Genomic DNA, 144,179 nt, shown 5'->3' on the forward strand with positions numbered 1-144,179 from the left:
TAGAATTCATGATCACTGTAGAGAATTTGGAAAATCCAGAAAATTACAGAGAAGAAATAAAATACCTAAATAGTTTCATACTTTAAAGTTAACTTCAGTTATTATTGGTGGGTTTTCTGGAAATATTTTGTATCTTTGTTTTTACTATAATATCATGGCCATCTTTTCAATCCTTAAAAATTTCTAGAAAAAAATTTGGAGACAAATGTATAATGTTTCAATGTATGCACACAATAATTTATTCAACTTTACCACTAACTTAGGCATATGTTTTTTGTTTTTATTTTTCTACCATTTTTAGTATTATATTGTAACACATCCCTTTGAACATAATCCTCTAACTCACAGTAGACATACGATTTTTCATGCATTTGTTTTTAAACTTCAGGCATTCTTGTCTTGGCTTACCAATATTTCATCCAACTTTCTCCTGGAAACTCCCCTTGATAGTCAAAAGGAGTTCTCAAGATTTAAGTAGGTCAACCCAATACCTTTTGTGGTCTCAGAGATGCTAATAGGGAAAAAAAGACTATTTTACCTCTGGAGTTGCTGCTAAAGCAGAGAGGATGGGAATCTGTAGCTGTTGGGGACCATATTTTCTCCCTCAAGAGGAAACCCACTTGAAGAAAGAAGTCAAGTAAAACCAGCAGAGAGGAAAGATAGATGGTAGGTAGTCCTAGACAGTTCTGGAAGATACTGCTGCTTACTGCCTGATATTGGGTCCTTAGTGCTGCAACTCTTCCCTCAACGTTGTGACCTTCTCCAGTACTCTTTCAAACCCTAGCAACAGCCCGTTTCCACTTTTTAACATTGTTTTGGCTTAGTATCTATCACTTACAACTGGAAAAAATTCTTCTAAACATCTTTGATTCCCTTTTGGTAACTGATCTCTAGAAGTAAATTTTCTGGCTCGAAGAATAAGAATGTTTTAAGATTCCTGATGCATATTTTCAAACTGCATTCCATAACACTATTAATTTGTTCTCCATTGGTAATGAATTAGGGTTTGCTACAAATAGGTTTCTGAAAAATCTCCAAATGATGATCCATATTTGGGTTTGAGATTTTTATAATTCTGTGTCTTTATTTCTCATATTTATGGAGCAGCTACGAATTGTTGGAAATTGTCTGCAACCTAGAGTACAAAGATGAAGGAGATACTGGGCCTATCTTAATGGAGGTCATATCCAGTAGAGGAAGCAAATGGAAGCCCATATAAATATATTAGGATGAGATTAGTGATGTGATGATATTATGAATAAAAGACCCTGGAAATATGGAAGAATTATCAATAGTCTCAGATTAGGAGGAAAGGCTATGAAAAGGTTAAAATTGACCTTAAGTAAAATTTCAACCACTATAGGGGCACCTGGGTGGCTCAGTCAGTTAAGCGTCTTCCTTTGGCTCAGGCCATGATCTCAGGGTCCTGAGATGGAGCCCCACATTGGGCTCCCTGCTCAGCGGGGAATCTGATTCTCTCTCTCCCTCTGCCCCTCCCCCTGCACTCACTCACGAGTGTGCTCTCTCTCTTTCTCAAATAAATAAAATCTTAAAAATAAATTTCAACCACCATAGAAGTGAGAAATGTAGAAGAACTGCAGGTAATATATTATAGAGGCATGAAAAGGACTAGTCTATTATGGATGAATAATTTAGTGGATAAGGAATGATGTCAGGAGATCACACTCAGGTTGGAGTCCAGCATCAAGGGTCAAGAGAAAGTGAGGCTCTAAGATTGGTTCCTTATGCTATAGATATGGGATCTATGAATGATGGCTGGAAGTTAAAGGTTTTAAGTACAAATGCAACAATATCATATTTGTATTTTAGCAAACATAATCTAGCAACCATATGGAGAAGATATTGAAGATGACAAGATCACACACATGAAGATCATTGCAATTGCTTAGGGGACTAAGGATAAAGGTCTAAAATATTTTTTTAACTGTTAGGGGAAAATGGAGTAATATGTTCAGTATTACATCTGCATTGATTTGTTATTTATTTATGATTAATTTATTTGAACATTCATCTAAACACCTTTTTTTCTAGACTATGTCCTGTTTGGATAGGCTGGAATATCATAACATCAAGCTAGGGCAAAGGGGGAAGAAATCAAAGCAGTCTTAACGGTAGACCATGATGGGCTGGCTGGATGTCCAGCTGGAAGTATGGCTTATAGTAGTTTTCTGGTACTTCAGAACAGTCAGGGGTGGGTATAAAAAACAGACTTGGAAGGAGGGATGGAAAGAGCACAATAATACCCTGGGTTCTCCTAGCCTTCCGTTGGTATTAAGTTAAGGGATATGAGGCATGGTTATCAGGAAAAATTACATAAAAGATACTTAAGCCCGTGTCCAGTCGTAAGCAAAGAGAAATGTGGGCATCAAGGGGAAAGAGTATAAGACCTCATACTGGGGATCAACGTGGATACTCAGGCTCACCCTGCCTTACAAAGTCCTGGGCATGTGCAGCTGTCCTGCTCTGAGGGAACCTAGCCATCATAGCTTTTATGCATGTTTGAGCCCATCAAGTGATGGAGATACACAGGGGATGGGACTCCTGAATGCATCCAATCTAGAGGCCTCAAGAAGTGGAAACCAGGCGAATACTGAGCATATGCTTAATTTATTGCCCCGTCTTGGGTATGAGATAAAGTGCCCAGATTAAAGGCAGATTTCTCTAAGAGATTATAATTAGAACCTATGGGCAAGAGCCTTCAAAGCCAGCGCACCTCAGGAACACTAAACATAAACATGAAACATAAACATTCCTAAATTATTTTGCATTTCCTCAGTGTACTTGACCACGACTCTCCACTCGAGATAAAAATCAAAAATCACACTTCCCATGTTCCCACACACAGAGGTACATGCTATTCTTTGCTAAAATCACTGCTACAAGGTTATAGTTTCCCAAACTATTAGGGTTAAATATGCAGCTGAATCCCTGAAGGCCAATGATGAGTTGAAAATAAACTGTTTCTTAACCTTCCTGTCTTCTGTGCAGTAACTCGGTGTTCAAGGATCTGACTTTCCACTTATATTCCTTTTCCTTGAGAGTGTCACAAAAGAATTAGTCATGGTCACTTTGTGCAATTACTTATGAAGGCAGTGTTTCACTCAAATAATAGAAAATAAGTATAAAAATGATGTGTGTGGAACTGCAAGAAAGGGAGATGGAAAATGTACTCCTTAGTTAGATGTGCTTGGGAAGTAGGCTTGCTGCTTTGTCCCTGACCCATATGGCCAGGAAAGAAGAGAACTGAAGATAGAGAGCTGCAGTGTGAAGAGAGTGTGCAGTTGTAAGTTCACCTGCACTCTCAACATCAGTTGTAGTGAGCATATATGAGGCTCTACTGGGCTCAGTGAACACTATGGGTGGTAGGTGATCTTTCATCATCTTGTTCACATATCTTACCTCAGAGAAAACCCATAGCAAGAGAAGACCCCAATCGCAAAAAACTGCTGGTATGGGAGCTTATGGGTGGTGAATTGATGTGGAGATGAGTTTGTGTCAGATCTTTCATATCTCAGAGATTTGTGCATTGGGGAACCCCCGCAGATCCCTTCCAATAATTCCCCCGCCCCGAACAAACAAATAACTCAAAAAAGGACCACAAAGAGGTCACTGAGGTCCAGTTGGACTCAGCAAAACAAAACAAAAACAAAAACAAGACAGCAAATAAAGTAAACTACAAATGTAGACAAGTTGGAGATGGAACCCCTTGCCCTACTCTACCACTGTCCACCTTGACCCCGACAACTACAAGAGCTAGAATCTGGAAGACCAGGCTGTCAGGGGAAAATTTAATGGAGTACAAGATTGGTGGTTTTGTGCTGCATTAGTCTTCTTTAATAAATAATAGTGACCACAAATGATGGGAACGTCCCAAGATATCATTAAAGAAGAGAAAAGGGAATGCAAGAGATTATGTTTAGGAGCAGAGATTAAAAAGGTAATTTAAAAAGAACAAAAGCCTTTTTTCTATGTACAATTCCAATATGTTGAGCCTCCTCAATAAACCAGCTACATATTCCAGTCACAGGATACAATTGTATAATCAACATGTTTTCATATCCACTAACTGGTTTATCCCCTCATCACATCTATGACTTATTTAGGAATGATGTTGTGACATCCAGTTTTCAGACGAAATGACAAGCTTATAGGTGCTAAGTGAGTTGACTAAAGACACAGAGCTGTAAAGGATGGCACTCGGACCCAAATTAACTCCAAGTCTATGGCTAATTTGACAGTATCAATATGACCAGATACCCAAAAGTTCCTATAGTTTTAAATCAAAAGGAACCTTCATTAGCCCTCCCCTGAGCAATCTCAACAGAACAGATGAAGGCAGGGTCTCTCCTTGGCCCATCTATCCCACTACAGCTGATGCTCATAGTATAAAGCTGATGCTTGGTATCTAGGACAGATAATTCTCTTCTCAGAGTAGAACCAAACCACAGAGATTTACTTTGCACTCAACCTAGAAACCTGGCCATGCACTTCATAAAATTGGCTGGTGACTTCGAATAGAAAGGAAAAAGGGTAAGAAAACATTCTTAAATTGTCATCTAAATAGAGACACTCCATAGGGCCTTTTCCAGAGTTGTTTTCAGGTAGTCAGAGAGTGCACTAGTGATTCTGTGGAGGACACTGCAGAGTTTCTGAGACAGACAGAAATCACAGATCTATCTGACCTCTATTTTTCAAAGTTATTTTACATGACTTTAAGAGTTGCTTCTCCCTCCAAAAGAGATGCTTTTTCCCCATGAATCCTGGTTTCTGGATTTGTGAAACAAATGCAATAATATATCCCTTGCCTGTCACACAACATAGTTGTTGTAGAAAGAAAAAAAAATTTCTTTTTTATTCTATTAATTGACATAGAATATATCTGTATATTTTGTGAATTGCAAAAATTCATATAATTTCCATAGATCTTTCTGCTGTATCCAGCCTTTTTCAGTAGTCTCTTTTAAACAGTGCTATTTGGGAGAATGGGCATATGCTTATTGTCCCATTTCCTTTTCCTTGGCACACTGGGAAACTACATTTCCCAGCCTCCTTTGCACTTAGGTTATGGTCAGAAAAATATGTTCTGGATAATAACATGTGGGTAGAAGTGCTGTGCTCCACATCCAGACTCAGACATGAGAAAAATCTCATTCTTTATCTAGTTGGAGGCACTAGATGCATCAGAATATGCTGAGGAACTCTAGGAGACACTGGCATTATAAGATGGAAATCGTCATGGTCCTGGTCCTTAAATATTATAATCAGCCTACAAATTGAGCTTAAAATAAATCTTCAATTTGGCTAAGCTACTGATATTTTTGCAACACCTAGTGCTAATTTGATAAGCTCACTACTCATTTTTCATCACCCATTATTTGGTAGTATTAATGCATCAAATCAACTACTAAAATATCATAGTAGTCTAGCACCCAAGAATAAAGTTCCTGCCTTCTCCACAGGATTCCATTGTTGGGTATATCTGCTAGTGTGTGGTACAAGCTTAGATTAAAATTCAGAAGTTTAGAAATATTGCATCATCAAAACTAAAATGTGCTGCTCTCACTACTAATTTCCTAGGATTTGCTAAAATGATTGTAATTGATTATATATTCTTTTTTATCTTTTAAAGTAACACAATATGCACAAAGCTCCATGTCCTGTTAATTTCTATTTAACTTCCCTTAACCACACTCTCTGGCTAAGTATGTTAATCTAAGTGTATGATAATATGAGGTATCATGAGCACAGTGGAATATCAATATCAATTGTTTTCATTTGCTTAAGGGAAGGAATAACTTAAATATGTTTACTGAAATGCTAGAAAGTTAAGCTACAGGACCCCTGACATTTTTGCTTGATATGTTTTCTTGGGAAAAGCATGTTCTAGTAAAGCTGTTGGCAAGCCCCTCTTGAAATATATCATTTGATGTCAGAAATATCTACCTCATATGTTGTTCTCAGTTTAAATAACACTTAATTAGAAAATGAAAAAAAATACACGCTTATTTAAAAAAAAGAAGTTTTGGGGGTACCTGTGTAGTTCAGTCAGTTAAGTGTCTGCCTTCAGCTCAGGCCATGAGTCCTAGTATCAAGCCCTGTGTCAGGCTCCTTGCTCAGCAGGAGAGTCTGCTTCTCCCTGCCCCGCCCCCTGCTGGTGCTCTCTCCTGCTCACACAGTCTCTCAAATAAATAAATAAAATCTTTAAAAAATAAATAAAAATAAAAAAGAGTTTTTTGGGGGAAAAATTTAATTTTGCTGACCTAGTTATTACTTTTATTCTCCACTTCATTTACTCCTACACTGAATACCTCATCATCTCATTGCATACTTCATCATAAACTATAATTTTCAGTCATTCTCTGGGTAATAGGTCTCACTCTTCATTTCATTTCATTTTTTTAAAAGATTTTATTTATTTATTCATGAGAGACATGGAGAGAGAGAGAGGCAGAGGCACAGGCAGAGGGAGAAGCAGGCTCCATGTAGGGAGCCTGATGTGGGACTCAATCCTAGGACCCCAGGATCACACCCTAGGCTGAAGGCAGGCGCTAAACCACTGAGCCAGCCAGGCGTCCCTTTTGATTTCATTTCAAATCTCTTAATTTATATTTAATTTTACTGAAGTTTTTTGAATTTCCAAAAGAATTCCATTTCATAATTACCTATGTCTATACATTGTTTTTCAAGGTGATGGAATAAAGGATAATTTACATATACTTTTATTTTTCAACAATTTTGTGCTGCTTGACCTCAATAAAGAATGGGACAGGGCAGCCCCGGGTGGCTCAGTGGTTTAGCGCCGCCTTCAGCCCAGGGTGTGATCCTGGAGACCCGGGATTGAGTCCCATGTTGGGCTCCCTGCATGGAGCCTGCTTCTCCCTCTGCCTGTGTCTCTGCCTCTCTCTCTCTCTCTCTCTCTCTCTTTCTCTCTCTCTCTCTCTCTCTCTTTCTCTTTCTCTCTCTTTGTCTCAGGAATAAATAAATAAAATCTTAAAAAAAAAAGAATGGGACATTCTTTGAAAGATAAAAGAGGAGGTCACCAATAAAGTAGAGTGACCTACATCAACCACATTCCTGGGCAAGGATCCAAAAATTCTAGGGGCATTCCATCTAATGAAACAATACTAGCCTGATCAAACAGATCCATCTATGAAAAGGAAATACTATTTAGTACCTAGTTAACAGATATTCACTTAATCCCATCAATTTTCAGTGTGAGAACAAATAACTTGGCAGGAGAAGAGCTGAGTTAGGGGGACAGACTAGATATGTACAGAGGTCACCTTGCAACAAGGCCATCTTTACTCTGATCTGTCTGCATTCAAGAGCAATGAGGAGAAGGCAGAGACAGGTACAGAATATTCTGATACATATAGTGAACATTCACTATAAACCAGCTCAGGAGCAGGCTATAAATTGTCAACAGGAAAAACAACTGAAAAAAAAATGAATTGTTTCATCCATCTTCTCTAAGCAGAGATTTTCAGTATAGAAAATACTTAAGTCAAATTGATTGTGTGATTTCTTACCAAATGACAAAAATATCAGTTATAAATTTTGGTTTATATAGTTTTCAAATACGGGGGCATAGTTCTCCAAAATAAAAGCATTCCATTTATAAAACATTTTTAGTCTTGAGAGTAAAAGTTGGAGAAGTATGATAGTTTCCATGGTCAGGGACCACCATGAATAACTTCTAAAACCAAATGCCATTTCTTATCCTGGTGATTTACCTAGGGACAGCTGTGGGAAAAACCTGTCTACAGCACTAAGAGGATATATCACCTGTGAAGATTTTACAAACAATAGAAAAATTAACTAAAAGTCAGTTGGCTTTGTATTATATATGATGGGCAACTGTAAATTTTATCTGGGATAAAATACTCCTATCTTAAGAAATCTTCTGTTGGTTGATGTGAGTCCTAAACTCTGTGGTCATTGCTGGGTTTTAATACTCTGGATGGAATCTTCAAATAAGCATATTTTTTATTATTTGCCCTATATAAACCTTGTAAGTTAATTTGGAAGCCCCATTATATAAGAAATACTAACACGCACAGTACCCAGCTACATGTGTTTTTAAAGAAAGTTCCTAATGTCTTCAGTAATGTTAAAATTTAAAGAGTAGATTCAAATTAAACAATGCTATAAGTGATTAATCAAGCAAAAAAAAAGTTACATTAATCCTGAGATTTTTTTGACTAATTAAATTTTTCATTTGTGTTTAAAATTTAATATAGTGAAAGAGTGTTCATAGTAGCATTATTCATAATAGCCAAAAGGGAGAAACAACCCAAATGTCTATTGATGGATGAATGGATAAACAAAATGTGGTTTATATATACAATGGAATATTATCCATCTTTAAAAAGGAAGAAGGAAACTGTTACATGTGCTACAACATGGACGAGCCTAGAACACGTTATACTAAGTGAACCGAGTCACTCACAAAAAGACAAATATTGTATGATTCCACTTAGATGAAGCATGTAAAGTAGTCAAATTCATGGAAATAGAAATTAAAGTGGTAGTTGCCAGAGGCTGGCAGGAGGGAGAAATGGGGAGTTCTTGTTTAATGGGTACAGAGTTTCCATTTGGGAAGATGGAAAAGCTATAGAAAGACATGAAGGCTATGGTTACATTACAATGTAAATGTACTTAATGGGGCTTGTTCACAACCTGGCCCCAATACACAGAGCATAAGGAGAGCTAGATGACAGGTACACCACTCTGGCTTGGTAAGTGGAAGATTTAATCAGCGAGGTAACTTACACATAATGCTTGTTTTGCAGCACATGAGTAGATCTCTGCACCCACCAGAATCTTCTACAGAGGCCTTAAACAGCTGAGTTATGTACACAATCCAGGTGGTCTCAACAACATCTTACTCCCTCCAGGCTATGTCCTTGAAACAGCTCCAAGAGCAGAAATGGTGGGCAGGATGGACTTTCCAAAGACAGGGGAGGGAGTAAGGAACCTCTGATTGCGCCTGGGTCCGGTTCACGGGCCAACCAGTGGTCACGTGCTCCTCTAACAATGTTAATGAACTATGCACTAAAAAATGTTTAAAAGGGTACATTTTATGTGGTGTATACATTATCACAATAAAATAAAGACTTCAGATCTTTTACATGCTGACAAAATACACATTATGTTTAAAATTTATCATAGCATGATTCTGGGGGGTCAACATGATTAGTATTCCCTGCCAATCTTAAGTATCAAATAATAAATGGATCACCTGAAATAATACAGGAATAAAACTTGTCCATTTTCTTGTAATATAAACTCCCTCCACAACTTGTCCTAATAGTCACTTATGACTGACCACTTGCTCATTCTTAAAGGCAGATTCGGTTACTCCAGGAGACATGACCACAGCTGCCCCCACAATCTGCCTTCTGCTCCTTTGCCTTTCCTCATAACAAGCTGAGTCAGCACAGCATCATTTCAATGTCCTTCCAGGTTACATATAGCCATTTTGCTCATTTCCCCACTCCTTGGTAATTTTTTTCTCCTTTAGTGAAGTGAAAAGTAAGTTTTCTTTTGGAAAAAAAAAAATCTTGGTGACACTGGTTTTATAGAAGTTTGATGGTTCTTACAAATAACTTTTATTTAGAAAAAATGGCTCCCTAAACATGTTGTGCACAATACATATATTTAGGAGTATTAATCTCTTTAATTTCTACTTTTTCCAGCCCTTCTCTAACAAAACCATGTTTTCCTTTGGGAAGCCATACCCGCCATCTATGTGCATGAGGCACACAAGGGTTCTAAGACTATCTTTTGCGGGGAGGATGGGGGGATAGATGAAATAGGCAAAGGTGATTAAGAGGTACAAACTTCCAGTTATAAAATAAATAGATCACAGGGATAAAAAGTACAGCATAGGGAATATTGTCAATAATACTTTAATAACTTGGCATGGTGACAGATGGTAATTACACTTAGTGTTGGTAAGCATTGAGCAATGCATAGAATTTTTTAATCAGGGGCACCTCAGTGGCTCAGTCAGTGAAGCATCCAGACTCTTGATTTCAGCTCAGGTCATGATTTCCAGGTCTTGATATCTGGGCTCCGTGCTCAGTGGGGAGTCTGATTCTTTCCCTCTCCCTCTGCCCCTCCTCTGGCCCACATACACTCTCTTTCTTTCACTCTAAAATCAATCAGCCAATCAAACAATCAATCTTCAAAAAAATTGTTGAGTCACTATGTTGTACACCTGAAACTAACATAATATTATATGTCAGCTATACTTCAATAAAAAAATAAGAGATGAAAAATAAATAAATAAATAAATAAATAAATAAATAAATAAATAAATAAATAAATAAATAAGGGATGCCTGGGTGACTCACTGGTTGAATGTCTGCCTTCAGCTCAGGGTGTGATCCCAGGATCCGGGATCAAGTTCCATACTGGGCTCCCTGCGAGGAGCCTGCTTCTGCCTCTACCTATGTCTCTGCCTCTCTCTCTCCGTGTCTCTCATGAATAAATAAATTGAAACTTTAAAAATAAATAAAAAATAAATAAATAAATTTCCAATAAAAAATAGGTGGATGGATGGATAGATGGAAAGATATGTGATAAAGCAAATACAGCAAAATGTCAATGGTAGAATCTAGGTGGTGAATATATAGGAGTTCATCATCCACTCCTTTCAGCTTCTCTGTGTGTCTGATATTTTCATAATAAAATTCTGGGAAAAAAATTTTAAACCCCCCCCAAAAAAATTTAAAAAACCCAATACCTCCTGCGGCTCCATTTATGCTTCCTGGCATTGGGCACCACAAATCAGGATCCTAATTAGTGAACAAATCTCTTATCTGACTGCCAAGCTGGTTATGCGATCTCAGAGCAATCCAAGTAATAGGAACACTCCTGAGGACCTGGTCCCTGACTGATGGCTTCTTCCTTCTAAGCCTGAGTCCCCAGTCAATTGCTTCTTGGCTTTTCCTCGAAGGTAACCACTACACTGAGAAATGCTTCCTCTCTCCCTTCATTGTCACTCTCTTCTTGTAGGAATTTCTGGGAATCTACACACTAAATCATCCTACAAGGATGTAAGACCCTTTCTTTTTATGGTATTTTGTATATTGTGACATTTAAAAATAAAGACTGGAACTAGTCCTAGTAGTTGGGACCACCATAAAAGAGCAGATAGCCTGTGTTTACTAAAATGATGGACTTACTGAAGAGGTTTTACACCAATTTGCAAAGGACAAAAAGATGCTTTTATTTTGATTTGCGTTTTTGTTCTTGCTAAGTAAAATGAGAAATGACTCACAAAATATTCATGGTCATTGCACTTAAGAAAAGGGTAGTGTGTGAGCAATATTTCCATGGATATATGAATAAGCAAAGAGAATTTATAAAGAAAAGTATGTAGTATTGTAATAATAATTACTGTTATTCCCATTGCCCTGTCACATAACTCTCAATTGTAGTGTTTATGTACATTTTCAGATAAATTTTTAAACTCCTCAATGGGATGAGCACTGGTGTTATACTGTATGTTAACAAATTGAATTTAAATTAAAAAATGAAAAAAAATAAAAAAAATTAAACTCCTCTAACAAAGATAATCTTCATTCTGTGTTTTATTTTTATCCAAGACACCTAGCAGAGGTGTGTGTATATTTACATACAAGTAGATCTATATATGATATATATGTCATAAATATACATATATCTTATATACGTTCCATGTATATATACTTTGTATAGTTTATAAGATATGTATGCATACATCTCATATATATAATTAATATTTTCTTTTTTTTAATTAAAAAAATAATTTATGATAGTCACACAGAGAGAATGAGAGAGAGAGAGGCAGAGACATAGGCAGAGGGAGAAGCAGGCTCCATGCACCGGGAGCCCGATGTGGGATTCGATCCCTGGTCTCCAGGATCACACCCTGGGCCAAAGGCAGGGGCCAAGACCACTGTGCCACCCAGGGATCCCTATAATTAATATTTTCATACTTGATGTGATTCTCATTTTAACAGATTAAATTATTATTTTAATTAATTTAGCATGGGTTTTCTTTTTAAGTAGTCTCCACACCCAGCATCAAGCCCAATAAGTGGCTTGAACTCATGACCCTGAGATCAATACCTAAGCTGAGATCAAGGGTTGAACACTTAACTGACTGAGCCACCCAGGCACCCCAATTTAGTATGATAACCACTAAACTAATATACTAATATACAAATATATTATAATACAATAATATATATAGTTCAACTGATATACTAGATTAATATTTTCATAATTGTGATACCTCTGCGTGCTTTCATAAATGCATATATACTAAATATATCACCTATATCAACTATATATCTACTGTATATCATGTATACATACAATATATCACATTTATATATCACTAATCTTATAGTAGATACCTTACATGTATGCATATGTTGTATAGCTTAGATTATATGATACATATGCATGTTGTATCTCACATATTTTATAATTTATATTTTCATACTTGTGATTCTTACTTTAATAGTTTTGTTTCACTAGGGAGAGGAAGCCAAAGAAAAAGATTTAGAATCTTAAAGAGAGAGAAAAAAAAAGAATCTTAAAGAGAGCCACGTTAGACCTTGAAAGGTTAACGCTCTGGGGGCTCCTGAGCTGTGCGCTAACCGGGACCGCTGAATGGGTGAGGGCGAAACAGGGTGGCGTCGGCGGGAGCGCCCCCCCCGCCCCCCTCCCCCCTCCCTCTCCCCCTCCCCCCCCCACCCCTCCCCCCCGCCCCGAGTCCCTGCGCCGCGGCCCGCGGAGACCTGCCTGGGCGCCCGCCTGTCCGTGCGCGCTCGCACCTCTCGGCTGGGCCTGTCCGCGCGTCACCCCCGGCGGTCGGTCGGTCCTCACCGCTCTTCCAGCTCTTTCTCTGGTCCGCAGCTCAGGCCGTGGCAATCGGCTTCCTCGGGCGCGCCCTCCACTGACCTCTCGCTGACCCCGGGACCCGGGACCCGGGGCGCTAGGCACCCTTAGAGCGCGCCACTTCGTTCTCGAGGCTTCCGAAGCGGGTTCTCCTCGTTGCCTCTCCCTTCCCGCCTCCCTTCTCACTTCGGGGGCTTCATCCATGCAAGTAGGGTCCGCCTGAGACCCGAAACTGCATTGCACCGGACACATTCTGGCCCCTTCAGCATCAAAAGTGAATTATTTTTGCCTTAATTTCCCTCCCCTCACCCTCTGGTAATGAGAGGTAGGATGATTAGCAGGATCAAATCTTGCCATTCGCAATGACACGGATGGAGCCAGAGAGTGTAATGCTAACTGAAATAAGTCAGAGAAAGACAAATGCCATATGATCTCACTCATATGTGGAATTTAAGAAACAACAACAAAAAAAATGAGCAAAGGAAACAAAAGAGAGAGAGAGAGAGAGAGAGAGAAAGAAACCAAGAAAAATAGACTCAACTATAGAGAACAAACAGATGGTTACCAGAGAGGAAGTGGGTGCTGGAATGGGTGAAATAGGACCTGTCCTGATGAGCTCTGGGTGATATACGGAATTGTTGGATCACTATATCATACACCTGAAATTGATATAATACTGGATGTTAACTATATTGGAATTAAAATAAAAACTTAGCAGAAAAAGAATATTAGGGAAAAAAACAGATAGGATTATTACAGGGAAGCCAGACTGAACAATAAACCAAACTCCTCCACATTCCACATTTTCCTAAACAGATTACTAAGTGCATATTGCTAATCACATCATTTTGTGTACCTAAAACAAACACTGAAAGTAAGAGAGAGAATCGAGATGTTGTTATCCACTGCTAATTACAGATTAGAGGATTAAGTTGGAAAGAATCTCGCTGCAGAGAAATGGCAAAGGAAAAAAATCAAGAAGCCTAATATTCTTATTATTCAACAGAGACAACAAATATAGAAAACAGAGTTTAAAACTTTCTTCAAAGGATTGTAGAAGCAATTTGTTGGATTTTTACAATCCAATTAGCTGGTCTTTTTTTTTTTAAAAACTGTCAAAAGTTTAAACTCTACCATCAGTACATTTCTAAAACAAAAGAACTCAGGGAATGGAGAATCCCCCCGGCACAGACAGAAAAGGGGCTCACTAATTTCATAGCAATGGGTTCCCTACCATGGAATTCCCCATTTCGGTCCCAGTTGTGCCACCTTCTGCAGACTATCCTCTCTTCCCTCCTAATATTATCAGCTTTATATCCACACCATCTAGGCAGGTGCACTTTCCCAATATGACTTTGAAACCTTATTGGTCATGCTAAATTAATCTTAGCCTACAAAATAGAATACATGTTCTTGTGCCTCAGAAATGTATTTGTTCACTTTTAGGTGTTTTGAGGAATAAATTACAACCCTGCGTAATGCAACATAACAATTCCATGCCTCATTGTGCTCGTTATACTGATTGAACTTGTCTGCTAAGAGAGAGGTTTTGAAAAGTTAATCGCTTCAAATCTCTAAACCCAGTGAATTGGTATTATCAAACAAACATGTTGTGGCCTGGAGAAGTGACAGGAAAAAACAGGTTTTTTGTTTTTTTGTTTTTTTGTTTTTAAACAGGGGCTTTTTGCTGAAAATAAGTAGCATTTAAATTTCTGTAAGTCTCCATCATTAAGGAATAAAATGATTCTTCTTTTAATTTAAACTAACAGATTTAAGTAGGATAGTAGAAAATAAAATTTTCTGACCATTTTTGAAATTACATTGGCATACCTCATGATTTCCTTGATTCGTGTCCTATAACATCTAATGTAGCTAGACTGTCTAAAATTTCCACTCTCTCAATAAATATAGAAATATAGCTAAGTATGATTATTTACAAAAATGAGAATAACACTTCTTTAGAAAACTGATGATGCGGGCGCCTGGGTGACTCAGTTGGTAAAGCATCTGCCTTTGGCTTGGGTCACAATCCTGGGGTCTTGGGATCAAGCCCCACATCAGGTTCCCTGCTGAGCAGGGAGTCTGCTTCTCCCTCTCCCTCTGCCTGCCACTCCCCAGTTTGTGCTCTCTGTCAAATAAATAAATAAAATCTATATTAAAAAAAGAAAACTTATGATTAACTGAGTTTTGTGGGAAAACAAGCAGAGTAAACTAAAAGCTTAATGTGATGTTTTTTTGTCTGCATTAACAGACAAAATGCCCCTAAAAAGAGCTAGAGTTTTATCGCTAAATGCAGTTAAAGAAAAAAAAAAGTTGATTATAATATAAACGATATAATTTTAGCTCAGAATGGAAGCACAGGTAATTGAAATCTTTAGATCACCTCCATACTTTATTTTACATACTCATCTCTCCCCTTTTCCAAAATAAATGTTGTATCACATCAATGGTGGGTTTCATTTTTAGAATTGGCAAGTCATTCAATCATCTGTTTGAAAACTAATCATGGAGAATCTTCTATATGCCGCCTGGGGTTGGAAGTGTAAGACTAGAGCCCTAACAAAGGTTACAGCTTAGCAGTTTTGAGTTTGCACTATTCCTCTATTTTTCCAAGTCCGACAGCCTCCCCACTCTCCTTTGACTAACATACTAAAGGTGTGACCTGTGGCTGTGGCACAGGATTTTTTCCCTTTGACAGGAGACCTCATGGAGTGGCAGGGAGAACCTGCCAGTGCTGCCAGCATCTCTACCCCCAGAGGGTGTGCCAACGGTACCCATGTCACCACCTGAAGGGAGTCGAACTTTTTATCAACAGCTGACATCACAGGATAGAGATTCGCAAAATTTGGTGGGCAAAGAAAACACAATCCGACAGAATGCAAAGTGGAGGGGGATACGTAACACCCAAGAGGAAGCTATGTTTACCTGAGTTGACTTCTGGAAAGACAGTTTACACATTTTGCTTTTCTGGTAAAGCATCTCTTCTGATTGTAAAGAAAAGGCACATGAGCATGTCCCGTGGCAGTCACGCTCATTCACAGCTGTATGCCTGCCCTTGCATTACTTTTTGCAGTTCTTGAAAGGATATCTGCTCATGTTTGGTTTTTCTAGACTTTTTAAAGGTACTGTTGTTGACCTCGATTTCTATTTCCATTGAGTGACATGTCCTATTTATGGCGTTATCAGGAAGCTAGAGTTGTCCAGGAAGCTTGTTAAATGCAGATTGCTGGGCCCTGTCCCAGACGTACTAGGACTGGGAACAAGGACTTGCTACTTTTAACAAACTCACTGAGTAAATACTATACACGTAAATGTTGAGACTATGTTATATTCCTTTTAAATGTTTTCCTAAATTAAAGTTTATAGCTATTCAATGTGGTACATTTAAAAGTAATCTTAAGAGGAGAAACTAAAATTCAGCAAGATTGAGGAATTCAGCAAAATCAGACAGCTACAAAGTGCAGACTGGTTCCCAAATAATTTATCCACCATGTTTCAGTGTGTCTGGATTTTGTGAAAGGTTGAGCTCTTTGCATGCCTATTAGTTTTCACCCTCATGTGAGCTATCCTACATTAGTCAAATCGAAGGGCAGTAGCTCTGGTTTATATATTCTTTTTTTTCTTTTCTTTTTTTCTTTTTTAGAGAGAGAGAGAGAGAGAGGAGGCACACAGGAGCAAGGTGAAAGGGAGAGGGACAAAGAGAATTTTTTGAAAGATTTTATTTATTTATTTGAGAGAGACAGCGCATGCATGAGTGGGGGGAGGGGCAGAGGGAGAAGCAGATTCCCCGCTGAGCAGGGAGCCTAATGTGGGGCTCCATCCCAAGACCCTGAGATCATGACCTGAGCCGAAGGCAGATGCTTAACCAACTGAGCCACCCAGGCGCCCCTCTGCTTTATGTATTAAAGCTGAGAAAAACATTGGCTGCCTGATAAGAACAGCTGTGACCTGGGTAAGCAGATGTGGTTGGTCATTCTAAGGATGAGGCAAAAGGACTATAGTCAGAAGTCATCCAAAAGAACATAAAGAGAGCCATTTGGACGATCTTCTTCACTTTGGTACTTTGTTAGGCATCCACTGATGTTAGGACAACTGTAAGTCCTCTGTTACTGAAGGCTGAACACCTGAAGGCTGAAACCTGAATACAGGTTTACTGATACATGATTTAGTGGACTCGAATTTTATAAGGAAGCATTTGCTTCTGTAAGTCGGAGAGCCATGAGAGTCCGTTGCCCTTCCTCGGAGGCCATGGCACTGCTACCCACATCACTGATTCACATGAGAAACATCATGCCATGGTTCCCCCAGTGACACCAGCTGCTGCTCTGGGAACAGCAAGGCTTCTGCTGCAGCTACTGAACTGGAAAATCCTTGTTGTCCTTGTTGAATTGCACCTAAGTGAAGGCTCATTTTCCCCTCAGGATCTTGAATACCATCGTGGGAGAGAGCTCTTGTTTAAGATGTATGTCCTCATTGATGACACTCAGCTGCTGCGGGGGAAAACCTCCAAGATCCAGCATGCCGAGAAATAAGCAGCACATCAGACAAAACTGACTTGGCAATGATGAAAACCCTCAGGGAGAATGTATGTCTGCTGTGAAGTAGTCCCACCAGATATCATTAAATTGCACAACACAAAACCTCATTTTATGAGTTTGGCAATCGGAAATCTACTCTAACATTGCATTAGATTACAATATTTTTTGAATGTTGAATATAGCTTGGAACAACCAGGATACAGGCATTTAACGTAGAGAGGGGACAGGGGCAGGGCTTCAAGAGAAAAAATAGATATCAGAGAGAATGTTTTAAATTTTGAAGGTTTAAACTGTGGTTACTGTATTGATGCCCACACCTCTGCTTTGTGGCTGTGATACAACTTCATCTTATTTCACTGCAGACTTTGAACAATGATTTATAGATCACAAATGTTGTCTTGCAAACACCCAGTGTCGGTTTTACCAATCACTGCCCAACTTCAGTAAGTCATTCGATCTCTTTGAACCTTATCTTCTGTGGTATATTGCATTTGCAACAGCGTCCCATATCCACGTGCCCTTCTAGAACACTGCCACACCCTTTTCAATATGTGGACTCTAATCATCCTCCTATTTAATCTGGGTGGGCTTGTGACTCACTTGTAATGAACAGAATGGGTCAGGAGTGATGCTGCTTGACTTTTAAGGCTCAATCATGAAAGGCAATGCTCCTTCTGCCTTTTCACTAGGACACTAGCTCTTGAATCCTTGGGCCAGCATGTAAATGTCCAATTACCCTGAGGCTCTCATGCTGTAAGGATGCCAAGTCGTGCGGGAGGCCATGTATAGATGCATTTTTTTTTCCTGTTGGCAGCCTTAGTTTTCAAGTCCTGCCAGCCCAGATGAATGAGCCTCACATAATAATAGCCCCTGCCATCACTTCACCCTCAGCCTCCAAGTCTCCCAGTTGAGTGTCTAAATGTTATGGAAAATAAACAAGTATTCCCCATTGTGCTTTTTCCAAGTTTCTGACCCACATAATCTGTGGGCATAATAAAATGACTCTTTTACAACACTAAACTTGTAGTATTTGTTGTGTTATGTTTATAACTGGATACAATTATAAATGGGACAGTCTTCATGTAATATTAAGGGAGTCAAATGAGTTTATGCATGGAAAAACTTCCTAGGGTTGTAAAGTGCATCTGTCATATATGAAGGTCATTTTCTCTTTCCTGCCTTGCAACTCAAAGCCTACAGGTATCACAGGTACCTACTCCAAAATAATTCCCACATTCAAAGACAACTTTTTTGGGCACCTGAGTAGCTCAGTGGTTGAGTGTCTGTCTTCGGCTCAGATGGTGACCTGGGGTCCTGGGACTCCCCACAAGGAGCCTGCCTCTCTCTCTCTGCCTATGTCTGCCTCTCTCTGTGTCTCTCATGAATAAATAAATAAAACCTTTAAAAGAAAAAAAAAAGACCATATTTTCCTTCATCCTATAGAAACCTTAGCTCCTTGGAAGAGCTTGTCATCAATCTAAAATAGCAATTTCTGCATAAATATCAAGTCATATATAAATACATTCTAATGTACATACATAATGTATATATAATATACATATAGACACATACATATACACAGACACCTGTACACACATGAAATATTGTCATTTTTTACTGACTAATTAGGAAATATAATGACTAGAGAAACATTTTTGCACATAGAGGTAGTAATAATCTAATATATATATTTAGATAGATTGATTGAACATAAAAAAATTAGGCATTTTCGTTTGGATAGCTTCCAAAGAAAAAGAACTTAGATTGATTTCATTTTTTTAAAAGATTTTATTTATTTATTTATTTGAGAGAGAGTGAGAAAGAGAGAGATCTTGAGCAGGGTGGAAGGGCAGAGGGAGAAGCAGACTCCCCACTGAGCAAGGAGCCCAATGTGGGACTCAATCCCAGGACCCTGGGATTATGACCTGAAGCAAAGGCAGACACTTATCAACTGAGTCGCCCAGATGCCCCAATTTCAGTTCTGCTAAGATTTTTTTTTCACTAAAACCACCAAACATGTTTATAATTTTATTAAAAATTATATTCCCCCTAAGATATATCCTAAATGAATAACCCTCCTTTTTTTCATTGCTTCTCTGGCCTTGTTTAAGCCCCTAAAGCATGTAAGACCTCAGAAATAACTAGAATACAAGTTCTTTTTTTTTTCTTTAAAGATTTTATTTATTTATTCATGAGAGAGACACAGGCAGAGGGAGAAGCAGGCTCCATGTAGGGATCCGATATGGGACTCAATCCTGGGTCTCCAGGATCCCACACTGGGCTGAAGGCGGCACTAAACTGCTGAGCCACCCAGGCTGCCCTGGAGTATAAGTTCTTGAACAGCTTCAGGATCCTTCTTCTGTTTTTGTCTGTGATTTAATTTTCTTTCTGAGTTAGTCTCATTCTTTCCTCTCCCTAAAGATGAAATTTTTCCACATACAGAAACCTGAGTCATAAGTATACCCAAGAAGTATGTCTTATAGCTCTAGTCATTACATGTCCAAAAGTCCTGGGGAAGTTTGTGATAGTGATGGTGGATGGCTGAGCAAGCATAATATGGGGCCAACAAACAAGATATTAAAATGGTATAGAGGAAGAGGAAACAATTTATAACAACTAAAACCAGAACTTGATATTTTACATAATGAAAACTAGTCTTCCTCTGTGCATTATTTTTAAAATATGAATATTTTTCTTATTTTAATGCATTTTTACTTATTACATAAGAAAATTAAGAGCCTTAAAAAATATCCAAGGAAGGGGTGCCTGCGTGGCTCAGTTGGTTAAATGCCCAACTGTTGATTTTGGCTCAGGTCATGATCTCAGGGTCATGAGATTGAACCCCATGTCAGGCTTCAGCGTGGAGCCTGCTTAAGATTCTCTCTCTCTCTCTCCCCTTCTCTCTCTCTCTCTCTCTTTCGGCCCCTTCCCCCTCCATGCACGTGCAGTCTCTCAAAAAAAATTTAAATTTAAAAAATTAAAAAAATATATCTAAGGCATTCAGAATTTGGTGTTTTATAAGGCTATCCCTGGAAAGACTTGCTGTAATCATTTAAGCGACCCAAGGGGAGGTATTTTTCTCACTGTACATCAAGTTGATGAGAAAATATTTAAACATCTAAACAGTCATTTTCTACCACTTCAAGGGTATGAAATTTAGCCCAAGCTCTGAGTAGGTTAAAAATAATAGTTACAGGAAAAGAAAGAATAGTTTTTTCCCATATGTAGAATTACCGTTTTCTTAAAGGCACCCATACTTTTCCTTGCATTTTAAGTTACTTGGGTTCAGAATGGTACAAGCATGTCACCTGTCATATACCTACATGAAGGTTATTTGCAAATAACACGTATTTGATTGCTAAACCTCTACAGGCATACTGTTAGAAACAGTCTTCCATATATTCTTTTTTTTTAATTTTTATTTATTTATGATAGTCACAGAGAGAGAGAGAGAGAGAGAGGCAGAGACATAGGCAGAGAGAGAAGCAGGCTCCATGCACCGGAAGCCTGACGTGGGATTCGATCCCGGGTCTCCAGGATCGCGCCCTGGGCGAAAGGCAGGCGCCAAACCACTGCGCCACCCAGGGATCCCCCATATATTCTTTGAGTTTATTTTTCTGTGTTATTCAGCTCTTCCAATTCTGCCAGTGGGCTCCGCTCCATGTGCATTTTTAACTGCATCCCGTCTTAGTGCTCATCTATACGATATCATGTCTCCTCTATAAAGCCTACGCACAAACCTTGGCCTCATTATTAACTAATAGATCAAGATTCTCTGTACTTTTAGTTTAAGTTGAAATGCGAGGCATTTAGCATAATAATATCAAAGACAGCTCAATCAGTTGTAGGTTATTTTTGCCATAGGTTGCAAAGTACAGCATTTTTAACAACATTTGCATGTTAGATATGCCTTGACAATAGGTAAGCAGTTGTTCTCCCAGGCCCACAGCAAACTTGTCACAATTTTTACTTCATGGTTTTATGATATGCAGTAAAAGGGTTGGTCTGATTAGTGAAATACAAAGGAGAGATGGGGAATAGGATCCAAAAAAGGAAAAGGAGGCAGAGTTAAATATTATCTTAAGCTCTTTGGGTAGACATCACATTTTCACCTAAAGTCTTTCCACCCAAATTTGCAAGAACACCTGATTGCCCAAAGCAATAGTTTTAGATAGATTTAACTTGAAGATTTATTTTTATTTTTATTTTTTTTAATTTTTATTTATTTATGATAGTCACAGAGAGAGAGAGAGAGAGGCAGAGACACAGGCAGAGGGAGAAGCAGGCTCCATGCACCGGGAGCCTGATGTGGGATTCGATCCCGGGTCTCCAGGATCGCGCCCTGGGCCAAAGGCAGGCGCCAAACCGCTGCGCCACCCAGGGATCCCCTAACTTGAAGATTTAAAATAGAAACATCCTGTAGGCCCCCTTTCTTCTGCTTATTTTATTGCTTGCAGTCATTATTCTGCATCTCTTATAACCATTTCACAGATGCTATAGAAACCTAATTATTAGTGTATTTCCATTTCTCCCTTTATGGCCATTGTGCTATTGTTTGTATGCATTTTATTCTTACACACATAATAAAACCTACAATACATTATTATTCTTGTTTAGAAAGTGAGATTCTATAGACAAACTTGGTGGAAACACAGAATAGCCCTTAATCTCAAGACTTCATCTTTATTCCATTAATGTACCACTTTTGGGTATTCCAAGTTTTCATAAGAAATATTCTCAGAAAAAAGAAAGAAATGTTCTCATATTCCAAATGTCATTGAAGGGGAGGAAGAGGAGGAGAAGGACTGCTAGATTTAGGGATTTGTGCTCTTGCATTCAGGAATTAGGCAGGGAGAACACATGGGTGTGTTCAGATTGTGAAATTCTTGGCACTATGCATTTATAATTTGTGGACATTTCTGTATGTGTTTGATAGTTCTACAAAGAGTTTCAAATTTTTAAAAGCTATATTTGGAAAAAGTTCAAAGAGAAAAGAAAGAAGAGAATTTTGTTTTTATCAACTGAGGTGTCAGACTTAGCAATTTATGATGTATGTTAACAACTTGTAAATTAACTTGTTGCATGGATTTGTGTAATGGAAAATTCATTTCACAAAAAGAAAAAAGAGTTTCATATCAGATCTCAACACGAAATTGGTTATAGGTGTTCACATTCTGACTGAATGATCACATGATGAAGCAAATGGGAATTTGGGAATCAGATACTAAGATAACCTAAATTAACTGGGACAGAGAGAAAATATGAAGACACAATATAGTGAGAACCAAAGTCAATGAGACTTAGTAGAAGGAAAGTTTAAAAAAAAGAAAGCAGATAGCTTCTTTCAATATAAAATTCAAGGCCCTTGGCATCCTTCATAGTTGTTGTGTGTGGGAAAGTGAAAGACTTCAGTGGTGGGAAACGTGTCTATATCCACTGACTTAGAAGGCAGAATGTAATCTAGATGAGTTGCAGAGAGAAGATACTTGCATTTTAATCACTTCGGACCTGGTAGTCATTTGAGTAGATAATCTGTCATAATACCTCTAACTTATTGAGCTTATTATATACAAAGTGTTGGGCTGCACATCATCTCATTTAATCTTGCCAATGCTTCTTCAAGAAAAGAAATAGTATTCCATACTGCAGAAGCAGAACGAGCAGAAGTGGACTAGAGGCAGCCCAGTGAAGAAAGCAATGGGTCCTAGTGCTGAAATGAGAAAAAGGACAGAGGAAGGAATAGAAGCCAGAGATCAGAAACTGAGAGTCAAGAACTGAGAGCAAAAAGACAATATCCACTGCAGACCACAGTTGGTGTTGGCCCAATAACTCTCTGGACCATGTTAATGCATGCACACTCCCCATGGTCTGCCTTGTGGGATAAGATGAAGGAGATAAAAGTCTGAGGTACAGCGAGAAGAGTTGTCACAACCATAGGACAAAATCATGGTGTGAAACACACTTCTTCCTTCTACCTTCTTATTTCACTTCTAAAAAGTCCCAGGCTCAGGGGAGCCACATATGTAAATGGCCCCCAATTTGATAGTATTTTTATTATCACCAGTCACCACAAGTGCTGAGTGTACATGTTTAAATTATTGTTAAAAATATCATATCAAAATAGTCACAAAATCAGTTGATTATAAGTGCTTTCTACTATTTAATTTTAAAAAACACAGCAAATTGGTTTAAAGGAGATCATTTGAAAAATGATCTTCCTTAAAGCTTTTAAATGGCTTTTTCATTTCTGTAAGAGAATGGTTATGACAAGGTTTTCTATTATTTCTATTATGGGACACTGGGAAATATAATGAAGGCATATATTCAAAACAATAAATTATATGCCATTTTTTATAGTTCTCACTTTTGGATATTTAAAACTAGATAAGCATTTCCAAGTTAAATTCTGCATTGGTCAATTAAAAGTGAAATCTTTCTCTACTTTTCTTTAAGGCATAGTCAAGGCCTGTGGCATCCTTTTGGTTGTCATGTGTGAGAAAGTGAAAGACATTAGTTGTGAGAAACTCATGTCTATGTTTGCTGACTAGAAAAGCAGAATGCAATCTGGATAAGTTGCAGAGAGAAGATAAGACGAGGCCATAGACATGTTAGCTCTCTGCACCGCATTCTTGGCAGTTTTGTTTTGATTTGATGGTTTTGAAATTCAGAAGCTAAACATTATAGAACCACAGCCAGACTAAGTAATGTTACAGATAAAACTAATGTTAATGGATTTTCAAAGAAGTTATTGATCTTTCATTTAACAAAAGCTAAACCCTAAAATCCCAATAATGCTTTATATGTAGTTCTACGTATTTTTTTAAATGGCACTACATATATTATCCTGTTTCATTGTTCCAGCGTCTGCATAATGTTGGCATTGTTCAGCCTGGTGTAACAGAGGAGGGAATTCAAGTTCTAAAGTATATTGTGATTTACCAGCATCTCCATGGTTAATCTCCAAAGAACTAGAACAAGAACTGAGGGCTGCCTCCTGCAGAATTCTGTGCTAGTTTTTCTACCCTTTTGCCTCCCTTGAAACAGTGTTGGAGGCATCAAAACAATCTGAAATGAAAAACGTTTGGTAATTGTTTTAAGTATAGAATTACTATGATGTAAATGGCCATGGTGAGATATTATTGCAGACCAGCCTCTGGCTAGGCACTCTGCGTGCTTTGCTTCATATCTTCTTCACTATCTCTCAAGAAAGGACTCTGCTTATCATCTCTAATTTATGGTTAGGAGGATGTTTTAGGCAGTTGATGAGTGGACCCACTGTGAATGTCTCTGGCTTCAGTCATATCTGAGGAAACGGTGAGCATGAAATATTGATCACATGTAAATAAATTCATCATTTTCCAGGCTGACTTGTCTACAGACTAACCTTGGAGGTTCTTGTGGGAGAACACATGACCTAAATCTACTGTCATCCTTCACTTTGGGAAGAAAGTGTCAAGGTGCTATCTTCAAATGTGGACAATCGTGGCCTACCACAATGAAGGTAGGTACCTATGTGTGACCGGTTAGGAACCTTCTTCAGCTTTGAGGGAAATAGAGCCTGACATTTGCATACTCACAAATCCCTGCACATCCCTGGGTTAACACTCCCAAGGAAATAGGTAGATAGAAAGTTAATAGAGGTTAACTGGCAAGGAAAAACTATAAAAGTCTGAACAAATCTCTTAGTCTCAGGACAGCATCCCCCAAGAGTTGAAAACAAGACTAATTTATTATAGTCTTATCACACAGACATGGTAGGTGGCCCTTGAGCATCAATTAGAAGAAAGTGTTATTAGTTTTATTTACCCAGAGTGATTTTATCCTATTAACAATGGAGTTTATGGAATGAACATTCCATTTATGTGGGGTTCACCGTTATCAGAAAAGCTCCTGGTTCATCAATTCTTGCATGAGGATGGAAGCTGGGCTAGAATCTTTAATGTATGGTGGCTTTTAGAACCCCAAATGGCAACAGAATTAGTCTAGCCTGCAGTGCTACATGCCACCATTGTTATGCAGGGGAGACATTTCCAAGATGGATACCTGACTAGTAACAAGTTAGTATCTTAAGTTAATACCTCAAGCAGGATTAATAATCCCACTGGCAACAACTCCCCTTGGTTGTACACTTGACATAAATTTTACTTTTAGAAAATACCATTCGAATGTTTTGGATTTCCTGTTTGCTTTGGAATGGCATGACCCATTTTGACTTTAGAAATTATCATTTCATTGGCTTCCTCTGACTGTCAATGATCACAGTTATCACTTATGTCCACTAAAAACACGGCATTAGGGGCTGTCAAATTCAGCGTGGAATAGAGTAATGCCTATTAATAAGGCTTAAAAATGATTTTTAAAAGTTACCTCCTGGGATCCCTAGGTGGCTCAGTGGTTTAGCGCCTGCCTTTGGCCCAGGGCGTGATCGTGGGGTCCTGGGATCGAGTCCCGCGTCAGGCTCCCTGCGTGGAGCCTGCTTCTCCCTCCTCCTGTGTCTCTGCCTCTCTCTCTCTCTCTCTCTCTATCATGAAAAAATAAATCTTTTTTAAAAAATAAAAAATAAAAGTTACCTCCTGAAGATTTATTTTCCCAGCCTGCCTTAATTTTTCAACTGATATCCTTTGGGTTAAAGTACTACTTTCTAGAAGACTTTGTGAGAATGAATATATGGTAGAGAAGATAGCATAGAGCCTGGCATACAGCAGGACCCCAATGGACATTTGCTGAATAAAATGTTCATTAAATGGCATCACTCTAAAGCATATCAGTTTGGATTAAGTCCAGAGTTCAAAATCATATACATACACTCCTATGTTTATGGCAGCATTATTTACCATAGCCAAGATATATGGAAGCAGCCCAAGTGTCCATTGATCTACGAATGGATAAAGAAGATGTGGGGGGGGGGGTGTGCGCGCACACACACGCATGTGTACTAGACTATTATTTAGCCATAAAAAAGAATGAAATCTTGCCATTTCCAATGACATGGGTGAAGCTACAGAGTATAATGCTAAGTGAAATAAGTCAGTCGGAGAAAGACAATACCATATGATCTCACTTAAATATATGGAATTTAAGAAACAAAACAAATGAGCAAAGGGGCAGGGAAAGAGAGGGAAGCAAACCAAGAAACAGACTCTTCACTATAGAGAACAAACTGATGATTACCAGAGGGGAAGGGATGGAAGGATAGGTTAAATAGGTGAGTGGGATTAAGGAGGGGACTTTTTGTGATGAGCATCGGGCATTGTATGGAAGTGTTGAATTGCTATATTGCACACCTGAAACCGATATTACACTGTACGTTAACTACACTGGAATTTAAAAAAAGATCATAAAGAAAAATCCAATGAGAATGGGACACAAGGCAGAGAGACGTCAGTACACTGGGGCAAGATAGAAAGCAGGAAGTAGGTGAGCACTCAGGGCTGCAAGCATCTACTAGAATTAATCTTGAAAAAATGGAGGAATCTTGACTGATTTTCTCCTCAAAGATATGTGGTGCCAGGAACAGTGTGTGGCAATCTATAAGGTGTTTAGTAAATATTTTTGGAGTAACAGAAGGCAAAATTCATGCACTTCAAAGTTTTGCACGTGTGCGCGCAGTGGTACTGATGTTGCAATAGGGGGGATTATTGCAGAGAATGAGAATTAAAAAACAAGCCAAAACTCAACAGGATAGAAGGTTCTTTCTGTAAAGAAAAACTAGGAAGGACAGAAATGGGTCAAATCATTTCTAAGTGAAAACGAAAATACGAGGTGAGTAGTGGGAAAAGGCTACTAAGATCTTCTTTCTCCTGAGGCTTCAGGTGTTCCTCCTGTGGGAAGTATTTGCCAGCCATGATGTGGAGCACCTTCAAGCATTATCTCATTTAGTCCTAGCAACAATTATGAATTTATGTCTATTCTCCTCTGCATTTCAGAGATGAAAAAAACAAGCACTGAAGTCACACAGCTAATAAGGAACAGAACTGGGATGCTAGCTTTTAGAGGCTGAACACAGAGCAGGGGGCAATCAATACTTCAATACTTGTGTGTCTAAATAAGTTTTGGGCATGGTGATTCTGAGTCCAGTGCAAGTATGCCATATAGACCCTTGAGCTTCAGGTGATGTTTTGGCTCTGAGGCATGGAGACACTCTATGTAATTAGCACTGACAATGCAGGGAGGCAAAGGGCTTTGAAAAGATGGTCATTTGGAGAAGCCAAGATCACGGGGAGAGTTTTAGCTTTCATATATTAATACTGTCTTCCCACTGGTTATATAATTTCTGATAATTAAACATTTCAAGTGTACCTCTAAAATGCACATTGGGGGTGGTGGTATCTAGTGGATGGCAAAGCCAGAATTTGCCTACTGAGAAGTAAACACCAGAATAGACAACAAGGAGTTTGTGTTGGGTTGGGTGATTATGAATTTTCTTTTTGTTTTCCTTTGTAAGTTTTCTATAATGTGGTTAACTTTCAAAATGAGAAGGAGAAAAGTGTCAGATATAGGTCTAAATAGAACCATCAGCACTGGCGACAGCCGCATCATAACAAGTTACCAGATTTGTTCCCAGCTAAAACTAGGGAGAAGGGATTATCACTCCACAGGAAATGAGTTTGTGAGCAGCTGCTCTCTGTTACTATGGCAACCCATAGAGCCTGACTTCCCTGAAATGCAGCACCAAATCAAATCTACCAAATCCATGCTAGAGAAAACATCTTCTATCTCTCAAATGTCCTTGTAACAGAATCACAGTCCACAGCCTGTTCTCCCTGGAAGACAAGGCTTCACTCCTCTGATAAAGCCGAGGACAATGAGAAGCTTGAGGTGAGACATGCTTTTGATTGAATGAGCTGGATCATTGCGGCGCTGGGGACCCTTGAACATTATCTTGGCCCAGCACTGACCAGCTGTGTGACCTTGAGCAAGTTACCTGACTTCTCTGAACCTTAGTGTCCTTCCTTGTTACCCCTGGCTCAGTTGTCATGAGGACTCAGGGCCTCTGTAGTATATGCAAAGTGCTTAGCTCTGTGCCAAGCTCCTAAGGAGTGCTTACTAAATGGAGCTGGTTAATAATTATGGACTTTTAGCAAAAAAAAAAAAAAAATTATGGACTTTTATCATTTCTTCCATTCCTTTGATAAACATGCATGGATCGCCAACTCTGTGCCGGGCACTGTTCTAAACACTGGGAACACAGCAGGAAACAAAACAGATAAAAATTATGTTGCTTACATGCTGGTGGGGATGTACACAGATAGGATTTTAGAATACTACCTGTGGTATATTAAGGACCGCCTGGGTGGCTCGGTTGGTTGAGCATCTGACTTGATCTCAGCTCAGGTCTTGACCTCAGGGTTGAGAGTTCAACCCCTGCATTGGAGTCAGGGAGCCTACTTAAGAAAAAAGAAAAAAAAATATATGTAGTATGTTAAGTAGTGATAAATACTAAAGAGAAAAAATTAAAGGGAGGATATTAAGTGTCAGTATGGAGAGCTGAGTGGCCAGGGGAGGCTTCACGGAGATGGGCCTTTTGGTCGCGACATGGAGGAAGCGATGCCGGAGCCAGGCGGGTTTCCGGCGGACACTTGAGGTGAAGTCAACAGCAGAAGCGAAGGCCCCGAGTTGGGAGTCTGCTCGGCCTGCGCGCGGAATGGCCAGGAAGCTGCCTTGTTGAAATCCGACTGAAGGGCACGAGGAGGAAGCGGAGAGCTCTGCTCGGGACAGGAATCCAGACCAGAGATGAGCTCGAGCAGCTGCCGAGGGTGCACGTGCTGAGCAGCGCTCAGATGCTGGCTATCTCCCCAAGGGGACACTGCGGGGGGGGGGGGGGCACTGGCGGGATGGCTAAGGGCCAAGGCCCTATGCAGGTTTGACTCCACTACAAGGCTGGAAACAATGACCCACTCTTGGAAGGCACTTCAGAAATACTTAACATTCTCAGAGTAAGAAGATATGTTAAAGCTCGGTAATTAAGACATATTATTAGTTCTTGATTTTTCTTCTGACCGCTCTGTGGCTTTAACTAAATTACACTCCGACAAATGCCAGAGGAAAACACTATTTCTCAGGACAATCGATTCTATACTTCAATAGTTTTTATCATGCCTGTAAGCCATCTCTCTGTAGCATTAAAAATAAATAAATACAAATATGATGTGGTCCATTTCACCTTTTCAACTTCCAAGGTTTTTGAATTTCTAGTCTGATACTGAACATAGTCTATGTCACACCAATTACTGTGATCTACCTACTGAAGGAACCTTTAAAGCTTCATTCAAAGCACTGATATAAATAGAAGGGAGCACAGAGGACAGAGGCATATGGAAATGCCTCCATGGTGGATTTTTATCACAATGCCAACTCATTTGTCAGCACTGATTTAGTCAAGATTAATCAACCTGGTAGAAAATCCCCTACATTTAACCAATAGTTTTCCTATTTTCCCCCACTAGGAGGATAAGGACTTTTAATAGTTTTCAGAAATCCAGACATATTGTGTAGTCTTCATTTCATTAGTTATTCTTAAAAAAAAAACAAATAAATTTGACTTTTCATATTTTTTGTGAAGTATTCTGGCATTGGAGTAATAAGAAAGCAATTTTTTCCAACTTCCACAAAGTTATAATTTATACACACTGAAATGAAGTGTAGAGTTCTGCAGGTTTTGATAAACATACAGTTGTGTAACCAAAACCAGAGGAAGGTATAGATCAGTTTCTATCAACCCCCAAATTCTCTCAAATTATTTTATATTCAAACTTACTCACACACCCTACATTTCTTTGGAATTAATCAATTTTTTTAATGATCCCATTTTATCTCCATTACTGGTTCATTGCTTATATTCTTATTTTTTAGTGATTATCTTAGAGTTTATAATATACACCTGTTATTAGAATCTACCTTCAAATAACAGTGTATGGCTTCAAGTACACTATAAATGTCTTATTAACAATATATTTTCAACTATATTCTTCTTTTTAAAAAGATTTTATTTATTTATTTGACAGAGAGAGAGAGGGAGCAGAGGGAGGGGTCGACAGAGGCAGAGGGAGAAGCAGGTTCCTCCCTGAGCAGAGAGCCCGATGCAGGGCTCAATCCTAGGGTCCTGGGATCATGACCTGATCAAAGGCAGATGCCTGTTTGAGTCACCCAGGCACCTCTCAACTATATTCTTTATGCTATAGTTGTCATTCAACACTCACATATGCTTTAAACAGAATTCATTGCAGCTATTTTTGCTTTAGAAATTCATTTATCTGTTAGAGAAATAGAAATAATAAATTAATTTATATTTAACTTTCACTTATTCTATTGGCAGCACTCATTTCTTTGTTTCTCTTCATATCCAAGTTTCTGTCTGCATCATATTCCTTCTTCCTGAAGAGCTTCTGTTAACATACTGTTTGTAGTTCATGTCTGAAGGCAACAATTTCTTTCAGTTTTCCTTTTTCTGAACAAGTCTTGTCTCTCATTCTTTTTGAAAGATATTTTGCTTGATTATGGAAACCGAGGTTGATTTTTCTTTTTAGCGATTTAAAGATAACTCTATTATCTTCTGGCTTGGTAAGTCTCAGATGAGAAGTCTAACATTTTCTTATCTTTACTCTTCTATAAGTAATATATCTTTATTTTTTCTCCTCCGCTGGCCTTTTTGATTGTCTTTTTGGGTTTTGCTCTTCAATAGTTTGAATATGAAATAACAAGGTATGTATGTGTGTGTGCACATAGCTACCTTTGCTTGATATTAAAGTTTTTTATTGAAATGTATTTGATATATAACATTGTACAAATTTAAGATGTACAACATGTTAATTTAATACATTGATATATTATAATATGATTGCCATTGTAGCAACAATTAGGAACTCAATCAATTACATAAGGACCCTTCCTTTTTAGTGTTTGAAATCATTAAGTTCTAGTTTTGTAGCAAATTTGATGATTATAATACAACATTGTTGTTTATAGTCACTATACTGTACATTAGATTCCTAGGGCTTATTTACTACTTGTTGCAAGTTCGTACCCTTAGAACATCTCTGCCATCCCACCATCCCCATCCCCAAGTAGATATCACTTTAATATCTGTTTTATAAGTTTGGTTTTTTTTAGATTCTACATATAATTGATATCCCACATATTTGTCATTTGCTGTCTGACTTATCTTAGTATAATATGCTCAAGGTCCTGTTTTTATTACAATAGCTTTGTAGTATAGTTTGAAATTAGGGAGTTGTGATCCCTCCAGCTTTGTTCTTTTTTCTCAGAATTTCTTTGGCTATTTGGGATTTTTTTTGGTTCCATATGAACTTTAGGGTTGTTTTTGTCTATTTCTGTAAAGAATGTCATTAATATTTTGATGAGGACTGCATTGAATTTATATATGGCTTTGGGTAGTATGGACACTTGAACAATATTCTGATCCATGAATATGGGATGTCTATTTGTGTCTTCTTTGAGTTTTTTTTTTCAGCAAAGTCCTGAAGTTTTCATTGTACAGATCTTTCACTTTCTTGTTCAATTTATTCCCGAGTGTTTTATTATGTTTGATGTTACTGTGAATGGGATAGTTTTATTTCTTTTCATACGTTTCATTATTAGTATATAGAAATGTGACTGATTTATGCATGTTGATTTTATATCCTGCAACTTTACTGAAATCGTTGGTTAGTTACAACAGTTTTTTTGGTTGAGTCTTTGGGATTTTCTATATACAAAATCGTATCATCTTCAAATAGTGACAATTTTACTCCTTCCTTTCTGATTTTGATGCCTTTTATTTCTTTGTCTGGCCTAATTGCTCTGGTTGGGGTTTCCAGTACTATCTTGAATAAAAGTGGTGAGAGTGGTCACTCTTGTATTTTTCCTGATCTTAGAGGAAAAGCTTTCAGTTTTTCTCCATTGAGTATAATGTTAGCTGTGGGTTTGTCATATGTGGCCTTTATTATGCTGAGGTACATTCCTTCTTTACCCAATTTGTCAAGGATTTTTATCATAAAGAGACACTGTTTTGTCAACTGCTTTTTCTGCATCTATTGCAATGACCATTTGACTTTTATCTTTCATTCTATTAATATGATGTATTATATTTATTGATTTGTGTATGTTGAACCAGCCTTGTATACCAGGGATAAATCCCTTTATCATGGTGTATAATCATTTTAATGTGTTTTTTAAATTTATTTATTTGAGAGAGTATGAGAGTGCAGAGGGAGGGAACAGAGACAAGCCAACTCTGCACTGAGCCTGGACCCTGATGTGGGACTTGATCTTACAACCCTGAGATCATGACCTGAGCTGAAATCAAGAGTCAGATACTTAACCAACTAAGCCAGTCAGGCACCCCCATTTTAATGTGTTCTTGAATGAAGTTTGCTAATATTGTGTTGAGAATTTTTGCATCTATATTCATCAGGGATATTGGTCTATAGTTTTCTTGTAGTGTCCTTATCAGCTTTGGTATCATGATAATGCTGGCCTTGTAGAATACATTTGAATGTGTTCTTTTCCTCAATTTTTTGGAATATTTTGAGAAGGATTGGTGTTTTTCTTTAAATGTTTGATAGAATTCACCACTGAAGCCATCTGGTCCTGGTCTTTTCTGTGTTGGGAGGTTTTTGATTACTGATTCAATCTCTTTGCTTGTCATTGGTATGTTCAGCTTTTCTTTCTTCCTGATTCAGTCTTGGTGGAGTAGATGTTTTTAAGAATTTAAATTTAAGAATTTAATTTAATTTTAAGAATTTAAGAATTTAATTTTTAAGAATTTATCCATATCTTCTAGGTTATCCAATTTGCTGACATATAATTGTTTATAATGGTCTCCTATTATCCTTTGTATTTGAGCAGTATCTCATATCTCCTCTTTCATTTCTGATTTTATTTACTTGAAAGTTCTTTTTTCTTATTTAGTCTAGTTAAAGGTTTATCAGTTGTATCTTTTCAAAAAGCCATCTTTAAGTTTTGTTGATCTTTTCTATTATTTTTCTGGTGTCTATTTCATTTCTTTCCATTCTGATCTTTGTCATTTCTGATAACTTTGGGCTTAGTTTACTCCTCTTTTTTCTACTTCTTTGAAGTATAAGGTTAAGTTGCTTATTTGAGTTCTTTCTGTTTTTCTGAATATACACGTTTATCACTATAAACTTCCCTCACAGAACTGCCTTTGCAGCATCCAATAGGTTTTGGTGTGTTGTGTTTCCCATTTGTATTTGTTTTGAGATATTTTTAAATTCCCATTTTATTTTCTTCTTTGACCCACTGATTGTTCAGGAGTATGCTGTTTCATTTCCATATACTTGTAAATTTTCTAGCTTTCCTCTTGCTTTTGATTTCTAGTTCCACAGTATTTTGGTCAGAAAAAAATATCTGGTATGATTTCTATCTTCTTAAATTTTCTAAGATTGTTTTTGGGGGCCTATCATATAATCTATCTCAGAGAATGTTTCATGTTCACTTGAGAAGAATGTGTGTTCTGCTGCTCTTAGATGGAGTATTCTAGAAAGTTTGTTAGGTCCAGTTGGTCTAATGCATGGTTCAAGTCCAACATTACCTTGTTGATTTTCTGTCTGGATGATCTATCTATTGATAAAAGGGGTATTGATGTCCCCTATAATTATTGTATTGTTATCTATTTCTCTCTTTAGATATATTAGTATTTGTTTAACGTATTTAGATGCATATATATATATAGTATATTGTATAATATAATAAAATAAATTGTATTTATATGTCTTATAATAATTCCCATCTTCTTGACTGTGGTTGGGACCTATGAATATGATGGGATATGACTCCTATTATTAAGTTACATTATATGGAGAGAATGAAGATATTTTACAAATGTAATCAAGTCCTTAGCAAGTTGATTTTAAATTAATAAATAAGGAGATTACCCTGAGTTGGCTTCACTTAATCATGTAAGACCTTTTAATTAGGATCTATAGATCAGATACAGAACAAGTTAGAGAAATTAAAGTAGCATATAGGCTGCTCTGTTGGTTTTGAAGAAGCAAAATTCCATTTTGTGGAAAGGAGCACAGGGCAGGGAATGGTAGCTGGCCTCTGAGAGCTGAGAATCTCAGTCCAACAACCACACAGAACTGAATTATTCCTACAATTGTTGAGCTTGGAAGAGGACTCTGAGCCTCAGATGAAATCATAACTCAGGATGGTATATTGATTTCAGCCTGGTGAGGCCCTGATCAGGGAACACAATTAACCTGACCCATAGGAAACTACAATATAATGTATTTATGTTGTTTTCAGACTCTAGGTTTGTGGTAATTCATTATGCAGCAAATATAAAACCAATGTACACTCCCAGAGTGATTTAATTAATATGGAATGAAGCATGGGAATCATGTTTATTAAAAGTTCCCATGTTATTCTAGTATGCAGCCAAGGTCAAGATCACTGGCCTAAAATTTCTTTTACATACATCTTTTTGAATCATGGGAAGGAAGAGTTATTTTTCTTATATCATGCCCCTTGCAGCTTGAATTTTAAAATAAACTCTACCTGATGGTACAACTGCTATCACCATGGTTAATCATTTGAGACAGCAACTTTTCAATGTCTCTTCAATTTCTGACGGATAGAGTGATACTTAAGGGCATCAGTCTTATTGTAAGAAAAAATGTAATAGGTATATTCATGTGTCAGTAATTCTTTTCCAGTATTGAAAGGGAGAGAGAGAGAGAGAGAGAGAGAGAATGTCAAAAGGGATCTCAGCAAAGTCACCCAGATGGTTTTCCATAAAGATTTTCTTCATGCCTATATAATAGAAAAAAAATTTCATAGGACTCTTTTATAAGCAGAATGGCAATAGCGATGCTAGCTGTTTATGGCCTTCTTTAAAACTTCTTTCCAACACTCAAATAAACTAAGTGTGAATAGATTTTTTGCATTAAAATGTAAAACTCTATAGGACATGATTTATCCTAAATTTCAAATTTGTTCTTTTGTCAGCCTCCATGGAGATTTTTTTTTTTTTAAGATTTTTTTTTTATTCACAAGAGACTCAGAGAGAGAGGCAGAAACATAGGCAGAGAGGAGAAGCAGGCTCCATGCAGGGAGCCTGATGTGGGACTCGATCCCAGGACTCTAGGATCACACCCTGAGCCGAAGGCAGGAGCTTAACTGCTGTGCCACCCAGATGTCCCCCCTCCATGAAGATTTAGCAACAGAATGTGTTACTTCTGTATAATCATCAGAGTCTTAACATTACATCTTGACTAGGCTATAACATCACTCCTCCAAGTAACATAGAACAGTGGTCCTCAAATTTTGTTCCTGTGATCAGCAACATCTGTATCACCGAGGAACTTGGTAGATATGCAAAATCTGCAAGTCTAGCTTTGACCTTGTGAATCAGAAGCTCGGGTTCGGGGAGGCCACAGTGTGTTATAATAAAGCCTCCACCTGATTCTGATTCATATAAAAGCTTGAGAAAAAAATAGCATAGAAGACAAAGACATTGACTTATGTATTTACACTCTCACCACAGAAAATTTTTGGCTTGATTAGGTTACAAATACAATTTTGGAAATTGGTCTCTCTATTGCTGTCCCTAAACCAGAACTCAACCGACTTGTAAAGAAAACCGCTAAAGGAGTAAGGACCATAAAACCATTGCATGATGCTTTTAATATTCTTTGACTTTCGTTATTTTCTTTGCTTCTTGTTCATTTCACAAGTAACTAGCCAAGGTCACACACCATGCTTTTTCTTTATCTCAACTTATAATAATGTCAGCCTTGATATAAAAATCTGCATGAAATTCTAAAGAAATCTGTCAAGGTAAAAAAGAAGACAGATTCCCGACAGCCTGCTGTCTTCTGGGAGTTCATTTGTTCTCTTTCTGTCAACAACACTCTTGATTTCATATTCCAAATTTGTTACTCTTCCTTGTCCCTGAAAAAAATTTCAAGGGAAGCCTAATGCTTAAATCTGGTGAGTAATTTCCCATCTTCATGCTACTCAGGTTTCTGTTTTTTTTCTTCTTCTGTTTCATGCATCTCACATCACCTCATTTCTCTTTGTGATTTTCCTTACAATTGACCTCCTGTTCCTTTTCATGACAAGAAGTCTCCCTCATCTTCCCAGGATTCCCTCTTATAGACAGTCTACTGAATACATGTACAGAATCATTAAATGTCCTTATTTCAGCCTAAGTTTCTTAGAAAACAGAGCCTGTAGCAAAGATTAATACTACCATTTTATTCGTGTGGGGTGAGTGTTTCAGAAAATGTGAAATTTCAGGGAGAAATAAGTAAAAAAAAAAAAAAGAACTAAAGCAAGAAAAAAATACAATATAGAACAGTATCAAACTGGCCACAGCTTCATAAGAAAGTGTAGCCATTTAGGGCACTCGGGTGGCTCAGTCAGTTGAGGGTCTGATTCTTGGTTTTGGCTCAGGGTCATGAGATCAAGCCCAACGTTGGGCTCTGCACTCAGAGGGGAGTCCATTTGAATATTCTTACCCTCTTCCCCTGCTCCTTCCCCACCTCATACATGCACACATACATCTTTCTCTCTAAAAGAAATATTTTTTTAAGAAAAGAAAGAAAGAAAGCAGAGCCATTTGATCAGTCACATTGACCATCTTCTGAGGGGCTATATGGAACCATTGTACCTCAGAAAATATGTGGGAAGAAGAAAAGGAGTAGGATTTGCCTAAGAAAATCTTCCTGCTTACTATATCACACTAGTTACTGAGCTTCTCCAGGAGACTACTAGGTCAGTTAAATTCCCCATTCATGATGCAAGATATCATTTAAAGCCAGAAGGGATAGAAGTAGCAATAGCTTTTATGGATTGTAGGACTGGGGTGTCTGAGCTGTGGCAGCTTCTTCTCTGAGACATGTGGAAGCCTTTTGTTACCCTGGAGGCTAAGACAGACAGCAGTGTGAGGAGATGTGTTCATGACAGTGATGGATGGGAATTTCCATTAGTAGGTGGTCAAGTCTTCAGGTGGTGTGAGTAAGAGGGTGGCCTATGCCAAGAGGATCTGAGGAGATGCATAAACTGGATCAACCAATTTAACACCTCCAGTATACACCCTGAGAGTGGAAGTGAAAATCCAATCTTTGTCACCTGTAGTCTCCTAAAAAGTTAAAAATACTTTTATGACTGTATCTGATCCTGAGGCCATAATAGACATCTTCTTCACCGGCATTCTGGATTACTGTCACCCTCTGCAAGTACTCAGTCTAATTTGGGTTGCTTGCATGGTGGGGTGAGCCAAAATTCATCCCCAAGGGTCAAACCCTTAGGAGTCCTGCCCTTGCTGAGCTGGTGTTGTTCAAATTTCCAATTTATATTAACCTCTTTATGCCCTCAGGACACTACTGAATGTGAGATATACTTCTCTCGGTTCCCATTGTTCAGTAGCACCCTTTCTTTTCATAGTGTTTCCTCCTCTGGAAACCATGGCCTCAATCTAATCAGAGCCTAAAATTGTGAGTCAGGACTCATAAGCTGCACAACTGGGTCAGTTAGATGTTGAGACAGACTTATCCTGTATTCCGTTTTTATTTCTAAACTGCTGTGTTCTAGCTACTAGGGATACAATACCATATACTGATATGTATGTGCTGCCCTTCATGGTACTGCTATCCACCTGTCTGGTGACTCAGAAGCCTGTCAATTTTGAGTGACATCCAATGCAAGAGAAGGCTCTGACTAGGTGCAGAGTACAATACAAGCTATCCTACCATTTTGGAAATATGACTCAGCATATTCATTTGTGCTGAAGGTTCCAGTATGTCAAGCACACTCTAGAGGCTCTGGAAGGCCTTGAAAGGAGAATCACGCAGTGAACTCCCAATTCTAGGGAAAAGCCATCCTCTATACGCTGTGCTATCTAATATGGAAACCATAGGTCACCCACGGATACTTAAATTTAAACAAATTAAAATTAAATAAAACTAAAAATTCAATTCCTCAGTTTCACTACCCATAGTTTGAATACTCAATAGCCACATGTGACTAATGGCTACCATATTGAGTGGTGTAGACTGAGAGTATCTCCCTTATTACAGAAAGTTCTATTGGACAGCCCTGCTCTACACAATAAAAAATTATTCTCCTTTAAGAAAGATGTTACTGTCTGGGAAACGAACTAGGGGTGGTGGAAGGGGAGGTGGGCGGGTGGTGGGGTGACTGGGTGACGGACACTGAGGGGAGCACTTGATGGGATGAGCACTGGGTGTTATTCTATATGTTTGCAAATTGAGCACCAATAAAAAATAAATTTATAAAAAAAAAAAAGATAGATGTTACTGGTATGCTGAAAAATTGACCACAGACATCAACTCACCATGCAATGAGAGCTGCTTACCATGAACTTGGTGTTATCAAATCCACTGAATTGTAAATTGGGGCTGGATAAAAACAGTGGGAGGCTTATCAGTAGGTTCAGGAGAAAAATGTTGAAGAGACAAAAAGCTTACAGATATAAAAATATAGAAAACTAACAATGGAAAGGATCTTGAGAACTCCTCAGTTAATTTTATATGTAACTTGCAAAGCTCTTCAAAATCTGCAAAAATTAAGAGGAAAAGAAAATCCATGAAATCCCAAAGCTAGCTAATATTTTAATGTGGCTAACTCAAGGTCATCCCCTCCTTCTATTAAAGCACATGGCTGCATTTAAAAGTACAGAATGTGAATCAGAATCTAGAAAGCTCCATTTCACAAAACTGGCTACTGGGAGGATAGCATTCATGATTCAATTTAACAAACTCTCCAATCTCCCTTAGAATGTTACCGAGAAAGTTTCTAATGAGGTCACAAAGGATAAATTTTATATCAAAACCATGTTTTCAACTTTATTTTCTTGAGACTGTACAAAGTAGTTTCTTTTAGTTATTTTTACTTTTTTTGTATCAAAATTATTTCTTTTCTTTTATTTATTTATGATAGGCACACAGTGAGAGAGAGAGAGAGAGGCAGAGACACAGGCAGAGGGAGAAGCAGGCTCCATGCACCGGGAGCCCGACGTGGGATTCGATCCCGGGTCTCCAGGATCGCTCCCTGAGCCAAAGGCAGGCGCCAAACCGCTGCGCCACCCAGGGATCTCAATTATTTCTATTCACATATAGTTCGTGCTTTCTTCTTCTTTCCTGTTTAAATTAGCTCATAGATTATTTTTCCCCAAATCACTAAACTTTACAAAGTACCAAAGTTTTGATTTAGTAATTTCATCTCTTTTTTCTGTTCTCATTAATTTCGCTCTTATGTTAATTCTCTACTGGCGCTTTCTTGTGATTTACCATGTTATACCTTATCTAGCCTTTCGATTTGGCAATTTAATTAATTTATTTTATTCTTTTATTTTTATTGATGTAAATGGTTAGGGTTTTGGAACTTCCTCTGATCACTGCTTTTTTTTAATTGAGATATAACATTTTGTAAGTTTAAGGTATACAACATGTTGATTTGATACACTGATACATTACAAAATGATTAACACTGTAGAATCAGCTAACACTTCCATCACCTCACATAATTATTATTTTTATTTTGTGTTGAAAGAATTTAAGATCTACTTTCTTAGCAACTTGCAGGTATAGAATACAGTACTATTAACTATAATTATCAGGCTGTATGTTAGATCTCCAAGATGTATTCATCTTATAACTGGAATTTCATATTCTTTGACCAGCATCTCCCCATTTCCCCTACTCCTCAGCCCCTTGTAACCATCATTCGACTATTTCTTCAAACAGCATTTTTAGATTTCACATATAAGTGATATCATACAGTATCTGTCTCTCTTTATCTTACTTATTTAGCATAACGTCCTCAAGGTCCACCCACACTGTTACAAACGCAGGATTTCCATCTTTCTCATGGTTGAATTTCATATATATATATATATATATATATATATATATATGAAATCTATTCACATTTTCTTTATCCATTTATATGTGGATGGACATGTAAGTCATTTACAGGTCTTAGCTATTGTATATAATGCTACAATAAAAATAAGAATGCAGATATCTCTTCGAGATAGTGATTTCAATTCCGTTGGATATGTACCCAAAAGCAACATTGCTGGATCATGATAGTTCTATTTTTAACTTGTTAACATCTATGATGTTTTCCATTGTGGCAGCACCAATTTGCATTACCACCAACAATGTATGAGAGAGGGGTCCCTTTTTTCCACGTGTGTGACAACACTTGTTATCTTTTGTGTTTTTGATGATAGCCATTCTAACAGATGTGAAGTGATATCTTGTTGCAGTTTTGATTTGCACTTCCCTGATGATGAGTGATGTTGAGCATCCTTTCATGTACCTGCTAGACATCTGAATATTTTCTTTAGAAAAATATCTATTCAATTCCTCTGCCCATTTTTTTATTGATTTGCTTGGTTTTTTTCCTCTCTCTCTCTCTCTCTCTCCCCTATTAAGTTGTATGAGTCCTTTAAATATTTTGGATATTAACACCTTGTCAGGAATATGACTTGCAAATATTTTATTTTACTCCATGGGTTGCCTTTTCATTTTGTTGACTGTTTCTTTTATTATGTAGAAGCTTTTCAGTATGATATTTTTGTTTTTGTTTTTTTTTCAGTATGATATTTTTGAATATGACACTAAAAGCAAAAGCAACAAAAGCAAAAGTTAGTATGTAGAACTACTCTGTACTTTTGATATGTAACTATCATTACTGATGACTGTATCTATCTTTTTTTTTTTTAGAAATTCTGTAATTTCTCTTTGTATATTCCCTTTAATCCAAAAGCTTTACAATAGCATTTTTTTCCAATTGAGGTAAGCCTTTCTTATTCTGTTTTTTTTTTAATTCATTTTCCTTTACGGTTTCTATTTTGATTTCTGTTTGTTGGCATTGGAATCAGAGAATGTTGTTTTAATAGTTTTACTTTATATGGGTAGCCTGGGTGGCTCACCGGTTTAGCGCTGCCTTCGGCCAGGGCATGATCCTGGAGTCCTGGGATCAAGTCCCACGTCGGGCTCCCTGCATGGAGCCTGCTTCTCCCTCGGTCTGTGTCTCTGCCTCTCTCTCTCTGTCTCTGTCTCTCTCTCTCTCTCTCTCTCTCCCTATGTCTCTCATGAATAAATAAGTAAAATCTTTAAAAAAAATAGTTTTACTTTCTAGAATTCATTGTTGTTTTCCTGTGCTATACTAGCCATTCTGTTTTTGTGAATGTAATGTGTACTTAAAATGGTATAGTGTTTATTGTTAGGGTGTAGAGCTCAATATATAACCAAAATATCTAACTTATCATGTTGTTTATGTGTTTATATGCTTACTTTTTCTCCTAGTTCACATTTTTATATGAATAATGGTATAATAAGATCTTCTGTTAATATGGTATTTATATCCATTTTTCTGTGCATCACCTGTACATCTGTTTTACGCGTTTACCGTGTTATTTAGTGCATAGATATTCATAATTATTATAGCTTTATTATTAAATAAAACTTTTAGCATTATAGAGTGTCCCTTTTTCTTGAAAATTAATTCATTTTTTTACTTAAATTCTGCTATGTCTGTTACCAAGGTAACAATTTCTTTTATTTTTTTTTTAAGATTTTATTTATTTATTTGAGACAGAGTGAGTGAGCACAAGTAGGGAAAGAGGCAGAAAAAGAGGGAGAAGCAGACTCCCCACCAAGCAGGGTGCCTAATGCAGAACTCGATCCCAGAACCCTGAGATCATGACCCGACCGGAAGGCAGATGCTTAATCAACTGAGCCACCCAGGCACCCTGAATTTCTGCTTTTTATTATCTCTATTTACCTAGTAAATATTGGTTCATCTCTTTATTTTTAGTGTTTCTGAGTCACTGCGTTTTAGGTGTGTCACTCTTTTTGCCTCTTGGATTTTTAAGAACTTACTTGAAAATATTTTTCTTTTTAATCAATTAAACTCATTACATGTATTGATAGGCATATGGTTGGTCTGAATTCTGTCTTATGTTTTCTTTTCATTACGTGTTTTATTTTATATACTGCTTCTTACTATTTGGTATTTCTTACTGGCTTATTTCAAATAACATTGCTTTTGTTTTTGTTTTTTTAAGTGTCTATTTCTTTTGGTATTAAGGAAGGATGTTTTACAAAAAAAAAAAAAAAAAGTAAATACCATTGTATTAATACATTTTTAAATGCCCTTAATCCGGGATCCCTGGGTGGCTCAGTGGTTTAGCACCTGCCTTGGGCCCAGGGCATGATCCTGGAGTCCCGGGATCAAGTCCCATATCGGGCTCCCTGCATGGAGCCTGCTTCTCCCTCTGCCTGTATCTCTGCCCCTGTCTTTATGTCTCTCATGAATAAATAAATAAAATCTTGGGCAGCCCCGGTGGCTCATCAGTTTAGCGCCACCTTCAGCCCAGGGCGTGATCCTGGAGACCCGGGATCCAGTCCCACGTCGGGCTCCTTGCATGGAGCCTGCTTCTCCCTCTGCCTGTGTCTCTGCCTCTCTCTCTCTCTCTCTGTCTCTCATGAATAAATAAATAAAAATCTTAAAAACATAAATAAAAAATAAATAAATAAAATCTTTTAAAAAATAAAATAAATGCCCTTAATCTCTCTTTTCTTATTAAATGTTTATTAACCAATATTTCAGTTTTAAATTGTTTGACTCCCGCCTTTAACCTGCACAATCGATGATCTTATTCTGTTTTCCCTTTTTCTATCCTGTCTACTTCCATATTTCAGTTGAATTTCTTTTCTATTTTTAAGAACACAAGTTTAAATACTATCCTTCTACGCAGCTACTAACCTTTTAGTCTTAGAGCTACAATTAAATATATGTGATTCTCACCATATGTCTTTTGCGAAAGTTTCCTCAGTCATGTCTTGGTTGGCTGAATCTTATCCTTTAGTACATTCTCCAATTTTGAGTACAAAATTCTCTGTGTTCCTATATATTCGGAATGAACTTCTTACAGGATTTTTACTTAACAAGAAGCTTGACTCCATGTTAAATTCTTAGTCTGTATTTTCATTACTTAAATTTTTGAAATGTCATTTCACTCTTGCCTTCATTTGTATGTTGTGAGAATTTTGACACCAAGCTAATTGTCTTTTCCTTGAAACTTTCTTCATTTTCTGCCTGAAGGCCCAGGGAATTTTTATTTATCTTTAAAATTGAATAGTGGTACTAGGATATTTTTCTTGATGTGATCATTCCAGCTCAATTTTACACACTTCACTACACTCCAAATTTTTTCTTTTTTTCTTTTTTTTTTCTTTTTTTTTTTTTTTGGTGAAGGTGGGGGTAGGGAGGAGTTTGGGTAGTTCCATTCTATCATATTTGATTTCTTTTTTTGTTGTTGTTTAAAGATTTTATTTATTATTCATGAGAGACACAGAAAGAAAGAGGCAGAGACATAGGCAGAAGGAGAAGCAGGCTCCTCACAGGGAGCCTGATGTGGGACTTGATCCCGGAACCCTGAAATCACGCCCCAAGCCGAAGGCAGACACTCAGCCACTGAGCCACCTAGGCGTCTCCCATATTGGATTTCTTCTTGGGAACCCAATTATAATATTTTAGAGCTTCTATTTCTGTATTCGATTTCTATCACCTTCTCTCTGTTACTTTTTCCTTGTTTCTTCCTCCTAATTTATTTTATTGGATTTTTTTTCTTGGTTTACTTCAATGACTTTTATTAAATTTTCATTCAAACCTATTATTCCTTGGGTAATTTAATCATCCCATCTAATGTAATTTTATCTTTTACTTCTATATCTTTCCTTTGTTCAAAGAACTTTTGTTTTATCCTTGTTTCGTTTTATTTTTTTCTGTAACTAGATTTTGTATTTCTGGCTCAAGACCTCTCGATGTTTGCATGAGGATATTTAATTCAATTTAGAGGGCAGGGCTACAGTTTTCTTAAGCTTCGTGAGCTTCTATTTTGGGAGGCAGGGGTTGTTATCAGTGGAGATGTCTTGCATTGAATTTTCTGTTTCTTACTATATTTTTGCTGTGTGATTTTTTTTCCCATTTCATGGACACAATTAGTGATTTTAGACTCCTTTTTGTTCAGTTATTGTTTTTTATGAATGACGTTAGGTCAGTTGACATGTCTTATCTCCCTTTTTTTCTGCAGGATTTTAAATATTCTGCTCTTACTACCTACTTGCCCTTCATGAAGACATCTTCAAGGGATAGCACTTTCTCTATATATCTATTCTTCTCCTGAAGCAATATTTCTCAAAGCTTCTACTTCTAATTCTACTTAAATTCAAACACCTTCCATGTAGCCAATTCTATAGAGCACCAAATCCTTATTCATGCTTAGTATTTCATCATTTGGTGTTAAATTTTTTTCTTTTGGGGGGTGATTTTAACTATGCTTTGTCTAAATCCTGTGGGTCTTACTATTTTTCTATAGAGTTCCTTAAATATCCCTCTCCCTAATCTCCATACCACAGCCTTTAGTGACTAGTAATGGAAACTCTACTGGAAGTTGTTTTATTATTCCACCTAGAGATAATTCATAATGTATGGTATCTTCTGTCTTCTAATAATGATGAAGGTATGCATTATGTGAAGTATTATTTGTTCTCCCTGATGATGTTTTATATATATATTTGGGGTTTATTTTTTGTGTGGAGAATCTGTGGAGAGAATAAACACCATACAACTGTCATTAAACTCTGGACCCATATACCACATCAGAATATTTTCCTATTGACTCACTGAATTCAACCTGAATTTAAAACCAAACTCTCTATACTCCAGATCTGCTTCTTATACAATATACACCATCTCCATAAATGGGTCTCTATTTTTCGAGTTATTCAGGCCAAAAGAATATGGAGAAGCCTTTGACCACTTTTCTCTAAAAATTAACCCATAAAATCAAACTCACAGAATATATACCAAACCCAACCACATTATTATTATTATTATTATTATTATTATTATTATTATTTTTGTCAAATCCACTATACTGCCTTAATCCAAGCCACCAACATGTCTTATCCAAATGTCAGCAGTAGCTTATGACTCCCATTTTCTGCTCTTGTTCCCCCCAGGTATGGTTACCAAATAGTTGTCAAATAAGGCCTTATTAAATGTTCATTAGAACTTAGAATAAATTACTCAAAATAAAATTTAAATCACCTGCTGTGCTCAATACAGATCCATTTCCTATTAATCTCCCATAGTTTTTGCCCACCCTCTCACTTGCCCATGTGCTCCAGCCACACAGGTCTTAGTACTATACATATAATGGAATGTTTTCCAGCCTTTAAAAAGAAGGAAGCTCTGTAATATGCAACAGCATGATGGACCTTGAGGACATTATGCTAAGTGAAAAAGGCCTGACACAGAAAGATAATACTGCATAACTATACTTACATGAGTTATCTAAAATAGTCAAATTCATAAAATCAAAAATAGGAATGGTGGTTATCAGGGACTGGGGGCAGGAGGAAATGGAGAGTTATTAATCAACAAGCATAAAGTTTAAGTTAAATAAGATGAATTAGCTCTAGAGATCTGCTGTACGACATCGTATCTATACTCAACAATAATGTGTTTATACCCTTAAGCTTTGTTAGGAGGATAGATCTCATGTTAAGTGTTCTTACAGGGCAGCCCGAGTGGTTCAGCCGTTTATCGCCACCTTCAGCTGAGGGCGTGATCCTGGAGACCCCGGATCCAGTCCGGCTTTGGGCTCCCTGCGTGGGGCCCGCTTCTCCCTCTGCCTGTGTCTCTGCCTCTCTCTCTGTGTCTCTCATGAATAAATAAATAACATCTTCAAAAAAAAATGTTCTTACAACAATAAAATAAAAAGTAATAAGAAAGATAAGATGCATATTACTAAAATCAAGAATGAAACAAGGAAAATTACTATGAACCCTGCTAACACCAAAAGAGAATAATAGAATACCATGAACAACACTACACGCATAAATTTGGCAATTTAGATGAAGGAGACCAATTACTCAAAATGTACAAACTATAATACCACACTGAGTCTAAAACAGGTAATTTGAATAGCTGTATAACTACTACAGAAATTCAATTTTTAATTTTAAAAACTCCCTCAAAAAAAAAACCACAAAAAAACAAAACAAAAAAACCTTCATATTCGGGTGGTTGAACTTGACCAAATGTTGAAAGAAGAATTAATAACAATTATACCCTATCTCTACCAGGAAAAAAAAAAGGTGTTAACACTTTAAACTCATTTTTTAAAAGATTTTATTTATTTATTCATGAGAAACACACACACACACACACACACATACACACACACACACAGAAGCAGAGACATAGGCAGAGGGAGAAGCAAGCTCCATGAAGGGAACCTGATGTGAGACTCCATCCGGGGACTCCAGGATCACGCCCTGAGCCGAAGGCAGACGCTCAATCGCTGAGCCACCCAGGTGTCCCTTTAAACTCATTTTTAAGCCAGTATTCCCTAATATAAAAAAACAAATGAAGAACAAAAAAGGAAAAATATAGAGCAGTATTCACCATAAATATAGACAAAAAAGATTACTAACAAAATATTAGCAAATAGAATTTGGCAATATATAAAAATAATTTTAGAGCATGGCCAATTTGTGTTTATTCCAGGAATGCAAGGTTATATTAATATTCAAAATTCAATCAATATAGTACATCATATTAATAGGGAAAGAAGAAAAATTACACGATTTTTGTAATACAGAGAAAAACATAATATTCAACACCCATTCAGATTAAAAATTCTAGAAAACTAGAAATAGAGGGGAACTTCCTCAACTTGATAGAGTATCTGCAAAATCAATTACAGCTAACATATCTATTGTCTTCACTTAGGGCAGGGGGTAATCAAGACAATTTGTGAAGAGGTTTGAGAACTGTATACCCTAGCACGGTGATTCTAGAAAATATAGAATTTTTTATGGGATAGAAACTATTTGGGGATTATTAAATCTGATTCATTTTCACAGGCTATCCTGAAAGATACAATTCAAAAATTTCAAAATTAATATAGCTCAGCAAAATTATCTCCAGTGTCACTCCCCAATCCCTTAAAAGTGTTTCCCAGGATTAACTTCCATAAGATATATAAATAATAAGAGAGAGGCGCCTGGGTGGCTCAGCAGCCTAAGCCTCTGACTCTTGATTTGACTCAGGTGGTGATCTCAGGGTTGTGGGTTTGAGCCCTATGTTGGGCTCTGCACTGAGTGTGGAGCCTGTTTAAGATTGTCTCTCTTCCCCTACTAAAAAAAAAAAAAAAATTTCTCTCTCTCCCTCTCTTAAAAAAAAAAAAATATATATATATATATATATATATATATATATATATATATATAAAATAAGAATAAGAAAGGTAGTATTCTTTTCATAACACACTTAACTGTTCTCTGTTTATAACGCAATGCTACAATAAAACTCATGTTTCTAGTAGCCAAATTATAGTGAAACTGTTGCAAAAATGTGAGATTTTTTTTGAAGTCCTCAAATTGCAGAGAAATTTTATTTATACATTTCTTAGGTACCAAATTTCCATCAATAAGAATAAAAATAAGTATTTGGTCTGAGCTGAGCTTTCTAATATCACTACTAAGATTCACTTCTTGGAGGAAAAAAAACCCCTATTTTTCTTAAAGTTGTAACCTTGATGGAAAATCAACTTACAAAGACAATAATGATAATATTAGAAAAGTTTCTCATCTGGGAGACCTAGTAGGGGAGAAAACTATCCTACTAGCTATTGGCAGATTGAGTTAAGCAGTGGACCATGATACAGAATAATAATCTTCTACTATGCACTAAGCATATGGCTGAATAATTGCCACACACTGGAAATTCCCAGTGACTCTGAGATGTCAGGGATAAACTTAACAAGCAACATATTTCCTAAATGGATATGTATCTGTTGTACAGTAGAGAAATGCCAATATATTTTGCACAAATTGTAACTGACTTCCATCTTCATTCTGTGTGATATTGGCCACAGAGAAATCCACTTGGCAAATATAATGGTCTTAAAATCTTTTTTTAAAAAAGATTTTGTTTATTTGAGAGACAGTGTGTGTGTGCAAGTGAGAGACAAGCAGGGGAAGTAGCAGAGGGAGAGGAAGAAGCAGACTCCCTACTGAGCAGGGAACCCAATGCAGGGCTCAATCCCAGGACCCTGGGATCATGACCTGAGCTGAAGGCAGCTGCTTAACCAACTGAGCCACTCAGGTACCCCAGTAAATAAAATCTAAAAAAAAAAAAAAAAAGATGTGATATATATGACGGAATATTACTCAGCCATCAAAAAGAATGAAATCTTGCCATTTGAAACGACATGGACAGAACAAGAGGTTTTTATGCTAAGTGAAATAAGTCAGTCAGAAAAAGACAAATACTATATGATCTCATTCATATGTGGAATTTAAGAAACAAAACAGATGAACAAAGGCAGAAGGGAAGGAAAAATAAAATAAGATGAAAACTGAGAGGGAGGCAAACCATAAGACATGCTGAACTCTAAGAAACAAACTGATGGTTGCTGGAGGGGAGGTGGGTAGGGGGATGGGGTAACTGAGTGATGGGCATTAAGGAGGGCACTTGATGTAATGAGCACAGGGTGTTATATGCAGCAGAGGAATCACTAAATTCTACCTCTGAAACTAATTTTTTAAAAAATCTTAAGCCTTGGGATCCCTGGGTGGCGCAGCGGTTTGGCGCCTGCCTTCGCCCCAGGGCGTGATCCTGGAGACCCGGGATCGAATCCCACATCGGGCTCCCGGTGCATGGAGCCTGCTTCTCCCTCTGCCTGTGTCTCTGCCTCTCTCTCTCTCTCTGTATCTGTCATAAATAAATAAAATATTAAAAAAAAAATCTTAGGCCTTGATTTTAAGGTTTGTTAAAGATGGAGCAGATGAGTGTTTAGTCGATGGCTAATTTTTAACCACAACTAGGGTAAGACACTTTGCAATACTCTATTCTATGTCCCCTGAGTTATAAGGTTTTCCACTCTAGCTGGTGGAAATGGAAATTCTTGCTCATCATTTGTGAGCCCCATGATCGCTACCTCTAATAACTTTAGGTATTTCTCTCTCTAGTCTTAAGGAGTTAACTCACATGCTAATCAATAACTGCTAATCAATATTCACCTGATTATTTAATGAGGACTCTCAGCAGATCTCCAGAAATCTCTCTGTACAACACCCTCCTCTCTAGTACTCTATCCTGTGAACTCCAGCTGTTTGGGCCTCCTTTGTCTTCCAGCTATGTCTCTTTAATTCAGAGTTATGATAGGCTCCACATTGCTTCCTGAGTATGTCTTTCCCCAAAATTGTAGCATGATCTTGCACTTATTTGGTTAAATTATTGCCCCAAGGGTTTGCAAGCCTACCATTCCTTCTCTCTAATGTTGGTTTAGAGAACAGATTAAATGGAAAACCAACTACATAATATGTCCAAACAAAGCGAGCCACCATTATTACCCAACGACAAGAAAAACGATACGAAAGTATAGGGCCCTGCCATTGCTACTCTTCAATTTAATTCCCTTCATGATTACCCATCCAAAGTTGGAAAGTTATAGGATTTTATTCTGTACATTCTAGAATGGAAACAAATGATGTTCTCTGGCTAGTTTAGGATCTGGTTAAGAGTATAGACGATCAAAAAGTGATAGCAAAGCCATATGGTTAATGGACATTAGAAACCTACTGGGATTTTCCATTCAGTAAGTGGGATTTACTCAACATCCTTCATCAATGCACTAACTGCTGAGGTTCACAAGAACCCTGTGGAGAACATTCTGTCAAAGCTGACACTTTGGAGAGTGTGACTTCAAACAGATGGGATTGGTGCTGGGCTCATATGTTGGTTATTACATTTCCTGGTTTTAACTATATCACTGAACATATTAGGTGAAAGGGGTAAAGCTATACAAAGACTAGAGAAAACAAACAGAGAACTACTTTAGCAAGTTCCTGGCAACATATTTAACTGTTGACTGGGATTTCAGTAAGATCCTTAAGCCAGTTTCTATTTACAGGTATGCAAGCTTTGGCACTAGGTAATTTGAATAGCTGTATAACTTCATCACTGCTGACAAGAACAAGACATCTTCATTGCATGTGATCTTATTTTATGTGGCACAGCACTTGTAGGCACTTGTAGGCACGAGAGCAGCACTGCCCAGAGAGAGGGTGGTGGTTGTTAGTTCAGGCCAGGTCCCAACACAAAAACTCATGATAGAAGAAAACACACTTGGAACTACACAGTGTGGGACAGAACATTGCTTATATTTGTTTCAGCAAAATTCTGAATTCTACAAGTGAGCAGATTATGAAAGATTAATAAAGTTATTTTTATTTTTTTATAAATTTATTTTTTATTGATGTTCAATTTGCCAACATATAGAATAACACCCAGTGCTCATCCCATCAAGTGCCCTCCTCAGTGCCCATCATATAGTTATTTTTAAACTTGTATTCTTAAGTAGAATGGGATGTTTAGCTAAGTGAGATGATCCATCAGAATAACTCCTAAACTTATCAAAAAAATTTTTTTAACTCAACTTGGCTTCTCTGTTCATTTCATGTACTGCTGCTTTGATATTTTTGGAGACAGTTCTTTTAGGAGCTAGCAAAATATTTTGGTATAATACTCTAGAGTTTAAAAACAAACAAACAAAAAACCTCTGTTTAAATTTTGGCTCTAGGGGCACCTGGATGTCTCAGTGGTTGAGGGTCTGCCTTTGGCTCAGGGCATGATCCCAGAGTTCTGGGATGGAGTCCTGCATTGGGCTCCCCACAGGGAGCCTGCTTCTCCCTCTGCCTATCTCTACTGCCTCTCTTGGTGTGTGTCTCATGAATAAATAAATAAAATCTTAAGATTCACTAAGTATGTGGCTTTGGGTCTCAGTTCCTTTATCTGCAATATGGGAATAAAAGTAATACTTCCCTTATGAGCTTCTCCTAAGGGTTAAATGGTGGCTATAAACTGCTATTTTAACTCTGATTGATATATTCATCACTCCCTCTCATTGAATTGCGTTGCATACAAAATTACTCAAGTTATTTTACTTTTCTTGAGCTTTTGAATTACTAGTGTATTCCATATATTTCTCATACATTATATAATTCCTACATCATAAGTATTTGTATCACAAATTTTCCAGTCTTCCAAACAGATACATTTGACATTTAATCAATGGAAATTCTTTAAAAATATATCTTTGAGCATTGAGAGATTAAAAACAAAGGAGGTAAGGATAGACAAATGAGATGTTATGTGTCAGCCCAATGATCTTAGAATGTACTGGGAAAGATGGGATTATATGAGATTGAGGCGCAGAGAGGGAAGGCTAACTCCCTTGGGATAAAGACATTTAGATAAGCTTTCACAGAGATGATGATGTTTAATCTGAGTGCAGATGTCCCAGGTCATTAGGAAGATAAAAGTAAGAAATACTTCTGTCAGAGGGGTGAGAATTTAGAACATCATGGCATTGTATAAAGGCATGGAGGTTTGAAAGAACTAAAAGTAGAGTAGGACTTATAGAGCAGAAGATATGTGAAGGCGTGTGAGGGAGCTGAGGCAAGAAAAGTGGTGATAAATCACAATATTTTGGGGTGCCCAGGTGGTTTAGTCAGTTAAGTATCTGCCTTTGGCTCACATCATGATCTCAGGGTCCTGGGATTGGGTCCTGGGATCGAGCCCTGCATCGGGCTCCCTGCTCAGTGAGAAGTCTGCTTCTCCTTCTCCCTCTGCCTCTCTCCTGGCTTGTGCTCTCTCGCTCTCTCTCTAGCTCTCTCTCAAATAAACAAATAAAATCTTTAAAATATATATATAAATAAAAATAAGTATTTTACCACCATTTGCTTTGACGTGGATGGAACTGGAGGGTAATTATGCTGAGTGAAATAAGTCAATCGGAGAAGGACAAACACTATATGTTCTCATTCATTTGGGGAATATAAATAATAGTGAAAGGGAATATAAGGGAAGGGAGAAGAAATGTGTGGGAAATATCAGAAAGGGAGACAGAACATAAAGACTCCTAACTCTGGGAAATTAACTAGGGGTGGTGGAAGGGGAGGAGGGCGGGGGGTGGGGGTGAATGGGTGACGGGCACTGAGGGGGGCACTTGACGGGATGAGCACTGGGTGTTATTCTGTATGTTGGTAAATTGAACACCAATAAAAAATAAATTTATTATAAAAAAAAATTTAAAAAAAAGAAAGGGAGACAGAGCATGAGAGACTCCTAACTCTGGGAGACGAACAAGGGGTGGTGGAAAGGGAGGTGGACGAGGGGTGGGGGTGACTGGGTGATGGGCACTGAGGGGGGCACTTGATGGGATGAGCACTGGGTGTTATGCTATATGTTGGCAAATTGAACTCCAATAAAAAAATAAGTATTTTAAAAATCACAATATTTTAAGCACAAATGAAAAACATTCACCTTTATCAATCATCCTCAGTATAAACAAAAATGATTCATGACATTAGGCTGAGTATTCAATGGCAAAAATCTGAAAGTACATAAGGAACACATACCAAGCACTTATTATGTCAATCTCAGGACTAAGGAGTTTTAACATATAATCATATTTAAGTCATAGAATTTTTGAATAATTCCATTCTCATCCATACTGCCACAGGTCAAATTCCATGCAAAGGTTCTGGGAGAAACACTGGAAATGGAGAGCTGTGCCCATTGGCTGGTGTTCCTTTGTCACCGATGCTGGGTGAGCTGTTTAAGAATATCAGTTCTCCTGGGACACTTGGCTGGCTCAGTTGGTTAAGTGTCCGACTCTTGATTTTGGCTGAGGTCATGATCTCAGGATCATGAGACGGAGCCCACACTCAGCGTGGAGACTGCTTAAGAGTCTCTCTCTCTCTCTCTCCCTCTCCCTCTGCCCCTCCCCCTTGCCCCACTTGCCATGCACACACTTCAACATGCCTTCATTTCCTACCTTCACCTGAAAGTAGATGACTCCCCAATGTTGTCTCTAATGTACATGCCTTTTCAGAGTTAAAAGCCTAAATATCTAGTTGTTGAGTGTCACCTCCCTCTTAATGCCACCACAGGAACCTCATATTCCCCATGTTCAATACTAAAATTATATGAGCACACATGCACGTGCACACAATCCACACCCACATACACCACGGTATATTCTATAAGGGCATCACAATAGCAGGAATGGCCACAGAATAGAAGATAATGAAATCGTGGGTGCCTGAGCGTCTCAGTCAGTTAAGTGTTCAATTCTAGGTTTCAGCTCAGATCATGATCTCAGGGTTGTGAGACGGAGCACCGAGTTGGGCTGTGCACTCAGCTCAGAGTCTGCTCGATATTCTCTCTCCCTCCCCTCTGCCCTCCCTGCCCTAAATTAATTAATTAATTAATTAAATTTTTAAAAAGAAGATAATGAATTTGAAAATGGGAGGAAAAGGAAGATTATAATTAAATTTATAGGAAAGATGCCTTTCACAGATAGGGGAGGTCAATGCATTTAAGCTGAGGAGTTTAATAAACTCTCTGTGCCTGAGATTTTACCCAGTGAAAATAGCTATCAAATAATCTCCATAAAATGGTCAAATGTCCATTGTTGCTTAAGAAAACATGAATATCAACAAGGCTACGTTATGGGTCCAGAACTGGCACAGCCAGACTCATGATAAGATAAAGTGATACAAGAATCCTAATGTTTGACTCAGTAACTGCTAGGCACTCCCATGTATCCTCTTAGTCCCTGGGGAATCAAATCCAAGACAAATGTATATATTTATACTATTAAACTTATATGTATATTTATAAAAATATATTTATACTATCATATATATTATAGTAATATAAATCCTCTTTTCCATAGAAATTGTTGATAGAATTTTACAATTATCATGTAATTAAAATAAAATCAACCGCATTACCAAGTCAGTGTTTTCATGGCAAATTTAAGAGTGACAAGAATATGCAGGGGCTGGGATTACGTGTTCACTGTTTGGTGAACACAGTGTCCATGCTGTCTGTCTTCTTCCAGCTCAGGACGTGCCTAAATAAACCTTGAACTTTCAGGAATCTTTGTCTCTCTTACCCTGGCTGTTCTCAGTTTTGTTGGGGAAAATGATTTTATTAGATCCTGTTACACAAAAATCCATTTAAAGGGTTTTCTGAATATTAAAGAGATATACCTTTTTTTCCATTGTAAATCATTTTTCCTTCTTTTCTCTTCCTTAGTTTTTTTTTCATAGTTCAAAATGGAAATGGAAATGTCTAAAATACATGTAGGATGAAAAATGGGCATTGTTCTGCTCAGTGACTTTTAACGTTTATTGAGGTTTTCTGTCTTGGTTTCTGCTTTCCTGACAAACTCAAGTATAGTCTCTTTGTCTTAGGGAGAAAAAATATTATGAATAAAATATCGCTGGTCTAAATAGATTTTTAAGGAATTTGATGACTCATTCTTTACATAGTATTCATTTTTAAAGCAGCAAACCAATCATGCAAACTTTCATCAATGTTCTGTGTGAAATCAACGTGTCTGTCTATTATGTTTCTAATACATAGAGAAAACTGTAGGACTTTCTTTCAAACAATGGTAAAAAGAGTCCTAATAATAAAGGCTATTTCTACATGATAGAAGAGCTTCCAACTGTCATCTAAAGAAGGTTCAGCGAGGGCAGCCCAGGTGGCTCAGCAGTTTAGTGCCACCTTCGGCTCAGGGTGTGATCCTGGAGTCCCAGGATCGAGTCCTGGGATCGAGTCCCACATCGGGCTTCCTGCATGGAGCCTGCTTCTCCCCCTGCCTGTGTCTCTGCCTCTCTCTCTCTCTCTCATGAATAAATAAATAAAATCTTTAAAAAAATAAAGGAAGAAGGTTTAGCAACCTATGGCACATGGACCAAATCCAGTACACTGCCTATTTTTGTAAATTAAGTTTTATTGGCACACATCCATGCCTGTTTGTTTGCATGCTACTAGAGTATACATGAGGAGTTGCAAGAGAGACCGTCATATGGCTTACAAAGCTTAAAATATCACTATTTTTATCATTGTGTACTTTTAAATCTATCCTACATATAGAATTATACTTAAGGAAAATCATCAGTATGTATGTAGCTAGTATCCTTAATTATAACTTAGAATATGATTTATAATAAGTAATATTCCAGTTTATGGATCTACCGTGAGTTTAAAAGTCTCAATTTTTTTCCAATGATTTTGTTATTGAAAGTGATGAGATGAATATTCTTGAACATAAATATGTGTTCTCTTCTTCAATTACATTCCTTAGCATTCTTTAAGTTCAGAAACATTCTTTACATTAACTTTATTGAAGTATAATTTACTCAGAATAGGGATGCCTGATTGGCTCAGCGGTTGAGCACCTGCCTTCAGCCCAGGGCATGATCTTGGAGTCACAGGATCGAGTCCCACATCAGGCTCCCTGCATGGATCCTGCTTCTCTCTCTCTGCCTATGTCTCTGCCTCTCTCTCTCTCTCTGTGTGTGTCTCTCATGAATAAATAAATAAAATCTTTAAAAAATAATAATAATTTACTCAGATTAAAATGCCCCCATTAACTTTCTACGATTCCATCAATTCAACGAGTTTAACTAATCTTTATTGAGGTATAATTTACATTTAAAAATGTGCCTATTTTAAAGGTATAGTTTGATGAGTTCTGCCAAATACATTTATGTGTATTTGGTTACTTATGTACCCATGATTCCAAACAAGATATTGGACATTTCTCCAGAAAATTGTCTCATGTCCCCTTTGTTATCAATCCTCCAACTCATACTCCTCCCTGAGCAACTGCTCATCTAATTATAATGCCATAAATTATTTTTATCCATTCTAAAACTAAATATAGACTATAGTCTATTGTGTCCTTCTTCTTTTACTTGACACAATGGTTTTGAGATTTATGTATTTTGTTGCTTATATTAGTTCATTCTTTTTGTTGCTGTGTAGTATTCCATTGGATAAATACACCACAGGTTGTTGAACTACTGCCCTGTTGAGGAACATTGGGGTGTTTCCTGTCGTTAACTTTCATGAATGAAAGTACTAAGAATAGGAATGGACAAGTCTTTTTGTGGACATATGTTTTCATTTCTCATGGGTAAATACCTATGAGTGAAATTGCTTGTTCATATGGTAGGTATAGATTTAACTTGATAGGAAACTTCCAAACTGATCACAAAGGTCACTGCATCACTATGCATTACAACCAGCAGTGTATGGAAATTTCACTTGTCATACATTCTGAACAAAATGTGGTATTGTTAGGGATTTTTTTTTTTTTTACATTTTTTACTTTTTAATTATTTTAAAGATTTTATTTATTTATTCATGAGAGACACAGAGAAAGGCAAAGACATAGGCAGAGGGAGAAGCAGGATCCCTGCAGGGAGCCTGATGCAGAACTCTATCCCAGGACCTGGGGATCACGACCGGGGCCAGATGCTCAACCACTGAGCCACCCACGTGCCCATCAGGTTTTTGGGTTTTTTGTTTTGTTTTGTTTTTTAAGATTTTATTTATTTATCCATGAGAGACACAGAGAGAGGCAGAGACATAGGCAGAAGGAGAAACAGGCTTCAAGCAGGGAGCCCGATGTGGGACTTGACCCCAGGACTCCAAGATCATGCCCTGGGCTGAAGGCAAACGTTTAAACCACTGAGCCACCCAGGAGTCCCTGTTTTTTGTTTTTGGGGGGGGTGGGAGGGGGTGTTTTTTTTTTTACTTCAGCAATTCTAGAGGGTAGAATTTTGTTTTGATTTTATTTTGTATTTCCCTGACAGTTCAAGATATCAAGGACATTTTAATGTGTATTTTGGCCATTCTGTTTTGAGTGAGTGACTTTTCATATCTTTTGCCCACTTTTTGTTAGATTGTTGTCCTATTATTGAATTGTAAGAGTTTTACTATATCCTAAAAATCAATCCTTTGTCAAACATATGTATTACATATATTATCTCCCATCTATAGTTTGCCCAATAACTTAATTTTGCTAAAGATTTGTTTACCTTTTTTTTAATTTTGTGTTTTCTATGTTCTTTAAAACATATTTTCCTAAACCAAGATCATGAATGTTTTATTCTCTGTTTTCTCTTACAGGTTTTATAATTTTGACTTTTACTTTTTATTGTTTGTTCATGAGCCTTCAGGAATTAATTTTTGTGTAAGGTATGAATTTGGAGTTAAGGTTCATTTATTTCCCCATGGAGATATCCAGTTATTCCAAAACCATTTATGTGAAGGACTTTCTTCCCCCATTGAGTTATATTAGCAACACTGGAAAGTCAGTTGATTGTATGTGTAGGTTTATTTCTAAATATTCTGTTACGTTCCATTTATCTATATGCCTATCCTCACATCGGTACAACGCTGCATGGAATATTGTAACTTGCTAGTAAATTTTGAATCAAGTGGTATAAGTACTCCAACTTTGTTCTTTTTTCAAAATGTCATAGATATTCTGTGCCCTTTGCAATTTCATATAAATTTTAAGATCAGCTTGTCAATTTCTGCTCCCAACAATGATTCCCTCCTGAGCTTTTGATTGGGATTATATTAAGTCTATAGATAAAATTGGGGAAAAAACAGACCTCTTCAATTTATTACCTCTTCTACTCATGAAAATGTTGTGATTCTCCATTAGTTTTGATTTCTTAATTTTTTCAGCGTTGTTTAGTATTCTGCATAAAGTAGGCTTGCCACTAAGGCAATTAAAAATATTTTGTAGAAATCAAACTGTGGGCTTGAAAAGTGAAGTTACAAGTCTTGGTTAATCAATGGAAGGGACATAACAATCACTGCATTTTTTTTTTTTTTAATTAAGGGTATGGGACACCTGGGTGGCTCAGTGGTTAAGTGTCTGCCTTTGGCTCAGGGTGTGATCCTGATCTGGGGATCAAGTTCCGCATCAGGCTCCCTGTGAAGAGCATGCTTCTCTCTCTGCCTATGTCTCTGCCTCTCTCTCTGTGTCTCTCATGAATAAATAAATACAATCTTTTTAAAAAATTAAGTGTAGAAATGATGGCCTAATTGAGGTTAGAGAGCATGGCTTTGGTTTGGAACTAATTCCCTTTTGTGACATTTTTCATCAATAAATGGTGTCTTGGAAGTAAAAAGTAGATAAAATATATTACGGAGGTAAGCTAGAATTAGAAATTTATCAGCAGAAATTCTAGAGGGTAAGGAATTCCTAGTGGCTACCACACTAAAATGGCTGAAGTCAGGGTCCACAATTCTTTTTGTGGTCATATATCAGAAGATTTAGAAAACAAAGTGGGGAGACACAATAATTTTACAGACTAACTTTATAGACTAAGAGCAGAAAGGAGAGATGAGAAAGGAAATAAGCAAAATGAGGGGAAAAAGTTGTGTTTCATTTATGTAGATGAAAGATGCAACCTACGTCAAATAAATAGCTCAGTGAATATTTATCACTGGGTTCTTCATCAGACTTTGACACCAATGACATTTGTCTTTTAAGGATTTCTTTTGGCTACAGGGATGATAGTCTTCTCTTTTATTATTGAAATATAGTTTCAGGTGTACAACATAGTAATATATTTTCACACATTACAAAACGATCCCCCACAATAAGTCTAGTTACCATCTGTCACCACACAAAGTTATTACAATATTATTGCCTATATTCCCTATGCTGTACATTATGTCCCCATGATACATTTGTTTTATAACTGGAAGTTTATACCTATCCATCCTTTTCACCTATTTGCCCACCCATGCAACCCCTACCCCTTCTGGTAACCAACAGTTTATTTCCTGTATGAGTCAGTTTCTGTTTTGTCTTGTTTGTTCATTTGTTTCATTTTTTTAGATTCCACATATAACTGAAATCATGTATTTGTCTTTGTCTGACTTATTTCACTTAAGCCCTGTAGGTTCATCTTTGTTGCAGAGAGCAAAATTTCATTCTTTTTTTATGATTAATATTCCATTACAGAGAGAGAGAAAGAGAGAGAGAGAGAGAGAAATCATACCACATCGTCTTTATCCATTTATCTATCAGTGGGTACTTAGATTGCTTCCAAATTTTAGCTATTGTAAAGAATGCTGCAATAGAACATAGGGATGCTTATATCTCTTCAAATTATTATTTTTGTTTTCTTCCGATAGATACATAGAAGTAGGGGTACCTGTGTGGCTCAGTCAGTTGAGCCTCCTACTCTAGATTTCAGCTCAGTTCATGATCTCAGGGTCATGAGATCAAATCCCATGTTGGGCTCCCCACTCAGCGGGAAGTCTCATTGGCATTTTATCTCCCTCTGCCTCTGCTCCTTCTCCCACTTGTGTGTGCACATGTGCATGTGCACTCTCTCTCTCTCTCAAGATAAATAAATAAAATCTAAAAAAAAAAAAAAATACCCAAAGGTAGAATAGCTGGATCCTGTGGCAGTTCTATTTTTAATTTTTTTGAGGAAACACCATTGTGTTTTCTATAGTGACTGCACCAATTTACATCCCCCTCAACAGTGTATGAGGGTTCCCTTTTCTTCACATCCTTGCCAACACCTGTTATTTTTGTCTTTTTGACAATAGCCATTCTGACAGGTATGAGGTGATATCTCATTGTGGTTTTGATCTGTACTTCCCTGATGAATAGTGATGTTGAGTATCTTTTCATATGCAGGGGATGTTATTCTTTGTTCCTTTTATACATCACCCATAATTCCCTTTTATAGCAATGATAAGAATTTTTATGTCATTGTCAAATGTGACTGTTTCCCAGATTAAATGCCAATATTCTTCCTTTGAAAATAATGTGTTTATAGATAGCTTGTTGAGTGTGACTGTTTTATTAGTATTCAAAGAGCTAGTACGGTTTTTTTAAAACCAAAAAAGGGGGTGCAGCTTGTTGCTTGCCTTACAAAGGAAAGGGAGACTTGATCTGTGCTTATGGATTTGCCAAAGCACCTGAGGGTAATTCAAGCACATGCATTGTGGAAGTATCATTTAGATTTTGCTCTTCAAATATAGATGCTGCTACACTGACAATGCTGTTCTCCCCCAGGCCATCCACTGTTGCAGGATGCTATAGGCAATTTGAGACTAACGTTCCCAATTAATATTTCTGGCATGGTCTTTACATTGTTTACAAATGTCCTTAGGCAGAAATGGAATGTACCACTAAATGTGGCAACATATTTCTCGGGACTTTCTGCTTCTCTCATCCTCCTGAGAATTCAGTGGAAAGACTAAACAACTCTAAAACAGCAATCAGGAAGACAAAAAAAGCCATCTGATATATTTGGTAAACATCCTTTTGGTTCCCGCTCCTATCAGTTATTCTCCTAATTCAATATTCCAACTTCAACCTATTTTCAACACCAAAACTCAACAAACCAGTGCTCGCTTATGAAATCAGTGATGTGGAAAAGCCTTTATTTCATTTTCATCAGTTTAATTATCACAAACCTGCTCAGATACGCAGGCTCAGAGATTGGTAAAGAATGTGTAGTAGAATCTTCAATATGCCATTAAACTAGTACAATGCTTAATTCTTTCGGTGGAGAAATGAATCACCATAAATCAGAGGCCTTGGGCATATAATTAACAACTCTATTTGAGACTATGTCTGATTAACTGATTAATAAGGAACTTGAGTACTGCCAAAATAAAATCAGAGTTTTTCTTGCAAGCTATGGCAATGATCAAAACAATAAGATCACAATATCTAAAGTAAAAAAAAATTGTTTCAAGATAAAAAATAAAATACGACTTAGTTCAAACTCTTCTAAAAATGCCAGTGTTCAGACTATGTATTGAATTTTCTTCTAGAGAGATTCAACAGCAAACTAGGAGGCACATTAATTATGAAAGTTCAAAATGAGGTCACCAAAAATGTGCCAGCGTGGGCTGAGTGTGAGACATATAACTTAGAGGATAGAAGCATGCACTTTGAAATCAAAATGCCTGGGTTTTAATCTGACTCCATCAGAATGTAGCTGCGTGACCTCTGATAACTGACTTAACCACTATGCCTTAGTTTCCCTGTGTGTAAAATGAGGGTAACTTAGTACCTACCTCCTCAGGGTGTTATGAGGATGAAATGAATCCATGTGTGTAAATAATTCACAGTAGTTTAAATGCCATGGAATTGCTGGATACTAATATTCTTAAAAACATTTTTGGCAATATCAATATCATACTGATTAAAATGTGTCTATTTTGAGACAAGTTTCTGAATTTCAATATGAGGAAGCCAGAAAACACTATGTGATCCAGGCATTTGAACTGGGATAGAATGATCTGCCTATACAATCACAGGGGGGATTTTTTTTCTTTTTTTAATAATAAATTTATTTTTTATTGGTGTTCAATTTGCCAACATACAGAATAACATCCAGTGCTCATCCCGTCAAGTGCCCCCCTCACAGAGGGGATTTTGTCTGCTGCTTATTTTTTGGGAACTGGTGAGGTATAAATGGAAAAGAATATGCAAATATTTTTCACAGCTTTTTATATCTGATAGAGACAGAGCTTTATAGAAATAATATGAACAATAACATAGGTTTGAGGAGACCCAAGCATGAAGAAAAGGCTTTTCCTGACTAACTCTCCATTTACCTTCCGTAAGTCATAATTTCTCAGTTTTTCTACTGATTACTCCCACTTCTGAGTATCCAACCTGCCAACAGCAGAGACAAATGCCAAGAATCCAACATAGCACCACTGTGAGGAAGAGGGTAACAACCTAGTAGGTAGCAAGTTGATGGTAATTAATTCCTTACGTCACTAGACAGAAGTAATTTGTCCTACCATTACCACCATCTTGCAGAACCCCTCATTCATTTACATGGTAAGCACATGCACACTGTAAAATTGATTTCACAAAAAAATAAAGGAATTTTGTCCTGCTCATTCACTGATTTTACCATGTGTCACAACACACAGGAATAGGCTAAATGCTGGAAGAGCCTATTGAAGGCTTAACCCTTTGGATGACAACACATTATGAGTTTTGTATCTGTATTTACAGGTTCAGTATGTGCCCTGAACTAATGATCAATATACGATATGTCATTTGTTTCATAGCCTTCTCCCTTCCCCTCTATTCCCTTTCACTATTATTTATATTCCGTACTGGCTTCTCTTAAAGAGAGGCTCATCTCTATTCAGAAAGAATGAGAACCTTCAGCACAGAGACTCAAAGTCTTGAATTATTTTACTTCTTAGTTTGCATTTCCACCAACAGTGTAAGAGGGTTCTCCTCTCTCTGCATCCTCACCAACATCTATTGTTGCCTGAGTTGTTAATTTTAGCCATTCAGACTGGTGTGAGATGGTGTCTCATTGTGGTTTTGACTTGTACTTCCCTGATGTCAAGTGATGTTGAGCATTTTTATAGCCAGAACACAAGCAATATATTAAGGGGTACAAACGGACGTGCCCCTCTAACTATTACCAATGATAACACATAAATAAAAATCTGGGTTCCAGTTCCAGTTACTCTGTGCTTTCCTAGTTGAGAGTGTTAGTTCACCCCTCAAAAAGGAATACTTCTACTATGCACACAAGAATTCTTCCAATTCTTCAGGTGAAAGCTGAAATTACCAGCTGTCCGATTCAGGATTCAACATTCTAGTTAATGGAAAGACAAAAAGATTGCTCTATTGGTTGTGTTCATTGATCCTGATTATTAAGAGAAAACAGGGTGGCTTCTTTACAGTTGGATCAAGGTGGATATGTATTAAATATGGAATTCAAGCAATTCGCTGAAGAACTTCTTTGTAATTCTGAATCTAGTGGTAAAAGATGATGGAAGGTGGGGCAACACAATGCAGACAGAACTCTTCAGAAATAAAGGTTCTGGTCACATCTCTAGTTAAACAACTGTGATCAACTGTGATTTTGCTGTGAGAGCAAAAGAAATACTAAGTAGGGAAGAATAAAGTTACAAATGCCAGCTATGACATTGTGACCAATTATAGAAATCAAGACTTTAGAATCTAAGCAAGTTTCATTATGCTTACTTTGTTAAGTATATATACATTAACCAATTTATAGTCATTACCTGTTGGTGGCCTATTTTCTTTTCGATTTAATTTAATTTTATTTTAATTCCAGTATAGTTAACATATAGTGTTATATTAGTTTCAGGTATATGATATAGTAATTCAACAATTCTATACATTACTCAGGGCTCATCATGATAAGTGTACTCTTAATCCCCTTCACCTATTCCATCCATCCCCATGCCCACGTCTCCATGGTTAACCATCAGTTTGATCTCTATGTTAAGAGGCTGTTTTTTGGTATGATGTTTTTCTCTTTGTTAATTTGTTTTGTTTCTCAAATTCTACATATGAGTGAAACCACATGGTATTTGTCTTTCTCTGCTTGACTTATTCCACTTAGCATTATATCCTCTAGATCCATCCATGTTGTTGCAGATAGCAAGATTACATTCTTTTATATGGCTGAATAATATTCCATTATATACATGTACCACTCCTTTCTTTCATCATCTATCAATGGACACCTGAATTGCTTCCATAATTTGGCTATTGTAAATAATACTGTCATACACATAGGGGTGCATATATCTGTTCAAATAGTGCTTTCGTGTTCTTTGGGTAAATAGTAGTGGAATTACTGAACCAAATGGTAGTTCCATTTTTAATTTTTTTAAAAACCTTCATGCTGTTTTCCACAGTGGCTATACCAGTTTGCATTCCCAACAATAGTGCATGCACATTTCTCTTTCTCCACATCCTCATTAAAACTTGTAGTTTCTTGTGTAACTGATTTTAGCCATGCTGACAGGTGTGAGGTAGTATCTCAGTGTGGTTTTGATTTGCATTTTCCTAATGATGAGTGCTGTTGAGCATCTTTTCATGTGTCTGTTGGCCATCTGGATGTCTTCTTTGGAGAAATGTCTGTTCAGGACTTTTGCCCATTTTCTAATTGGATTATTTGGGGGATTTTTTTGGTGCTGAGTTGTATAAATTCTTTATATATTTTGGATACTAACCCTTAATTGGATATGTCATTTGCAAATATCTTCTCCCATTCAGTAGGTTGTCTTTTAATTTTGTTGATGGTGTCCTTTGCTGCGCAGAAGCTTTTTTTTTTTTTTAAAGATTTATTTATTCATGCTAGACATAGAGAGAGAGGCAGAGACACAGGAGGAGAGGTAAGCAGGCCCATGCCGGGAGCCTGACGTGGGACTCGATCCCGGGACTCCAGGATCACGCCCTGGGCCAAAGGCAGACGCGAAACCGCTGAGCCACCCAGGGATCCCCAATTAGCTTATTTTTTGTTTTGGTTCCCTTGTCTTAAGAGACATATTTAGAAAAATGTTGCTGTAGCCAATGTGAGAGAAATTACTACTTGTACTCTCTTCTAGGATTTTTATGGTTTTAGGTATCACATTTAGGTCTTTAATTTTGCATTTAGTTTTGTATATGATGTATGAGCGAAGTCCAATTTCATTCTTTTGCATGTAGCTGGCCAGTTTTTCCAACACTCTTTGTTGAAGAGACTGTCTTTTATCAATTGCATATTCTTGCATTCTTTGCCAAAGATTAATTGACCATATAATCATGGTTTTATCTCTGGAATCTCTATTTTGTTACATTTATCTATGTGTCTATTTTTGTGCCAGTACAATACTGTTTTGATTACTACAGCTTTGCAATATATCTTGAAATCTGAGATTGTGATACGTCCATTTTTGTTCTTCTTTTTCAAGATTTCTTTGGGTATTTGAGATCCTTTGTGGTTCCATACAATTGTTAGGATTGTTTGTTCTAGTTCTGTGAAAATGCTGTTGGTATTTTGACAGAGATTGCATTAAATCTGTAGGCTGCTTTGGGTAGTATGGACATTTTAGCAATATTTACTCTTCCAATCCATGAGGATGAAATATTTTTCCATTTTTTGTTGTGTGTTGTCTTCAAGTTCTTTCATCAATGTTTTATAGTTTTCAGAATGCATTACTTTTTTGTAGGTAGACTTATAATTTCACTTAAAATTAAAAATATCAAAAGGAATTTGTGACTGAGGTAGAAGAGGAAAAAACATCGTCTAGTAACGGATAAAGTCTACAGGGAATTATTATTTCATTTTGAGGGTAGAGGAAGGCGTTTTCTTGACATTGGTGATAGTCATTTCACATTAAGTGAAAGCCAGATCTATTGCTATTTTTGTCATTTGAAAGTCAAATACGGGCAAAAGGGTCTTTATGGATATTGAACTGTCGAAGGGGTAGCCTATGTCAGACTGCCTGTGTTGAATCCAACAAGATCCACACCCTGATTTACACTTGCTTCTGCACCACAGGAGGAAGCTTTAAAACTATTATTTCTGAGACTCCACTGACAACAGAGTTCAGGATTAAATTTTTCCAGTAAGAAGGATCCACATGTTATTTGAAAGGCAAAAGAGAAGTAGAAGCTGTCATTATCCAGAAGCATTGAAAAGAGACTCTTGGGAAATTGCTAACATGAGTTTGCATTTGATTTAGAGTGAGCTCCTGTGAATCACTTGCTTTAGTCCTACTGGAAGCTGAGATCATCAGTGGCTTCCACATGATTCCTGAATTTCCAGGCTACCCAAAAGCCAAGAGAGTCAAACACATGATTTTCCCAACACATGGGAGTAGAGTGCTACTTCTTTAATTTAGCACCAGATGAAATAAATGGCTTGCTTTTAAAAGATACATCATATGAAAAACACATCTTTACACGTTAGAATCTCACTCAACACAGATAGATGCTCACATTATGGGAGGCATGCTGTAACTGGGACCAGCCAAAGTAACAGCAAGAGCCAAAGTAGGTTTCTCTCACCTTATATTCTCTGTAGGCTATGTTTACTGATTTGAATGGTGGACTGAATTGCTCATATTATTTGAACTTTTTTTCCCATGTTCATTCTCTCTTTCTTTCCCCCTCTCTCTCATCCTCACTATCCCTCTTATTATCACTCTCTCCTAAAAACATAAAATTGAACTTACCTAAGTGAAATGTATATATTATTTATGTTCACTGAATTTCCTTTTGTTAATTGCCTTTCTATGTATGCTCTTGAATCATTCATTTCTAGATATCAATATGAATATATTATAACCTAGATATTGAATAATTCAAGTTTTCCTAGAAAATTTTTTGCTCAAATTACAACTTATCCTTTATTTTCAGCTTAATAATTTGAATGAGGTAATTCCATTCAACACTGTCATACATAAACTGTTAACAGCATTACATATTAGACATAGATTTCTGAGATTTTGGGTAGTAATAAAAATCTCTTAGTACCACAGGAGGAGTGCCCAAGATGAAAGTGATTTAGAATGACAAATATGCTGAGATATGAGATTTGGACTATATTTCCCCCCTGCAGCTGTGTCAATAACTGCAAAGGGTCTCAGATTTACCTTGTGAGTAAGCTAATAAGCTAGCCTATTACTGTTTCATAGATACTGGCATAAAACCTAAGACACCTGGTCAGAGATAAAGCTCTTTATTACTCCTAGCACAAGCCCCAAGTTCCACAAGGACGACACAGATTAGCTCAGATAGTTCTCTGAACATACAGTGGGCTGAATTTCAGAAGAGCAACCTTGAGCTTACTTACTGAATCTGAATCTCTTTTTTTTTTAAGATTTTATTTATTTATTCATGAGAGATACAGAGAGAGAGGCAAAGACACAGGCAGAGAGAATCAGGCTTCTCGCAGGGAAACTGACCTGGGACTTGATCCTGGGACCAGGATCATGCCTTGAGCCAAAGGCAAACGCTCAACCACTGAGCCACCCAGGCATCCCATGAAGCCCTTTATAATGAGCATTAGGCATGCTTTCTTTCCCTTTGATACAGATGAGGACATTGTCATTATTATAGTGGAAAGTAAGTGAACCTCCCCTTTAATCCAATGAAAGACACTATACCTATTTTCCAAGGCCAGTCTTTGTACAGCATCCTTGAAGAAATAATTTTAATAAACATATAATGCCTTTCTTCATAAGATGTCCAGACACATAAGAGTGCCAGGGAAAATTGTCTCCTAACAGAATGACTTAACAGCTTACGGTTGATCTGTGACTTGCTTCCCACGACTTGGGAAATGAATTATCAATTCATTGTCTCCTGGAATATTTTTGACTTGAAGTCTTTATGCTTAATCAAAGGACTAGAACAAAATGTGTCCCATGATTTTAAATAATATGAATTCTCAGAAGTCAAGTCAATAAAGAACCAATAGCTCTGATATTCACTTCCTCAATGCAAAAAGCAAAATGGAGGAAACAAAAGAGCTCAGCCAAGATTCGCTTGATCCTGAGAGGAAAAATATTCTATTCAACAATAACTAGATATACAAAATGCCCTTCTCCCAGAACCAAGGGCTTTCTTTTTCTTCCAGAACATCAAATTATATAGTGTACAACAGTCGAATCTTAGAGCAAATCTCTATTTCTTGGTCAAAAAAAAAAAAAAAAAAAAAAAGATGAGTTGGGAAGGGAGAATACACTACTCTCTTTTCTTTGGAAATTAAATAAAAGAGGTAAATTTTCATTTTGTCCCAAAACTAAGAGAGAAAGAGAGACAGAAAGAGAGACAGCAGAGAGGCAGAGAAAGAGACAGAAAGAGATAGAAACAGAGACAGAGACCAAAGAGTATGAAATCTTGAGAAAAAAAAAAAACATGCAAGGGCTTTATACAAAGATATACCTGGGTTTCAGTCATAGTTCTGTCCTTTACTAGTCATGTGCCTTTTATAAACAGCTTATCTGAGCCTCAGTTTTCTTACTGTTTATATACAGTTCAGTCAATAAATTAGAAATAGTTTATATGAAATACATAGCCCATATTTGGTATTCAATCAGAGTTAGCTACCCATTACAGAGTTGATAATATATCACTGGGTAAGAAGTCTGGTGAAAGAACAGAGATTTATCCCCATGAGGGATAGATAAGTCATGGAAATGAATGAACTATCCAAAGAAGAGAATATAAATGAGTCAGCTATGCCCAATGCCAGAGATTAAATAAGGACCTAAGACGTAGTCCGTGATATTAGCTGCCCCCAGTGAATTCCCATCCATGCTAGTTCTCTTCCTTTGAATCAGGGATAGATCAGTTTCTTCCTTCCAACAGTAGAATGTAGCAAAAGTGATGCTATTCTAGTTCCAGGCCTGACCTGAAAGCTACCGGAAGCTTCTGCTTTTGTGGTTGTGGATATACTGGGCAGGAGTCCTGCTGGAGAGATCACATGAAGAGAGACTAAGGAGAAGACATATGGAGAGGGAGATGTCCTGGAATGAGAGACAGAAAGACAGACAGAGACAGAGAGATACCTAGTCATCCTGTACTTCAGGTGAGCCCAGCCTTCCAGGAGTAGACCTATGAGCAAAACATTTTGGATGTTCCACAATCTTGCTGAAATGATATGAAAGGTTTCAAGTGAGGCTAGCAAAAGAACTGTCTGGCTAAGTTCTAGTCATCCACAAAATGGTGAGAAATATTAAAGTATTTGGTTTTTAAGCCACTAAGTTTTGGAGTGGTTGGTTACACAGCAACAAATATCAAAGCAGACATTAAAATGTTACATTAAATTTGTCTGTAGGGCAGCCCAGGTGGCTCAGCGGTTTAGCGCTGCCTTCAGCCAGGGGCGAGATCCTGGAGACCCGGGATCAAGTCCCACGTTGGGATCCCCCCATGGAGCCGGCTTCTCCCTCTGCCTGTGTCTCTGCCTCTCTCTCTCTTTAATGAATAAATAAATAAAATCTTTTTTAAAAAATTTGTCTGTAGTTCATCTGGCCTCAGTGTTTCTCTGCAGCAAGGGACATTTTTTTTAGGAGTATGATATCCCTGTCCGTATTATTGTCAAAATAAATGATAGAGTAGCATCCTTAATTTCCTCACCATGGATCTGTGATTTGCAATTCATCTAAACCATGTTTGAATGTATAATCTTTCATATGCATAACTTTGGGTTATAAACGTGACATACATTTATAATCATGTCAATTGTCCATTCTACCAATTGTTCTCAAAGAAATTATTTTAAATGTCAAGCAATAATTCCATTTTGCCTTTTAAGCCAACATTCTCCAAAGAAAAAACAAAGGAGAGAGATTGAAGGAAAATTAGATAATGTATCTGTAACATTTCACTAAAATAGCTCATGATTTATACATCTGAATTTAACTTGATTCCTTATTGACCTTCCGGAAGTCACATAATAATATTCAGGATGAACGGGGTTTGCCTTGTCTTTGATGAACTGCTCAATGTGTTTATTTAGCATGCTGTTATTGGTAAATCCCATCTAAAATTATTTTAAGATATACACATTTAATCAGTTCTTAATCCTTTTGCCCTAACTTCAGGGAAGGGAAGCCTCTCCCCATTTATAGGCATCCATGGTATTGCAGGGATGTGGGTTGTCATTCTGTGATTTCTTTGTCTCTCTTTAAAAAAAAAAAAAAAAAAAAAAAAAAAAAAAAACCTCTATAAATATGTGGTGGGAGATTGGGAGGACCAATGTAGAACGAGGGAAGAAAAGGTTAGAAAAGACAAGGATATTAAGGGCCGTTAATTTTGTCCTGAGCATTACTGAAAATGGCCTAGGCTGAGAAGTTAGGGCAGTGTGGGGCAGTGAAACACAAAAGCTGGAACTTCCATGATCCAGACACACATGTGGACCAAACAGAGGATGGAGGAAGAGGCCAGAAGTCTTGTGGAGAGTCACACAGTGGGTGCATATCTGATGTCAAGGAAGAAGGCAGGCAGCAAGGCAAAGCCCAAATTCACTTGTTCAGATGTCAATGGGCAAGTGTACCAAAGAATGAGAAAGACATTGGGTCATTGCTGGAGACAGGAGATTCTTGGAAACTGATATGAAGAAGGAAGGCAAAAGGAAACGTAGATAAAATTAAACTTCCTTATACCTTGCTGCCCATTGACAAATATTTGAGGCAGGCAGAGTATGACATTCCTCCAGAAATTCCCAACTGTCTTAATGTTAGTGCCTTGCTCGAGTTAAAAACAACCTTAGCTTGACAATAGCTAGGTCTCCAGGATCCCCTAAATCTTCTTTAGCATATGAAAAAATCCTTTTGGAAAATTCCTTTGTCTTTACATCCCCCAATTCCAAAATATATCATCGACTGCACCTCACAACCCATGGGCAGAAAGAGCTGCTGTGCTTTAATAAAACCACCCCTTTGGCACCAAAAACATCTCAAGAATTCTTAACTGGTCGCTCCAGACACACATCAAGTTACATCAGAGACCAAAAGAGTTAATAAAATAAAATGAAATGAAGTTAACTAGGGAAGATCAAGCAAGAAGAAAAGGCTCCCCTCCTACACTTTCCGACTCTCACTCTGATCTCTTTTGTTAGTTGTGGACCCAAGAGCAATTCGCATTTTTAACAGACTTAATTTTATAAAGGGAGTGAGGCAGGACTCAGATTTTCACATACTTTGTTCAGCTTTCATTGTAATAGACACTGAGAATTGGAATGCCCTGCCAAATACCTATTTTTACAGGCACTAGAGAGCACTGCTGGTGGACAAAGCCGTGTCATGGAGGCACCTGCTCTCCCTGCTCAGCCTCAGCATAAGAAATTATCTTTTGTTCTTTGCAAAACCAGGATGGATAGTTTGTTGTAGTGGAGAGAATTTTTTTAAAAAAAATCATACTTTATATTCTATCCAAAGAGGAAGTTAAATCACAACAGAAAGGTATCGCACTATCAGCTAGAGGTGCAATCTAAAATTAGGTCTCAAGACTTGCTCCTTTTAATAAGTGAGAAAAACTACATTTTCACCAGCTATTACAGTCCCAGTGACCCAAGCATGACAAATGTCGGGGAGAAAGTCATTTCTCAGTCTTTAACACATGGCTTGGCCAAAAGGCTGGCCTCCTTCAAGAAGCTGCACATATGGAAGAAGCGACTGTGCATATCACGTGTCGTATGTTGAAGTGTGCTTGGACTCAATTTAGATGATCACCATGACAACTGTCAGCCAAGGAGAATTTTTGGTAGTGGGGGTACAGAAATCGTTAAAAACCATGAGAATGGGGTCCTGTTGTTCATATGGCCAAGTGGACCGAAAGCAACTCAACTTCATTTATTCCCACCGTGAAGCTTTTTTTAAATCTCCATCTAACAATAAATGTCAAAAGCAAAGAGTTCAATGGCAGTTACTACGCAAATATCTTTGCAGATAATCTTGCTTCTATTCTTTTCCCAGCTTCAGACAAACATGTCAAGCGCAGCTTTGCAGAAGTCAGCATAATTAAGAAAAACACATAACTCATTAGTGCAAAACTGTTTTGCAGTTCTGCCTTCAAGTCTTTTTGTCCACCACTCTGTCATCTACTACTTGTTAGGTATGCTTTGAGTATAATGTTTAAGAGTGGCTGGCTTGCTTGACAAAAGATAGATGCTAAGAGAGTTTAGGCACTTGCTGATCAAGCTGCAGGAGAGAGAGAAACAGACAGAAGAGGATGGGTGATATTGAGACTCCTAACAATTTCATTAAAAGCTCTTGCACTCATCTTCCGAAGTAAAAATCCATATAGAAAATTCGCCTGATAGGATTTAATTCTGAATGCTATATGTCTAATTCCCAAACACTGGAGAATCATTATCATCTTCCTCCAAGAATGATACTGATTGATATAGGATTCCCAAAGCTCTAAATGCCATGCTACTATAAGTTGCATATATACCACATGCACTTCTGTAATTTTTCCATAAAGGATACTCCACAAGCTCCTCTAAGTTATTCTTGGTTAACCCCCAGTCTTTACTGAGTGGAACAATAACTAGGCATGCTGTTTGATGAATGGATTCCGCACATGATTCCAGCCATCTCCATGTCCCGTTCCTCCTGCACCAGCCCCTGATCTCTGCTATGGAATGGACTATGGAAAATACATGAAAAAATAAAAAAACAATAAAAAATAAATTTAAAAAGAGGAATGGACTATGGAATTACATATTCTCAGATGTCTATAATGACCCTACATTACTGTCTTATGTTTATGCCAGAAAAGAAGCTTTGTACTGTAAGTATTGAAGGAGGGATCGCAATCAGGGTCATGTCCCAAATGAGATGCTGAGAATCTCCAGATGGGAGACTGGATGGGAGGCTAGTATTGAGGCTTAGAATAGGAATAGGGGCCAAAACGGAGCCTTTATGGACTCTATAATCAGTTGACTACAGGGGGAGTGATGAAGTTAGTCAGAAGGATATTTGCGCATGGAGGCTGGATCCGACTGAGGACTCACATGCCCAGACAGAAGGACAGGACCGTTCAGAAGCCTATCATCTGGGTCTAGTAGTCAAAATCCCTTTTAGTAAAAGTCAAAATCAAATGGTTACAGCCCACACAGGAAGTACCTGTATTTTCCAGTGACTACAAAGGCTGAAGAACACCTCTCTGTATTAGACTGACTGGTTATTATAAAGATAGGACCATCCTCATTAAAGGACTGGATTATTGGCAGGGTGCTGCCCCTTCAGATGAGAAGTCCTGGAAAGATAGGGTATTCTCTTAAATTAGTTATTTGAATAATATGAGACAACTACAGTTACGTACCCATTCTGTGAATTGCAAAATTCTTAGTGTTCTTTGCTGTTATGAATTACACATTTTAAGTGGCTCTCTGTGATGAATTGTAATGGCAATTACAAGGAGGGAGATTCACTGACAATCAGTTGATTATGAAAGCATGAAGCCCCACTGTTGCTTCAGTGTTACTTCTATTATTATATTATCTATATTACTGACAGCATCCATGGCACTCATTGGCCAGGCCATGATTCATCTTTCTCATTTCCCATTGTTGCTCATGGTGCTATCTTCTCCTGGACTTGAAATATCAAAGTGACTTTATGTGTTTCTGTCTCCAATATCTAACTGCACATTATATCTAGATAAAACCTATTAGTCTGAACTCCCTGGCCCTTCTTGATGTGACATCAGCTTCCCCTCACAGTAATTATCATCATTATCATCATCATTGCTAACGGTTATTTAGCATTTATTATGCACCAGACTCCTTTACATATCTTTATTCATCATAACAATGCTATAAGGTAGGCTACGTTATTGTTCTTAGCTTACCAATAGGAGCTTGGTGACATTAAAAACCTTTCCCCAGGCTGCACAGACAGCGTATAGTGGAGCTGTCGGCTTTGAAACCTAGAGAAATGCATTAAAAACATAAGAATAACCTTTATAATACACTTATGTACCCAGCCAATTTCTAAAACAACAGCAACTAAGGAAGGTTATAGAAAATTAATCTTAAAAATTATAAACAAAGATATGCATAAATCAGAATATTCTAATATAGAATAATGCACAAAGATGGAAGAAGACAGACAAGGAAAGACTTGTTGTCAGGGACTATGTCAGCAAAAAAATTGTTTTACGGTGTAGGTAGTTCCAACTAAAATTCTAGGAATCTCAACTGTTTCCAACCTGCAAACTAGTTTTTGAAATAAATAGATTTATTTTGGACCTCATTTCCCTATGGTATCTAGACAAATTCTCTTCATCAGTTAATAGTAGATATGCCTGAGAGCTCCTACCCTCACATCCTCTCCTCTTCCACCCTTTCCTTTTAGGAACCCAGCCGAGATCTTTCACTTGAACTTCTCTTGGGGCTGATTCCCTGAGTGCACACACGCAGGGCGCCCCTCATCCTTACTTCTTAGGAATGTAGGTTATGATCCCCTTCATTTGGCCTTTTTTGATCTTTCTTCCTAAGAGAACACATGTAGGCACCTTCTTACCCTCAAATCTTAGGAATCCTGCAGAAGATGTCCTTCCTCCATCCCTTTTCTTGTCTGTGATTCCTTGAGTGCAGATGAGCTGGCCCTTCCTATACACTCACTCCTCCTAGGGAATCAGCACAAGATTTCCTTTCATTTGGTCTTTTCTGGGGCCAATCCCCTAAAGCGTACACATGCAGGCCCATTCAATCACTTTTCTCTTATGAATCCTGCATAAGACTCCCTTTTACTTGGCCCTCACTTGGGGTGACTGAATTATTCCGCCCCATCTCCATGGCACAGAGAAGAAAGAACTTGGAATACAATCAGTGCTTTCTCGTTTTATAGTAAACTAAAATTGTTTACATAGTAAATCTTGGCGGCTTTTTCCATAGAAAGGAGCTCCAAGACTTGTTTGGATTTGTGATAGAATTTATGTTCCTTATTAAAAACAACTTTTCTACCCTTGGGGACTTGGAACTCAGACAGTAGAGAGCAATTAATTCTCTGTTATTATAATGTAGCACCCATTGACATCTCATTCGGAAAATTTGAGATCTGGCTCTCCCTTGCTTGCCTAAGAATCCACCTCGTTCCTTTCCTTGCATTAGGAACACTTCCAAAATTCAGTGCAGGATGTCCAGATCTCAAATTATAGACCTCCATTTCCAGTTCTCCATGATATACCATGTCAACTAATGTCAACAAGTCTCAGAGGTCAGAGACAAGGAATGATTCATTATAATAAACAGAGCCATCTTTTGAACATCTATCAAGTTACAAGTAGTTTAGTGAGTTATGAGAGGTTTGATTCCATGGAAATAGAGTTCCTTATCTCCCGAGGTCAAGGATTTACAACATGGTCTATATGACAAAATTTGCAACATGAGGCATGTGCATCAGAGTTGAAGGACCTCCTGTGAATCAAGCTCATATTTAGTCACACTGAGCATAAATAGAATATCCTAGAATTGCTGTGGAAGCTCTGAGAAAAGCAAAAGTAGGATATACAAATAAAAACTGACCTTGGTCAAGTTTATTCCAGAAGACCACTGGCTCACCATCCTTCTGCCATGTGGTCCTGAAAGCCTGTGAGACAAAACAAGAAGGCTTGGCATGAAACAGGGCCTCTAACGAACGTGCAAGGTATAAACCATGCCATTTTAAACTCAAGCCTTCTTGATTCAGGGCCTCTTTACCTTTTGTTCTCCTCTTCTTCAAATGACATTTTTCAAGCAAATGGATAGTTTGTTTCAACAAGAAATGGGATCATTATTTTGCTAGCTGGTGACAATGTGCAAGGTCAGTTTCTCTCTGAGTAGAAGAAAGTCAGCTCTGCAGACATCTATGCGCTGCTTCAGAGGACTTGGAAGTTATGAGGAAATCACGACCCTGCCAAGCAGACATGCAAACTGTGGAAGCGCACTGCTTTATCAGTCTGGGGAGAAAACTGTGATATATTCTGTGATGATCAATTTCCTTCTCTACATAACAAGCAGCATCTTTTTTTTTTCTAATTTTAACTATAACAGAAAAATTCCTCTTCACATGGTAGAGATGCAAAGAAAGTCGCAATAGTTTTAATAATCAATCCAACATTTCTGCGAGGTTCCATATAAGCACTGCAAGACTGTCCGCCTTTCCTCCCACAGGTTCATCACCAGAGATCACTTTCTGGAATATTGTATTCTGTAGGAACTACCTCATGTCTGGAGTTGAAACCTAGCTAGAAGTTAAGCAATTCTGCATCCACCACTGGCAGCAGGTGACAGGTGACAGCTCACAGTGAAGCCAGAGACTAATCCTCAAGCACAGAAATCCAGAGAGACTCTTCTCTTCCAAGGTGACCCACCATAAGCATAACCCAGAGAGCTGAATTTGACTCCACCCAACCCCTACCTCACAGTGTCACTGTTAAAAACCAGCTAGTTTCAATAGTCCATGTCATTCCTGAGCACTGATACAGTAATATCTTTGCAGGTACAGATTTTCTTTTGGTTCCTGTTGTCATCTAGGGGTTGAGAGGTGAGGAGGGTTATGAGAAAGTAGAAACAAAATGCTCTCTCTGCTCCCATCGTCACAGTCAGTTGTGGCTGCCACATACCACCATAGATCATTGTAGACTATAACTACATTACAACCTGTTCTTCTACCATTCATATGCAATCATTAATCTCAAAGCCATACAATAGTGTTTGAGCTATTTAGTCCTGGGAAGTTTTCAGGTTCAGCCTGTGATGCTTATAACCCCATGCATCATGAGCCCTGGATTGTTGTTTACCAAACTCATTTTCTTTTATTCATACATACCCCGTCTGACCTGCATTGCAGCAGAATGGGGCCATGTGAATGGAAGTGATGGCAATATGGACACCACTTCCATGTCCACCCTAACAAAATATCTCTTAAACTACCCTCCACTTTCTTATGGCAGACAGAAGGAAAATATCCAGCAGGAGAACCTGTAGTCTTATGGGGTAGTAGTACTATAAGGAGGAGGCTGGTCTCAACATCTTTCCATGGAAGGCCACCCACCAAACAACTGAACAAGCCAGCACTAGATTTGTATTACATCAGGCCATTAAGATATAGGGATTGGTCACTATAGTGGTTAATCTTCCTGGTCTAATACATCATCCTGGTAGTTGAAGGCCTGATTTAGGCTTTAGTTGCACCCTGAATTCCTTCCTACTGCTCTCTGACCAGTTCATTTATAAGAGGTTTTCTAAGAATGTAGGACCCCAAATGGGAAAGAAGCCAGATACTATACAGACCTTCTCTCAGAAGAATATTTGGTTCCTTTGAAAATCTGTCTGCTAATAGGTCTTCCCTGACAAACTGCCTCTTTCTTCAAAAAAATATGGGAATTGGAATCCACACAACTTCTCTTACTGAATCAATTGCTTAGCAGAAATAAAGGAAACTATATCTTAAAGACTACACTTTAAAGTCCAAAAATCATACCAGTTAAATCTACACAGTGTATAAAACCACAATAATACACACATACACACACACACACTCAGAGAAAGCACCATACCATAAATGGTGATAAAAACATTAAACTAGGGCAGCCCGGGTGGCTCAGCAGTTTAGTGCCACCTTCAGTCCAGGGCGTGATCCTGGAGATTGGGATCGAGTCCCACATCAGGCTCCCTGCATGGAACCTGCTTCTCCCTCCTCCCTCTGCCTGTCTCTGCCTGTCTCTCTCTCTCTCTCTCTCTCTCTCTCTCTGTGTGTGTGTCTAATGAATAAGTAAATAAAATCTTAAAAAAAAACATTAAACTATGGTATCAGATCCACAAGGACTGCAGATATTATAATTAGCAGGTGCTTGCTTATTCAATATGATTACAGAAATAACATGAGTATGACTATGACATATTATTTATCAAATATTAATACTACATTATTGCTTAGCAAATATTTATCTCCCACTCCTATATGCGAATGTATATGTGGATGTTTGTTGTATCTGAGCTAGGCAACTGTAATATGACTGCCTACTGAGTCCTCCTTGAGAAGAATACTTTTACATCCCCACCCCATGAATGCTGGAGTTGGTCATCCAGCTTGCTTTGGCTGATAGAAAATAGGTAGAAGTGACAATATGCCAATTTTAAACTTATTTCAGACAAGGTATTGTGTGTTTCCATCCAACCTTTGGGGAAGTTACATTTCTACCATGAGAAGTGTATGTACTAGGTAGTCATTGTTCTTTCTACCTGTGTCTAAAAATGAAGCACATGGAAAGAGCTAAATTTGGCACACAGCTTGAAGCAGAGATTTTTCTAATCACGCAAAAGCATTATATTGACTGGCAATTTATTATGCACTTCATTATTCTTTAAATGTGCTTATGTAATTTTATATGTATAAGGTATGATGATGATGCCAGAAGCGAACATCCTTATATATTTCTATTATTTTTTAAGATTTTATTTATTTATTCATGAGAGACACACACACACACAGAGAGAGAGAGAGAGAGAGAGAGAGAGAGAGAGGCAGAGACACAGGCAGAGGGAGAAGCAGGCTCCATGCAGGGAGCCCGATGTGGGACTCAATTCCAGGACCCCAGGATCACGCCCTGGGCCGAAGGCAGGCGCTAAACCGCTGAGCCACCCAGGGATCCCCTCCTTATATGTTTCAACTGCAAAGTAATTCATATTCTTTCATTGATGCAAAGAATTTGAGGCATTTTAGGCTGACCAGCCTGAGAAATCAGTCAATCAGTGTACAGAGGAAAGCTCTATTTCTGTGCTGGTCTTCTTCAAGGAAAGGATGAAAGTGACTTATCACCATGTCAGCACAAACCTCTGACTTTACGAATGAAAGTCATCTATCCCATTGGCAAGACTATTTTAGCCAGCTATGGTTTTAGAATGTACACTTCAAAAACAATGTAAATAAAGTGTCTGTGAAACTCTTGGATTAGGGTTCTAAGAATGAAAATACATAAGTATATTTCCAATACTTGCCTAAAATAAATAGAAAGTATGTGTATGTATGTGTTCCTATGTGCATGCGAATGCACATGTGCATTGTCTCTGAACTAGGCTTCTGGAATATGGCTGACACTGCTGACTGGCTCCTCCCTGAAACAGTTTCAACTGAGTCTGGTTAGAAGCTGAAAAGTCAGGTTACACTCTGAAAATAAATAGTCTTCTGGAACACTTTCAGGAAAAGGAGGAAATCTGATGACCCAATATTTGCCTACACAGCATTGCTGGGTAGTGACTGTTCCCTGAAAGTGCAAGTCAGCCAAACCCTAATTGCACTGCACTGTTCACACTGGGGGTCCTTGGGTCGCTGGTTCTCATTTCTTCTCATACCAGTCCTTATACCAGATTCCAAATTAGAAAAATTTATCTTTTTCTACTTAAAAGTTGATTTCCTTAACTTGACACAGCAACAGTCATGGCTATAAGACTGATTTGAAAAATCTAGGTTACAAGTAAGTGACAAACTGCATTTATTGTCCAGGTCTCTGACCACACAATGTATATATTTACCTTTGTACTTGGCAACAACGTGTTTGCCTTTACCGCCATCTGTCTTCTGAGTGTACAGAAAAGTTAGCTTTGCAACTGCTAATGGGTTTTTATAATCACAAGTACAAATTGCAGAAAGAAACCTAACTCTTCAAGATCAAAACTTAATGAGAATTGTGTAATTAAAATCAGGTTATGGGGGGGGCACCTGGATGGCTCAGTCGGGTGAACATCTGACTCCCAGTTTTGGCTCAGGTCATGATCTCAGGATGGTGGGATGGAGCCCACATCCAACTCCACACTCAGTCAGGAGTCTGCTTCAGAGATTGTCTCTCTCCCTTTCCTTCCTCTCCAGCCCTTCCCTCAACTCATGCATGCTCTCGCTCTCTCATTCTCTCTCTCTCTTAAATAAATAAATAAATAAATAAATAAATAAATAAATAAATAAATAAATAATTTTTTTAAAGAACCGATTTATAGGATAATCCTGAAATAAACAAAAAAAGCTATAATTGATACATACATGGTATGACCTTGGAGAGCTAGATCACTTGTGATTTGTCTCTTTAAGCATCAATTTGAACATAATTCAGTTTTTGTAATGTAACTTTTTATTGTAAAATAAACCCAATGAAATTTATCATTTTAATCATTTTTAAGTGTACACTTCAAAGGCATTCACACTGTTGTACAACCACTACTGCATTTTCATATTTCTAAACTGAAACTTTGTATCCACAATGAGTCCTCCCCACAGACTTTGGCAACTGTAGTTCTACCTTCTATCTCTGAATTCCATGACTTTAGGTATCTTATGTAAGTGCAATCATACAATATTTGCCTTTTTGTGACATGTCTTTAAGATTCTCCTAAGTTATAGCATGTGTCAGAATTTAATTGCTTTTTGAGGCCAAGTGATATTCCATTGTATGTCTAGAACACATTTCATCCATCCATTCATCTGCTGACATGAACATAGGTATACAAATACTGTTTGAGTCACTGCTTTCAATTCTTTTGGGTATTTACCCAGAAGTGAAGCTACTGGATCATATAGTAATTTTATGTTTAATTTTTCCAGGGACTGCCAAACTGTTTTCCACAATGGCTGCACAATTTTTATATTTTATATAATCCATCAATGCATCAGGATTCCAATTTCTCTGTATCTTCACCAATATTTGTTTTTTTCTTTCATTGTCAAATCCATTGTCTTGAAGCTTTCCTCTTATTTTTTTCCTACAAAAATATTATAGTTTCAGCTCATGTTTAGGTCTCTTATACATTCTGAGTTGTATATGGTATAAAGTAAGGCTCCTACTTCATTCTTTGTATGTGAGTGTCCAGTTTTTCCAACACTCTTTGTTGAAGACTCTCCTTTTCCTGTTGAATGGTCTTGAATCCTTGAGGAAAATCATTTGAGCATAGATGCAAAAGTTTATTTCTAGGCTCTCTGTTCAATTTCACTGGTCTATATGCCTGTCTTTATGGCAGTACCACATGGTTTTAATTACACTAGCTTTGCAGTAAGTTTAGAAAAACGGCACATCTGAGTCCTCCAACTTTGTTATTTTTAAAAGTTGTTTTGGCTATTATGCAACCCTGAGGTTCCATATCAATTTTAGAATGGATTTTTCTATTTCTTCACAAAAATGTCATTGCAATTTTGACAGAGATTACATTGAATCTATAGATCACTTTGATTGTATCAACATCTTAACAATACTAATTCTTCCAATCCATAAATAGAAGCTACCTTTCCATTTATTTATGTCCTCATTTTTTTTTAGTGTGTAAGTCTTTTGCCTCCTCAGTTAAATTTATTCCTAGGCATTTTAATCTTCTTAATGCTATTATAAACGGATTTTTTCTTAATTTCCTCTTTATATTGTTCATTATAAGTGTAGAGAAACACAATTAATTCTTTTGTGTTGATTTTGTACCCTGAAACTTTGCTAAATTCATTTATTAGTCTTACTAATCATGCACACACGTGTGTGTGTGTGTGTGTGTAGCCATAGAGTTTTCTATATATAAGATCATATCATCTATGAACAGAGATAATCTTACCTCTCTCTATCCAATTTTAATGTCTTTTATTTCTTTTTCTTCTCTAATGGCTCTGTCTAGAATTTTCAATATTATTTTGAATAAAAGTGACAAAAAACAGGCCATAATATAGTTTTTAACACAGACCAAGATCTATTTTCACTAAAGATTAAATCTATAGTTCCAGTTTACATCAATTCTCACTGATGGATGAAAAAGAAAATAATTTGGAACATTTACCTTACTTCCAGTAATTAGAAGTTGGGAGACCAACAGAAATTAAGTTGGATGGATGGGATAGAGAAAGGGTCAGAAAACAAATAGTAGAAATCAGAACAAAAGCTAAGAGGTTAGTAGCAATGGCAGCTCCAAATTTTGTGGGATCTAAAGTTTTAACAATTTAGGGGTGTTCCTTTAAAGAAAAAATACAAAATTTTGAATACAAAGTTATGCAAGACATTGAATATTTATTTAATATTAGATAAGAAATTACAACAAATATATGTAGTCTTAGAAATTCTGGTCCCCTTCTCTGAGAAACTTAATGAAATTTGTCAGCAATGATTATTTAGACAGGTTTCCTGATTGCAATCTGGCTTCCTCTCCTGATCAAGCACATTCCACAACTCCCAGAAATCCCTAGCATTCCCAGGAGCCCATGCAATTGAGAAGCCCTGGTGATGCTGAAGCATTACTTGATTCCCAAGGAGTCCACCATCTGATCAGTAGAAAGACTAAAAGTATACCTGTTTCACAAGCATTAGCCCTGAGGAGTAGGACTTAAAAAGTTACATTGCATCATTTTGTATGGTTGATAAACATTTACCAATATTTCAAGTTCTTGAAAATTTGAATTAACTGTATTGCATCTGTATTGGATTTTTTAGTTGAAGTGGACATAATTTGTAGTCTTATTATAACATCAGGCAATAAAAATCATGATTTCTTCAACCAATATGTCTTGAAAATTCATATCAAGGACACTTGATTACTGAAAATTCTAGAAGGATTTGCTGACCACTCTGATGCATCCATAATGTAATCTCCAGAATCATATAACTCAAGATTATCTGTGACAAATTTTTACTGTTCTTAAAATCTGTGTGTGTGTCAGTGTGTGTATAAACTCTTGCTAAGGACTCTGAGTTTTAGTTTCTTAAAAGTATCAGAAATTCTTCACTAGTGTTTTCACAACCTCAGTGATGTGATGTATTCAGTAATAATAAGGACAGAAAACACTGATATTGTGGTAATTGAGTACCAAGTCATATTCTTTTATTTACCTATTTGATTCTCACAATGACCCCGTGGAGAAAATTCTATTATTGCCATTTTATATATGAGAAAGCTAAGGCACAGAGAGGATTATTAACTTTCCCCAGGTAACAAATCTAATAAGATGTGTGTTAACTCTGGAGACTGTGTGCCTAACAGCAACATTTTACTACCTCACCAAGCTTCAACAACTACTGATGAATAGGTGGTACTGATTTGTGATGTGGGGATCCTTGGCTATAAATGGCTATTCTGTCACCCCTAGCGGAAGACCAATTATTTCATATCTATCGTGATAGTCATAAGAGCATGTGGCTGGAAGTGTATTTGCTTTTTGACCTCTTGCTAATCTGTTTTTGGGAAATCTTCTCCAGCTTGTGTATTAGCACTCAACTCTGTCTTTTTTAGTTTGATTTTGCTTTCTCAGTTAGAGTTTGTGCTTCATGAGGTCAGGAACAGTGTTTTGTACTTCTGAATCTCCCAGAATCATGGCATGATGTTAGACTCATAGGAAGGTAAGGACGAACACTGATGTATTCACTGATATTTTTCTAACAACTAGCCACTGCTAAAAGTCAGTTATCTGTAATTTGCATTTAAAAATCATATGAACCAGGATGCCCGGGTGGCCCAGCAATTTAGCGCCGCCTTCAGCCCAGGGCGTGATCCTGGAGACCCAGGATCGAGTCCCGCGTCAGGCTCCCTGCATGGAGCCTGCTTCTCTCTCTCCCTGTGTCTCTGCCCCTCTCCCTGTGTCTCTGATGAACAAATAAAATCTTAAAAAAAAAAAAAAAACATATGAACCATGCATTTCTTCAAACAAGATTTATGCAGGGTACATATGTGATAGGACTACAACAAGAACAAAATACAGTCTGCTGCCATTGAGGGCCTGGTGGTATAATGGAAAGACACAAATCTAAACAAATACTGTGGTGATGTGTTATAGAGACATTGTTAAGATTCAATAAATATGAGTGAATCAGCTTCAGTGAGGATGGAGTAATCTAATTCCACTCTTGGTAAGAGATATCTGATCCATATACTATTAGAACTGAAATAAACTTTGGGAGATCATTTTTGTCTAAGCCCTCATTTTTTCAAAGATTTATTTAGGGCAGCCTGGGTGACTCAGCTGTTTGGCACTGCCCTCAGCCTGGGGCGTGATCCTGGAGACCCGGGATAGAGTCCCATGTCGGGCTCCCTGCATGGAGCCTGCTTCTCCTTCTGCCTGTGTCTCTGCCTCTCTCTCTCTCTCTCTCTCTCTCTCTCTCTCTCTGCATCTCATGGATAAATAAATTTAAAAATATGTTTTTAAAAGATTTATTTATTTATTTTAGCAGGGGGCAAGGACAGAGGGAGAGAAAGAGAGAGAATCTCAAGCAGACTCCCCACTAAGCAGCGAGTCCCACAACTCAGGGTTGGATCTCACAACCCTGAGATCATGACCGGAGCTGAAATCAAGAGTTGGATGCTCGGGACACCTGGGTGGCTCAGTTGGTTAAGCATCTGACTCTTGATTTCGGCTCAGGTCATGATCTCAGGGTCATGGGATCAAGCTCCAAGTCGGGCCCCCAGCTCAGTGCAGGGTCTGCTTGTCCTTCTCCCTATGCTTCCCCCATTACCACCACTCAGTCTCTTTCTTGCTTTCTCTCAAATAAATAAATAAATAAATAAATAAATAAATAAATAAAATCTTTAAAAAAAAAAAAAAGAAGAGTTTGACAATCCACTGACTGAGCCACCCAGGCTTCCCTCCTTCATTTTTTAAAAGGTTTTATTTTTAAGTAATCTCTATACCCAACATGAGGCTCAAACTCACAACCCCAAGGTGAAGAGTTGCATGTTCTACTGACTGAGTCAACCAGGTGCTCCTAATCCCCCATTTTATAGGTAAGAAACCGGAGTGATAAGATGTTAAGTGGGATTTTCCCTGTTAGTCTAGGCTTGGCTATTAGGAAAAACAACTCGTAATGAAAGGCCCTACAAATCCACTTAATCTAAAGAGGGCTTTGTATGAATACCATCTTCTTAGGAACTTACAGGCAAGAGAATGAGCTACAGTACCATCATAAACCCTCTCATCCCAGAACTGGCAGAAACCCAGAGACAAGAAGAAGAGTTATGCTTGACAGCTTTTAAGTATGCAGGGTGCTCAAAGAAAGGCTCCTTCCTTCCCGTTACAATTTGTTTCTCCTAAATCCAAATGTTGACAGTGATAGGTTTAAGAGAATCAATCATATATTTTGGCTGAGTCTGTAGGAAGAGGAAAATGAGATCTTATTCCCTATTTCTTCATCTGGATATCCTGTTTCAACAACCCAAGGGAAATCATTAAGAAAGCTTTGAGAATAGTTTGTTAGGTGTTCTTTGGAGGCTGGAGGCCTAGAGAGTAGGAAACTGATGTCAATTTGTGATCTAGAGATTTTGAAGAACAGTGTTCCACAGCAGCAGTCGAAGCCAGCAAGATTTCAAAAAGCACAGTGTCATAAGGCTGGAAAAAATATGGAAACAACTTTAGACTATCCCAGTTTTCTATAGTCCTTGCAGTAGAGAACAACAGTAGTTCCCATGGCTCCAAGAGGAGCTCTTGAGGTTTCTCAAGCCACTGACTGGCCAAATATTGGAACACTCAACCGAGAGAAGAGATTAGGGTATGGAGTATCAGAAAGTCAGAGGATATACTACATTCCTTCTGTGTAGGGAGTCCTCAGTGATGGAGTGATCCTGGGTAAAGGTGATCCTTCCCTGAGTGTCATCCACACCACCTACCTACCAGTAACGAACAAAATTAGACCCAATCAAAGTGAGATATGGGGCTCCAAATGGCAGTGGTTATATACAAGCATTGCTATATCCTTGACTCTCATCCCTGTTTCTAAACCTAGAAGACTTTCATCTGTAAGAGAGAGAATATCCCAAACTCTGACACCACCACCAACACATACACACACACACACAAAGTGCTATACTGATGGGGAAAAGGTATGAGGAGTTCTCTTTAGACACAAACTCAGCATTAACTGTAAGAGCTATAATAAATAAATGTGATGTTAGAGTTTTAAACAGGACTAGACAAAATTGTAATATCCATAAATAAAGGATTTGCCCAATATCTTACTAAAGGATCAGAAAAGGGAGACTTTGAAATTTCATGGTTGAAAACAGTTAAAATACAGACCATTTCATATTTAAAATTTAAACAGTTCACAAGTACATATCGAGGTCGAGGTGGGGGGTAGGGGAACATTTCACCTTGACACGGAAAACTATTTTATTACTGACATTTTTTAAAATTACTGGGTCCACAGCAATTGCACTGCTGGGGATTTACCCCAAAGATACAGATGCAGTGAAACGCCGGGACACCTGCACCCCGATGTTTCTAGCAGCAATGGCCACGATAGCCAAACTGTGGAAGGAGCCTCGGTGTCCAACGAAAGATGAATGGATAAAGAAGATGTGGTTTATGTATACAATGGAATATTACTCAGCTATTAGAAATGACAAATACCCACCATTTGCTTCAACGTGGATGGAACTGGAGGGTATTATGCTGAGTGAAGTAAGCCAGTCGGAGAAGGACAAACATTATATGTTCTCATTCATTTGGGGAATATAAATAATAGTGAAAGGGAATATAAGGGAAGGGGGAAGAAATGTGTGGGAAATATCAGAAAGGGAGACAGAACGTAAAGACTGCTAACTCTGGGAAACGAACTAGGGGTGTTGGAAGGGGAGGAGGGCGGGGGGTGGGAGTGAATGGGTGACGGGCACTGGGGGTTATTCTGTATGTTAGTAAATTGAACACCAATAAAAAATAAAAAAAAAATTACTGGGTCCATTCTACTAATTAAAAAAATATATATACAAACTTTTAGTTGATTTCGTTGTTTTTTTTTTTTTTTAACTTCTCCAGAGACCATGCTTTTTGACTGCTTGCATTGGAGGCACTCTACTAAGTCTCCCTTGTTACAGGATGCTAGTTGAGACTCCCTCCAAAGACATTTACACTGGCTGAGTGACCTGCCCAAAGAAACAAAACTTCTCCCAGGGAAGGAAAATTTATTAGGGGTAGAGAATTTTGCAGCCGTTCTACAATCCCTGGCTTTGATTTAAAATCATTTTTATTTTCCTTGAAATTAGTTACAGGTGTAGGCAGACACAATGGGTTACTGGGGTCCTCTGGCAAGCCGATACAGAGACAGAGTCATGAGCACAAGAAGATTACTGTGGAATAATGCTGGAGAAAGGTGGGGCGCCTGGGTGGCTCAGCGGTTGGGCATACGCCTTTGGCTCAAGGCGTGGTCATGCAGTCCCGGGATCGAGTCCCACATCAGGGTCTCCTCGAGGAGCCCACTTCTCCATCTGCCTATGTCTCTGCCTCTCTCCCTGTGTCTCTCATGAATAAATAAATAGAATCTTAAAAAAAAAAAAAAAAGAATGCTGGAGAAAGGTAAATGGGGAAGGAGGAAGACTGGGCACAGAGAACCTCTGTCCATGATGCAGATCTGACAAAGTCTCAGCCAGCTCAGTAGGGAGCTGGGAACAAGGATTGCTTGTTAGATTTTCCTTGTTTTGGTCAGGAGTGGCCGGGCCTTAGTAATCCCACTCCACACAGCCACTGACTGGGGGCTGCCAGGAGGAGCATGGTATCAACTAACAAGCTGAGGTGGATCCTGCCAGTGATGCAGCTGGAGGCTGTCAGGCAACTGCACCTCTTGCAGCTAACAGCGCATTCTTTCTTGACAGATCTAAGCCTCACACGTCCCTGGCTCCCACACCTGATCACACACTACCTTTCTGTATCCCCAGCTTTTCTATTAATTTTAAAAGCGTAATAAGTGTTTTTGTGATGCTTCATTAGATACCCACCAACCACTTCTGTACAGCCAAATAATGTTTAGCTACCCAGGAAGTTCAGCTGTTAGGAAGAGTCAATTTAGTAAACATGGAGCTGGAGTCATTGTGTGACTTGACTCAATTCTGTATCACACTTCAGCTTCTTTTTGATCAAATAAAGTGGAGATTCTCTGACAAAGAGGAATATCTTTTATTCATATTTATATCTTCTCAGCCACGACAGACACAAAAAGCACAGAACCTGGCAGGGCATCTGCTGTCTTGGGAGGGTCAGAGTAAATGTTGTGTTTAATAGAATGACCGATTAGAGAATGTCTTACCGTCTTCTCTTCACTTCATATCCACATAAACAGCCTTTGTGCCACTTGCTATTGCTGGCGGTTGTGAAATCAATATATTTTGTCTATTTTCTTCTTTATGAAAGAAGCAATAAAATCCCCAGCGGTAAGAGATAATACAAATAAAACAGTGCTAAGAAGAAATGCTATATTTTAAAAAGTTGACTGAAGAAAATTTTCTGGTACCCGCCATTCCAATGATATCTCCAGGAAGGTAGCTTTCTTTCCAGCACACCTGTTAACAAGGATGGGAGCAAGATGTATTCTATAATGAGGGAGCCAAGCATTCATATGTCGACACAAATTTAGGAAGGAGGGAAGAGGGTTATGGAAAATATGACCGCTAGGAGGCTCCTCTGTGTAAATTTAATAACAACTTTCATTTTGTCAGTGGACTGAGGATAATTTTATGATTGTGGGAGGTTTACTTCCAGGATCAGGACATGTACATACAATACTGAAGCCCAGCTGGTAGCTGGGATGAAACATAAATGTCAAGAACTCTTAGTAGCTGCCAAAGGAGGACCTGTCCTTTGTGAGCTTTGGAAAAGGGAGTCAATGGTCACTGTCAGTCTGTAGCATCCCCTGGTGGCCATCCAACAGGGTAAGTCTGGCAAGCCATGAGGCTGACATTAAACCTAAGTAAGAACCCTGACTTCCAAAGGATGAGGCCTCATTTGCAAAGTCACCTTCTGAAGGATACTTTTCAGTGCTAGGAAACAGCCATGGACTCCTGACTTCCCGAAGGTACCTGGGGAGAGCTGCAAATGGGGAAGCTAAAACAAAGCCACATGAGGGCTTCCTGAAGGCTCTTTGATGCAACTGATTATGATGTTCTGCTGGATAATTTGCTTGTTTCAAGTGCATGATTAATGGAATTATTATTCATAATTAGGAAATGCCCAGAGAGCAAAGAACACAAACTGTTCTGACTAGCTGTCAGTAATTGCCAGGCTCACACTAATAATGCCCAGGAAATGAAAAGGCTCTAGCACTTTCCTTTAATTTTATTTAGGAATGTGATGTCCTAACAGCAATCAAGTGCTGTAGGAAATGTTTATCCTTCAGATTATGTCACCTCGAAGTGCCATTCCTCATGACATCCCTTGCAGGGTACAGAGGAAGCCTGTGAGATAGTATTGCTTAATGAATTAGGGCCTTTCTAATAAGAGTCTGTGTAGACAATACCCTCTCTTTTCTCTTCCGCCTCCTATTTCTTCCTGAAATCACATGTGCTGCTGGTTCCTTAAGGAGACATGATCCTGAAAGAACAGAATCTGTCAGGTACCAGCTTGACCTTTAACGAAAAGCTTTGTACGGCTAATCAACTCTGTCTTTAATGAAATGTCCTTTCTTCTTATAGTGGTGGGAAAAACATCTTAGCAGCTTTCCTACTATAGGAATTGTTCCAGTATTTATTTTGTTTGTTTGAAGGGGGCTGGATTTGGTCTTCTTTTCTATAACTAACTGAAATACTGCCATGCTCAACAGCGCAGAGTACTGCAAGCTGCAATGAGCTATAGAAAGACCCTGGTCAGAGTGAAGGACCATTTGTAGAGGCAGTTGCCAATTTCTCCTGTGGAATATTTTTTGTATGGTCAAAAAAGCGTGGGCTCCCCTGGGCAAAGGTTCAAAGAAATTAAACATAGATGAAAAGAAGGCAGACAACAGGGCTCAACTACATTTTGCAGTTTGCATCTCCCTTTGCATGTGCTCTACAGGATTTTCAACAGAATGTAGGGCTGCCATGTTGGATGCAGGTGTCAGGGTTCTTTGCTGGACCGAGAGCAAGAGAGGGAGGAGGCTAAAAGAGCACTGGTGTGGATCAACTGAAAGCAAATTAAAAGCAAAAAGCTAAATGTGGCAATTTAGGCTGGAGGAAAAAAATAGCCAAAACTCTCTGCAAAGTTCACAGGCATGCGCACATGCACGTGTGTATACACACACACACACACACACACACACACACACACACAGAGATTATCTTTGGTTCCACCTCAGACTAACTAAAGCCATAGTTGACCTCCACAAGTTTATCACAAAGTGGGTCACTCTGTGCTCATGCCAAGCTAAAACACAAAATGGAAAGGGATAAGGGTTCAGGTCATTTACTCCTACCAGGGCTTTGGGCAGAATAAATTTGTCACTTCAGTGTGTCTAATCCGTCACTACTCAAAGCATGGTGCGTGGTCCAGCATCAGCCGGGAGCTTGTTAGAGATGCAGAATCTCAGGCTCCACCCCAGACACACTGAATAGGGGTCTGCATGTTACCAAGATAGCCAGGGGATTTCTACACACATTGCAGTTTGGAAAGCCCTGGTCTAGAGCACTTGCTGAAGTGCTCTGCAGTTTAGAAGGGATGAAGGTGATACTGGGTTTCATGAAAAGAACAGAACAAACCTATTTAATATCTTATTCAACTTTCATTTTATAGGAACTCGATTCCCTTTTTAAAACAACTCAATTCCCAACTTTTACAAAGATAAGTTAATATGTTGTACTGTGGGAATGACACAGTAGAGTTCTGGAGGGAAGAGGTATCTGGAAGTTCTTGCTAGAGGGGATGAAAATGACCAACCCTACCACAGCAAATATTAATATGTATTTCCATAGCTGCCTTCCCTATTAGATGGCAATCTTCTCAAAGTGCATACTTAAATCTGTGTCCCCATACCTTGCACAGTCTATAACGTGTAGCCAATACTAAAAATGTTAAATTAAAAAGGTTTAATAAATATGAATGTCTCTTTCTCTCAGGGATGCCTTTTCTTGTCACTAAAAACAGAGACCCTTCTCTGGACCTGGGAAATGTGAGAAGGAGCATGAGAACTGTGGAAAGGATATATTCATTCATTCATTCATTCATTCATTCATCCATTCATTCATAAATGACTTATTGAGTATCTGCAATGTGCCAAGCACTCTATTAGGCAAAAATTAGAGTAATGCAGAACACAGATGGTGCCTATACTCAAAGAGTACCCACAGACTTGGAGCTGTGCTTTTAACTCTTGTTACAAAGTCTGGAACAATGCCTCTCAAATCTGAATGTGCATCCTGACTACCCAGGAATTTAACAAATTCTCATTCAGCAGGCCTGGGGTGGGGCCAAAGAGTCTACATTTCTCAAAGCTCACAAGTGTTGCTGATTATGCTGGTTCCAGTTTCACCCTTTGAGTAATAAGGACCAAGATTATAGAATTTTATTCTCTTGAAATATTACCTTGTATTATCTCCCCACAAAGATTCCCCAATGTTATTTGTCCTCATTTGTGTATGCATTTAGTTCTATGCAGTTCCGTGCCATATGTACATTTGTATATCCAACATCACATAAAGATACAAAGAAGTTCCATTACTCCTAATCCCTGTCCCCACAACACTGCTACCTTCTGATAACCACGAATCTGTTATCCATCCCTATAATTTTGTTATTTCAAGAATGTTATATAATATGTAACCTTTTGATATTGGTGCTATTACTTCATATAATGATCTAGAGAGTCATCCAGGTTTTTGCCTGTATCAATAGATTATCCCTTGTAATTGGAGAGTATTCTATGGTATGAAAAGTACCAGTATGTTTAACCATTCACCAGTTGAAGAAAATTGGGTTGTTTCTATTTTCAATTATTACAAATATAGCTGCTATTAATTTTTGTCTGCAGATTTTTTTGTGCGAACATAAGTTTTCAGTTCTTTGTGATGAATAACCAAGATTGCAGTCGCACGACAATATGGTAGTTTCATGTTTACTCTTATAAGAAACTGCCAAATTGTTGCCCAGAGTGGCTGTACAATCTTACATTCCCACTAGCAAAGTTTGAGTGTTCCAGTTTCTCTGCATTTGGTGTTGTCACTTTTTTTTTTTTTAATTTTAGGAATTCTAACAGTTATGTAGTGATAACTCAATATGATTTTAATCTGCACTTCCGTAATGGCTAATGATGTCAAACATCCTTTTTGTGCTTCTTTGCTACCTGAATATCTCTTTGGTGAAATGTATGTTTATGTTTCTACCTTATTTCTACTTTTTTTTTTTTAAGATTTTATTTATTTGAGAGAGACAGAGAGTACAAGCTGGGGTGGCTGGGGGGATAGGCAGAGGGAGAGGGAGAAGCAGACTCCTCACTGAGCAGGGAGCCTGATGTGGAGCCCCATCCCAGGACCCTGCAATCATGACCTGAGCCCAAGGCAGACACTTAACTGACTGACCAACCCAGGCATCCTCAACCTAATTTCTAATTGGATTTTTTCTTTGTCATTTCTGCTGAATTTTAAGAGCTCTTCATATATACTAGATACTGCTTTGTTATATATGTTCTTTAAAAAAAAAAAAAAATACCGTCTCCCCATCTTAAGCTTACCTTTAATCTATTTCACAGGGTCTCTTGCAGAGGCAAAGTTTTTAATTTTTGTGAAGTCCAATTTATCATTTTTTCCTTTTATGAATTATGTTTTGGCTATCAAGTTTAAAAACTGCTCACCTAGACCTGATCCTGAAGATTTACTCCTCTTTGTTTTCTTTTCTCATAAAGATTTTATAGTTGTAAGTTTTACATTTAAATCTGTCATTGGGGCACCTGGGTGGCTCAGGTGGTTAAACGTCTGCCTTCAGCTTGGGCCATGGTCCCAGGGTCCTGGGATCCAGCCCCATGTCCGGCTCCTTGCTCAGTGGGAAGCCTGCTTCTTCCTCTCCAGCTGCCTGCTGCTCCCCCTGCTTGTGCTCTCTCTCTGCATCAAATAAATAAAGTCTTTAAATTAAATAAATCTGTGACCATTTCCAGGGTGTCTGGCTGGCTCAGTTGGTGGAACATGCAACTCTTGTTCTTGGGGTTGTGAGTTTGAGCCTTACATTGGGTGTTGAAATTACTTAAAAATAAAATATTTTTTAAAATAAAAAATAAATCCATGACCATTTTCAACTATTTTTTGTATAGCATGTGACCTTTAGATTGGAATTTATTACACCTGCTGAGGTGTAGCATGAGGTCCAGGTGGGTGTTGTGTTCAGTTTCCCCCTAGAACCCAGTGACATCACCCCTCCAAAGTGGAGCAGAGCACTCACACCTCTTCATTGCATTTAAGGTGGAACTTCAGCTAGCCTTTCCCTCTGCTGATGTCTTCTCAACAAACGTGAACTTTACTTTCACTGCCTGGTTGATGCTGAGTGAATATGTAAGCTCTTCACTGGGCCCCTCTGCCACCAGGAAAGAAGAAAGTAGAGGGCTGACCTACCAGATTTCGTTACTACAGGGTGAGTGGCAGGGAAGCTCAGCCCCCTGATGCTATAGGAGAAGGAAGCAGAGTACCAACATGCTCCACGCCTCACCATCTCATTCTACCTCATTGCTAGTGGGTGGAGGTTGGAGCTCTGCTCCCCACTATGCCGCAGGGAAACGAGGAGAGGTCTGTGAAGCCTAGGGGAGACTAGCTCTGCCTTGTACCACCTCATTAAGACTTATTTCTTCCAGGAAGATGTAGAGAGTCTGTTCACTGCTCATCTCACTAATACTATCCTGGGTGAGAGAGAGAATGGTGATACCACCTGCTTCTGGCTGGTGGGGAAATGAAAGATAAGATCTCCACTCAGTTGCCAGTACTATTGCTGCAGGGGAATCACCACACGGCCTGCATATGCAGGGCAGGGGCATTGAGATGACTAGCTCCCGGTTTAACCCTGCCAACAACACTGGACAGGGGGATCAGAGGGTTACCACCTGTTTCCATGGTGTGCTAGGGAGTGGGAGAGTGGAAAATTAGCCTGCACTGGGCCCCACTGGAGCTGTGGGGAAGGGGTACAATTTTTCCACTGTTTCTTTTGTTTTGGGCTGGAGTAAAGTACCTATAGCCAAAAACAGTTTCTGCTGTTAAGCTACCCATTTTTCTAGGCCTTTACCTAGGGGAAACAGGCTCTTTTTTGTCTATGCTTGTTAGTGGTTCTGGGTTGGAGGCTTTTGTAGCATTCTACATGGGATACATGGAGGCGATAAGAAAACCCAGGGAACTCACTGCCAAGTTGTTTCTCAAACCCCATGCATTTTTGTTCTTGTTGTTGAAAACTTATGTCCACAGAAAAACCTGCACACTGATGTTTGTAGCAGTTTTTTTTTTCATTTAAATTCTATTAATTGACATATAATACATTATTGGTTTTAGAGATAGAGATCAGTGATTCATCAAGCCTTATATAACAGTGCTCATTACATCACGTGCCTTTCTTAATGACCATCACCCAGTTACCCCATCCCCTACCCCCTCCCCTCCAGTGACCCTTAGTTTGTTTCCTGATTGAGAGTCTCTTATGGTTTGACTCCCTGATTTCGTGTTGTCTTATTTTTTCCTCTCTTCCCCATCACTCTGTTTTGTTTCTTAAATTCCACATATGAGTGAGTTATTTGTCTTTCTATAATTGACTTATTTCGATAAGCATAAAATATTCTAATCCCCTACACGTTGTTGCAAATGGCAAGATTTCTTTTCTTTCTCTCTTTCTTTCTTTTTTTTTTTTTTTTTTTGATGGCTGAGTAGTAGTCCAAGGCCCCATGCAATTTAAACCTGCAAATAATAGAGCACTATAGGATGACATTGGCTTCCTGGGAATTGTTACTGAGGACAGACCCTTTTCCTCAGTCCTAGATATTGCAGTCTCTTAACACTGAGGGCCCAGCAGCATGACGCTTTCCTTGCTGTCCATTAAATTGCTCTTTAATAATGATGGAAAGGAGTAAGCTTTACCTCTGAGAGGCACCCTGATGGCGTCTAGGCTCAAGAAGTACTATCAGCACCTTGGGGATGGGGGGGGGTAGTCACATGGAATGATGGTAAAGGAAGCTCTGGCCTATGTCCTTATAGCTTAATCACATCTGAGAAGCTAATGAGCTCCTGGCTTCTCCTTCTGCTTCCAAATGTCGCCTTTCTTTACACTCTTCAGAGTCCAACATGCCTTATGTTTCTTAGCTAGTATTTTCAAATGCTCGGCTCCAGAAACATCCTGGCAATTGATGGTGCAGCTTCATAGAAATTATTCTTAACCTCTACCTCTCAGTGGTTTACCAGCTTCCATATTACAATGTAGGAAATGGAGGCTCAAATAGTTATTAAGTGATTCACCCAGGATGCACACTGAAGCCTGACTCCAGAACTCACTTTGTCAATCACTATCATTCAATTGCTTCAGTTAAAGCCAAATTCATCTGATTTAAGGCAAAAGCACTCTCTTACTCTGCTTGGGCTTTGAGAACAGAATATCATACACAGGGTGGCTTAAACAACATTTATTTCTCACAGTTCTGGAGACTGGTAAGTCCAAGATCCAGGATCTAGCAGATTCAGTATCTGGTAAGAACTCACTTCTTGGCTCCTAGACAGCCATCTTCGGGCTATGTTCTCAGATGAAAGGAGGATGAGGAATCCTTCTGCAATCTCTTTCATAAAGGCACGAATCCCACTCATGGGGGTTCTCCTCTCATGACCTAATCACCTCCCAAAGGCCCCATCTCCAAATACCATCACATTGGGGATTAAGATTTCAACAAGTGAATTTTGGGGAGACACAAGCATTTGGTCTATAGCAAGCACATTACTGGCTACACTTACTTCTATAAATGTAGCCAGTGATAGTGACACAATCTTAGCACTTACAGGCAAATAAAGGGTTAGTGGCCCGGGAAGATTCAGACCTCCTGGTGGAGAGGAAGTGGCTGCATCTTCAGTCAAACTCCCAGTGTGATTACTTACTACCAGGATTTAAACACCACCACCTCACTCAGTGTTCATTCCAGAATACGAAGTTCATCCCTCATTTAGAACTTGAGTTTCACTGAAACTGTCTCTTGCTTTCAGAACTCTGAATAGCTTTTGCCATTTATGTGCCTACAACAAATTTTGAAGCTTAATGAACTATCAAGATCTTTTAGATGATTGTTCATTTATAGTAGCGTGTGTCTCTAAATAGTTCTCTGTATTACACATACATATTCATATACATTATAAGTACTTCATATGCAGTTATGATCCAATACTCAGAAATATAGAAGTACAAAGTACCTGTGTATGTCAAATAAAATGCCCCTCAACATGTCTTACGAAATCTTACCCTAAACTCCTAACCCTAACATTGCTTTAACAGGTTATCATTTTTGAGACACAATTGATTTACTTGGTGAGATAATGTGTCTCTCTCATTATTTGTGACAGACAATATACTCTGGACTTTCTATGATTAGCACAGAATAAAAAGCAAAAAGTCAAGAAGAACTACCTGAGGTAAAACTGAGCAGTTACAGTACTATCTTTACCACTGACTTTTGGCTTTTTAAAATGTGAACCTGATTTACCTTCTTCAAGTTTATTAGTTTGGGATAATTATGAATGGTTTTAGGAAATTTTGTGAGCTGACAGCTGTTTTTAATCTAAAATATATGAGGAAAAATAGAAATATCTACTTTATGATGCTTTTTATGTTAAAAAATTACATCCAACCGGACTGTTAGTGTATGAAAAGGTGCTCAACATTACTGGTCATAAGATTCTAGGTACAAACTTCAATGAGATATCACTAGACTGCCACCAGAATAGTTAAAATTAAAAGGATTGGCAAAACCAAGTATGGGCAAGGATGTAGAGTAACTGGAACTCTTGTACATTGTTGGTTGGAGTAAATTGGTAAAACCACTCTGGAAAACTGTTTAACAGCAGTAACTGGTAAAGCTAAAATACAAATGCCCTAGGACCTGGTAATTCCAAACCTGGCTACATACACAACAGAAATGTGTACACATGTATACCAAAATGCATGGACAAAAATGACTTTCCCAGCCCAAACCTGAGAACAACACAAATGTCCATCCACAGGTAAGTGGACAGATGCATGTGACATATTCATACGATGGGATATAACTCAGCAATGAAAAGAATAAATATATGATGTATGCAAATATATGCATGAAACACACATACATAATATTGAGCAAAAGAAAGCCAAACACAAGGATTACAAACTATATAATTCCTTTTATATCAAGCTTTAAAAAGGTCAAAATTTGGGGAATTTTTAACTAGGAGAGGGCATAAGGGAGCTTCCTGGAGTACTGAATATGTTCTATACCTCAATGTCAGTGCCAAGCATCACGAGTATAAAAATTCATGTTGCTTTACACTTATGATCTGTTTACTTACTAAAATAGATTTTGTTAAGAGAAAGAAAAAGACATATCCAAAACTGTCAAAATGCCCTGTCGAACTGACACTTTTGGACAGGCTGATTTCAATGTGCAAACTTGATCCCAGCAAATGAAAGCTTTGCTAAGTTACCAGGTCATATTTCTGGAGGTTCTACATGGGCAATGTATTTTTTATGTTGCATTCAGGAGCAAGTATGCTTAAATGTAGATTGAGTATCATCTCTTTTTATTATAAAATGCCATTTGGGATGGCAACATCTCATGACCCACATTTTGGGTTCAACAGTCATACAACTCATAATTTTCTATTCTTAAACACACAGGTTAACAACTTAAAAACAACAGCCTAATATATCTATTGTTGCCATCATAACTTACACAACTCCTTAAAAGCAATCATTTAAGTAACTACTAGATTTTTTCATTATTAGAAAAATTTGGCTTAATAAAATAGTCATTTTTTTCCTGAGATTTAGGAAAATAAATGTCTATACATGTCTTATTTCATATTTTTTTTCAGACAATTGTCTTTTTTTTCACACATACTCTATCACTGTGTCAAAGAATTATATGCAGACTCAGAAAAAAGAGGTACAGCCTCCATTTCCAAGCCATACCTGGATGGGACTATTTCCTACCTGGAATGGACTATTCTACAAAGGCACACAAGATAGGAGGGTGCTCTAGACTCCCAAGAGAGTCCAACCAGGGAGATAACGCTCAGACGTCATATTTTGCTTTTGCTAAAGTTTTGCACTGTCCTCTGTTGTCCCAAATGCAAAACGACACAGAGAAATAATTGCCAGGAATGAAACTTAAGCCAAGGGTTTTGTTTTTCTTTGGAAATCTAAGAATGCTTTTTTCAGCACTGCCTTTCTGATTTTTGAAAAGGAGCAAACCCTTGTTTCCTGGAGATAATTTTTACACCAGAAGACATTCTTAAGTATCATTTTTCTTTTGAGAAGTGTCTGCCCTTCACATTGCATCCCTGACATATTATTAAATGTGTCATCTCTCCCATTAAAATGTACTATTACAAACCAGATGCCACTCTCAGCATTGCAATGGCTGCAACAAGGTAGAACACAGAAGATGTTTCATGTCCATAGAAATGGTAGAGGCAGAAAATGAATTAGATTCCTTTAAAGAAGAATCTTTTATGGACCAACAGATTTATTCAGAGTTATTTATAAAGGAGTTATCATTTCATTAGCAACTAACTTTGATCTGTGTGAGCAATCAGACATTCTTCAGTCATTTATTTCAGTACAAGAAGCAGAAGAAATTGTTATTGACTAAGAGGGAAATAAATATTGGGTCAAAACTAAGGACTTTTAAAAATAGAATTACAGATATTACACTTGATTCTAAGCTTTATTTAATCAAAGCATTTGGGTACTTTGGTGAGTAAATATGATCACGAAAGGTGAAATAATTATTTCTTAAGGAGAACTGAATATAACATATTTTTGCAAACTTTTTAGCAACAATCTAAGTACAATTGGTGGGAGCTGTTGTACAAAGAAGTATGAGAGACGCTGGCTGCTTAGCTAATGTTTGACAAAGAAGCAAAAGCAATAAAACAGAGAAAAAATTAGCTTTTCAACAAATGATGCTGAAGCAATTAGACATCCAGAGGCAAAGATAAAAAATGAACTTCAGCCTCAGTCTCATACCATATATAAAAAATCAACTCAAAATCGATCACAGATTTAAATGTAAAATTTTAAACAATAAAACTTTTAGAAGAAACAAAGGAGGGGGCATATGGGTGGCTCAGTCAGTTAAGCATCTGCCTTCAGCTTAGGTCATGATCCCGGGGTCCTGGGATTGAGCACCTCTTCGGGCTCCCTGCTCAGTGGGGAATCTGCTTCTCCTTCTCCCTCTGCCTGCTGCTGCCCCTACTTGTGCTCTCTCTCTCTCTCTCTGCCAAATAAATAAATAAAATCTTTTAAAAAGAAAAGATAAAGGAGAAAATCTTTGGGATTTAGGGCTAGACAAAGAATTCCTAGACTTGACATGGTCAAGCACAATTGATTAAAAGTACAAACTATTAAAGAAATCCACTAAAGAAAATACCTGTAACTCAGACTTCAATTCAGAAACTTTTGTTTTGTGAAGTACTGTGTTAAGTGGATGAAAACACAAGCTTTGACTGAAAGAACATAATTGCAATCAAACCATTCATCTGCCCAGAGGACTACTATCTGCAATGTATTAAAACTCTCAAAACTCAATAATAAAAAAAAAAAAAACGAAAAGAAAAAAGTCAATCTGATTAGAAAATGTTAAAAGACATGAAGAGACACTTCAATGAAGAGGATACACAGAGAGAAAACAACCATATGAAAAGATGTTCATCATTAGACATTATGGAAATGCAAATTACAACCACAATGAGATACCACTCTACCCCTATCAGAATGGTACAACTAAAAATAGTGTCTATTAAAATGCTGATGAAGATGTGGAGAAACTGGATCACACATACATTGCTGGTCGAAATGTAAAATGGCATAGTGTCTGGAAACAATTTGGCAGTTCCTCGTAAAATTAAACCTACAACTATCATACAACCCAGTATTTGAACTTTTGGACATTCACTCTAGAGAAATGAAAATTTTTGTTCCCACAAAAACCTGTACAGGAAAGTTCACAGTAGCTTTATCTGTAATAGTCAAAACTGGAAACAAATCAGATGTCCTTCGACGGGAGAATGGATACACAAACTATGGCATTCCCATACCATGGAATACCACTCAGCAATAAAAAGGTACAAACTACTGATATAGGAGCCAGGATGAATCTTCAGAGAATTGATCTGAGTGAAAAAAGCTAATCCCCAAAGGTCACATACTATGATTCCTTTGATATAACATTTTTGAGATGATATAATTATAGAGATGGAGAATAAACTAGTGGTTGTCAGAGTTTAAAAATAGGCTAAGAATGGGAATAAAGTAAGCTTGGCCATTAAAGGGCAAAGTGTGATATTTTGTGGCAATCGAAATGTTCTGTATTTTTACTGTATCAATGTCAATATCCTGGTTGTGATGTTGTACTATAATTTTTTAAAGAATTTATTTATTTATTTATTTATTTATTTATTTATTTATTGACACACAGAGAGAGCACAAGCAGGGGGAATGGTAGGCAGAGGGAGAGGTAGAAGCAGGCTTCTTGCCAAGTGGGGAGCCTGACACAGGGCTCAATCCCAGGACCCTGGGATCACCCTGAGCTGAAGGCAGACGCCTAACTGACTGACCCACTCAGGCACCCCTGTTGTACTATAATTTTGCAAGATGTTAGTGGTGTGGAGAACATATGCAAAAGAAATGTAGAAAAAAAATTAAATTTCCTTTGCTGCCCATTGACTAGTACTTAAGACAAGCAGGGTGACCTTCCTCCAGGAACTCAACTGCCTCGATGTTAATACTTTGCTACAGGCAAAAGGCAATGTTAGCTTGACATTAGCCTGACCTCTAGGACCCTGTAAGTCTTCTTTAACATATAAAAATTGCTTTGGAAATTCCCTTTATCTCTAACCACCACCCCCTCAGATACGTGAGCAGTCATCCTCCAAGCACATGGCCCACTGATATACATCTAAAGGGTCTCGAGACTAAGGTTTTACTAGATAGCAGCAAATGAGCTTATCTTAATAGCAGCTAGCCCAAGGTCCTGGAATTCTTGCTTCAAAATTCCTTAGAGACTTCTTTCCTCCTAACTTGAAAGTTTATAATCAATCACTCCTCACAACCCCAGTGCAGCTTTTCCTGTCCACAGGCCCTATCCTCGGGCTTTAGTAAAACCACCTTTTCTGCACTGAGAATATCTCAATAATTCTTTCTTGGCTGTTCACTCCTGGACCCCAATATTTCACATCAATTACACTGGCAAAACTGGGCAAAGGGTATAAGGACTCTCTTTTTCATTTTCACCACTGCATGTGAATCTACAGTTGCCTTAAAACGTTTTTTACGTTTATTTAAAAAAATAATCGTCACAATGTATTTATAATTATAATACAAACTGTGGACAGAAATATTATAAACGGGTGATATTGAGATCCTCTTGGCTGAAAATACCATAAATCTCTACTAAATAACACTTCTCTCAGATATGTATAAAGGACACCACATAGGTATCTGTTCTCTCTATATCTAGTTACATCTTTCAACATCTCAACCTGACTCAGTCTGACCTTGAGGCTATGAACCGTTTATATCCCTTACCCATATACCAGTATTCTTGTGCTTCCTCTTTAAACAGATCCACAAGAAAATCTGTCCGGTAAATTCATTCAGAGTAAAGAATAAGTGCCTGAAGTTTAACTGTCAAGCAGAAATCTGCCAGAAGGATCCAGATATAATACATGAAACCCACAGATAAGCAATATGGACAGACCTCTCCACAATAAGAACAAGCCACTGGAATGATATTAGTAAGCGAGACACACCATAGCATCTCCAGTTTGTTTCTTTCGTACATTTGCCTTATTTCCCTCTCTGAAGTAGGGCCTTATTAGTGTTTTTCATCATTCATTGATGCCTACATTGCCATCTCACAGCCCCAAATTTAAGTAACTTAATAGTTGATACCAAAATAGATTCTCCTGTCCTGATGCCCAACTCCTAGAGAAAGAATATGTTTTTTCGCAAAGTCAGTTCCCTGCTCTTTATCCAATTGAATGTTGGGCTATGCAGGAGGATGAACATCCATATTGAGGACTCCGATCTAGAGCTCAGTGATATTTACCCTTTGAAAACTATGATGCACTACCTAAACAAATTGGCAAGGAGAGAATTATAAGCATGAATGAGGCAGATGACTTTAGATGGATCCTCTCTTAGTGTCTGAAAAATACCACTGCCTACATAGCTTACACAAGGAGTGAGGATGGCCTTATCGCTTTGTTATACAGATGTCAAGTTTCTCTATTGGTAATAGGGGATGAGAGTGTTTCACCAGTTCTGTTAGTATCTCTCCCATATTCCTTTCAACACTCAATCTCCTGTCCCTGACAACGATGCCCACTGCAAATTCTGTAGTGGAAAAGAATCTTTAGAGGAGAGAGGTTAAGGTCCTCAGCTAGATCATGGAGTAAGATCAATAAACAGACAAGCTGAGTAAGACTCATTCCCTTGAAATCTTAGCAGATGGGAAGACAAAGGGAATAGGGCCCTGCAGCTGCCTAGAGACATGGGATTCCCAACCTACAGTCAGTGACCTGAGGTTTATTAGGGGAACTTCTTAGCTGAGGTTCAGAGGTTAATTGATCCATCAATACAGTCTTAATTCATTTGACTAATTGCTCACCTATGTAAACATATGGATGTAGCCTTACTCTCAACTTAGATCATTTGTTGTTTTGCCTTAGATTAAAGAAGTGCTTCTTTTGTAGAAATATCTCCTTGTAGATACAATTTTAAAATAAGGCCCCAGTTTAAAAGCTTTATAAAACACAATATATTAAGTCTTCACAACAGAATTTTACTCTGGAACATGTTAATTTAAAAGCAAAGATATAAAGACCAACAATTTAATATTCAGTGAGAATAGGTTAGCTCTGGCAAAAAAGAACATAGCAAATTACTTAACTAATTCTAAAATGGAGACCAAGGCTCTTCTCAGTGATAGCTGATGGGAAACAGTTTCCATATCCTTAACTAGTTGACTAGTTGACTGAATTGGAATTCTGTAAAGGACTCTTTAAAAAAAAAAAAAGATTTTATTTATTTATTCATGAGAGACAGAGAGAGAGAGAGAGAGAGAGGCAGAGACACAGGCAGAGGGAGAAGTAGGCTCCACCCAGGGAGCCCAACGTGGCACTGGATCCCAGGTCTCCAGGACCAGGCCCTGGACTGAAGGTGAAGCTAAACTGCTGAGCCACCCGGACTGCCCTATATATGACTCTTTAAATGCTAAGTGCAGAGGCTGCTTTTAGACAACAGGTTTGAGCAATGGAAACCTGACCAAGGCAGAAAGGCCTAAAGTGACCCCAAACCCCTAGCGAAATACAGACAGGCCCATCAGGCGACCCACTTCAAAATATCCATAAGCCCTAACTAACCAATGGGCTACTTAGAACCAGGCATAGTTACTCAAAAGGAGAAAATCCTCTAAGTCCCCATACCTCCTCACTTCCCTTCTTTGAATACAGCTCCAACTACCTGATGGTAGACTCTCTCCTCTGTTGTCTTGCCCCCAGTTCCCTTGCAGTGTATTCAAGAAACTTCTATCTCCTTTGTTCTGCCTCTGGTGAAGTCTTTTCCCCACTCGCCTGGGCCATGGCTTCCACCCCATTGATCAACTGGTGCCCCACATTTTGGGGTCCTCATCCAATCAGGAGAGACACCATATTCAGACACCACATTAAACATCTCCTACACAGAACAAAAATAAATTTAGCAACTGATTATCATTTATATGCCAATCTCTGGAAACTCTATAGCCATTTCCACTTGAAAGTGGTTGGATTTCCTTTATTAATTAATTTGGCAACACTTTAATGGGATATGTAGTTAAAAATTTACCCAGAGACACCTGTAAAAATGGCACACTATGTTCCTTCTTTGATGTACCCTCTTCTGAACAACAAACTTGGCAATGATGGATATATTATAAAAAGAAAGAATCCAAAAAACTTAGATGAGATAAACAGAGACAAAACAGAAAGCTAGAATTATAAATGGGGTTGAAGACGCATAATCCAAAGCTGGCAGTGGGAGATATAAATTCAACTCCTTTGGGAAAAGAAGGACAAGAGGCTTCGTCGATGTGAAATGGAAAAATGGAGTCGGCCACAGTGATTAATTCCAGGGGCTATGAGTCATAAAAGTAGGGTGGAAAACACTGACAACTGCTGCCTAGGGCTACAACTTCTATGGAGCTGCCAGGTGATGTAAGCCTGAGGATATGGACTTGGCCTCAGGACAGAGCTGCCTGAGGCTCACTAAGCAATTCTGTATATCCTTCATATCTCCACCAGAGAGGAGGCCCACGCCTTCATTAGGAGAGCAGCTTCTCAACTGAGGGCCCTAGGACATCCACAGAAGTAGCCTCAAGAATTCTTGTTAGGGAGGAAGGAAACCTGGCCAGTGGAAAAAGAGAAAACAATGTAAAGCAAAAACTAGGTTCGCCTTAGATAAGCTTGTGATCTGCAATTCTAAAATGCAGGGAGAAATCTGATGCTAAGGAGAAGCCAAAAAATTCACATCAGGAAAGAAGTTACTTTCTAATGATATAAATGTTATGGAATAATTAGACAGACCTATTAAAATAAGCATGGCTGGGATACTCAAAGGCATGAGAGCATAACATTTGTAAAAAAAAAAATAGCAATAAGATACTGAACAAGAAATTATGTACATAAAACAAGGTACATATAATAAAAGAATCAAATTGAAATATGGAAAGCAAAAATATAATTAAAAGTAAAATTAAAACACTAGATATGTTCCAAACAGAACCTCACTGAATAGATTCTTACTGATAGCACTGAATTCTTCACCTTCCACAGCAAAATGATAAAAAGAAACAAAATACATGTAGGAGCAGTTAAGATTCCCACAAGATCTATTGAGATACTTTACACTTAAACTTCAGTAATCTCTTTGAAAACATGTTCTAGTATATAGAGAATAGAGGCAGTGGCAGGGAAACAATATATGATCAGGTATTAGCTAAGAGTTCTCTCATTTTAAAGAGAGATCTAAGTATTCAAATTAATAGTGCACTTTGAGTAACAAGCAGAACACTAATGATAAAATAATAATAACATAACAGATCCATAACTAGATACCTAATAGACAAATCTCAGGAAATCGAGGAGAAAAGGAAACAGTTTATTTTTGTTTTTAGAGGTGGGGAGGGAGGGGCAGAAAGAGAGGGGAGAGAGAGAATCCTAAGCTCCTAAGCAGGCTCTACAACCAGCATGAAGCCAAATGTGGGGATGGATCCCAGGACCCTGAGATCATACCTGAGGCAAAATCAAGAGTCAGACGCTTAACCAACTGAGCCACCCAGGCAGTCCTTAAAGAAAACAATTTTTTTTTTTTTAAGAAAACAATTTTAAACCTAGAATAAAGTCAGTTTATCTAAATGGTTTTTTAAAAGATTTTATTTATTTATTTTAGAGAGAGACATAGTGTAAGAGGGGATGGGGAGGGAGGGAGGCACAGAGGGAGAGAGAAAATCCTAAGTGGGCTCCCCACTGAGCAGGGAGCCTGATGCAGTGTGATTCACAACCCTTAGATCATGACTTGAGCCAAAATCAACCTGCAGAAGCTTAACTGACTGAGCTACCAGGCACCTCAGTTTATCTAAATGTAAATGGCAATTTGATAAATATTTATTTCTCATTGTCAACAAGAAAGGGCAGAGAAAATGGGATAATACCTTCAAAGTACCAAGAGGAAAAACAATTATGAACCCAGAATTCTATACCCAGCAAAATGTAATTCAGAAGGGCAAAATGAAGACATGTTTAGAAATAAAAAGAGTAACAAAGTTACCTCAAACCTTATAATATTGACTTGTTAAAAGAAAGACCCTAAATAAATGTCAGGTTTTTCTTACTGCAAGTAAATGTCAATAAAGTGTTTATAGGGGAATTAGAAGAGTCTCAGAACCTTCCTCAGACTCCTTACAGTCTCCCCTTAACCATTTCCTTCCCACAGGTGAGTACTCCACCAGGTCCAGTATGTTCAGCACCTATGCCTTGCTGTGGTTGGCTCAGTAGAGGCAGCACTCCTGACTGGTACACCATTACCTCAGGAGCAGGATCTAGATATTTCTCATTCTCACCAGTTTCTTCTCAGTTTATACCACTGCCTCTCCTCTCTGCTCACTGCTCTTTATATGCTTCTGTTTTTCAGAGCTATATCGATGCCCTTCTCTTATTCAATATTTTGTCTTAACATGTGAATCTCTGAGTCACCTGGAACACTTGTTAAAATGTAGACTCTTACATCCAACCCCAAATACTTTTGACTCAAAAAAACTCACCAATAAGTCACGGAATTTATATCAGAGTCAAACTCATATTCTACATTCCATATGAATGTATCTGTCTCTGAGTTAAGAATGTCAACTACCTTAAGCTCCTCTCTTCCCACCTATATTTGTTTCCATTTTTTCAGTCACTCTTCAATCCAATGAGCTCTACCCATTGCTTCCTGGTTGCTGGGCATGCTGATCTAAGAGGTCATTCTTTCCTTCCATACCTGGAAGATTCTAACTCCATTAATATCCTGGTCAAATGTAATGGCTTCCTTGAAGCTTTTCCTTGCTCCCCAGCCAGGTCCCTACCTCTGTGTTTCCACATTAAGGTCTCAGTCATAGCATCTTCCAGGTGGTCTGAAAAAACCTGTTTACACTTGTCTTCCCTACCAGGCAGGATGCACTTGCAGGAAAGATCTGACCAGGGATCATTTGTCTTTATATCTCAAGGTTGGGTACAGTAGCTATCTCAGAGCAGTACTTAACACCTATTTATTAAGTAAAAGGCATAAACATGTGAGTAAAACAATAAATACTTGACCACTGTTCAAAGGATCTACAAATTCCAAATCATCGCAAAAAGAAAAAAGTTCAAAGCAGCATGTGTATTTTTTTTTTAAAGGATAGTGTAAGTTTCATGTGAAATTTCCAGATTTCCAGAAAACTTTTATCTTCCATTCTGAGGGAAGCTCACATGCTAATGAGCAAATTGTGGCCCTCAAATAAGAAACTCCAAGTAAATTTTTTATTGCTTTTTCAGATTCCTTTCAGATACAAAGCTACAAACATCAACACAATATACCTGGTTCTTTGTCCTCTAGAGATAAGGAAGAAGTTTGTGGACATTGTTAGACCTCTTTCTGGTTACCCCCCACCTCCTCACATAACTGCTCTAGTCTCTGAAGTGATTTCATGCCCTTTGGTTTTATAAGCCACTAATATTCACAAGTGCTAGACTAAGAAAACAGTGGAACGTATACAATGCAGTAGCTTCCTCTCCCTGAATCCTTTTCCAACACTGTTGGATTCTTTAAGTAAAACAAAATAAAACAGAGACTGGTTGTGTTTGGAGAATCTTCAAGGATTTGTTGCTGTTTTTCCACAGGTTAAGAACCAGGAGCATAGCTATATAAGATAGACATTCTGAACAATGTTTCTATAAGAAATTGAAAAAAAAAAAAAAAGGAACTGTCAAAGGAAAATTTAAAACTCTGGATCAAATTTCAAATCCCCTCTCCCATTAAAATAATCCACAAATGATGGGGGAAGCAGAGAGCATTTGACACTATGACCCTGCCCCTATGTCTTCTTGATACCTTTGGTACCTTGTGTCATAAGTCTGTAAGTGTTGAGGATTCAGATATTTCTTGATATCTGGCTACACTGGGGACCATTTAGACAGATTAATATCAAATTTATAAACTGGGGACATATAAAGCCCAAATATTCTAAAACAAATAAACATTGAAAGTTATTTACAAATGGTTCTAATAATGAATAGAGCTTTGGGAGAGCATTTGAGAATAAATATTAATTAGAATAGCTTGTACTTCAAATACCTGGCAGTGGAGAGAGGAATCTAGAATCATCCTCAAAGTGAAACAGAGTTCCCACTTTTTAAAAATTATTATATTGATTTATGTCTCTCCCTTACTGTCAGCTGCTATTTACATTGAAGTTGGCCAAATTTCCCCATATCTGTCATCTCAGTGGACTGTTCTGGAATCCAAGAATGACCTTTGCATATTACCTTTAGAAAACAGCAAAGAAGTTTTAAAATATTGTATATTGAATCTGTAGCAACAATGTGTACTGTTTATTCATCTTCTTGATGAATATCTTACAAATCTCATGTACACATATTATGAAATCACTTTTACAAGATATACATCACAACCAATTAACCTATCCTACTGTCCTGTGTTCTCAATACAACATGACTGAAAATTGATTGATCATCTCTTGTCTATATAATAATCACTCCCTAGTGTATGCATAGAAAGGCTCATTAGTGTCAGATCAAAATGCAAAGACCACCAGTGCTAATAAAAATAAGCAGAATTTATCGCTCTGCAGACCTGTGTCTGGAGACCCAGGAATATCACTCAAGAGATAAGGTCACAAGGTCTCATCAAGTTAAAAGCAAGAATGGATATGGTATAGAAAGAGAAAAATTTTCCCAAACTAAGTTTCTGAAGGTCATAATTTGGATGAATAGGGAGAGAATTGTAAAGTCTCTTTAGGATTGGTTACTGCACAGGTTAACATCACAGAAGTGTGGGCAAAGAGATCATACATTTACATTAGCAAAGATAATCATTTTCCACTTGCAGAGCAGAAGGCAAGTTCATGAGCCAGAACTTTGCTTCAATTGGCTCAGTATACCAACACCATACACCTTGTGTCATGCTGGGTACATAAAGATTGAAAAATAATTTTTGAGTAAACGAATGCACACAGGCTATGCAGAATAATAAAACAGCCAGAACATTGCATGATCCTCAGAAATCTTTGCTTCTGTGAATGATTATTTCTCTGTTCAGCATAGTGCTGTGCTTTTCCATGTCAACGCTTTATCTCCAGGAGATTTTCTACTTTGCTATGGGTCTTTGCATGGTTTATAGCTGATTCTTTGTCTTCAATTTATTTTCACACTCTGTTCTCTCTGGACCCATATATAAATCCAGTACAAAAAGGCCTTTTAAATGAAAATGATGTCAAATGCCGACAAATGTCCCTGGAGGACATACCTTCTAGTCCACTGGATTAAGGCTAGAATTTCACTTTGTTTCCATCCTTTTGTCTCAATCCCCAACTTTGTTTCTGTTTTAGTCAAGGATGTTAAGGTTTCTTCATCTTTCTCTCACATGTTCATACATAAAATTAAATACCCACTGTTCAACCTTTTGTCTCAGCAGTTTATCAAAAAGTTGCTACTGACAAATACTTTTAGGGTACAGGGACTAAGTACAGGTATAACTGATGCTGTTTGGCTTAATAAGCATCTCTGATCCATCAATAATTCTTAACTAGGTCTCTAATAATCAAATCATCCCTGTGTGCATGATAAGAAGTTTAGATGCCTCCCTCTTCCTAATGTGTCATCGATCCTCTTAAAGGAGTATGGATGTGCTGGGAGTAAACTAGTGTAGTATAAAGGAACAATGAAAACTGGGGGATGATATCAAAAGGAGAAATAAAATCAAGAGCCAGGCGGATTATCAAGGTGTCAGTTGGAAGAGGCTATTTAGAGCACAGAAAGAGAGAGGACTGACAGCAACAAAGGCATCAGAGAATCCAGACAAGAGTGCCTATTTGAATTCCTTGCACGCATGAGTGTGGGAGTGGCTGGCAGTTGGATAAAAGAGGTCATTCTCAGAGAATTGCCTGAACCACTGAGGCAGAACTGGGACGAGGGAGCTTACTTCATACTGTGATCGTAGCCCAACTGAGGAAAAGTGGGGTATGACGAAGAATCAAAATAGGCCGGGCACTGTTCTTAGCTGTATTATGAGTGGTACTTGTGATAAACATATTTAAATCTGTGGTAATGTCCTGGAAACTGCTTTTACTAGTCCCAACTGTATGGTAGGTAGAAAGAGCATTGAACTACTAATAAGGAGACATATTCCAGGACTGCCTCTCCTACTCCCCTAGGGCTTTTGACGCAAATGTTAAATGCACTTCAAATAAAAAGACACTTACTGAACAGTAGGCATAAGGAACAACACTAGGGGATGTGGTGGATGCAAAGGTGATTAAGTTCCTGCTTTCTAAGGGCTCAGAAATGAAGTGAGGGAAACATTCATTCCCAAGTGATAATGAGCCATAGTGTGACAAGAACTACAATGGTATGAAGTGCAAAGAACTGGGAAAGAAGAAGTTAATTCAGATGTAAAATATCCGACATCTAAAACACTTTCAGCTGGAAGCAGACTTTGAGCAGAGTTTTGAAAGATGGAATGTCTGTGGCTAGACAGGTGTGAGACACAAACCGTGTCCTTGAGGCAAACTCAACCGCACAAGTGAAGGTACTGGGCAGGACATTCACTCTGACCTAAGCTCTGGTTTTGAGGCTGACCAGGACGAAAACTGTGGAGACAAGATGGTGCCTGGAAGGGATGGAGACTGTTGAATGATTTGGATTTCAAGCTGAGGAAGAGATGACCTCCACTGCAAGTGAGGAGAGAACCCTCACAAGTCTGTGAATCTGATAGGAAGAAAAACTGTGAATGCCCTGGCAGGTAACAAGGCACAGCAATCTAGGCATGCTGTGTCTGACCAGGGCAGGTGCAATGGGCCTAAAAAGGAAGGGGTGGTTGCACCTAACTCTACAGAGGATGAATCAGCAAGATTTGGGGGGTTAAAAAATCAGAAGGGAGAAATAAGTACTTTGGGGACGACTTCTTAAGTCTGTGGCCCTTACATCCACTCTCACCACTGCTATTCAACATAGTACTAGAAGTCCTAGTCTAAGCAATCAGACAACAAAAAGAATTAAAAAGCATTCAAATTGGCAAAGAAGAAGTCAAACTCTCTCTCTTTGCAGATGACATGATACTCTACATAGAAAACCCAAAAGACTCCACCACAAGATTGCTAGAACTCAGACAGCAATTCACAGTGTGGCAGGACACAAAATCAATGTCCAGAAATCAGTGGCATTTCTATACACTAACAATGAGCCTGAAGAAAGAGAAATTAAGGAGTCAATCCCATTTACAATTGCACCCAAAAGCATAAGATACCTACGAATAAACCTCACCAAAGAGGTAAAGGATGTATACCCTAAAAACTACAGAACACTTCTGAAAGAAATTGAGGAAGACACAAAGAGATGGAAAAACATTCCATGCTCATGGATTCAAAGAATTAATATTGTGAAAATGTCTCTGCTACCCAGAGCAATTTAGACAAACCATGGGAGACTCCTAACTCTGGGAAACAAAGGGTTGCGGAGGTGGGTGGGGGGAGAGGTAACGAGGTGACAGGTATTAAGCAGAGCACAGGAGGAGATGAGCACTGGTTGGTATGCTCTATGCTGGCAAATTGAATTACATAAAATATTAAAAAAATAAATTCAAACACTAAAAAAAAAAAGTCTGTGGCCCTTAAACTCTGCGTTGGGCTTGGTTCCATCACGTGTCTCAGGAAGCACGTGGGACTGAAGAAGGGGCTCATGGCGGGCAGCAGGACCCGCGTGCCCTTCATGCTCTGATACTTTTCACCTGCCACTCTGGGCGCCGCAGGAGGGAAACAGGTTTCTCCAGCAGCTCCACCCGCAGCTGGGGAGGCTGGGCACCCCTCCCCACCAGGAATGCCCCCCCCCCAGGGCCAGGACGCCCAGCCACCTTGCGGGAGGGGCAGCGCTGGCAAAGTGCCTCTTAGGCCCTCGGTGCATCCCAAGGCCTTCTTGCCCTGCCCAACGGAGTGGGGTATCTCTCTCCTCAGGAGACCAGGGTAAGTAGGGTGAAAGGATTTGTATCTACAATGGTGGTGGGGGGGCTATGAAACAAGTGAATTGCCTGATTTTTAGAAGGCCCTGACTTAGCTCCTGACCAATGAACATCCATATAGACCCAATTTCTGGCAATTAGAGCTCACCTCAGTTTAGCTCTTTTATTTAGGTTGACAGTACCTTACATTCCCTTGATCAAGGTTCTTTTTTAAGCAGTGGGCATCTGTTTAAAGTTTAAAAAAAAAAATGGAGTTAATTTTAAGATTTTTGTAGGAAATGCTAGGGAAAAAATGTTCTCTTTGTGTGTTACTCATGGTTTGTTGTTGTTGTTGTTGTTGTAAAGTGTTTTCTACTTTCTGTATTTTATCATGTTTTGACATCTTCAGAATCTTACTGGCCGGAGAGTGACTCCTCCTCCCAGTGCTAAATAAACCCTTTCTCAGGGGTAGCAAAGCACTTCAGCCAGAAGCATGTCTTCCGTGTACAAATCAAATAATCCTGGCCTATAGCCTCAACCACCTCCTTATCTGACTCTCACACACAAGCCAGTGTTTTTTCTGCCCTAAATCATCCCAGAGCCACATACCAGATAACTAGAGATCACCCTTATAGCCCAAACCCTCCCAGAGTTATTCAAACTAGCCAGTCCTAAACTATTTTCCATGCCTTGCCTTGCTTTTCCTGCAGAAACCCCGATAAAGGATCTAACCTTTACTTTTCTCGTGTTCCTGTCTTTTGCCACCTGATCCAAAACGTGGAGCTTCAGGGGGATAATCCCTGAAAAAAAAAAAAAAAAAAAAAAACCCTGGAGATTCCTCTCTGGCCCTGCATGGCATGTGGTGACATCCTCTCTAGGATCTGTGAATATAGTAAGCTTTCTCTTTTTGAGCCTCAAAGTCTCCTGTGGCCACATTCACTTTATCACACCGTATCCAACATTTACATTCTTTCTTTTTTTTTTTTAAGATTTTATTTATTTATTCATGAGAGGCAGAGAGAGAGAGAGAGAGAGAGGCAGTGACACAGGCAGAGGGAGAAGCAGGCTCCATGCAGGGAGCCCAACGTGGGACTCCAGGATCACATCCTGGGCTGAAGGCGGCGCTATACCACTGAGCCACCCGGGCTGGCCACATTCTTTCTTTTTAAAAATATTTATTTATTTCAGGGGAGGCAGAGGCAGAGGCAGAGGCAGAGGGAGAAGGAGAGAGAATCTCAAGCAGACTCCCCACTGAGTGTGGAGCTGGCCAGGGATGGATCCCAGGACCCTGAGATCATGACCTGAGCCAAAATCAAGAGCCAGCAGCTTAACAGACTGAACCACCCAGGGCCCCACCAACATTAAAACATTAAAACATTTTACTTGTCTACTTGAAACTCAAGGATGGAATAGGTATAGCAATATGCCCTAGGAAGGAATTGGAGCTGCTGGGCAAAGGTGAGTAACATTCAAATGGAGCTTACACACAGCAAGCAAGGGATGAAAAGAAATTCAGGCTTGATGACTTTGTTTTTATTCTAAATCTAACCATAGCTTAAACTGCTTCTTGTGTTTACAGTAACAGGAGCTAAAAATATACTTTTTTACTTATTCCAGTCTGATTTGGGTCTGTTGCCAATTGCAACAGAAACTAACTTACCTCATTCCAAAATTAATATCAATATATGAATGTGATGATTCTAAATTATTCAGTTATCTGAGTAGAAATTAGAAATTAAGTGGAAACCATGAGGAACTGATATTTTGGCCTTAGGATTGGGTAAAGTTTTTTAGAATAGTAGTAAAACCATAGATTAACATGTTGCCTGCACCTTGAAAAATGTTGTCTTTTTTTAAAATCAGTTTTACCTACCATGTACAATAGAGATTCAAGCTATGACATCTAGGTGTGTGTATATATATATATGTTTACCCCAATGTAAATCTTTAGTTGTCACCTGTAGACTGAGCCCAAGCTACCAGATCTATTCTTCTGAATGTCTCACCAGAAATAAAGTGAGCATACTCTAGATAAACAAAAATAAAATCATTACCTGCTTCTCTGTTTCTGATCTTTATTAATGGCACATTTACAACTCATGTGGCTCAAAAATGTGGAGACAGGTTTGATTGTACTTCCATCAGTCTGCATGTATACATGGTGTCTCTTATCACTGCAGCCTCTTCATTCCCAAAGCTCTCCTCTGGTTAATGCCTCATTATTGATTGCTTCTAATAATCTAGAAGATGAAATCTCTATCTTTCTTACCTTGATAACATCCTCACATCATAGCCATGTTAAACTTCCCTAATACACAAGTTGCTGAGCACAGTGCCTGACGCGAGGCTTGATCTCACAACCCTGAGATCATGTTGGTTTTTTTTGTTGTTGCTAGTGAAATAAGAAAGTAATGCTCTCCCATTCAAACATCTTTAATATCTCCCCACAGCCAACAACACCAAAAAAAATCACACATACATTACAGTCTGCCAGTTGAGCTTATGCATAATATGCCTGCAACTGAACTAGATTGTCTCCTACTGCTTTCAAATACAAATTCCCAAAGAGAAATATTCACATTTTGACACAGTCACCGCATAATTTTCCTGCCTCTGTGTATGCTGTTTCTGACTCATGTGTCTGTTTTTATCAATCTCTTATCCTTCGATGTCTAATTTGTGTTTTATCTCCTCGAGGAAGCCTATTCCATTTCTATCCCCACTATCAATGGCAATTTGTACCTCTGTCAATGTTGGTTATCATATTCTCATTTGTAATTAATGTTATTTTTTATTACCCCTCAAACTATAAATATCTGTAGCATAGGAACTGTAAGAACTATGCCTTTAGGGGCAGCCTGGGTGGCTTAGCGGTTTAGTGCCACCTTCAGCCCAGGGCCTGATCTTGGAGTCTTGGGATCGAGTCCCACGTTGGGCTCCCTGCATGGAGCCTGCTTCTCCCTCTGCCTGTGTCTCTGCCTCTCTCTCTCTCTCTGTGTCTCTCATGAATAAATACATAAAATCTTAAAAAAAAAAAGAACTTGTCTTTAGATCTGCTTCCCAACTGCAAATTAATGCTTTATAAAAATTTTAGTAAGTTGTTTTCATATTTTATAGATGTATTTAAGTAAAGTAGACTCTTGGTAATTTCAAAAATAAGTTAGGACTATAAAATAATCTGTCTCATTTGTGTGTGTATGTTCACCTATGCATGTGTGTCATAAACTGATTCTGAATGTCAGTTCCAAAAGTGAAGTTACATATACTGCTTTGAACAATAGAAATATTACTATATATATTACTGAGTATATAGCAAATGCAACGTCAGAGAAGATAATGATTTCCATTAAAGCTTCAGAATGAGAGTGTTCAACAGAGGCTTCATTATGGAGACAAGCCTTGAAAAATGAGTAGACTTTGGATAGGCAGAGAGGAAACCAGAGAAAAAGGGAGGTAAAAAAGAGAGACATGAGCAAAAATGCAAGAATGAAAATAAGTGAGTATAGGGGTGCCTGGGTGGTTCAGTTAGTTGAGCATCCGACTCTTTGATTTTGGCTCAGGTCATGATCTCAAGGTTGTGAGATGGAGCCCAGCTTGGGCTCTGTGCTCAGCAGGGAGTCTGCTTGAAATTCTCCCTCTCCCTCTGTCCCTCCTCTCCTCTCTCTCTCTCTTTCTCAAAAATAAATAAATCTTAAAAAGAAGAAGAAGAAGAAGAAGAAGAAGAAGAAGAAGAAGAAGAAGAAGAAGAAGAAGAAGAAGAAGAAGAAGAAGGTGATCCCTGGTTGGCTCAGCAATTTAGTGCCTGCCTTCAGCCCAGGGCGTGATCCTGGAGTCCCAGGATCGAGTCCCACATCAGGCTCCCTGCATGGAGCCTGCTTCTCCCTCTGCCTGTGTCTCTGCCTCTCTCTCTCTTTGTGTCTTTCATGAATAAATAAATAAAACCTTTAAAAAAAATAAAAAGGAAACAAATGACTACGGTGATTTCGTAAAGGAATAGGAATAACTGTCAGCTGACAACAGAAACTGTATGAAGGAGGAGGAGGAAGAGTCAATTATGCCAGATAATTAGTGTGAGGTCAAATTTTCGAAGGCTCTGAAAAACCGTAGAGAGGTTTGGACTTGCTGTGAACAATGGGAGTGAACACAAGGATATTAGAGGTTGCATGAATAAGATTTTTGTGGGAAGTGTCATTGGGAAATAGGAAACAGTCTCTTACACTGGCTGCTTTAATGATGATAAGAAAACAACATTCCTCTGCATTTCATAGTTGGAAAGTGTAACTACATTTTTTTCTAGAATAGTAATTAACATCAAAAGATTATACCCTAATCAGTTACGAAAGCAGGTATTAGCACCTAGGAGAGGAAGGCATTACAGAAAAACCCTAAAGACAGATTTCAGTATGGATCCAATATATCATTGATTTAAAAAATAAAATAAAATAAAACAGAATCTTCCCAAAAAAGTTTGCAAGACATTTGCTGGGGTAAAATGTGTTTCTCTATTTTGGAAAAGACAAATTAAGTCTTCTGGAAAACACTGAATCAAATGTGGGTAATGAGCAGATGGAATATGAAGAGAGGACAAAAAGGGGACAGGGTGCTCTAGCAATCACAGATGAGTAAACTGTTGCACAGCAATAATATTGCTATCACTGACAATAAACAGAATGCAACAGGGGACTGAAATGCCAGCCCTATAATAACAGTCCTTGTTAGACAGTTACAAAATGGGCTAAATAAACAAAACTAAACAAGACAAAAAGATATTTTAGTGCCTCAAGAATCACTGAGTGAGTTTGTTTATTTTTGCTTGGTTAATTTGAGTTTTTCTTTTTTTACTTAGTGGTTTTTATGTACATATTTTTTATGTACATATTTTTAATGAAAATATACATCTAAAGAATAAAACCAGTAAATATTAAGATCATTATAGGAACAGGGGATTCAAAGTTACTATTATAAGCCAATTTTTAAAGGACAAAGAACATAATAATGTTCACTGTGTGCTTGTATTCAGACCAGTAATTTTATTTTCTAATTTCTTATTTAAAAGATGGGAATGACATAAAATGCCAGTAGTTAAAACCTTCTGAGGCTATTTTCTAAAGTGACACCAGTACTAAAGTTACTTCTGATACATTTTAATAGACAGAAGAAAAATCACAGTTTGAAAAACTGTCAGTGAATTCTGAGATCCTGCTCTTTAAAGTGTAAACATTGACATGAAATTCTGCAGATTATCTACTTTTCAACTGCTATGCACCAAGTTGCTATGCATGTAAAGCATATTGCACAATCAATTTCTCTGAAAATCAGATTTCTCAATAGCCTTGCTTACTTGATTATTTTGACTAAAAATGAATAGAAGCAGTGATAATATGAAGAAAGATAAGTTTGGACATTTGAAATAAATGTCAAAAGGCATGAATAGCAACAGACTTTCAGTTCACGTACTTTTTTTCCTTTCTAGATCCTGAAGTGCAAGTTAAGATAATCAGTTCTCTAATTACATTTTTTTTTATCCTAGATACTAGACATTGGCAATTTAGAAAGGGCAGACCTAAAAGTGTTGAATCAATGATCTTTGACATGGCGTTTTATTTGTCTCAAGATACATACTATCTCTAAATAGGGCTACTAAATTTTGTTATTATGAGGAATATCTCTGATATGCATTTCAGAAGTCAGTATCAGCATGTAAGAATAAAGGTAGGATACAGTTCCTAACCTAACATCTTATAAAGTAGTTTTCCGGGATGCCCGGGTGACTTAGAGGTTAAGCACCTGCCCTCGGCCCAGGGCGTGATCCTGGAGTCCCAGGATTGAGTCCCACGTCAGGCTCCCTGCATGGAGCCTGCTTCTTCCTCTGCCTGTGTCTCCACTTCTCTTTTCTCATGAATAAATAAATAAAATCTTTAAATAAAATAAAGTAGTTTTTCTTTTTTTAATATTTTATTCATTTATTCATGAGAGACACACACACAGAGAGAGGCAGAGACACAGGCAGAGGGAGAAGCAGGCTCCATGCAGGGAGCCCATCGTGGGACTGGATCCCGGGTCTCCAGGATCATGCCCGGGCAGAAGGCGGCGCTAAACCGCTGAGCCACCTGGGCTGCCCAAAAGTAGTTTTTGATAAATTACGTTGGGGCGGGGGCGGGGGGGGGAATGGATGCATTCAGAAACAATTACATAAAAACTAGTAGAAGCTTATATCTGAGTAAAGACTTACCTCCTCTAAGATTGCATCCCTTTCCAGAAGGATCTACACATCAAATATCAGGTCAATATAGATGTGTAAATTCCTGGCCATATCAGCCCTACTCTAGGCAACTCTAAAGATACTTAGTAGTACATATTCTAGCAATATATGTACTCGTGGCTTGGTCAGAGCTGTCTTTGGGGGCCGCCTGGGTGGCTTGAGCCTCTGATTCTTGGTTTCGGCTCAGGTGATGATCCTGGGGTCCTGGGATCCAGCTGCTCTCCAGTTCTGCTCGGCAGGAGTCTGCTTGTCCCTCTCCCTCTGCTCTGCCCCCTGCTCGTGCTCAGTCTTGTGTGTGCGAGTGCACACTCCCTCTCTCTCTAAAGTGAATAAATAAAATCTCAAAAAAAAAAAAAAAAAAGGCTGTCTTTGGGACTGCCTTGCAGCCTCACTTCCATCTCTCCAATCCTGCCTCCTTCCCTTTCCTTCTACATGTGTTGGTCTAAAGGTAGCCCTCACTAAACTCCTACCTGGTAAACATCATCTCAGGGTCTGCTTTCCACAGAACTCAACTCAGAGCAGTTGTCATTAAAAAAAATAAATAAATCTTATCTTCCTCGGGAGTTACCTCATAACTCAAGCACAAACTGAAATATGTTTTTCTTTCTTCTATATGTGAGAATAAAATTATTTGGTTAAAAGTTTAAGCCCAGGGTTAAATTTAGAATATGATTCATTGAAGACATCAAAATGAAAGAATCATCTGATGCTCTGGATGACTCATAATTTTAACAGATATTTGAAAATGCTAAGAAATCGCTTGTTGGAATGTATTTATTTTGTTATGTGTTGAGATATACCACCCTGGTGTACTTACAAAAGTATTGGCTTTATGGAGAAGACACCAGCCTTAAAATTTATTAGCTTGTATATTAGTTTTCTATTGCTGTGTAACAACTCACCACAAATTTACCAGTTAAAACATTATATTTTTTTTTCTTTTTTTTTTCCCCCAGTTTTATGTAGGTCAGACGTACAGATCTACTTTACCTGGTCCTCTGCTCAGGGTTTCACAAGACTGAAATCAAGGTGTTGTCTGGAATGCAGTCTTATCTGGAAACATGACGAAGGATGAATCCATTTCCAAACTTTACTCAAGCTGTTGGCAGAATTTGGTTCCATGTGGTTAGAGGACAGAGTCTCCATTTTCTTGCTGTCAGCCAGGGGCCATGCTCAGTTGCTGGAGATTGCCCTCAACTCTTTGCCATATGGCCATCTCCATAGTCAGCTCACAATATGGCATTTGCTTCTTTAAGACCAGCAGAAGACTCTCATTTGAATCTCTCTTGCTCTAAATTCCTCTCTTCAGGAAAGACCTGAATCCTCTTTGAAAGGACTTTCTTGATTAAGTCAAGCTCAGTCAGGATAATCTCACTTTTGATTAAATCAAAGACAGTGTATTCAGAACCTTGATTACATATGCAAAATCTCTTCACCTTTGTGATACCAGGTAATCAAGGAGAGAAATCTCATCATATTTACAAATCCTACACATATTTTAAAGGGAAGGGATAAAACAGAGCATGTACACATATGGGGAGGAGGGGAATTGCAGAGTCCGTATTAGAATTCCGCCTACCACATATTGGTTTTGTGTTTATAAACACCACATTTTCATATAAATTAAATAACTTCACATTTCTACTTATTTCGATTTGCGCTTTAAAGCTTTGCAAAATACTTGGCATACCTCTTATCTGGGGTTTGTGTGTGTGTGTGTGTATTATCCAATATTAGAGAAAAATAAATGGAAGGGGTGGTTAATGTCCTTCCAGTATCATAGAGTCACAGGTCCACCTAAAGGCTATTTAGGAGAGTAAACTGTATTTGACTTACTGTTTACTATTGATTAATGTTCCCAGACATGATGTTACATGTTAAATTATGGATTTTCATTTAGTATAGGTGCCAATAATTGGCAGAAAGGATAACCCAGATGTTATAGATTATATGACCTTGTAAGTCAATAACCAATTGTCTATATACTCTAGGAATTGTATCCATTCCTTTTAATATGACTTCTGCGTAGCTCCTCAATTTTACTTTTAAATTAATCTCAACATTGTACTGGCTCCCTTCATAATAAATTATTTAGATAAATATTTGACCTCACATATTTGCATGAAGTTCATCCCAATTACATGAGTTATTTATATGGGTGACAGGCACTGAGGGGGGCACTTGACGGGATGAGCTCTGGGTGTTATTCTGTATGTTGGCAAATTGAACACCAATAAAAAATAAATTTATTATTAAAAAAACGCAATACTTACCTGACATGTTTTGTACACTCTTGCTGCCAAAGCCAACCTAAGTTTGAACATTAGCAGTGGCAAAATCTCTATATCCCCAGGCATCCTTTCAATTTTAAGTTGACAAAAGGTCTTTCCTATAATAAGAGATAAATAAGATAATAAAACATACCACGTTTTCCAAGCTATATATATCATATATGTAATATAAGATCACATTAATTCTGGCAGGAAGTACTCAGTGAATACTTTTGAATCAATGACAAAATTAATGAAATGAGAGCAAGAATAGTTAATTGAGGTGAAGATTGTTAAAGAATATTTCATAGTAGTCTTATGAAAGTTTTATAAAAAGATAATTTCAAAGGTTAAAACTCAATTAGAAGTCTAGTTCAGTGGGCTTACTTAGCAGTAAGCCATCTCTGAAACCAGGTGTTCTATATGAAAATGTCAACACAGGGGCTCATGGGTGGCTTAGTCAGTTAAGCATCTGCCTTTGGCTCAGGTCATGATCTCAGTGGGGAATCTGCTTCTCCTACTCGCCCCCCTACATACCCTTTGGGTGCTTGCTCTCTCAAATAAATAAATAAGATCTTAAAAAAAATAAAAAGAAAATGTCAGCACAAACACATTCACAATTATTTTATTGTTCCACAGATCCTTGAGTTGTTTTTTCCCGTTGTTTTTCTATCCTTCAGGTTATATGATTTCTACTGTTGTCTTTACATTCACACTTTCCTCTGTCATCTTTATCTTTAATATATTATTGAGCACATTTAATGATTTCTTTTTAATTTCACATGTTTTTCAGTTCTGAAATTGCCATCAAAGTCTTTTTTAGAGTTCTAAGCTTTCTACCAATAATGTATATCTTTATTTTCATTTCAAGTATGTTCACCACTACCTCATGGAACATTGAACGTGGTTATGATAATCTGTTTTAAATCTTTGATAATCCCAGTGTCTGTGTCATCGCACAGCTGGCATCTGTCAATGGTCTTTCCCCTTAAATTTAATCAGATTTTTCTAGTTCTTTGCATGCCAAGTGTAAGAGTGCTGACAACACTGACTCCATCTTTGGCTCTGCATCTTGTTCATGCCCCAGCAATGACCTCCCTCAGAGCTATTTGTTTTAGGTCCCATGGAGGTTAGGGTGTGCTCTGCCTGGAATGTGGTAAGGCTTGTTCTAATTTTCCCCTAAAGTGGCACACAGAAGGCTCCATGTTACACAGCTAGTAGAGATAACTGGCACACAGACAGTGTCACTTTAGATAGCTACCCCATGACCTCCCCACCATGCCCCTCACTCTATAAAAGCTGGAGATTAAGAGCTGCACTTGGCAGAGAATAGGGGCGGAGATTACCTGTGTTTTGGCTAAACGGTCTGCAAAGTTCTCCTTGTCAGAAAGTTACCCTGGGTTAAATTGTGTACATGGTATGTAGTGGCTTGCTGAGTAGCTTGCTTCGTTTTGGGTCACAAAGGGCCTTCTCAGTCTGGAGTGATGTAGGAAACAAAGGCAAAAAGAAAGTAGATGAAATTAAATGTCTATATAACCTGCAGCCCATTGACAAATACTTGAGGCAGGCACAATATAATATTCCTGAGGAAGCTCCTAAGTGTCTTAATGTTACTGCTTTGCTAGGGAGAAAGACAGCCTTGGATTGACAATAACAAGGCTTCTGGTATTCCTGTGTCTTTTTTAGCATATGAAGATCCTCTTGGAACTTCCCTTATCTTTACTTCCCCCCAGCCCCAATGTATATAATCATTTGCTCCTAATAATGCCAGGGCAGCAGGAGCAGCAGCCAGCAGCAGTGCTTTCTGCCCATGGGTCCTGTTCCCTGTGCTTTAATAAAACCACCATTTTGCACTGAAGACATCTCAAGAATTCTTTCTTGGTCATTGGCTCTAAAACCCAACCAAACCTCACTGATATATTCAAAAAACAACATTATGGAGGACACTTTACTGACCCTGCTCTACCTTCTAACAATTGGTGAGGCAACCCAGAAACTAAAAATGAACCGAGCATGGGTAAAGGAACCCTCCTGGGGTAAGGCTCATTGTCCCCGGAGGGGGAAGGGAAGCTAGCTGTTGGGGAAATCCCAAGTTGGCCAGCCACATGGGGAGTTGGTCATGTTTTTTGAGTGTTTCAGGCCAGTGTGCAAGTACAGGGACAACCTGAAAACCCGCAAGGTATTGTTAGATATTTCATGTGAAACTAGGGGATGGAGAAGGGAAAGTGAACCAACTCTTGCAATGATGCTTAGCCATTGATTTCTGTGCTGCACCGTTACTGGAAGGGGGTTGTGAGTAGGGAGAGCATTGGAGCACACTCCAGAAGCACTGGATTGGGAGAGGGGATTGAGGGAGTGTAATGCTCCTCTAATGCAAACATTGTGTCTGGGAGAATCCAACAGCAGGAGGAAAACTTACAGACTGGGATGTGGGATGGCAAAGATGCATGGGTGCAGACTGCCATCTCCTAGGGTGAGAGCTGTTCTGTTCCAAGGGAGATGGGACCCTGGGGCATGGGATCCCTGGGATGGTGACTCTGATGGAGAAGATGTTGTCCTGGAGGAGGAGAATGATTTACTTACAGGCATGCCCTTTAATTCAGACAGAGACCCAGATCACATGTGAATCTGTCGATGTTAGAGAAGAGGTTCTCACTGGTCAGAAAATGATTATGAGGACGTAGTCTGCCACCGAATTGGTGGAACTAACCAGCCACTTTGAGCAAAGGGGCCTAGAAGGGGTGGCAGCTTGGGTATTGTGACTGTGGGATTGTGGAAGAGATGGCATTATGTTAAATGAGTTTGAGATGTCGAAGATGGCCTCAGACACTGCTTGATGTGCCTTGCGGCAGGAGTTCTGTGCCACAGGCATTGGTGAGAATCACAAGTACTTGGCTATTTTGAATGGATAAATGTTAGTTAGCATCGGGCTAATCTGGTCTGGCAGGGGGACGTTTCCTCCCTTCCATTGCACTGGACCTCTATGCAAGAACTCTAGGAAATTACACGTGAACTGGGAATGAGGGCCATTTGCAGACAGCATTTAGGAAGCCCAAACTAAGAATTATCTTTCTCTGGTATGAAAGACTATATCTTACAGTGAGCTCCAGGGGCATGGTTGAGGTTTTAGTGTTTGCCCTTGCTCCTAATGGTTAATTGGCCCACTGCTACAGTAGCAGCTATGGTGGCTGACTCAAGTGAAACCGAATCTGTCATAAAGGAAATAGATGGGTAGAAAAACAAAGGATCCTGCTGACAGTAAAATGGCAGAAAGGGGGCCTGCTAAGGTCTGTCATAAACAATTGTGGCAAGATCTAATATTAACTGGGACCTGAGAGAAAATAAGAGACAAACAACCCAATTTGACTCTCCCTCTCTGTGTGTCTCTCATTAACAAATAAATAAAATCTTAAAAAAAAGGAAAAAAAGTTACAGGGAACAAATTACCAAAGTCAGACAAACTATAGATCAGCAGGCTCCCTCCCTGCATATTTCCTCCATACCTGAGTGTATTTTGGGCCTCTATATTTTATTTTATTTATTTATTTGTTTAAAAGATCATTTATGTATTTATTCATGACAGACACAGAGAGAGAGAGAGAGAGGCAGAGACACAGGCAGAGGGAGAAGCAGGCTCCACGCAGGGAGCCCGACGACGTGGGACTCAATCCCAGGTCTCCAGGATCACACCACCGGCTGAAGGCGGTGCTAAACCGCTGAGACACCGGGGCTGCCCGGGCCTCTATATTTTATAGGACCTGGATCTAAGTACAACAACAGGTAAATTCAGGTTGCATACCCAAGTAGTGAAACCCATCATTGTGAGTCATGCAAAGTGGGAACCTATACAGCCACTGGTTCCCCGAGAGTAATAAACCTCAAACAAGGTAAGCTACCTGTGGGACATAATGAGATTATTGCCACCTTTGGAGAATTAGAAAAGATAGGAGTAACCATGCCTGCTCAGAGCTCCAATAGTCCAGTTTTGCCTATAAAGAAATGTAATGGAACCTGGCCAATGACAATAGAGTATAGGGAACTCTATAAAGTTACTCTGTCCATCTGTGCCATGGTGCTCAGTATAGTTTTATTGTTAGAAAAAACCATGGCATCTATTAAGACATCATTATATACTGGACCTTCTAACACTTTTTTCAGCATTTTATTAGGATGTGCATCCCAAGACCAATTCACCTTCACATGGAGTTGAAGACTGTGGGTCTTCCAGAAGTTACCCCAAGGGTACTTTCATGGTCCTACCATTGGTCATGGAATGGTAGCTAGAGAGGATCCTTGGGTGGCTCAGGGGTCCAGTGCCTGCCTTCGGCCCAGGTTGTGATCCTAGAGTCCCAGGATCAAGTCCCACATTGGGCTCCCTGCATGGAGCCTGCTTCTCCCTCTGCCTGTGTCTCTGCCTCTCTCTCTCTCTCTCTATGTCTATCATGAATAAATAAATAAAATCTTAAAAAAAAAAAAAAAGGAATGGTAGCTAGAGATTTGGAAAAATGGGTATTACCAGAGGAGATGGTGCTTCATCATTGTTTAGATGACGTTATGTTAACTTGTGATAATTTATCCTCCTTATCTGTAGCAGTCACATTATTACAGGCATATTTAAAGTCATGAGGATGGGAGGTAAATACGAGAAGATTCAAGGGCCGGCTCAATAATGATAGCTCCTAGGCATCATCTGATTGGGTAAGACAAATGTGATGCTGGAGGCAGTCACATAAACTACAAGCTTTGCCAATCCGTAAAATGGTGAAGGAATTACAGGCTTTTGTTTATTGGGCTACAGGAGACCTTTTATATTCCCCATCTTATGAAGACATTAAGCCCTTTATATGCCTTGGTTAAAAAGAGAAGCCAGTGGGATTAGGGTTCTTACCAACCAGACTTTTGTTTAAAAAAGAAAAAAGATTGTATTTATTTGACAGTGATAGAGCGAGCATGAGCAGGGGAGAAAGGCAGAGGGAGCGAGAGAAGCAGACTCCCCTGCTTGAGCAAGGAGCCCAACATGGGGCTTGATCCCAGGACCCTAGGATCATGACCTGAGCCGAAGGCAGACATTTAGCCAACTGAGCCACCCAGGGTCCTCAACCAGAGACTTTCTTAAAGGCTCCAGTGCTATGGTTGCAGGTCTTGTCAGGTTTGAGGCTTATCATTTGGGAGGGATTTGTTTTGCAGTTGCCACAAAACCTCCCACCTGGTAAGACTTGAGTTCATTGGAAATTAGCTTGGAGAACCGCCCCTTCCCCCCCCCCCCCCCCCCGCCAAGTAGCTTGATATTCTTATCCCTTGGAGCCAAGGTCTCACCTCCAGTATTATTCTAAACCCCTATTTCTACATGGGTCAGTGCCCAACACACGCAAATATCTGCTTCTGAACCTCTGACACTTGGTACTGAGGTAGGACTGTTAGTTTGGGTGCCAACTGAGATGCCTGTGTACAATATAGACATACCTAAGGTATAGGTATAGAAAATACCTAAGCCGGGATGGGTATTGGCTCACTGGGACTTCCTGTGAAACATTTATCACCCCTAGCCTTACACTGTTGTTCTTCCCCACTGTTGTATCAGAAAACTTCTTAACGTCAAGGGCTACCACTCATGTTGTAGTTCACAATCACTGAGGAACAATACAGTTCTAAGCATTTTCTTTGGTCTTATATTATTGCAGCTGTGGCATGGGGATGCTTTTGCTGATAGCTGGCTCTAGGGTTATAGTGGAAGAATGGCATGTAAGGGTGGTACAGGCCACAGAGGTCAGGGGCAGAGTGTAGGAGGCTGACAGCACTGACTCCATCTTTGACCTTACATCTTGTTCATGCCCACACAGTGACTTCCCTTGGGGCCACATGTTCCAGGCCCCATGGGGGCTAATACATACCATGACCAGAACATGGGAATGTTTGTCCTCATCTTCCCTAAAGTGGCATGCAGAAGGCATCACTTGGGGTGATCAGTAGAGATCCTCCAGTGTACAGAAGGCACCACTTTAGAAAACTACTTCGTGACCTCACCATCATGCACATCACTCTACAAAAGCTGGAGATGGAGGTCCAGACTTGAGAATAAAGATAGCAAATAGCTACATATCACCTGGAACATCAGTCTGCCCCGAATCCCATCATTAAGTTACCCTCAATGAAACTCCATAAATGGTATGGAGTGGCTTGCTTCATTTTTCAGTCTTTTTTTAAAAAAAATATTCATTTATTCATGAGAGACATAGAGAGGCAGAGACATAGGCAGAGGGAGAAGCAAGCTCCCCATGGGGAGCCCCACACGAGACACCATTCCAGGACCCCAGGATCATGACCCAAGCCAAAGGCAGATGCTCAACCACTGAGCCACCCAGGTGGCCCCATTTTTCAGTCTTAAAGTGCTTTGTCAGTCTGGAGGATATTATTTACTGGCACTTCTACAACTTATAACACCATGCAAACTTGGACCATGTCTTGGATATTGTTAACACTATGCTATGAAATTCTCTTTGAAGAATGTTGCTTTTCTGTGTTTTTAGTTGGAAGTCAACCCAGTTAGTTTTAGAGCGCAAGTTCTGTGTCACCTTCTGTATGAGGTGGTCCTCATATCCATGAAGTTTTCCAACTTCTTTTCAAGTGTTTCTTGGGTCTGCCACATTTGCTACTCAGAGGCTAGTCAAGTACTTAGGCAGTTGTTGATACGGTAAACTTCTTGAAGCCTTTGCTACACTTCTCTGGGTCTGTTCTGCTTATTAACAGCTTAAGACTCAGCCTGGAATTTATGTTGTTTCAATCTGTTGATTTAGGAGCTTCTCTTTTCCAGGTTCTTCTCTGGAACATTTCCCACGTACCCCAACTTTAAGCACCCTCCCACCTCGTTTTTGGATTTGCCTGGCTGGAAAATGAAGTTCTTTTAGAGTTCTAACCTTTTACACTGTTGTACAATTCCATGTGACTGAAATCTCCTTTAGGGCAGAGTGGTGAGAAAAAATTAATTTCCATTCAGGTTTTCATTTTCATCCTCAATCTACCTGCTCTACTTGACACTTGAGATTCCTTAAGTGCTTTTTCTGTCCAGTTTTTAGTTGTAATCAGTGACATATACAGACCAATTTGGTTGGCCTCCAATTACTTTATTTCTTTAGGCCTCCAGTTATTTTATTTATTCATTTATTTGGCCTCCTGTTAGTTTAAATGGGCAAAATAGAAAACATTTCACATCTAACCCAAACTCAGTTTTAGAAAATGTAATGAGGGATGCCTGGGTAGCTCAGCAGTTGAGCATCTATGTGCCTTTGGCTCAGGGCGTGATCCCGGGTCTGGGGATTGAGTCCCACATCAAGCTCCCTGTGAGGAGCCTGCTTCTCCCTCTGTCTGTGTCTCTGCCTCTCTCTCTCTGTGTCTCATATGAATAAATAAATAGAATCTTTAAAAAAAAAAAAGTAAGAAAGAAAATGTAATGAAACCATGCCAAGCTGGACATATAATTATATTGGTATGTCAAATCCTCCATTTTTTTTGTAATCATCAACTAATACAGTTAATGTGGTGAACAGTTAACATATATATAGTATTTTCTTCTCTTCCTTTGTAATGCCTCTCTCCCTTTCCTTCCTTACTTACAGTTTTGTTCAGTTAAGCAAAAACATCTAAATATGACAGGTTCTGTGGAAATTCTGTCATAGCAAATGAATAATAGAGAGTGGGTCACACTGAGTTTGAGACTATGATTCCACTCTTAATACCATGAATATCTGAGTTTGAGACTATGATTCCACTCTTAATACCATGAATATCTGAGTTTGAGACTATGATTCCACTCTTAATACCATGAATATCTAAGGGACAGATCCTCTTCACTGCAATCTTTTTTAAAGATTTTTTTTTTGGGGGGGGGATCCCTGGGTGGCGCAGCGGTTTGGCACCTGCCTTTGGCCGGGGGCGCAATCCTGGAGACCCGGGATCGAATCCCACGTCGGGCTCCCTGCATGGAGCCTGCTTCTCCCTCTGCCTGTGTCTCTGCCTCTCTGTTTCTCTCTGTGTGACTATCATGAATAAATAAATAAAATCTTTAAAAAGAAAAGATTTTTTTTTTAATTTGAGAGAGAAAGAACATGTGGAGTGAAGAGGGGCAGAGTGAGAGGCAGAAGCAAACTCCCCACTGAACAGGGAGCCAGACTGGGTGGGGCTTGATCCCAGGTCCCTGGTATCATGACTTGGGCTGAAGGCAGACACTTAACCAACTAAACTACCCAGGCACCCATCTTCATTGCAATTTAGAATACCTTTTACTTATTATTCAAGATTTAAGCACCTCCTTTTTACTAAATGTATTAAATCTTAGGGATAGAAATATAAAAATTTGCCGAAAAATGTTACATTGAGAGTTCTACAAATTTGATATTAAGCACTAAGAGGTATTCTGGAAACATGTTAATTGAGAGAGATGATTTGTAAGTAGGCTTATATAACAATTCTGACTTTTCCCCCATAATTGCACAATAGTTAATATGGTGAGAGTTATAGAACACTTTATTGTGCATAGGTCAGAATTCTAGTATTAAATTGAGAGAAACTGCAGATGTGGCTATGAAGAATGTCCTTGCTTGTAAAAAATATAAACTGACCTCAAGTTTCAGAGAATATTTTGATTAAATTTGAATTTCAGTTTGAATGCCAGGATCCATGTTGAATTAACTCCAGGATAAGCAACTCTACCAATAAACATGAAATGGAGCAAGGGAAGTTCAAAGACTCACTAATGGGAAGAGCAAGAGGAAGAAATACAGGAAAGGTGAACCGAAAAAAAAAAAAATTAGAGAGTTACAGTCTCAGATCAATACATCCATTCTATGTTTTGAACATGAGGAAACCTAAGTTCTAATTTGGTAAAAAAAAAAAAAAAAAAATTAGCTATAGTCCACAGGGGCACTGAGAGATAGAGTTCAGCAAGAAGAGGGGTCAGCAAACTTGATAAAAGGGCCAGATAATATTTTAGGCTTTGTGGGCTGCATGGACTCTGCTACAACTCTATCCCTGAAGTGCAAGAGCAGCTATAAACAATAGGTCAATAGGTAAATGGGGGTGGCTAAATTCCTTTTTTTAGAAAAAGATTTTATTTATTTATTCATGAAAGACACACAGAGAGAGGCAGAGGGAGGAGCAGGCTCTCTGGGAGGAGCCTGATGCGGGAGTCAATCCCAGGACCCAGGGATCATGACCTGAGCCAGAGGCAGATACTCAACCACTGAGCCACCCAGGTGCCCCGGGCGGGGGGGATTAATTCCAATAGAAATTTAGTAACACAGATAGTGATCCAGATTTAGCACATGGGTTGTGGTTTGCTGAACCCTAGCCTACAGCACAAACTGCTTGATTCCCCATTGAATATCAACTGCCTATCCCTGTGCAGGCGATCGGGACTTTACTTTTATAGAAGAGTACAAGGGACTAAAATTTAACATTAGGGGTGAGTTTTTCTGATCTCTGCAACTTAAAGTACATTTAAAAATAAGATGGATTAATGGGAAAAGGATGGATTAATGGATAGATGAATGTGATAAGCAACTATGGTAAATGTTAATTATGGAATCTAGATAACAGGTATATGTGTATTCCCTGTGTAATTATTTGAATTTGTTTGCACTTGAAAATGTTAATATAGAATATTTTAATATGGGATCAAATTCAAATTTCTTAAAATATGTAAGGTTACCTATAAAAATTCTTACTAAAATTAAATACAATAGTCTTATGACACATTAGAAATAACCAGTTTAAAATGAAATATTTTCAAATAATTATATATGCATCACTTCTACCTAAATTAGTTGTAGAATTTGTACACTTTCTCCATTCAACTTTTTATAACAGAGCTTAAAGCTGTTTGCTGGAAAAACCAACAAATGGTTAAGTTAAATGACATAAATTTCATTATCCGATCCAGTTTTTAGGGTTTGCTTTATTTAGACAGTCATATAAATATTCATTTATTTTATTTTTTTTATTTTATTTATTTTTTTTTAATTTTTATTTATTTATGATAGAGAGAGAGAGAGAGAGAGGCAGAGACACAGGCAGAGGGAGAAGCAGGCTCCATGCACGGCAGCCCGACATGGGATTCGATCCCGGGTCTCCAGGATCGCGCCCTGGGCCAAAGGCAGGTGCCAAACCGCTGCGCCACCCAGGGATCCCTAAATATTCATTTTTGTCTAGGGTTTAAAGGCAAATCATATTGTGATTTTTACTCAAAGTTCTGTTAAGATTATTGGAAAAGGGAGGATCCCTGGGTGGCTCAGCGGTTTAGTGCCTGCCTTTGGCCCGGGGCATGATCCTGGAGTCCCAGGATTGAGTCCCATGTCGGGCTCCCTGCATGGAGACTGCTTCTCCCTCTTCTTGTCTCTGCCTCTCTCTCTCTCTCTCTGTCTCTCATGAATAAATAAATAAAATCTTCAAAAAAAAATTACTGGAAAAGGTGACATGACCCAGTACATATATAATGAGAAGTCAAGACAGGCTGGCCTGTGAGTGGTTAACTATAGTGCACATTTTTTTCCCCCTGAACTGTATATAACTTTTTTCTCAGCAGAGAAAGCTAAATGAAAATAGAAAATGCCCTCTTGCCACTCTGTTGTAATAGTATGCCTAATTTGAAAGTTATTATTGTTGTTCAGGTCTAATCCCATTAGAGGCAAATGTACATTATTTACCATTTTCAATAAAACATTATCTTTAATGATACCAACCATTAGAATCTATAAGATTTTTATAGCATTTGCCTTTAAGTATATGAATCCTAAAGAAGTTGTAATCAATGGATTATGTTAAATATTTTGATCAGCCTGTCAAATATGAAAACAGTTTACTAATGGTTCTGATTTTTGTATTGTGCCATCTCAGTCATTAAGGAAGACAGCCATGGAGTAGCAAAATGTATTAACCAATCATGAAGATAAACCTTCCATCTCTACTCTTTTTTTTTTTTTTTTAAGATTTCATTTATTTATTCATGAGAGACTCACAGAGAGAGGCAGAGACATAGGCAGAGGGAGAAGCGGGCTCCCTGAAGGGACTCCATCCCATAATCCTGGGATCACGACCAGAGCCAAATGCAGATGCTCAACTGCTGAGCCACCCAGGTGCCCTCTACTTCTTGATATAATGTTGACATTATTATTGACTGGTGTACTCTGATGCAAGTATTGTGGAGGCCAAGAAAAATTAAGGCCATTCCACCTAAAGTTTAGCATTAGCACAAGTACAGCCATCTTAGGCCCCTGTGAATAAGAGCTGAACTTTACAGGAAAAACTGCAGAATGTCCTCAGCAGGGAATCCCATATCAGAAAGACAACAGAGCTCAGAATTGCCCTCGGCAGAGAATCCCATATCAGAAAGACAAGCGAGCCCACCCCCGTGGTAGAAAGTCCCATATTAGAATGAGAACAGAGCTCAATGCCCTTGAAAGCCCCATATCAGAATGTAAACAGAACTTGAGAAATTCCTCTGCCCCTTCTGAAAATCCCCTAAACCAGCCTATAAAAAACCCAGCTGTAACCCACTTTGGGTTCCAAGTCCCTGCTCCACTGTGTCGGGTATACTTGGACCCAAGCTCCAGCTTGCTAATAAACCCTCGTGCGCTTGCATCGGTGTCGGCTCCTTGATGGTTTCTCGGATTCGAAATCTTGGGCACAACAGTATGAGAAAGTAGTTCCAAAGCTATGTACACATATAGAAATCACCCTAAGTCACAAGCTGCATAAATACGAAGAGTAGCAATCAATCACAAAATTCCTAATTCCACCAAAATCAGGCCAAAAGCATCTTCATTTTGCCTTGGATGGGCAAATAGTTTCAGGGAGGAAGAACTTCCCCTGCCCTATGCTTCTTCTGCCTGGACTTAGAATCAAATGGACATCAGACAGATTAACAGGAGAAAATCAAATTTAATAGGCATACATACAGGGAATTGACACAGACAGAAGTTCCAAAGACTGAGGCAATGTCAAGCTCATATGGGCTAAGGAGAGAGGTAGGGGACTGAGGACACAAAAGGAAGAAAGACAAGGAGGCCAAAGGAAATGTTTTCAAAAACAAAGCAGATAAGGTGAAGGGGAGTCTGTTAATAGCTCTCTTTCCTGGAACAGTCTGTCCTTTCCAATGCAAATATAGGCATTGGAGGGGGAGGCAGAGGGCTTTTCTACAACTGCTGGGTTTTGATTACTTTTAACTCGAAATATTCTTTATGCAAAATGGCCCACCTTGAGGCATCCTGGCATGGGCCCCTACAGTTGTCAACACTTCACATTTAAATTAATAGCTCAGGGTTTTCAGCCTTCTTTTTTTCCTTCTTCTTCTTCTTCTTCTTTTTTTTCTCTCTCTCTCTCTCTTAATGACAAGATAACAAGTACAAAGAACAAATCAGCTGAAATTGTGTTCAGTCATAAACAGTTCAAGGAAATAAAAAATGAACAAACTAACGGACAGGCCACTTTTAAACCATTGAGTTAATAGAGACCAGAGCTGCATTTGATCAAAACCTAGCACAAATCAGTAGTGCATGTTAAAATCAGATTTCCACTGTTGGGTATTCTCTAAATAGTTACTTAGCCACTTCATAATGAATAATAAGACAAGTATAGTTCAAGTATACTTGTAAAAGTATGCTCAATGACACTGTCAGACCAAAGCTTTTAAATAACCCACAAGCAAAAAATCTGATTGCACATATGCTACCATAAGCCCAGAACTATGCAGTTGGAAGGCGTGCAAAAGAAGTTTAAAGACTAGGCCTGATTTTTGCATCCTAGTTAAGAGAAATTAAAAGTGACAGCATAAACATGACACTGTTTAATATTGATACAACTGTGGTAGAATTTGTGTTTAATATAGCCCCCCAGTTAAATGGGCTCTTAAACACATGATACAAGTGATAGAGTTTCTGTTTAAAATTCTTTTAAAATTTTATTTTCTATTTGAATCAATTTATAGTTCTAGTTGGTTCTCTCATGTAGTAGTTGACTGTAACAAGCAGATGACAGAATAAGGAGGCAGGAGAGCACCAAAACGGACTTTAAAAAAATCACATCCATGCTCCTTGCATGGTGTTTGTGAAGCAGTAGCGGTTTTGGATCTACTACACCTTCTGGCCTTTGAGCTTAGGTTGATGAATGCTCCATATGTTGTAATAAACTGACTCAGCCGTCTGCCACTCACAGCTGTGTGATGGTGGAAAACCTACTACTTTGACTCCACTCTTTCCCTCAGGGCAAATCCCATCTACTTTCCCAGTAAATAAATGAGGACACATGTATGTCCTAGAACAATTCAAGTACTCTTTCAATGGAAGTTCTTTTCCTTACGCTGGCTTCATCAGAATTAGATTTAAAATACACTTAATGTTTTTCCTAGGGGGAAAAAATTGTATCTAAGCATCTGGCAATACTTGGTTAAAAAAAGATAACAAATACAGAGATGAACATGTTTAATGGAGTGATAAACTCCTAGGGAATGAAAGAAATAAAAAGAAAAATGGAAGTTGGGGGCAGTTAGAGGTAAGCTACGTCATTTTATTTATTTATTTGAGAGAGAGAGTGAGAGATCATGAGCAGGGTGGAAGGGTGGAGGGAGAAGCAGACTCCCAGCTGAACAGGGATCCTGGTGCAGGGGATCTAATCCGGGACCTTGGGATCATGACCTGAGCCAAAGGTAGATGCCTAACTTTAATAGACTGAGCCACCCAGGTGCTCCGAGGCTGTAATTTAAAGCCACGTGCCTTAAAGGCACCACCTTCAATGAAGGGGTTAAACTAAATAAAACTTGAGGTCAAAAAATAAGATTAGGAAAATCGAAAATTTATAACCATACACAATCTTCACCTTGGGCTGGTGTTTGAACGTATAGTATCAAAATGATTTGAGAAATCCCCAAAGAAAGATAGTTCTGTAAATTTGACTCAGGTGGACAGTGCCAAAAGCAAATCCCTTCTAACAGGATACCTCTTCAAACCAAGGTCATGCAGTATCCCTACACGTACAGCCCTACTAAACAGGAGATTTTCACAAATTATAAATACATGAGAAAACAAGCTATGTGAGAAAAAGAAAAACTTTAAATAGAAATAGAATTTCAAGAGCCACAATTAATGGAATCAGTTGATTGAAAGCTGGAATAATTTTTGTGTTTTTCATAAGCAAAGAATGAGCAAAGCTCAAAGTAGATAAACAGGATGTTCAGTTTTGCTAGAAATAAAAGGTATGCCATGGGTTAATTATCATCAACCCACCCTGATAGTGTTATACAAGACTCTACACGTTGGGACTGTGCATGGAGTCCTGGCTCTGGCAAGAACTAACTCTATGGCCCTAGGAAAGCTACTTTTACTATCTGTGTCAGTTTTCTCACTTATAAAATGAGGATAATATCTGAGTTTAGTGTTTTTATTAGGATAAGATAAGATTATAAAAGCTATAAAAGCCCGTAGTTAAATACATACCAATAGATATTCAATAGGAATAGTTAAATGTATTCATATTAAAGTGCGCATTCAAAACATTTTACTATCTAATGAATAAAGTGTTAAGCATTGGTAAACAAAGCTGGTTAAAACAAAAGAAATGGTCAGGTAGGTGAAAGACTTATAAATAAGCAATTATAATACAATGGGGGTTTTTTTGGTCTTAATGTTGATGCATATAGATTGAAACTGAAATCTGTAAGGGTGAGTGGTTCAAATTTCATCATGATGTAGTTATTGAATGCTTTACACGAAAGGAAGTATTCAATCTGGGGCACCTGGGTGGCTCAGTGGTTGAGCATCTGCCCTTGGCTTGGGTCATGATCCCAGGGTTCTGGGATCGAGTCCCACATCGGGCTCCCCATGGGGAGCCTGCTTCTCCTTCTGCCTATGTCTCTGCCTCTCTGTGTGTGTCTCATAAATAAATAAATAAAATCTTTAAAAAAGAAGTATTCAATCTCAATAAAAAATGGTTAATAAGAATTTCTTGGCAGAAAAGGGAAGTGGAAAGAACCCTATGGCAAAGTCAAAGAGGCACAAGATTATATCCCAAAAATGACAAGTAGTGCATTGCAGATTAAGTTTACTATATTAAAGGCTATATGGAAGAAAGCAATGTTGACTGTAACAAAATTGACATGGCCTTGTACGTGAAGTTTAAGAGACTGGAACCAATATTAAGTGTTAGAGAATTCCACTTTTTTAATTATTTTTCATAGGGAATTTAATTTTTAGAGTTCAAAGTCATATGGAAGATAGTTTCCATAAATAATGCATTTCATATTTTCTTCAATCATACGTGGATGGACACTTAAGGTGTTTCCATGTCCTAGATATTGTAAATAATAATGCAATAAGCACCAGAATACAGATAGCTCTTGAACATAGTGATTATAATTTGTTCAGATATATAGCCAAAATTGGGATTGATGGATCATATGAGTGTTTTACTTCTAAATTTTTTTTTTGAGAAACCTCAGTTTATCGCAGTGGCTGTTTGCACTCCCACCAACAGTGCACAGGCCTTCCCCTTTCTCCACATCTTCACCAACTCTTATCTCTTGTCTTTTTGATGATAGCCATTCTGATTAATGTGAGGTGATATTTCACTGTGGTTTTGTTTTGAAATTCCCTGATGATGAGTGAAGTTGAACATTTTCTTTTGTACCTGTTGGCCATCTATATGCCTTCCTTGAAAAAAAAAATGCCCATTCAAGACTTCTGCATATTTTGTTGTTGTTGTTTTAGAGAGAAAGAGCTAGCACACACTAATGGGGTAGCAGGAATACAGAGGGAGAGGGAGACAGAGAATCTTAAGCAGGCTCCAAGCCCAGCATGAAGCCCTACATGAGGCTCTATCTCACAACCCTGAGATCATGACCTGAGCAGAAATTAAGAGTCAAATGCTTAACCTACTGAGACACCCAGGAAACCCTTCTGCTTGTGTTTTTTAATTGGATTGTTTTGGCTTTGTTTTGTTTTGTTTTTGGCTTTTTTGTTTTTTTGGGTTTTTTTTTGCTATGTGTTGTAGGAGTTTCTTACCTGCTTTGGATTCACTCCCTATCAGGTATAGTGTTTGCAAATATTTTTTTCCCAGTCTGTAGATATCCTTTTTATTTTATTGATTTTTTATTTTGCTGTGCAGAAGTATTTTAGTTTAACATAAACCCTCTCATAGGTTTTTTTTCTTTTTGTTGCTTACGCTTTGGATGTCATATTCAAAAAAATTATTACCAAGACCAGTATCCAGAAACTTTTTCCTTATATTTTCTGTTAGGAATTTATAGTTTCAGGTTTAATGTTAAAGTCCTTAATCCAGTTAAATTTTTTTATTAGAATTAATTTTTGTAAGTGTTATAAGATAGAGATCCAATGTCATTCTTTTATATGTGATTATCCAGTTTTCCCAACACCATTTATTTAAGAGACTATCCTTTACCCACAGAGTATTCTTGGCTCTCTTGTCCTATGTTGGTTAATCAAATATGCTCAGTATATTTTTGCATTCTCAATTCTGTTCCATTGGTCTACATGTGTGTTTGCTAATTCTTTTGTTTGAAGTTTCAAATTTGCTCCTGAATGCCTATAACAAATTTTTTATTTACTGTTTTTTTCAACTCTCCAATTTATTTACCTTATCTCTTTCTTTCCTCTATTTGTTGAAACATAGTCATCATAACTTCCTTTACTTCTATAATCACGATTTTCTTTAACATATAATTGTTCCTTTCAAGTCTTTATTAAATACAACACCTAGTTGCTCTCTTGGTTTATATTGCATACTTTTTTCCCCCAGTGAGTGAGTTACACTTTCCATTTTCTTTGCATGGTCTTATGTTTTTTTTGAAACTTAACATTTCTGATAATATGGCCTTTGTTCAATGAGTGGAGTGTGGCAGAAGGGAGCCCCCACCTCTTGGTCACACATGCTGCAATCCTAGCCTCAGCTATAGGCGCCAGTGACCTGGAGGACAAATGTTGATACCCTGCTCCTTTTGGGAAGAAAACCTTTTGATGTGGAACTGGGAAGAGAGGAAACTGTTTTCTTTCCCTTCATGGACTAGAGTGTCCATCTCATTGAACTTGACCAGGGGAGGGAGGATATGGATGTTGGTTCACATACAAAGACTCTCATAATTCTTACCTTGTTTTAATAGATTTTCTTGAATAAAGGATCTTCATTTGAAGTATTCCTTGAGGTCGATTTTCAGAGAATTAAATGTTTGTCTTTTTAAGTAATTTTTACCACTTACAATAATGGCAGGTAGGTCTGTGGAGCTCCTCACACCGTCAGTCCAGATGTAGAACCTCAGCTTTTTTTAACATGACCTAATTTAAGAATATATTTTACATCATGACCCGGTAAGTACATGCATGTCTGTACACTCTTAATAGTAACCAGATTTTACAGAATGATACTTTTCCTTACTAAGTGTGACTCATTCCACTATCTTCCTATTCTATTTTGCCTAATTAAAAAAAGTACTAGTTGGCAATATCTGTATTGATTTTTCTATCCACTAATAGATTGTGACTAACAAATTGAAAAACACTGTTCAAGTTGATTTGCAATCTTGGTTTATTTGCCCACTCATTTATTCTTTTATTAATTGAATCTGTAATTATTTAGCACATTAGTTCAATTTTCATTTTTGAAAGTACACATATGAGCGAAATATAATTGTTACTCATAGGAGCTTAAAATCTACTTGGGGAACATATTAAATATGGAAATGCTATTGACAATAGACCTAATCTTGGATCATGTTAAGCAGAGGAGTAATGCAATCATATCTGTGTTTCAGGAAGTCAAATTCGGATGTGGTATAGAGGTTGGATGAGTGATGGGGAGAAGCCAAAGTCTGGTATATCAATTCAGAAGCTTTTGCATTAAGTCAGCAATGTGGTGTGAATTCTAATTTAAATGTAGTAGAATCAGATACAAGAGTTGACAAATGGGAATCTAAAAGACATGTAGCAGATCGGGTCAGTAAAATACAATGATAGGTGAATTTTAAGATGAAGACTTTTTTTGTGCAGTGGAGGATGCCTGTGGCATTATTTACTTGAGGGAGAATAGGAGGAAGAAGGGATAGGTTTAGGGAAAAAATTGGCAAGAAAATGTCTCTTTTTGTGAGTGTTGATGATTTGTTCTTAATTGAAAAAATATGAACTTTGAGAAAAGCATTAATTTAAAAGTGTGGTAGAAATTGGAGGAATTGAACAGAAAGTGATACACCATTGAGTGAAAATAAAAAGTATTCAGCAACTCTGTTATTTGTGAAATTATATTTGACTTAATATGTATTATGTAAATGTTTGGTACTATTACTTTTGTGTTTTTAAGTGTAATGCATATAGTCACTTCCATTTTAGTGAAAAGTCGTAGTTACAAAAGAAAGCAATTTAAAGAGTTAAGGTATAATAAAGTACAACAATTATATCTGAAATCAATTATGAACTAAAACATTTGCAAGAGACCATGTTATTTTGACTGTAGAGTAACAGTGAACTATTTGAAAGTAAATGACTGAGTTTAGACTTTTGTGAGTGATTTTGATGCTTCCAGGTTTTAAAAGCAGCAAAAAATAATATTTATTTGCACTTGCATACTGTAGCTGAAATACCATCCGCTCCTGTTGATCACAAACATAAGAACCAGTTTTAAATTCCAACACAACCACTTATTAACTATGTAAAAATGAAGTGATTTTTGTCTTTAAACCTTGTTTCTTCATCACAAAGTATGAAGTAACACCAATTCCTTCCCAGAGTTGTCAGGATTCAACACAGAAGCTAAATGAAGGGATGAGCATCCATACTTGGCATGTAGTGGATACAAATGAATGAGATATAGGAAAAGACCTGCATCTACACATTAAATAGTAAAAATGAGTGAGCTGCTCAATCTGACATTCATAGTATTGCTGGAAGGAATACAGGCAAGCATTCTTCTTCTACTTTAGTAGCCATGTTATCATGGAGCAGAGTGACTGTAATCTTTGTTGTAAAGAATATTATTGCTCAAGTCATGTCATTTTTAGTCAATAGTAAAGGCCGTAATCCCCCAAATTTGAGGATAAAGATAAATACATTAGAAACTACTGCCTAGGGGCACCTGGGTAGCTCTGATGGTTAAACATCTGACTCTTGGTTTTGGCTCAGGTCATGATCTTGGGTTGTGAGATTGAACCTCAGTCAGTCTCCACACTGAACACAGTCAGCTTGAGATTCTCTCCCTTTCTCTCTCCCTCCCCCACTGCTCCTATCCCCTCTTGACCTTTAAATGCTCTCTCTTTCTCTAAAACAAATAAAATCTTAAAAAAAAAAAAAAGAAACTACTGCCCAATTGAATGTTTCCCTATTAAAGTGGTTTATATTCTCCCATAATTTCAGTGATTCTAACCATTCCCAAGGTCATATCACTAGGAAGTGTTTTGTAATTAGCAATTACCAAAAGTCAATTTTTATGATAATTTGTGATGGCACTAATATCTATAGAACAAATTCTCAAATGCAAATTTCTATTATGTTTATATAGTTTTAAAATGAGACTATAGGTGCCTTTCAGCTAGTTGTCAGAGAGGTTCACCTTCCCCAACACTTAACCTATAGGGATTTTATTATTTTTTTAAGATTTTATTTATTTATTCATGAGATACACAGAAAGAGAGAGGCAGAGACACAGGCAGAGAAAGAAGCAGGCTCCATGCAGAGAGTCCGACGTGGGACTCGATCCCAGAACTCCAGGATCATCCCCTGAGCTGAAGGCAGATGATCAACCGCTGAGCCACCCAGGCATCCCAATCTATAGGGGTTTTAAGTGTAATCACATTTACTCATAAATGCTTCTCCAAGCCCTCTGAAATCTCAGCTGGATAGCCAAATGCTGGTAGTGATGGTCAGGCAGCCTGTTGCCAGAGGAGCAGGGGCAGAATGATATTCCAGCTCTAAGGGTTCTTGATTTAGTGTCCTTGGAGCAGTATCAACATGTAATTTCCATTTGCATTACCCCTAGTCCTAGAGTTTAAGGACTATGGGAGAAGGAAGGGGCCAAGGAATATATAAATAAATGTATCATAGGGAAGTGTGGTAAACAAACACATATACTTCTTTTGTCTCCATTAGCCCTCTTTTTGTCTCTGCTTTTGGAGGAGGGAGCTGTGGGACAGAAGATAACAATGTATCACTTGGGATTTTCAGACATGCCTGTGGCAGGCAGCAGAAATTTAGCAGAGTTTCAGGCCCTCCGGCCTGCCACTACTCTGGGGCCTACTCAATCACACTGTGATCAATCTCTCACACACACACATGCACACATGTGTGTAAAAAACAAAGAAAATGTTATAAGGCTGTACTCTAGTTAACAATATTTTAACAATGTAAACTTACTTCTTTTGCTATTCAATTATATGTCACCATTGGGGAAAACATTAGAGTAAGAGTTCATTGGACTCTATTTTTACCAATTCCTAGGAGTCTATATTTTATTTTAAAGATTTTATTTATTTATTCATGAGAGACATAGAGAAAGAGAGCGGCAGAGACACAGGCAGAGGGAGAAGCAGGCTCCATGCAGGAAGCCTGATGCGGGACTCGATGGGACCCCAAGATCACGCCCTGAGCCAAAGGCAGAAGCTCAACCACTGAGCCACCCAGGTGTCCCAGGAGTCTATATTTTAAAATAAAAATTAAGAGCATGATAATTATGAAACTATCAGAAATTTGAACACTAAATGGTTGATATTTGCTGATATTAAGGAATTGTTCATTTTTAGATGTGACAGTGGTACCCTGGTTGTTTTTTACTCTTAGAGATTAACTGTAAATATTTGCAGATGATAGAATGTCTGGGATTTTCTTTTTTTTCAACACAATATGGGAGGTGAGGAAAGAAGTGGGCATATATCTGAAGTAGAATGGGCCATGGTTTTCTAAATATTCATACTGGATAATAAGTGCATGGAGATTAATTTTATTTCTGTGTATATTTGAAGTTGTCCATAATAAAAATAGAATCAACAAAACAGTGATTTCCCATGTAAGCTTTTTCAAACTGTACCACTTGAGACTAACTGTAAATGTCAGGTTCTCAGTCAATACCATAGACCACCTTATTCTCTCACATAAAACCTTTAATTCTGCTGCCGGTGATTTGATTGTCAAATCAATATGGGGAAACCAGGCACAGACTCTATTAATAAAGTCTCCTAAGTAGTTAATTTTAGAAACTTCCACTGTAAGATAGATAAAATGAACACCATTTAAATTTGCAAATCTATTTTTAAAGAGGTCATTTAAGCCCTTTAGAACAAAAGTATATCCTCATTCCTTAACAGGCAAGTTCAACAACATGATCACTTTAAAAGAATAACAACACATTTTTCTGCCCATGGCGCTAATTAGTCTCTGATTTAAAAAGCTAGAAATCACTTTGGCAGCAAGAAGTGTGTCTTGAAACTTGTCCTTTGTGCCTGTACTACTGAAACTAGACACTGGCAATAGGCATCTTTTTCAGAGATAATTTGAAAGTTGTCTTTAACCTAAAAATCATTAGTAAGATATGTGTGAAATTTTATTTTTTTAATTTAGAAAACTTTATTTATTCATAAGAGACAGAGAGAGAGAGAGGCAGAGACACATACTAAGGGAGAAGCAGGCTCCTAGCAGGGAGCCCAATGTGGGACTCCATCCCTGGACGGGGATCATGCCCTGAGCCAAAGGCAGACACTCAACCGCTGAGCCACCCAGGCGTCCCTGTATGAAATTGTATGGAGAAATTTTGCCAACCTATGAAATTTGCAAATTGTATTTACCTTTGCTATTAGTAAAATGATGGTTTTAACCAGCTCTTAATGCTTTACTTTACATTTTATTATAATTCAAAACGATTTTAATGTATTTAATTGTCAACATTTCAGACTTAGTTTTTTTTTTTTTTAAATTTTTATTTATTTATGATAGTCACACACACAGAGAGAGAGAGGCAGAGACATAGGCAGAGGGAGAAGCAGGCTCCATGCACCGGGAGCCCGACGTGGGATTCGATCCTGGGTCTCCAGGATCACGCCCTAGGCCAAAGGCAGGCGCTAAACCGCTGCGCCACCCAGGGATCCCCAGACTTAGTTTTTTGTTTATGATAGCCTATGCATTAATAAAAGTTTAAAAAATTTCTATTAAATCACCTATACTTAATAAAGTCCTTAAAGGTATATTAGAGAAAATATTTTATTTATTTATTTTTAAAGATTTTATTTATTCATTCATGAGAGACAGAGAGAGAGAGAGGCAGAGACACAGGCAGACGGAGAAGCAGGCTCCATGCAGGGAGCCAGACGCGGGACTCGATCCGGGGACTGCAGGATCACACCCTGGGCTGCAGGCGGCGCTAAACCGGGGCTGCCCGAGAAAATATTTTAATATCAAAATCACCTTATGGTCATTATTTGTGCCATATTAACTTAACATGGGAGAAAAGTAATTTCTTACTTTTCACTGGTGTTGACACCTTTTTCATTACATTCTATAATTATAATTTCTTTGCTGATGTTGGGGAGGAAGACTTTCCTCTGCCCTAAACTCCTTCTAGCTGGATTTAGAATCAAATCGACATGAGACAGATTAACAGGAGAAAATCAAATTTAATACTGTACTTGTGGGGAATCCACAAAGACATGGAAATTCCAAAGACAATGAGTCAACAGGAAGCTCAGATGCACTAAAGAGAGGCTAGAGTCTGAGGATACAAAGGGAAGAAAGACCACTCAACAATAACACCAAAGGAGATGTTTTCAAAAACAAAAGTAGCCCTCTTAGGCAAATAAGTTTCTTAGGTGCAGGGGTGTCTCTGTAAATAGCTCTCTTCCTGCTACAGGCTCTCCTTTCCAATGTAAATTTAGGTAGTTGATGGGGAGACAGAGAGTTTTTCCTGCATCTGCCAGGTTTGATTACTTTTAATTCAAAATAATCTTTATGCCAAAGTGGCCCATCGAGGGCCCTTGGCCCCTACACTGAATAAAAGTAAAACAGAAGATAAAAGAAATGAAATAAGTTGACTTGTGCAAGGTAATATTGTTATTATTTATCTGTGATCACTGGGTGAAACCTTTTCTCTCTAATTCATTTAATGCTTTTAGTGATGAGAAACATCAACTATTGCCTTTAAGTACTTCAACTGGATTAATGTTGCTTTATATTTCTTGCCGTATAGTTTAAATTGCAGAGTGATGAGAGTTTCATTAGGCTCAAATGGAAGAAGTTCTACAACCTCAGTTTTTTTTTTTAATTTTTTTTTAAATATTTTTTTATTTATTTATGATAGTCATAGTCACAGAGAGACAGAGAGAGAGGCAGAGACACAGGCAGAGGGAGAAGCAGGCTCCATGCACCGGGAGCCCGACGTGGGATTCGATCCCGGGTCTCCAGGATCGCGCCCTGGGCCAAAGGCAGGCGCCAAACCGCTGCGCCACCCAGGGATCCCTACAACCTCAGTTTTTACCAAAAATTCACAATCATTGCCAGGTAGGAAGTTCGTGGTGAATGGTTCAACATTTCTGATTAAATTTGAGTATTACCCCACTCTCTCATGACTAGAGATGTATCTGGCTGCACTAACGCTGCAGTTAAGCATTCATACTGCCACGCAGCTGTCAGCTTGATACTTGTGACTTTATGGAATCCTTACAGAATAAGAATCAGGAGGCATCTTTAAAATTTACTGAAAAGTGTCACTCTTCCCAGGATGACAAAATGGAATCCTAAGGATTTTTTCAGTGAATTTTGTTTTTATGGTATACTAAGAAATAATGCAGTCACTACAAAAATGGGAAGAGCTCAACAGCCCAAATGAAAATTCAGTCATTTGTTTTTTTGTTTTTTTGTTTTTTTTTTAATTCAGTCATTTGTAAATTCATATGTAAAATAACTGACCACAACAGCTACCACAAAGTCTTTTGTTTCAACATCTATTCCATTGTGACATTTACTCCCCTTAGCTTTCCACTTACTGAGATGAAAGTGCTTTACAGGCTTTTTGAGTATTCTTGGGCCTGAAGATGGGTTGCTATGATCTGAAGTTAACTGAGTGACATTTAAGACTCAAGTGGCTGTCTTCCTGCCAAGGTTGATTACATTTGAGATGAAGACTGTGAAAGAAGTTGAGGAACTCGTCGGTATAATAAAGCAGGGAAGGAGAACACTGAGTGGGATATTGTACATGAGGAATTTAAAATCCAAACCGATAGGAGATGCAGGTAGAAGGTAAAGTGCCAACTCCAAAAACAGGTCCAGTGGTGAAACAGAAAACGAGACAGGGTAC

Source organism: Canis lupus, chromosome X, assembly GCF_011100685.1.
Source record: "Canis lupus familiaris isolate Mischka breed German Shepherd chromosome X, alternate assembly UU_Cfam_GSD_1.0, whole genome shotgun sequence".
Classification (NCBI taxonomy): domain Eukaryota; kingdom Metazoa; phylum Chordata; class Mammalia; order Carnivora; family Canidae; genus Canis; species Canis lupus.